Genomic DNA, 134728 nt, shown 5'->3' on the forward strand with positions numbered 1-134728 from the left:
GAGGGAAGGTCCTCTCCTGGATCAGTAACTGGTTAAAAGATAGGAAACAGAGTAGGAATAAATGGTCAGTGTTCAGAATAGAGAGAGGTAAATAGTGGTGTCCCCCACAGGTCTGTACAGGGACTAGTGCTGTTCAACATATTCATATATGATCTGGGAAAAGGGGTAAACAGATGAGGTGGCAAAATTTGCAAATGATACTAAAGTTCAAAGCATACTGCAAAGAGTTACAAAGGGATCTCACAAAACTAGATGACTGGGCAACAAAATGGCAGATGAAATACAATGTTGATAAATGCAAAGTAATACACATTGGAAAATATAATCCCAACTATACATATAAAATGATGGGGTCTAAATTAGCTGTTACCACTCAAGAAAGGGATCTTGGAGTCATTGTGGATAGTTCTCTGAAAACATCAACTCAATGTGCAGCAGCAGTCAAAAAAGCTAACAATGTTGGGAATCATTAGGAAAGGGATAGATAATAAGACAGAAAATATCATATTGCCTTTTTATAAATCCATGGTACGCCCACATCTTGAATACTGTGTGCAGATCTGGTCACCCCATCTCGAAAAAGATATATCAGAATTGGAAAAGGTACAGAAAAGGGCAACTAAAATGATTAAGGGTATGGAAAAGCTTCCATATGAAGAGAGATTAATTTAACTGGGACTTTTCAGTTTGGAAAAGAGATGACTAAGGGGGGATATGATAGAGGTCTATAAAATCATGACTGGTATGGAGAAAATAAATAAGGAAGTGTTATTTACTCCTCCTCATAACACACAAACTAGGGGGGTCACCAAATGAAATTAATAGTCAGCAAGTCTAAAAACAAGAAAAGGATGTATTTCTTCACACAAAACATAGTCAACCTGTGGAACTCCTTGCCAGAGGGTGTTGCGAAGGCCAAGACTATAACGGGGTGCAAAAAAAACTAGATAAGGTCATGGAGGATAGGTCCATCAATGGCTATTGGCCAGGATAGGCAGGGATTGCTGTTTGCCAGAGGCTGGGAATGGTCGACGGGATGGATCAATTGATGATTACCTCATCTGTTCATTCCCTGTGAAGCACCTGGCATTTGCCACTGTTGGAAGACAGGATACTGGCCTAAATGGCTATTGGTCTGATCCAGTATGGACATTCTTATGTTTTTATGTTTGCAGAACTGCCCCAAGTTGTAGCAGTTCATATTTAAGAGACTTAATCTTGAAACTATCTGTATGAAGCTGCCTCATTTAAGTTAATGTTTTTGTTATACAACAGTGTGAGTGCACGAGGTGTAGTTACAGTTATATTTGAATTTTTATTCTAAATACTCTGTTTTATCATGCTCATACTTCCCTGAAAAATTCCCCTTCCTGCCTGCAGTTCACAGCTGGGTCTCAGACAGGAAAGAAACTATCCTGGAAAGATTGAAAAAATTCATCTAGTCATTTTTAATTAATACAAAAGCTAAATAAATAAATAAATAAAAAACAATATCCCCACTTAAATTTTAAGAAACTTGTTTGCTCAAACTGACCTCCACAAACCAAGCTTTCTGGTTGATACTTTCTTTGGGTGTTTCCATGGCCCTAACAGTGTGATATCTGAGTTCTCATGAATGTTAAATTAATTAATCTTTACTATATCCCTGTAAGGTAAGGAAGTACTTGCTTTGCAGCTGTAAATGAGAAAAACAAGTCTAATTAAAATACTGATTCAGCAAAGCACTTTATGGCATGCTCTGTGACCTTTGTCAAATTGCATAATCAAGTACATAGCAGAACCAGGATCTGAACTCAGATCTCGAGGCCCAGCACAGTGCTTTAACCACAAGACCAAATCTCTACACTGATGACTAGGCTCATTCTTTTATCTGAAAAATAAATTAAAACTGGTGAAGCCAGAACAACAGCTTGTAAACTACGAACTAACACTTTATTGCTTTGCAACCAGCAAGGTGTTAAGCACAAGGCTAAGAGCTGTGAACTTTTTCTTTTTAAAAAGTTGATGTATGAACTTTTTTCCAGTGGGCAGAGATTTAAGGCAGTGCTGAAGGCTGTGGAAAATCCCATTCTTAATGATCTAACATTTAAACAGGAAGATTTCCCTTCCTGATTTTTGAGCATTTACTTTTGGGTCTTTAAAATGTTATGGGTTTTGTGCAATATAAAACTAGAAAATGTACCATGTGGCCAAAATAAAGGATACTGTGAGAATAACTCCCAAATTGCGACTCTTGAGCATTAATATACAAAGCATTACACCAGGAACAATCTCTCACATTTAATGATTAAAATTGTCAGGCAAAGTCCTCTGAGCCAATGCTATCTAATCAGTTAGGCCATTTTAGGACTAAGCTTAGGGTTAGCGATATAGCTGAAAGCTGAACAAAGTCCGTTCAGGAAAAATTATACATGCTGCTTGTCTATTTTCAAATGAGAGAGGTCACTCCTTTTTTATTTTACCCTCTGTACAATCGCCTTATCAAAACTGTTGGCCTGTCCCATTTCTTGCTTGTATAAAACCAACGGATGGCCGTGGATGAAAAGCTCTGTGTGTGTGTGTGTGTGATCATTATAATAATTGCTTGGTTTGTTTTTTCTCATAAATTATGACAGGTCCTAACTAATGTTTGAGACTATCTTTATCCCCCATCTTACAGATGGGAAAACAAGGCACAGAAATTAAGTGATTTTTCACAAGCTCAAGTAGTATAGTTCTAACAAGACACCAATTTTCTCCGCATTTACTTTTCTTTTTTTCCCCTTTCAGAAATAAAGAAAATAAATAGAAGCTTAAACAACTTTGGAATGAAAAAGGATGGAGGGCACAAACCTGCTTGTTTCCTAATCTTGCTTTTGCTTCCTCTTATCTTTGTCTTGCTTGGTCCACAGAATTATTCTTTCTAAACAAGAAGTAACTTTTGTTAGCTAGTGCTCCCTAGTCACATCTTTCAGAAAAGCTCAAGGTATTTTTACATCAGTCAGATTTATTGTTCAGTATTTCAATGTGCTGCTTCATGAGTCATGGAAGAGAAATATCAAATCAAACCAATTACAACAACAGCACTTCGGTTTCTCAAAAAAATGGATTAATGTTTACTAAGTGTTATGGCATCTGCTATAAGAAGAATTTGTTGAGTGAGCCGTTATGTAATGATCCTGTATTTGATTTCTCAATGTCTTTTCCCCATGTTACATATTCAAAACTTTCCAAATATTATCCCTCCCTTATTCTTTGCTTGCTAGTAAACTCTATACCACAGTGTATCTTAAAGGACCTTTTCCACCATTGTTGGAATAAATGTGAAGCACTTTCAGTGCAAAGTATTTTCTGAACAGATTGTAATTTTGATTTTTATAATGTACTCTTCATGTGCGATATCAAGCATGCGCAATTCAATTAAAGTTCACATCTTACAATAATCGTGTCTTCCTTTTAATCTCATTCGGACAATTCCCTGGAGTTTTGGCAAATCCATCTGCAATTTACAATAGTACAATACTGTACACCACTAATATAACAAAGCCTTTTACTCACCTTGAATTATTTCTCACACATAAGGAAATCCCTGTTTTACAGATGGGGAACCTGAGGCACAAATTGTGACTTATCCAAGTTTACCAAGAAGTAGGTGGCAAAGTAGGGATCAGATTTGCAGGATTTTAGTTTATAGGAATAGAATAGTGTCCCTTTAATAGTTAGTGATGCTTCCTCATATGGAATAGGAGCCATAATTTCACATAATGGAAGCTCATATGGAAAGATGCTCTTGCCTCTGCTTCCAGATCTCTTACCAATTTGAACATAGCTATATTCTTCATATTAACCATGATTATTTGGGACCCATTTGTGTAAAATGCACACGAACAAAAAGCCAGGTCTCCCACTGCCTACACGTGCACTTTAAACACAAGAGCATCTTTTCCCTTAGTAATACGCTTCAGCGGTTTGCACCTGGGACTGCATATGAGGCTGAGCACAAATACTTATTGCCCAGTACTAAGGAATTAACACAGCACACTTCAATTGTCATTAATAGTTTTCACTGCAACATCCATCCCGGTGTCTGCAGCTGCACACCCATTTCTGGGTCACCCTCTCATAAAGTGAATCCATCCAAGCTATAGGCAATTTGTACTATAGTGTGTGCCTTTACTGTGCTCTTTCTTCTGAGTGTGCTTCTAGAACTGCACCACCTTAAACAATACTTGGTATAAATCTATGCATGACTGGCAACAAACAATGACATGGCTGGCTTTGTCTGACCTACACTTCAAACTTGGTGATCCTTATCTAAATACAGTGGCATGAAGCAGGGTGAAACCATTCAAGCAGTTGCAAGACTGTCAGCTCCTCGGGGTGAAGAGCTTGTTTGTGTTCTGTGTTTGTATAGAGCCTAGCACAGTGAGCTCCTGGTCCATGGCTGGGGGTCCTAGATGCTATCCTAGTACAAATAATAAATAACCACTGGGCATTGCAAGTGTGGCTTTTAAAGTGAATGATGCACCTAAAGCCAACATATAGTGAAATCCTGTAGCAGAAAAGGCCTGTAGCAAGATTCCTGCCTCTCCAAAGTAATTGGTACCAAATACACTATGTGTGGCCGACAGCTAGGATGCATGGATTCTTAATTGCACAGCTTTCTTGGTCTCCGCATCCTGCTATATTTTGAATAAGGCACAAGAGCCTGACAAAGCTAATTTGCTAAAAATTATATAGGAGCCTTTATTACACGCACCCCAATTCTATCAGATGTTTCTTTCTTGGCCTGACTTTTTTGGGCAGCATTGCTCTGGTAAGGGACTGAGAACATAGTTCAAAAACCCTTATTAATCTCATTTATGTAGGTGATGATCCGAATGGAAATTTTAAATGTCCGTAATTCACTGCTGATCCTTTTGACAGAAACTGACAATAGCTTAAGAGTTAATCACCTACCTAGGACCTTGGTTAGAGTTTGGGGGACAGGTTTGGGGGACAGTGTTTCCACCCATGATTCTAATCTGATCCCTCTCCTAGCTCCCACTGCACTTTCCATTGGCTCTTCATTGGTGAATTGACAGCAAGAAGCAGGTGAGCCAATCCATGCATTATAAACATAGGGTCAGCCACTGAGAGCCAAGGGAAGAATTAAAACTGAATCCCTGCGTGACTCTTCTATCTCTGTCACATACTGCCACCCGATGGTCAATTTTCACATTAGCAGGGAACCACACAAGGAAGGGGCCAGCAGGTGAATCGCAGGGCAGCTGCCTGCTCTGCAGAACACAGGAACAGTGCAGATTAAAATCCCTCTCAGCCAAGCACCAGCTGCCTCGGCATCTGTCCCTTTGGGGAGGCAGCAAGACAGTTAAGCAAGGGCCGTGCCAAACAGAGGCAGTCAGTGGCTCTGACAACTTTTCAGGGACAGCAATGACTACTTAAGTGCATCACTTCAAAAATGCCACAGGCTCACAGAAGTCGTGTGTGTGAATACAACAAGGGGTCTGTCCTACCGCTGCAGCACAGGGATGAGGGCCACAACACAGGAATTAGTTCCGTAAAATGGAGCACACAAAGCGCTACCGTGCAGAGCAGCGACGTGTTTAACTGGTGCCAGGGTTGGACTGACAGGGCTGCTGGTTTTCAGGGTTTATTTTTTTTAGCAACTTGTGAGTTTTATGTAGATGGCCAAAAATCAGGGCTTTCTCTTTGTATAAACTGTAATGAGTAAGCTAGATTATATACATTGGAGTACATAGCACTGTAATGAGAAATCGCTACACTACTCCCTATTGCACTATAACATAGCACTCTTTCAAACAGCACTACATTAAAGCACACTAGGGAATCTCTAGTGCACACCAGCAGGGTTGACACAGACCAATTAACATGCCATATATTAGTGCACTTTAGACACTATGGACACTCCCTGTAGTCCACATTACTGCTGTGTGTAGACAAACCTTTAGCTACAAGTAATAATTTCTGGATTTTTTTAAATAAACGCTGATTTCATTTCTCCCCCCCACCCCTTAAATTGAGGGTGTTTTTTCACTTAAAGCCAGAACTCAGCAGCCCAATATACTGATAATGTAACCCCTATGGAACAGGCCCATAGAATGGAATTGGGAAGAAGTCAACAGGGTTCTACAGACCCTGTTAAAGTCTGTTGTGCATGTTCTCATTGCAGGGCACCACACAAAGCTAGGGTGGAGAGAAGAGCCTCTCCAGGTAATGGCAAGAGTGGATGATTTCTCAAAGCCACCTATGCACAGCCCGGGCTGTGAAAGAACGGTTACTTACCTCGTAACAGTTATTCTGTGAGATGTGTTGCCCATGTCCATTCAGAATTAGGTGTGTGTGCGCCACATGCACCAGTGCCAGAAATTTTTCTGCTAGTGATATCCATAGGCTCTAGCGCCCCCTGCAGCGGCACACATATGCACTCATATATAGGGCACTGCCAGCCCCCATCCCTCAGTTCCTTCTTGCTAGAATTCTGACAGAGGGTGGGTTGTGGAATGGACATGAGCAGCCCATCTCAAAGAGCAACAGTTACGAGGTAAGTAACCGTTCTTTCTTTCTTCGAGTACTTGCTCATTTCCATTTAGAATTAGGTGACGTACCAGCAGTGCCTCCAGAGGTGGGCAGGAGTTCATAGACGTGATGACTATAGCACCGCTCAGCCAAACCCAGCGTCATCACGCACCTGCTGTGTGATGGCATAGCGGGACTTAAAAGTATGTATCAAGGACCACAGAGCAACTCTACATATGTCCTGAATTGGTGCACATACCAGAAAGGCCGCCGAAGATGCCTGAGCTGTCATGGAATGAGCGGACAGGGAAGCCAGGGACATGACTGCAGCTTGCTGATAGCAGGTCCAAACATAGGCTGTAATCCAGGATGAGATCTGTTGGGGCGACACCAGACGTCCCTTCATCAGGTCAGCGATCACAACAAAGAGCTGCGTGAAGCAGCGGAAGGATCTGGTCCTGTGGATGTAGAAATCCAATGCTCTCCTCACATCAAGGGAGTGGAGACGCCTCTCCTCACTGGATTTGTGAGGCTTCGGATAGAACACTGGCAGGAATGTGTCCTGGTTAACATGGAAGTGGGAAATTACCTTCAGCAGAAAGGACGAAGCTCCACTTTGTCCTTGAAGAAAACTGTGTATGGTGGCTCTGAGCTCAGGGCTTTAACTCAGAGATCCTCTGTGCTGAGGTAATCACCACTAGGAATGCCACCTTGAAGGACAGATGCATGAGAGAGCAAGAAGCCAACGGCTCAAATGGTGGTGCTGTAAGTCTTGAGAGGACGAAGTTCAGATCCCACTGAGGACTGGGTCTCATAGCGGAGGAAAAGGTCTCTCCAGGACCTTGAGGAATCTGGATGCCATCCCATGGAAGAAAACCGACCTGCCTTGGATCAGAGGGTGAAAGGCTAAAATCGCCGCCAGGTGCACCTTAAAAGAGGAGAAGGCCCGGACTTCCTGTTTCAGATGAAGCAGATAGTCCAGGATCATCTGAATAGGGGATTTAGTCAGCAAGATGTTTTGAGTCATCGCCCAGCAGGTGAAGCGTTTCCATTTGACTAAAATAAGATGCCTTCATAGAAGGTTTCCCACTCTCCAACAGGATCCTCTGAATATGGGTTGAGCAGTGGCACTCGTCCCTGCTCAACCATGAAGCATCCACGCCATCAGGTGCAGAGTGGCTAGATCCAGGTGGAGCAGCCAGCCTCAGTCCTGAGAGAGAAGGTCCAGTCTCAAGAGGAGCGACCATGGCCGGGACATCAATGCTGTCTGGGCCATGCTGGGGCTATCAGGATGACCGGTGCTCTGTCCCTCTTGATCTTGGGGAGGGCTCTGTGTATGCGAGGTATCAGGGGAAAGACGTATAAGAGATACCTCGCCCACGACAGGAGAAAAGCATCCATCAGGGAGGCATCCTCTGAGACCAGTAGGGATCAGTATTGAGTGCACTTCTTGTTTTCCCTGGTAGCAAAGAGGTCCACTTGGGGAGTTTCCCAACTTTGGAAAATGTGGTCAGCTACATCCTGGTGGAGAGAACACTAATGGTGAGAGCAAAAGGACCTGCTTAGACAATCCGCTAGTGTGTTTTTCAACCCCGGTAGGTGAACTGCCTCCAGATGGATGTTGTGGCTTACGCAGAGCTCCCACAGACACAAGGTAGTGTGGGGCTCCCACAGTAAATCACAGGAATCTTCTGTGGTCCGAGAAGATTGCAATATGAAAACAGGCATCTTTCAAATTGAGAGTGGCATACCAGTCGCCCGAATCCAGAGAGGGAATGATAGCTGCCACATTGACCATATGGAATTTCAGCGTCTTGTCCTTAGGCTTCTTAGAGGGGCTTTTGCGGTGCTGGGGTTCCGGAGATTTGCCATGGGAGCTCACATGGTGCAGGGGGTTCGGGGAGTGCCAGAATTCTGAAGACCAATGCCGGCATTCTTCAGACTGGTACCGATGTTCTGGTGACCGGCGCCTGGCGTCAAGTGATTGAAGACTCAACCCCCCACCTACATCGATGTGGTAACGAGGAGCGGTGCTGGGACTCTGGCAACCGCTGCGAAACCGGCGTGGAAGGGGGTGGCTGTGGTGGAACCAGCACTGGCTTTCCCTTCGACTGGCTCCCAGCCTGGACATCTTTTCCTCGGTGCCCTGCTCTACCCTCCTGCAGTGTAGGCGGCACCGGCAAGGCCAACAGGTCCTTCATTGCCTGGAATGCCTCAGGTGTAGAAGTGACTAGTAAACAGCACAGGCCTCTGCCACTCCCCGGAGTTGGTGGTGGCACTGGAGTTGGGCTTGACGCCCTTGCGGGCAGAGGCGTTCTAGGGGCTGAGTCAGCTTTCCCCACAGTGCCCGAGCTCTTCCTAGCTGACTTTGGCTCTTTCTCAGCTTGCACCTTCCTTTTCTTCGGTGCTGATGATGTCGAGTGGGATGCTGGGAGAGCACCCCTGGTCAATGCTGCCATACTGAGTGCTGAATCCGATCGCGGCTCTGACGCTGATTCCATGAGAAGGACTAATGTCCTGGTCCTTCTTGGTTTGAAGGCGAAACCCTTTGCAGATCTGAATATTTCCCCCAGACAATTCAAACAGCTTTGGTGTGGGTTGCTCAACAGCATAGATTTCTTGCACGGAGCACAGGGTTTAAAACCCAGGGGCCCGGGCATGCTCTGACCCTGGGTAAACTAACTAACTTACTAACTACTAGATAAACTCTTAAACACCAAACTATATACACTAGATAATACAAACAACCTCTACGAATACTATAGCTTGCAGGAGCAAGAGTGTGTTCCAGCACCGTCACGGGAGGTAAGAAGGAACTGAAAGGCAGGGGGGCTGGCAGTGCCCTATATATGATCGCATACACATACTGCTGCAGGGGGCGCTAGAGCCGGCCCTACAGATACCAGTAGGGGAAAAATTTCCAGCCCCAGGGCATGCAGTGCGCACACACCCTAATTCTGAACGGACAGGAGCCAGCACTTGAAGAACTGTTTGACGTTTAGCTGCTGCCATCAAAGCTGAGCCACATCCCCATGCACCCCCAAAGAGTTACTGGCTTGTCGCGTGCTGCACTGAGCTGTCTTCACGCACTGGGGAGGGAGGAGACAGAGTGGCCTCTGGAGGGAGAAAGCTTAATGCCCAACCCTGCCAGCAGTAGCCATAAGCCCTCTCTCTTTTCACATTCCCCATAGGTATCAGTCTCATCATCCCAGGCTGTGGACAAACGATCTGAAACACTGTAGCCCTTTGCTCTCTGTTGCCAACAGCAGCATCCCTGCCCCTTGTGACTGTCCTAACTACCAAGTGCTCACTCTTCTGGAATATCTTGCCTCACATCTCAAGCCTAGATTTGCCTTTGCCAGGGTGCTACAGGGCAAGTCATCAGCCTGTTTTACCTCCCCTTCCTGGCTACTGCTGGCAATCCTCTCAGTCAGCAATCCCTACTCCGTGTCCATCTCAGCAGCACTCATTGGCCCCGTTGTAGCATCCTTAACCTGCACAAACACATCATCCGCAGATAAATCTTCCCTTCTGCATCAGCATCGCTCACATGCTGCCTGAACTGCATCTGTCCCCTTGTCTCTTTCTAGCCTTCTTCCTGTTGGGTATCTGCGGGGTCCACAAAATGGTGTGATACAGCAAACAGCCTGCCCCCAAGCCTCTAGCATAGCCCAGACTTTTTAAAAACATTGGTTGTTTCCCCTGTCACGACTGTTACATGCCCCACTCCACTATCATCTCTCATCCACCACCGAAAGATCAACTCCCACCTCTGATTGGCTTACAATACCAACTTCCATCACCCACTTCTTCAGTTTTCCAACAAGCATCTCTGTGGTTTTCTTTATGCTGCCCCTCTGGCTTGGAAGGAGCTCCCCATAAACTTCTGCAAAGCTACCTCATTGCCCTCCTTCAATATCCCCTTCCCCCCTTAAAATTGTCCATTGACAGGATGTATACAAAAAGCCACTGGAGTGTTGAGACCACTCAGTCGGTCATGCTGACCAAGACTGTCTCTTTGTTTCCATTTTCTCCCCCTTCTGTCTGTATCCATTTATTGTATCTTGTTTTATACTTGTATTTAAACTCATTGGGGCAGGGCCTGTCTTTTTGTTGTGTGTTCGTACAGCACCTGGCACAATGGGGGTCCTTGTCCCTGATGGGTTCCCAGGCTTTATGGTAATGCAAATAATAAATAATAATAATAATAACAACAGAACATCAATAGAAACCCCCCAGAGATATTAGCATGTGTGTCAAAAACAGGGAAAGGATAAGCATCCAGAAGAGCAAAGACATTTTAAAAAGACACAGGCTGAGATCCCTCATCCCTCTAGTCAACTAGAGACACTAAAAGCATTTCATAAAATGACTTTGAAAAAATCATGAACTATTAAGGAAGAGCATTTCCCCTCCAACTTATGCAGAAGAGGACAGGGTGGGAAGTCCAGATACATTTCTCTAGCACAGGCCAAGACACTGAATTTGCTTTCCCTGAGTATCTAGTGCACAGTGTATTAATTTTGCTGTGTTTATTCTGTTTACACAATTTCATAATTGCAAGTTTTCCCCTTGGAATAGCTGAACCAAAGAATTATGTTAATCAAAACAGTGAACAGAAAAGCACCCTGTGATTCATCTGTCTGATAATCACTCTGGAAATATGAGCAGTTTTGATTGACCGTTGAAGCTGTACTCACAGTGGAATAACTAATGTTCCTGGCAAACCAGTTTCAGCTCCTCAGTTAAATATCTCCAGCAACACATGGGGAAGTCAACACACAAACAGAAAACAAGGTCTAAATGAAGTAAATAAAAAGTTCACTGCACATAATTTGACCAATTCTGAGTCAGCGCACTTAGCAGCAAACATTTCTCTAGAAGTACAAGCATTCAAGTCCCACATTCATTCAGTTGCTAGCAGCACTGCCATCAGTGCTGCCTCCTCTTCAGGGAACGTAATGGCAGCATTGGCACTTTGGATTATATCTGGAGAACATAAATGCAGTGCCTCAACCCAGAGCAGAGAGCTGAAGACACTGGTAGATATGATTTGGCCCAGTTGGGTATATATCTGCCTAGCTAGTAAAATACTATTATGTAGCATCATTGCAAACTCAGCTGAAAGCAGTTGCATGCTGCTCCAGACCATTGGATGACTGGGATCTTTACGCTCACACTGAGAAGAAGCACCTCATCGCAGTATAGGTTTGTGAAAAAATTGGAAAGGCATGTACAGATTAGAATCTTGTCAACTTCTGACTGACAATTAACCCCTAAAAAAATCGCCAGACCTTAGTGCATTAAAGGAAACCCTTACCATCTCACAGGCACATGATTAATGAGCACAGTCCATGTCTGACAAAGCCTTTATAATTGCCTATGTTTTGTTGACACACCATTTGAATGTGACTGATGTGGGAGCAACGCCAATTTTAAAGCTTGAGGAATTCTTGCATCCGCTTAAGTGATTGATATGCTGTTACCAAAAATTAGGCCCCTACCAAAATCTGGAATGCCAGACAACGTCATTGTTCATGAGTAGCTGGGCAGAAGGGTTATGCAAGCACACTTAGTATCATCTGACCATTTCTTCCTGGAGAGAAGCACTGACAGTCAGCAGAAATTTGGCCCAATGCCCATCAGATTAACTAACCATCCCATTCTCCAGAAAGTAATAGGCCATTAAAATCCCAAGAAGGATATTTTCTTGTTGATTAAAATGTAGTAATGACCAAAGACGTGAACTTTTTCCCCTGCTGCCAGCACACCAAAACACTTGTCACCAGTTGTTAATTTTGTCAAGAAACCCAGTTCATTCAGCATGAAGTTAGTTGTGGGCTGAAAGACGCTGTTCACAGAAATCAAACCTACTCACTCATCACATTTCCCTTCTTTGATTTAGAAGGGGTTATGCTAGAGGAAATGTATAGGAGCACTTCCTCCGGCTGTGAGAGACTCGAGTTCAAACCCCTGTTCCCTGACTACAGAAAGTCCAACACTCCAAGAGAGGCGATTGAGAGAGGCCTACACTGGAACGCCCCAGAGCTCAGTGTTTGGGGAATTCACCTATGGGGGAGGGGAGGGGAAGACCTGGATCCACATTAGGCAGAGAGGAGATCTGAACCCAGGTCTCCCACATACTGAGTGAAGGCTCTAACCACTGGGGTAAAGATTAGATGTGGGGGCATTGGCACCCCTACTGGCTGTGTTTTGTGTGAGGCCCAATCTGGCAGGCGTGCTGAGCGCATGTACCAGATTGGGCCTCACAAGTGAGATAGGTGGGGGTGTACAAGGGAGTTAGGTGCTGAAATGCATTTAGGAAGTTGGCCCTAGGTGTCAGGACTTTAGGCACCTAGGGAATTTTAGGTACCTGTGTGGGGTGGTGGTAGCTGAGCAGGGATTTTGAGGATCAAAATTTTGGGTGTAGGCACCTAACATAGCAGTTTGAGCTCGAGCTACAAGGGGATTTAGACACCTGACAGGCTAGTCCAGGATATCAGAAAACGTAACCCATCCCTTTGTTTCCCTTCCAGACACTGATCCCCTCACACTCCAGCTGTCCTGCAGCCTGTACAGCTTCAGCCACCCCAGCGGCACACACTGAAAGAGCCTATGAAGCCGTGCCCTGCTGTAACTGTACTGCCACTGCAAACAGGGCCCCGCTTCTCAAAGGCTTTACTATTCCAAATACCCTTTCTGTCCTTATGGTCCTGCATTGCCATGGCTAGCTGCGCTTTAGCCACCGCAGTTTCCTGACAGTTTCTCTCTCCATGTTTTCCTGCAGAGGTATTTATGTCAAAGAAAATACCTCCTAGAGTTATTCCTGCCAGATGATGTCATTTCTTTCCTATAGGTGCCAGGCCTAAATTTTGCCTTTAGTGCTCCAGTGACCTTTGTCTGTAACACACATCACCATGCACTTCTACTGTTTCCCAGCAGAAGCATATTTGCTAGCTGTATCAGCTGCCCCCGTCATCAACTGTAATGAACTTTCTAGAAGTTAAAGATATACAACTGCTTCCTTTGTTGCTTTGTTCGGACTTCAGCTGGAGAACAGTTCTTCTTCCCCCTTTTTCCATTTTAAAGAGAAGTTTTATGTGCGATGATGAGCATTACTAAGCCCAGCTGCTGTTTTGTCTTCTCCCCTCCCCCCCACCACTGCGATTTCTGTTTTGAGAAAACCAAGGTACATTCCACTACTTCACCGAAGGGATTTGGCCAGCTCCCAAGTGCAGGGGAGAGGCAGCGGCTTCACTAATGAAGGAGAACAAAGTCCCAGTGCATCATCATACCTGAAAACATTGGTCTGCTTTTGCTGCAACACCAGGTCATAGAAATGACACCACAGACATGGACCAGGTCTGAGACCAGAGAAAGTAAATTGGATGGCAAAGTATATCAGCAATCTCACATAGGCCTTGGCACATGTGCAAATGGGCATAAAAGCCAAACAAGAGGTAGCCAATGCATTATTTTAGGTGTAGTATACACACCACATTAATAGGGACATGCATGGTGTTAATATTTATTATATATATGGAAATTATGTTACCTGAATGTATTATATTCTTCCCCGTATTCTGTTCACCTATCTCAGGCTTCCCACAACACTTTGCAAAGCTGAAGTCAACTGTGGCGTTAGAAAATAGGAAACTTGTCCAAGCAAAGATGCATGATACTTTGTACCAAGTACAGTTAGTGGCTCATCAACACTTGGAATGTAGTATTCCAAACAAGATAGGGGAAAGTAAGGGGAGCCCACTAGCTGAAATGCTAGTATCCAAAACAAAGATAAGAAAGTACAGAACAACAAGTTAAGGGACTGCTATACACTGCTGGGTTGGATTTTAGTGACATATAAAAAGTTTAATAACATTTACAATCATACGCTACAGTACTGCGAGCTGAAATGTCTCACTTTGAAGCACACCTCTTGTGTAAGGTGATCACATTGTGAGAATTTGCTTCCCCGAAGGAGAGGATGAATGTGTTCTTTTCATAGTGTACTGCTTTGTCTTTAGACAATCAGTAATTGAACTCAGCCAAAGTGAACGTAGTTAAGAATGAACTAGGAGTATAGTCAAACAATTAGCTAGACCTTTTGGTCAATCCCCAGGAGTTGCCAAAAGTGATCTGTTTACTCTTTATCTTTCTAACAATCTATGAAACATTCTCTTCAGACTGGTTTTCATGAGCTGCAGATTTGTATATAGAGACTCCCATTGTATGGTCCAACACAGGAAATTTTATTCAGCCACATGATGGTGATAGGGGAGCTATTGTTAAGTTTAAGGGAAAAAATCCATCTAGTCACTGATTAAGAAGCACAAAACAAAACAGTGAAAGACTGTCTACAGTCATAAGGCCATTTAATATGCTCCAGAAAACAACCTCATTGAAGCCCCATGTGGGTTCCATGCAGTTTGAGGGAGGGAAGAGGTATGTAGAGCAGATTCTCAGCCTTCTTTGTGGAGGGAAGGAGAGGACACATTTAACTCTGCTAGTGAGGGATGAAGTATGTTATGGCAGGTGACGTTGTTGCACATCATCTTCAGAGCTTCTTTTCTTAATGTAGGAGTAAGCTTGGAGTCTTGGGAAGACCTGCTGTGTATTGTTAAGTTTGGGTGATGCAAGGGTCTAGGCAGAGCTGCGTGGAGAGTTTACTTTCTGCTTTAGGCTTTGATTTATCAATTTTTGAGGCAGGGTTGCTCTTTGAGAACCAGGCGGTGGTGTTGGGTTGAGTTTCCTGGAAAAAGGGATTGACCTGGCTCCTGTTTGACCATCTCATTTCAGGACTGGTGTGTGTAAATAAAGCAAGCTATGCTTAAGAATGCACCCAGCCTCCACATCCTGATTCCTCCAGTGGAAGCCGACCTGCGAGGAACAGGATATCTGCCACTGTTTGACAGAGAGATGACACTGGTGTCAAAAAAAGGAGCAACCACACCTTCTCTGAATAATGCTTGCCAGGAGTGTGGAATGCTGACCTCAAGCTTTTCCCCAAAGAGAGCTAGCCCTACATTTTCCACTTTACAAAGGTTTGGTTTGGGCTTGCTGTGCTTTGCATGTCTCTGTGCTTTCCGGCTTCAGCTGGGCTCAGAAGCAGAAGTAACAAAATACCCTGAGACAATCTGTTCAGGGTTGGAGGGGTGGGGGAGAAACATGCAGGTGGGTGTCAGCAGAGGTCAGCCCTTCCTGGAAATCTCAGAAAGAAATCTTGATCACTGGCCAAATGCCTGGAATAAACCTCTAGATTTGTAGAGTTTAATCCTAACTAGTATTTCAAGCCTCTTGAGGCTCATTAGCTGCTGCCAGCAACTATCAAGATTGCCAAGTTAGGTGCCACAGTATAATTGTTACAAGTATGGGAAGGAAGAGGCAAGGGAAGTGGGGAAAATGACATCCTTGAATGAAGAATCTGACTCCTGCCAGAACCAGCCATGATTACGACATTTGCAAAGAAGGAGATGGAAATTGCTAATTAGATGTCTGGGACCACAAGCCCAATCTTTATTTAATAAGGGGACTCTGTAAAATTCAAAGGCAAAAGTCCAGCAAAGCATTGGTGTCATAGGTATCCCTTCCTGGCCATTTGCACAGCACAAGGTTCTGCAGGCTACAGTAAAGTTGTTGTGCTAAAGCTAAATTGAGGAATATTCCAAATCAAGAGAAAGAATTGCTTGTGAATGACCTGTTTGAGGCAACATGAAGTTTATACTTTCAGTGTGATTTTGAAAATCCCAGCCTACATCTTCAACAAAGGAACCATGAGTTATCCACGGCAAGTGTGCAAGTGTTACATCAGTGGTGAAAGACTGACCCTCCCACATCTCTCTCTTCTCTAGGATTTGGTCAGTATAATTTAGTGGGTACAAATTAGAGGCCTCATATGACTTTCTTCAAAAATGTTGAGAGTTGGGCTTTTTCCCCCATTGGCACCTGAGAATTATCTCACAGAAGAAAGGATGGGGTGAATGCCCAAGGAAGGTGCATGAATATAGAAAGAGCAAAACAGGGAATGCGTTGCTGATATTCCCCTCTCCACAGAGTTTTGAAGTCTTGGGAAAGCTGTTGCTATCAGCATTCAGGCAGCTCTTAGGTCATGTAAAGGCAGCACTCACACAAAAGCTTTGCGTAGTCCAAGGCAGAGATGACCTGCACCTGCCAATAGTGGGGGGGAGGGGAAGGCAGAATGAGGATAGGTGGCTTCAGCAGTGTTACTGATCATGCTCAGTCCATGTGAGCATGCTTAGTACAAGCCAAGCCTCAAATCTGGGGGAGGGGGCAGATAGTTTGTGACCCCACACGTCCCCCCCATGTGTTGCCTCTGGTCATAGTTAACAGGACATATGACAAGGTCATGTTTTTGCCTGGGTGATTAGCACCAGTGGGGACAGATGTTCTCTTGCTTAGGCTATTCTGGGAAAATTGAGGGAACTTTTCCCAACATTAACATAGGCTGAATGGAAGTACTTCATTTTAAAAAATCTGGACTTTTCCTTATAACAGAAAAAGGATCAGAAATGGTCGGGTTTCTCCCCAACATTTTGCTGTTCCCCTCCTTCCCCTTTCCAACCACCACCACTACTTTTTGAAACATAATTTAAAAGCAATGGTGTCATTTTACACACACACACACACACACACACACACACACACACACACACACACACACACACAATTCCTGATTTCATCTCCCAGCAGCTTGCTCCCTTCTGCTCACCATGACCCTCAACATATTCCACTGTCAAAGCAGATGAACTCCAACATAGAGCCATTAGAGTCCCCCAGCTCCAAATTCTCACTGCCATTTGCCTAAAACACACAGGACGGCTGCACAGAGCCAGTCCATGTATAATTATTTATAATAATTAATAATAATATATTGCATGTGGTATCCCTTTGGCCAATCCCATGAAGTTCAGAAAGCTGCAGCAATGGGAAGCAACTAGCAAGCCTGGGCAGTTCAACTTCTAAGTGAACTAAAGGGAGTCCCCAATCCAGCCAACTCAGAGCTCTGCCACTATTGGTAACAACAGTGATATCCATGTAGGACAGAGAGCAACACACTCGCTAGCCCTCCCATCCCCAGATTATCTGATCACAAGGAACCCTCAAAGGAAAGGCGTAGAGATGATTGACAGCTGGTACACCTCTGGGGGCTTCTTCCCACAACTTACAATGTTGCCCAAACTGGTACTGCTGCAATAGGCAAATGTGGAGACAAACCTTGAGTACACCTGTCATCGGTCATAGTTATCCTTCCACAAAGCGTCCTTCTCAGCAATGCTAACACTTGACAGTTTTTGGGGGACACAGCAGGTTGTAAACAAAGAAGTATGCCTTGAGCCCCCACTGAAATGAACTTAAGTAAAACAACCCTGAGATCCCATTAGCTTCTTTACTTATTGATATGTATCCACCGCCGCTCTATAGTATCTTTCAAAGAGCTTTTACAGGGTGAGGTGTAACTGAACATGATACATTGACCAGCACTTACATTTGCAATACTTTTAGTGTTCCTATTCCTTCAGCCTTGCCTTAAATGAAAAGGTAAACTAGCCCCCTTCCCTCCCCAAATTGTACCAGGTAGATCTTTTCATATAACTTTAAAATCTCTATTTCCCATTGACACAAGACTATAACCTGTAATAAGTCAAAGACTTTCTGATTCTGGTTCTAAAGAGCAGCTGGGAACATAAAAGTAGAGGTTAAATTAGATAGACTGGAGCCATTTAAATCCTTAAGGGACAGACTGTCAAAGCAAAACACAGGCAATTGTGTACATAAATTAGGAATGCAATACTTATATAAGTATTTCATGTGTATTTGGTCAAATTGAGTATATAACTAACTGCGCAAATACCTTCATCAAATTTGGCACTCAGACTTTAACCATATATTTGCAACTGTTATGTCCACTGTACTTTGCAAATCTGGTGCTAAACCTAAGTAGACAGAACTTTGTTTAGTCTTCCTGTTTAAAATCAATCGGAAAAAAGTAAAGGGGAATTTATTTTACATGCTTAAAATAAACATTCCTCATTTGCATAATTGTGCAACTTTACCCCTTCATCTGCTGTTTAGTGCAACTTTTAAATTAAGATGGGATAGTAAAAGGAATTTTTAAATAGTTTATTGTATGATGAAATGAAAAAATTCCCATTACTTCTCCTACGTATCATTAACCAAGCAAACATGTTTTGCGCACAGAAGCTGGAACTCCCCTGTTGGGTTGCAGTACAAACAGGTCACTGTCTGAAGTGCAATATTTAACCTGGAAAGAAAGGGCATCCTTTTGCTTAAAAAGAAAAGGATCAGTTCTAACAATCCCCAGCATATTCTTTACATATAGTCATAATGCTTCCTCTCCCACTCAAGAGGCTTGAAGTACCTTAAAAATACTAACTAGTTGAGCTCACTGCACAGCCGTAAAGTAAAAATTGTCCTTATTTTACAATGTAAGTGCCTAGGGATTAGGTCCTGCCAATCTTTTTGGTCCACGACATTGTGCGGATGTGGTACTGCTGCAACATCTTGCGGGGTGATTTCAACGCTGCGAGACTTGGTGAGACTTGGCTCTCTTGTGCCACCTGTGTGATAAGACAGCATACTCAAAAGCTGCAAATGGCTGCACAGCCATTAAGAGCTGCCCCACTGCAAGATTAGAGGTTGTCAAGCAAAACCTGCCTGAACATCTTGATCTCTGCGCTTAACAATTTCAGGGTAAGCAATGGCAGCGAGAACATGCTAAGAATTTGCCAGGTCTCTCATCTTTGCACTTACCGAGATTTATTTTTTTTAAAATGTACCTTTCCCTGCCTCAGTGGAGGATACCCCAGAGCTGTCTTATTTATTCCAGGGACCCAGTCCAAGAGCAGCCCAGGAACGGGAGGGCGTTAAGGCATCTTAAAGTCATTTCAGTCCCCACTCCACTGGGTTGTGTGTTCTGTGCCAGAGCTCTCAAAGACACAGCCCAGAATCTGATCTATCCGAATAGAAATCTAAGAAGGTGGCTGTCTGATTGTGGATTTAACCCCTCAGGATTTTTCTTATGCCAGTTAAATCTACAAATTCAGCTTGGTTAAATGGACTCAGCACTGAAAACCAATTGTTACAAGTTTTAGCCAAAGTTCAAATCACAAATGCAAAGCCTATTAAAGCCTCTTTACATTTTAACCCTGATACCATGGCTAAGCTTTCCCCATGTTTCTGCCAATCTGTGGTACAACACACATCGAAGAATTAGATAAACACATTTTAATAATCCAATCTTTCAAACAGTGACATTAGAGTTTCTAAAGTTTAGAAGTACAGCACATTAAACTCAGAACACGCGCAGTACTATAATTCTTAATCATTGATTGATTCTTTTAATCGTAAAATAGTAGTAGCTGTAGAAGTGAATTTACTACAGTTTTTATATCGCTGATATCTAGCAAATAAAATATAATACTACATAAAAATGGTTGTGCTTAGTACCGTATTTCCCCATGTATGACACAACTTTTTTTCGAAAAATTTGGGGTCTAAAAACTGGATGCATCTTATACATGGGGAAATACGGTATTTTGATTTATGATATTTATAGCCCTTTTGAAGTATATTTAATCCAAATCTGACCCACTATAGCAAATGAGTTTGACACCCCTGGATTAGGAAATCTTGGTTCTAACTCTCATAGCTCTGCATGTTAATTGTTAGACTATATTTTCTCTCCCCCCCGGGGCTGAAGAGATTCAGTTAATAGTCAATACACTGGTCTTTCACCTCTGGGGTCCTGGATTAAATCCTGCCTTTGTTCACAAATGAAGATGAGTATTCTAGTTTTTATGGATTTGTCAATATCATCTAACCATGGAGAGTCCCATACCAACCAAGGACCCTGATTCTACTCCTGTTTAATGTAATATGAGCTTTGCTACTGTATTCAAATGGGAGCAGAGTTGGGTAGCAGTGCTGTGGCCAGGATCACATGTGGGTAGCTCACCTGCCTACGTTACACCTGACTCTAGCCCATTTATTCCATCAAAATTGATACAGCAGCATCTGCAGGGAAAATCTGAAGCCACTTCACATAAGATTAAATAATAATAATCAATAATATAGGGGCTACTGCACTTGTATGGTTTATATTTAATTCAATAAACCACTCAATTTTTAGGTTATTTTACACTGCCTCTTTTATTTTCAATATGTCAATAGATTTTGCATCGACAGCACAGAACTGCAACATAAAAATTTTCATGGAGGACAGAGGGAGATTTTAATAGCCGTGTAGGAGACAGCTGGGACTTCTACAGTCTGAGAAAGTGTTGGAAACAGCTTGAGATAAGCACATTAGCTAGAAGTTTCTGCCAAAATCAGGCCAATTGTCATTAGAAAAACAACTTGCATCATAAGATAGCAATAGTTTCCACTGAGAAACCACACAAGCAAATAATGAGAGAAATATTGATTATAAAATAAAGGATTTCATTTGTCTCCAATGGCTTGTGATAGGGCATTCAGTGGGGCGGGCTCAGAGTTAGTACATAGAATTCTTTCCCAGATGTCTGGCTGGTGGGTCTCGCCCACATGCTCAAAGTCTAACAGATCACCATATTTGGGGTCAGAAAGGAATTTTTCCCCAGCTCAGATTGGCAGAGACCCTGGGGGGAGGGAATTAATTTTCCTCTGTAGCATGGGGCATAGATCACTTGCAGGTTTAAACTAGTGTAAATTGTTGGATTCTGTAACTTGAAGTCTTTAAACCATGTTTTGAGGACTTCAGTAACTCAGCTGGTGGTTAGGGGGTCTATTACAGGGTGTGGTTCTGAGGCCTGCAATGTGCAGGAGGTCAGACTAGATGATCATGCTGACCCCTTCTGACCTTAGGTTTATGAGGCTATTATTCATCTGCAGTTATAAATTCTGTATTTTCTCTTTTCAGAAGCTCTCTTATTTACGTTAAAAAAGGAGGTAGGAGGAAGATATTTTCAGTTTTGAGTTGTTTTCTTTGCTAAATGCGACAAACAACTTCGAGGCATCTCAAATTTTCATCTCACAGCAAATAATAGTAGTAGAATGTCCCAGGGGAAGTGCCACTCATTGTCATCAGATACCAGAGAGAGGAATAGGATACCAAATGCCTACATATATGTACATCACTCACCATTTTGGATTCTCGCAGTCTGGGCCATCTGCATGTTGCTGTGGCTCACATACTGTCATGGTGGCTATTGGTTAGACTTACAGAGAACAATGCACAATTTTCTCCAAACGCATTTTTATCCTTATATAAAGGTGATAGACATTGTGCATCCATCTTGGGATCTAAGAGCTTGATCCTGCACTGAGCTCCTGGGCAGGGTCATGGGATCCAAGTGTTGCTCCATGGGGACTCTACCTTCCATCCATTGGCATGGAGGTTGTTGCAGTACGAGGAGCTAAGCAGCAAGTTTTATTACGCGCTAGTGCTCTCAGGACACATCCACCTTCAGATCCACTAAGGGGCAGGGCTCAAGTCTAATAGTCTGTGAAACAGACACTTTTCAAAAACCCTGTTCAAGTCAACATATATCACTGTGCCATGTACAGGTCAGTTCCAATTAAGTGCACAAAGACTGGCCCCGAGTCAGCAAGGTACTTAAGCATGTGCCTACTCTGAGCACGCGAGGAGTCCCATGGACTTCAATGGGCTCCCTCACATGCTCAGAGGTAGGCATGTGCTCAAGTACCCGACTGAATCAGGGCGTATGCTGCTTGACATGTGGCATGCTAGGCAAATGTTTAAAATGGCGGAGTTAAGATGCGCTCAGCCGTGGGCAGGTAACCCACTGCTGAGTAGTCATGTCTCCATTTCACAGCTTGGGCTGCCTGGCTAGCTGCTAGAAGGATAGTCCCTGTTGTTATTGGCTATTTCTGAATCTGTCTATCGGAATTTTAAATAGCAAAGCCTCTTTTTCCAGATCCAATCTCCGTGGCTGGCTCTCCACAGCCTATCTTCATGCTATTGCACCAGTAACCATTTTGCAATCTGCAGGCCCTTCTCATTCTCCCCATAACCCACTAGTGAGCTCTTCTCATGGCTTCTTCCTCCACAGTTGGCCGAAGGGCTCCAAAGCTGACCCCTCTTGTTCCGCTTGGATGGAGTAAAATAGTGGAAGCATCAAGATAGAACTTCCCTAGTATGTGATTTCTCTGCATCTGTAGGTCAGCAGATAGCACAGAGGAAGGGAAATAGAATGTAGGGTAACTCTCTGCATTCCGGTGGCACTATCATATCTGAGCAGCCACCACATGCCTAGACATAAGCTGTGAACTTCTGTGGCTCAACTACCTTTAAGCACTCTTAACACTTTCCTGCATATAATCAGTTCCAGGACTGAGGCCTAATTCTCAGTGGTTCACTGCACTACACAGGCTCTCTCACAGGAAAAATTCCCAAGAGCCAGTCTGCATACAGTTAACTCTTAAGCGGAAAAAATGAGAGGAGAAGTCTAGGCAAGGCAATTAAAAAAAACCATGAGAAGAAATTTTTCCATATATTACAGGACTTAAATGGGTTGGACTCCTATATTATAAGTGATTCTTAAAAAGGGATTTCCTACCTCCTGCAAGTTCCCCATTTCAGTGGAAATAAAAAGAAGAATCATTCAAGCGGCACTCAGTGACCTTGCCTAACAGAAGCCAAGATGAAGAACCTGGCTGTAGTACTGGCTATAGCACTGATTGTAACTGACCTCCCTACACTGAATGGTGAGTAACTTTTCACATTAAAACTTCACTCTCATATAATTTACTTTTAAAAGGATGTAATTTTCACTGTGAACCTGTCAATAAGCCCTATGAGCTATGACTCTCCTTATGGGCTATTCCCACTCTTCAACAAACATCTGAAAGTTGATCTGTGCAGGCAGAGTCTCATACCCATGCACAGAACCAGAGAGTTCCACTTGCACCGAGCCCCATGGACTGAAATGGAGCTTTCCGTGATGTGGCATGGCCATAAGGCATATGCAGGACTGGAGCCTATACATCTATTCATTTTTACATTACATTGTGTTATAATGGAATATACATATTAGTAAATGTGAGTAGCTACACACACACACAGTACTCCCTGTTTTGCTTTTTTCCCTGGTAACATGCAAAATAAGACATCTTTGAAAATATTAATGCAATGATGCAAATGAGACAGAACATGCTGTATTTTTTAATTAACCAGTTTTAAATGTTAGTTATAATGAAACTATATTTTAATGTAAATTACATAAATTGGAAAAAGGCTTATGAGAAGTAAATTAATATTTCTCTCTCGTGCTTCTTATTGTAATTCATCCCCTTTTCATTCAACAACTGTAGCCAGGGAGAGGTTATTAGTTCATTTTGATTTACCAACACTGCCACACCATTTTTACCCTCTTGACTGGATAAAATGAGATTAAATGTGTTCCACACAGCCCTTTTAAAATTCCACAGTTCTATTTCTGATCAAATTTGTCTTTTAAAACCATTCTTTGCTAGTGACTTTGAATTAGAAACTTAATGAGAAAATTTATTAAGTAGATGCAGCAGTCTGGAAGACAACTGCCAACTGAAATCATTTACTGGTGAAACCGATGTCAAAGCTTTCAGTGTTAATATCTACTGCATTGCAGCCGGGTTTTTTGGTTGACGCATCACCACAGTAACTGTGGCCCTTGATGTTTGGTTTTCTTACCTGGAACTCTAAACAAAGAGTTAGGGCTTGATACTTGCTACTTTTGTAGCCAATTGGAGTTTTGCCATTGACTCCTATGTGAGCAGGATTGGACTTGTAATGATATTGGAGAAATTAACTAACTGGGTGATAAGCAGAGGTACCTGATTAGTCAAAGACAATGTCAAGGCATCAGTAATATTAACCCTGATTCGGCAAAAACTTACACCTGCCTATCTTTATGCACTGTGAGTAGTTCTACTGAAGTCAATGGCACTACTTACAATATGTTAAGTTAAGCATGTGCATATACCTTTGTGGGACTGGCACAGTGGATAATACTTACTTTTCCCCCCTTCTCTTTTATTGCAGTTATCTTTTACAGTCTTTAAGTCACTTTACTGGAATAATATTGTAAAAGGAATTATTATCATAAAATTATTTTATTATACTTTTTAAGGTGCCAATCACTTATTTATTTTGTACATAATGTTAGAACTAATGGACTGTATAAAACATTGGGTAAATTTTCAAAAGTGCCTATATTCAGAAGTGACTTAAGTACTTGAGAGGCAAATTCCCATTGACTTTCATCTCCTAATTGTCTACTTCATTAAAAATGGGCCTTAGCTTCTGAAATAAAAACCCTTATTACTGAAAATAAAATAAATATTTAAAGTATTATTACATAGAAGGTTATTACGTCTTGGTTAAACTTAACACAATTTAACTCAAACATGGAAAAGTCTATTATAGCAAAACCAATGATTTTTTATGTTTGAACAAAAAAGCAAACATTTTCATTATAAAAAGAATCCAACTCACTAGAACAGAAAGAAAAAGAGCCCATTTATTCTGAGGAGAGCAGGACAGTGGGTAAAATTTCAGGAGTCCCATTTTCCGAAGTGGCTGAGGTACTTAGAAGGCTAATTCCCAATTAAATAGGCCTGGTCTATATGTAAATTGTAGATCAACTACACTCCTGATCGCCATAGTTATGCGACCTAACCCCCGAAGTAGATGCAGCTAGAGCAATGGAAAAATGCTTCCATTGACCTATCTACTGTTGCTCACAGAGGTGGATTACCTACACTGACAGAAAACCCTTTCTATAGATGTAGGAAGCATCTACGCTACGGCGATATAGCAGCACAGTTGGAGCCTTTGGCTCCACATTTCAGTGTCTATCTCCCATTTTCATCTTCTTCAAAACAAGTTATTTACAAAGATATCTCACTTAGAATCATAGAATATTAGAGGTATAAGGGACCTCAGGAGGTCATCTAGTCCAACCCCCTGCTCAAAGCAGGACTAACCTCAGCTAAATCATCCCAGACAGGGATCCCAAACCGCATCTTAAAAACCTCTAAAGATGGAGATTCCACCACCTCCCTAGGTAACCCATTCCAGTGCTTTACCACCATCCTAGTGAAAAAAGACTTTTTCCTAATATTCAATGTAGACCCCCCACCACAGCAACTTGAGACCATTGCTCTTTGCTCTGTGATCTACTACCATTGAGAACAGACTAGCTCCATCCTCCCTGAAATCCCCTTTCAGGTAGTTAAAGGCTGCTATCAAATCTCCTCTCATTCTTCTCTTTTGCAGACTAAACAAACCCAGTTCCCTCAGCCTCTCCTCATAAGTCTTGTGCTTCAGCCCCCTAATCATTTTTGTTGCCCTCCGCTGGACTGTCTCCAAATTCTCCACGTCCTTTTTGTAGTGGGGGGCCCAAAACTGGACACAATGCTCCAAATGCAGCCTCACCAGTGCTGAATAGAGAGAAATAATCACTTCCCTCAATCTGCTGGCAATGCTCCTACTAATGCAGCCCAATATGCTATTAACCTTCTCGGCAACCAGGGCACATTGCTGACTCATATCCAGCTTCTTATCCACTATAACCCCCAGGTCCTTTTCTGCAGAACTGCTGCCTAGCCTGTCGGTCCCCAGTCTGTAGCTGTGCATGGGATTCTTCCATCCTAAGTGCAGGACTCTGCACTTGTCCTTCTTGAACCTCATCAGATTTCTTTTGGCCCAATCCTCCAATTTGTCTAGGTCCCTCTGTATCCTATCCCTACCTTCCAGGGTATCTACCACTCCCCCTAGCTTAGTGTCATCCGCAAACTTGCTGAGGGTGCAATCTACCCCATCCTACAGATCATTGATGAAGATGTTGAACAAAACCGGCCCCAGGACCAACCCCTGGGGGCACTCCCCTTGTACCGACTGCCAGTTAGGCATGGAACCATTGATCACTAACCATTGAGCCCGATGATGTAGCCAGCTCTCTATCCATTTTATAGTTCATTCATCCAACCCATACTTCTTTAATTTGCTGATAAGAATACTGTGGGAGACTGTATCAAAAGCTTTGCTAAAGTCAAGGTATATCATGTCCACTGCTTTCTGCACATCCACAGAGCCAGTCCCCTCTTCATAGAAGGCAATCAGGTTGGTCAGGCATGATTTGCCCTTGGTGAATCCATGTTGACTGTTCCCGATCAGCTTCTTATCTTCCAAGTGCCTTAAAATGGATTCTTTGAGGATCTGCTCCATGATTTTTCCAGGGATTGAGGTGAGGCTGACCGGTCTGTAGTTCCCTGGATCCTCTTTCTTCCCTTTCTTGAAGATGGGCACTATATTTGCCTTTTTCCAATCATCAGGGACCTCCACCAATTGCCACGCGCTTTCAAAGATAATAACTGGATTTACAGTACAGTGCAATATACAGGCATGAAGGAAACCTTCATTGCTTCTTTTACCTTGTAAGGTCTTTGTCCCCAGTCCCTGCTGGCAGACTCCTGTACCCACATGGAGTAACTCACAGGATCGGGGCAGCTGGTTCACATCAGAGCTGGTAACAGTTCTGATCCTGAAACTGATAGCACATGGGTCAGCTACTGTACCTGTTTGGAACCCCACTGATGTCAATGTAGCTCCATGAGACAGCAGTCAATCCGTACAGCCCTATAAATTTATTCTATGGCCATATTATATTTATTATTAATTATTTATATTGTGGTAGAGTCTAGAGGCCTGGGCACCAACGTGCTAGCCACTGTGCAAGCAGAAATAGATTATAAATTCTTCAGGGCAGGGACTAAGTTTAAGACTGTAGACAACAGATTAATACAAACCAACCTGGGGTGTAAGGAAATGATGAAATGATACTGTTGAGCATGATAAACGGTGTTCATAGAACATGAGTTGCCTAATCATTGGAAAGTGTTTTGTAAGTATCACAAAAGAAAAAAAAATTCAAAGGAGGGCAGCAGAATACCCTGACTTTCCATTCTACTTTCCCTCACACAGCTATGGCTCATAGTCGAGAAGACAGGGATGTAAATTCAACGATTATTTTCATTAGTGTTTATTCATTTTGATGAAGGGTTATTTCTTACGTACTCCATAGGGCTTAGAATGGGTTTGGGCCTTGGCTATTCTTGATTAACAGAGACAAATAAATCATTTTGTTTAACGTTTTCAATTGCAGGTCTACCTATGGAAAGCCTTCTACCGAACCATAGGTGCAGATGCCGCAAGCAAACCTCAGATGTCATCGGGATTGGGAAGATTAATTTTATTGAGGTGATTCCTCAGGGGATTCAGTGTAGAAGGAAGGAGATTATGTAAGTGAAAAGTCCAGAGACCAATGACCTTCAATTTCTGCAAATAGTTTTGTCATTCATTCACTGAGTAATTTGCATGATCAGGTTTCTATCCATGTCCTGCCTCAGCTCTTGAGATCCTGCCAGACTTCTTGCAGATAAACTGTAACAGATTCCACTGAATGAGAGACCTCCATGGAAGAAGGGGCAAGAATCCTAACAAGGATGCGAAGTGCCTCTATTCACTTTAATAGCGTGTTATCTCTGAAACCTGACTGGCCTAGTCTAAACTAAGCAAAGGTGCATTTTAAAATGTGTTAGGCCTTGTCTCTATGATATCTGCCATCTTGGTCAACATACCAGATACTGGGGACCTCTAGAGCTAAACACATGAGCTAGAATGCCAAATCTTGTAGCTAGGCGCTGTAACGAACTCATGCAGTCTGTGGCTTGGGCACATAAAAAGCATTGAACAGTGTGTTACATCTACAGACAGAAGTTGCACTGGTTTAACTAAAATAGTTTAAAGCCTGAGTTAGTTAAATTCAATGCAAGTCCCTGTATACATTTACAAGGCACACTTGTAATCAATTTTAAACTGGTTATACCAGTATGACTTATCTGTAAATTTTCGGAGGCAAGTTAAATTGACAAGAGCCATGTTTACATCAAGTTAACACAGTGTCCACAAAGGGGTTTATACCAGTTTTAAAATCACACCTTTAGTTCAACTGGCACAATGTGGGTCTGGTGCACCCTCAAAAGTTGCAGTTTCTGTGCTGCAGTAAGTGGAGCTGCTGTATGGTTCTGTCCTGGTGAACTGTGGGAGAACTTGTCTTTCCTTCTGGGCTCCCAGGGGTGGTTGTGGGAAGGCACTGAGGACTATCAGCACTCAAGTGGTTTAGCCTGTATCCTTGCTGCAAAGGGGGTGTGTTACTGGCCTGAAATTGCCAACTCCACACCCCAAGACCAACTCGCCCTTGATCACTGGAGAATAATCTTCTGGCTAAGTGACTTTCTGGAAGATTTCCCAAGGGTTGTTATTATGAGAAGCTAAAATGACCCCATTATGTTTCAGACTTACCTTGAAAAGTAAGAAGAGAGCCTGTGTGAATCCCAGTGCACCATGGATCCAGATATTGCTTCGTAAGCTGGCGCCGAGGTACTGTACATTTATTAGATAATCACCAGCTTTTAGTGGGCAGAGCATACTGTAAGGAAGATGCAAGAATACACAGCAAAATAGTTTTGTTTTTCTTTATCACCAGTTTAAACTGAAAATCAGCAAGTGGTCTACATAAGAGATAGTGAGGAGTCTAATTATACGGACGTTGTCTTTGCTGTCACTCATTTTCAGAAAAAAATCTAGTAATGTGTTACATTCTGCTGCTTCACATTCCATTTGCAATTTGAAGATATTCTTTCGTTCCCCTGCAGAGACCATCGCATAGAGCTGTTGTGCATCGTTAAAAAGCTGCTACATTCTATACTTGAGCGAGCTGTATTTCAGTGGGGGATTTACTGTTTGTAAAGCTCTTTTTGGGGGTGTGGGTTTTGATGAGAAATATCATTATGCACATTCAAGGTATCAATCAACAGAAAAGATTCATTTCAGAAAAGCTTTGAAATTATGGCGCAAGATGTTTCTTTCATTAACTTTTATGCATCAAAAACAATTGCCTTCATCAATTTAAATTTTTAGTTTAAGTTGTAATTTACATTTAAATTCCCCAGATCACAACTATTGTTCAAACATCACAAGCACCACAATGTTAGGAATGGAGTGTGAACATAGTTCAGACACATTTGTAATTTGCAGTTATTGACTCCTGGTTTGGATAATTTTAAGAAACTAAAAATATTTGCTACCTTATTTTTAAAAAAAACACTTTTTTTTTCTCTCTCTCAATACAGCACCAAAATCAATGCAGTGCAAGTCTTTAACTGATTTTTCCCAGCAAAGGCAAACAGAACTGAAGCAGTCTTACTAATGGACTGAAATACCTTCCTCGGAAAGCAACACTTCACTGACTTCCCAACTACTTTTACTTCTGTGTTATACTATTTTTTACTCTAATAAGCGTGTTTAAGGGCTGCAGTTTGAAAAACTATAGTTACTTGTAGTTGCCCTTATCAAAACATCAGGAGAAAGAGTATGGACTTGCACCTATTTTGACTTGGACAGTAAGAATGAAACCTGTCTTGCGAATGCCTAATATTTCTATTGAGACAAATACTGTGAAGAGCTTAGCTCCAAAAACGTCATGTGGAGAATTCAAGTGGAGTCTTTCTACTCCTGCCTAAATTAACTATGCAATAATTAATAAGTGTATTACTCTCCCCTAGGGAACCTCATCTTCCTCATCTGTCACTAAAATTGCATCATACCCGCTCCTGCTAGCTCTCACACTGCTACTCATCACCTCCTTTCAAGCTGTATATAACTTATAGCCCCTCAACCCTACCAGTGCTTCCAGTCATTTGTCAACATGTTGAACAACTGCCTCTGTGTCTTCTTCCACATGCCTTGAGGACCTGCTCCCTGATTTTCCCAGGGATTGAGGTGAGGCTGACGGGTCTGTAGTTCCCTGGATCCTCTTTCTTCCCTTTCTTGAAGATGGGCACTATATTTGCCTTTTTCCAATCATCAGGGACCTCCCCCAATTGCCACGGGCTTTCAGAGAGAATAGCCAATGGCTCTGAAATCACATCAGCCAACTCCCTCAGCACCCTCGGGTGCATTGCATCTGGCCCCATGGACTTGTGTCTGTCCAGTCTTTCTAAACAGTCCTGATCCTGTTCCTTCAGCACTGAAGGATGTTCACGTCCTCCCCATTCTGTGCCGCAGTAGTCTGGGAGCTGACCTTGTCTTTGAAGACAGAGTCAAAAACACATGAGTGTTAGTAAATTAGTGGTAGATTAGCATTTGCAGTATAAAGCCCATTTTTCAGACTACGTGATTTGACTGTGTAAAACATCTATGTGTAACAAACTCTTCCTCCATATCCCTCATTGATGCTTCTGGTCTTTTCTGGCTTCATATAGATTAGTTACCTAACTAATGGACGCAGCAGGGTAGAAGAGAGAAATCTAGGGGACACCGCCTCTGATTGATCTTTGATCCTTGTCTTTGGTCCAGGAACTTTAGTTTCACATGTGGGGTTAGTGAGAGGAAAGATTATTACTCTAGACCAAGGATTCTCCCACCTTTTAATTGTGTGGGTCACCTCATAAGAGAGTCCCTTATGGACAAATGGCCCCTCTCCCCCACACAAGTTGGGTCTGAGAATGCCATTTGGTGCCCAGCCAGGAGGACTCCATGAACCACAGCTATAAGGCTCTATTCTTAAGGAATAAGTGTATGGGTGAGTGCTACTCCCTACCTTGCTCATACATGCCAGACGGCACTGAGAGGCTTTATTAAAAGGTAACACTCTTCATGGAGTGACTCTCTGCTTTGCCCCATTGCAAGTTTGATCTCTCATTATTTGATCTCTGATTTACAGCAGGCTCCAGCCCAGATCAAGGCCCCATTGTGCTAAGTGTTGTACAGAACACTTAGTAAGTCCCTGTGCCTCAAAGAGTTTACAATCTAAATAAACAAGACTTGGGCACTGAGAGGGGAAGTCACACTGCAGGTCAGTGGCAGCAGCACAGAGAACAGAACCAGGTGTCCTATCCATGTTCTCTCTCCTGTGAATATTTATGTTCCACTCACTACCATGCTATCTGAGCCACCTATCTGGGTAAGCAGAAACCTATTTAGGACTCTGATCTGCATCAGCTGCATTTCAGCTCACAAAAGTCATTTGTGGCAGGACAGATTGCTATGCAATTACAGCTATGCTGTTACCAGACACAAAACTAGATTGGCTTCTCTTTTCCACAGTTGCCATTTCTGTTCTGGACTGCACTTTAATTGTACTGTACATTATGCAATAAAATCATTTATGCACTTGATGCTTTCAGATTTGAGAATTGTTTCTGCTAGAATTTGAAATGAAAACTTTGTGTTTCTTCAGCCATGCAGGTGAAGTTTCATTAGATAAAACTGTCTAAGGCAGCCATCTCATTCCAGTGCAATTATTATTACTCCATAAGATGTAGTTCTAAAGCTCCATATTTGATTAAAACAGCTGGGTACATGTTCCTGCAAAATTCACATTCATTCCCTCCTCCCATTCAGTGAGAGTTTGTATTAAATCCTTTATCCATTACCCTGCACAGCTGGATGCAGTAGATAAACCTAGTCCTACATTTTTTTCTGAGATCTAATCAAGTTGCTCTACATTTAATTAAGTCCTCTTTTCAAATGTTTTTTTCCATTCATAACTCAAAAGTGACCTGCCATGAAAACTTCAACATACGTTTTAAACACTCAGTCTTCACTGAGAACAACCATTAGGCTTCTATGTTAATTATTTCTCTTTCCTCCCCTTAAAAAGAGGGCCGCACTACAAGTCATTCTGTGGTTTTAAAGGAAATAGGTACAGAACTTGGACAAGATTTAAAAAAATTATTTTGGATACGTAACCCGAGACGTTTTCAAGAAGAGTTGAGCCCTCTGAAGAAAATCAGACCCTTTTACTATATCTCAAGTTGAGCACCTAAAATCAACAGTCACTTTTGAAAACCTTGACCCCTGCACTTACCCCTACTCCAACCTTTGGCTGTTCAAGCTGTTGTTCCTTGTAGCTGGTATCTTAGACATTCCACTTTTTGTTCTAGGTGGGCAGGAACTCTCACAATTTTCACCTTATAATTAATCCCTTCTGATGACTACTTTTTACAAAAGCTTGCCCAGGAAAGTATAATTAGGCAGGCCAAAAAAGAATTTGAAGAACAACTTTTAACAGCAAAAACATTTTTAAGTACATCAAAAGAAGGAAGGCAGCCAAACAATCAATGAGACCACTGGACAATCTAGGTGCTAAAGGAGCACTCAAAGAATACAAGGCCATCGTGGGGCAGCTAAATGAATTCTTTGCATCGGTCTTCACTGCAGAGGATGTGGGAAAAATTCCCACACCTGAATCATTCTTTTTAGGTGACAAATCTGAGGAACTGTCCCAGACTGAGCTGTCAATAGAGGAAGTGTTGGAACGGATTAATAAATTAAACAGTAATAAGTCACCAGGACAAAATGGTATTCACCCAAGAGTTATGAAGGAATTCAAATGTGAAATTGCAGAACTACTAACTGTGGTATGTAACCTATCACTTAAATCAGCTTCTGTACCAGATGACTAGAGGATAGCTATTGTGATGCCAATTTTTAATGAAGGCTCCAGAGGTGATCCTGGCAATTACAAGCTGGTAAGCCTAACTTCAGTACTAGGCCAATTGGTTGAAATTGTAGTAAGGAACAGAATTATCAGACACATAGACGAACACAATATGTTAGGGAAGAGTCAACACAGCTTTAGTAAAAGGAAATCATGCTTCACCAATGTATTAGAATTCTCCGATGGAGGTCAAAATGCATGTGGAGAAGGATGATCCAGTGGATATAGTGTACTTGGACTTTCAGAAAGCCTCTTGACAAGGACCCTCACCAAAGACTCTTAAGCAAACTAAGCAGTCATGGGATAAGAGGAAGGTCCTTTCATGAATCGGTAACTGGTTAAAAGACAGGAAACAAAGGGTAGGAATAAATGGCCAGTTTTCAGAATGGAGAGAGGTAAATAGTGGTGTCCCCCAGGGATCTGTACTGGAACCAGTACTGTTCAACGTATTCATAAATGATCTGGAAAAAGAGCTAAACAGCGAGGTGACAAAGTTTGCAGATGATAGAAAATTACTCAAGATTGCAGTCAGCTTTGAACTTAACTAAGTTACAAAGGGATCTCACTAAACTGGGAAACAAAATGGCAGATGAAATTCAATGTTAGTAAATGCAAGGTAATGCACATTGGAAAATATAATCCCAACTATCCATACAAAATGATGGGGTCTAAATTAACTATTACCATTGAAAGACCTTGGATTCATTATAGATAGTTCTCTGAAATATCTGCTCAATGTACAGCAGCAGTCAAAAGAGCTAACAGGATGTTAGGAAACATTAGGAAAGGGTTAAATAATAAGACAGTAATTATCATAATGTCACTGTATAAATCCATGGTACGCCCACACCTTAATATTGCATGCTGTTCTGGTCGCCTCATCTCAAAAAAGATGTATTAGAACAGGAAAAGGTACAGAGAAGGGCAACAAAACATGATCAAGAATATGGAAGAGCTTCTATATGAGAAAAGATTAAACAGACTGGGACTGTTCAGCTTGGAAAAGAGTTGGGGAGGGGGATGATAGAGGTCTATAGACTCATGAATGGTGTTGAGAAAATGAATAAGGAAGTGTTATTTACTCTTTCACACAGTGGTGGTGCTAGCCCATTGGGGGCCCTAAGCAGGAATATCCTCCATACTAAAACAGGCCAGTTCTTATGAAAATAACCATAATAAAATGTGGGGCCCCCTTGAGCTTGGGATCCTAAGCAAATGCTTAGTCTGCTTATTCCTAGCATTGGCTCTGCTTTCACGTAACATGAGAACCAGGAATCACCCAATGAAAATAGTAGGCAGCAGGTTTAAAACAAACATAAGAAAGTACTTCTTCACACAACACACTGTCAACCTGTGGAACTCATTGCCAGGGGATGCTGTGAAGTACATCTGGGTTCAAAACAGGATTAGATAAGATCCTGGAGGATAGGTCCATCAATGGCTATTAGCCAGGAGGATCCATGCTCTGGGTGTCCCCTAAACCTCTGACTGCCAGATGCTGAGACTGGACAATAGGAGATGGATCAACTGATAACTGCCCTGTTCTGTTCATTCCCTTTGAAGTATCTGGCATTGGCTTTTGTTGGCTGACAGAGGCCTGGGCTAGATGGACCATTGGTCTGACCCAGTAGGGCCATTCTTATGTAGAATTATCAGTGTCTCACCTGGCCCAAACTCCATGAGCCCACCTGGCTTCTAACTTAAGTCGGATAGATGGCGTCTTTACGAGTGAAGTGGGAGTGAAAGGAGGGGAGAAGAAAGGGACTCTGCCCTGCAGGTACCTCTGTGTGCGCTCATTGAGGAGGCTTGAGGAAGACGTGCCTCTGTGTGTTGGGTGGAGCGCCCACCACACACCTTCATTACCAGTCTCTCTCTATCATATATCCATTTATGGTGTCTGACTCTGACCTCCTGTGCTGAATTCCACCAACCAACTATGTGCTGCAGCGAGCATGACTTTCGCCCCATCCCAAGTATACCCGCCTCTAATTTCATAGACTTTGCCCTTATTCTAATAGTGGGGAACTAATTAAAAGGAGAGAGTGATCATTTTTCACCAAACCCTACGTCATCTTATCAGTCCAGGCTCCTCTAACTTGTGTCCTTCCATGCCACACTGTCTGTGGGCATTTGTAAACCCTATCGTACTCTGAAGCATCCTCATTGCTTTTCTCCGGCCCTTGCTGTGTTCGGCTCCCTACTGCACACACGCCCACTCAATCCCACAGGCAGGGCCAGGATCATTAGCGTGCCAGTTTCTCACAGCCTGCCTGCTTTAGACACAATGGCCCAGGTTCTGCGGTACAGACACTGGTTGCAAGCGCCACCGGCGCACAGCAGCCCTCACGCCGACATAGGAGGATCCTATGGCGGCACAACAGCTCCTAGGGTCACCCTTGCCCTCCTAGCAGCTGGTGCAGGGAGCGATCTCTTATGCGCATATCAACCCCTTGAGATTGTTGGAAGCTGGCACAAGTTATAACAGCCTTTAAATTGCTCTAGCTAGTGCAGAGGAGCATCTTGGATCAGGGGAGTACAACAAGGGGGAGGCTTAAGGTCACCTTTGCTCATCCTCTCCTTGCATGCTGGCTCCTCAGATGCAGCCAAGCACTTGAGCCAGCAAATTTACTGTGAAAAATAAACCAAATGCTGATAAGGCTTAGATGGAAAGTGGAAGCAGCTATAAAAATTATATGTAGCCCTCTAACATGTTGACTGGAGGGGTTTTTGCTTATTTGTGTGAACAGAGGAAAGAGAAGGTGTTGACACAGCAGATCTTGGTTCTGTGAAAAGTTCTCACTCACCTGTCAATTTAGTATTTTAAAGCACAACTCCAGAGAACTTAACAGGTGGCTCCTTCTGTCCTATGAGAGCCCAGGAGCCATATTATAGGTGACATTTCTACAGCTGCCCTGTAGAAAACTCAAAAAAAAAAAATTAAGTCCAAAGCCACATAGACACAAAGTCAGATTCTCTATCCAAAATGTAAGTAAAAAGCAGGAGCTAACACAGAGAGGGGAAGGGAAAGGGACTGGACATAGGAAAGAATAATAAGATTTTGTGGTGAAATGGAAAATCGGGATACACGTAAAGGTGTATGAAGTCATTATTGATTACAAATTGATTTGCCCGGTGTTCTCTGTTGGAGGTTACACCCTGTTCTTTATAATTCACAACTGATAGACACTTTCATTGCCTTTCACAAAGGATATATTTTAAAATAAACTGGGATTATGCTATGCAATGAACTGTGAACTCTTCCATCTTTAGCATCAAGCACACCAGCTGTCTCACATAACTTCCATAGTCAGTCTATTAACCTTGCTGCAGGCGCTCGCTGGAATTTCTTTAACAGTCAATAGCATCCTTTGCAGAGCTAGTGTCAGATTTAACCCTTAAGGATCAATCATTCCCTTCTCTCAGATATGCTGGTTATTTAACTTACTGAATGAAGCACCTGTCACCTGTCATCTGTGCCAGCAACTAAAGAGCAGTTTATAATTCAGGGACTAACCCTGTTCCCAAACGTGAGGCAAAAAGATGATACAAGGAAATTCAATTTATTTCTACCTTTACCAGTCGAAGTTTAATCTAGTTTTATATTCTCATTCTTCACACTGAGAATTTATGTGGCCCCTGGTATGTTGAAACAATTAATCCTCACAACATCCATCTGAGACAGGTACAGTAAGAATTATTTCCCCTTTTACAGCTGGGAGCCATTAACCTTCCCCAGAATTTTGCTTATTAGACTTATAACAAACTTGAGTTGTGCTCGAATTAAGATGTAACAGAAGATAAATGGGGCCAGAATTTCACCCATACCTACTGGGGTATTGTAGCATATGAAATGAAAAAGCTCATGTGCAAGAAAATTTGCTTTGTCTTTATCTAGAGTAACACTACACATTGGTATCCCAAGAATATAGAGGGATGGGAGCACTAGCTTGGGAACTACTAAAACTGCCTCCAGTGCTATCTGAGAAAGCACCCTTCACACTGCTGTTTCATCTGCTGGGCATCTGTCGTGGTTTAAAATTCCAAACTAGAGTAAGTGTGAGATTGAATGAGCCCCAAAAGGCCCCTCACATTTCAATCCTGCCGATAAACCATCGTGAGAAATGCAGGTCTGTTGAGAGAATTCTTTCGAGAACAAGTTAAATGTATAAGCTTTCTACAGGGCTTTTCTAAATCATATCAAAAAGTGTTAGATGGAGTTTCTTCAATAAGACTTTATCGAGACACATACAGGGGAAGAACGGAGAGAAATAGCTACAGATCAAATACCATCATGCCCATTGTGACCCGTACGTGCCCAGGGTAACCACAGACAGAAGGTTGGAGACAAATCCTCTCTCAGCAGATTAACTGCTGTTCTTAACAGACAGTTTGAAGTTTCCTCCCTCTTGTCCCAGACCACAATTGGCTGTTCACAGACAAACATTGGGGGAGTGGGATGGCTTCTTTAACAGGCAAATTGTCACTCCCAAAAGACAAACAATTAGAGACAATTTCTCCTTCAGCAGATAAACTGCTTTTCTGAACAGACAAGACGGGTATTTTCCACAATCCCCAAGCAAGACACTCATACCTGACTAAACACAGAAAACTGCTTAGAGTCTTGCATCTCCCCCTTCACAAATTTCCCTCTTGATTACAGGTAACACAGAAGATTTACTCTCTCTGGGACTGGATTATATCAACCTGGATACACATATTTACCATTTTTATCCAATAATATACCAACATTAATATATACTGGACAGATTCTCTCCCAACCATTGCTGTTGAGAGAAGCTGGACTTCCAGGACGACAGTTCCTGCTGCTGCTTTTTTATTACTTTGATTTAGATGAGTTTAAGTCTGGCAAGTTCTGCTTCAGCTGGCAGAAGTTCTGTTCACTTCCTGTGAGCTTCTTTGTCTCTTTCTTCAGCTCACTGGACTCTCTTTTCAGCTAGGTGCAGGCTTGCTTCTCTTGCATTAGAAGTTCTGCCATTCTTTGTTCATGTTCAAACGTCTGCTTGGTTTCCACTGCTTGCATCCTTACTGCTTCCATTGTGACTAACTTTAACCTTTAACATGCTCAGTATCAAATTTTAAATTTAGAATATTGTGTTGTTTGGATCCAAAACTCAAATGACCTGGTTCTATCGATCCTGCTATGACTATGCCAATGTCTCTGTGCCTAAGGTAGCCCCTTGAAAATGCCAAGGGCAGGGCAGGCTGCAAAAAGGAGAGCATATCCTCCCAAAACTGGTGACTAACACTGAAGTTAGCTTCACCAACCAGTCACAAAGAGTGATTCTGATTCCCCACACTGGTTATCAAGAAGCTAAAAACAAGAAGTTACACAGCCCCCTTTACTGCATTTCAGTCTCTGGATCCCAACCAGCAACTAGGTCCAGCAAAGAGATGTTATTTAAAACTCTATTCCCTTTACAAAAAGTTCTCCTGATCCCCAAAGGGTTCTCCTGATTGCCAGATCAATATTGATTTGGATCTTACCCAAAATACCACGGTGCCAGCCAACCCTTTAGTAATTAAAATTAAAGGTTTATTATAAAAGAAACAAAATGAGATGTTACATGGTCAAAGCGATCAGACACATACAAATTACTTCAAAGTCTATTTATATTAGATTCTTAACAGTAGTGGAGTTTTCAGGCTTGTACAGATCATCTGATATACATCCAGTACCTGGATGGGTCTCAGTCCTTTGTTTCACAGCTTTAGATGTAGAATAGTTGATCTAGAGGAAGGAAGCAGGCATGAAGATAAAATGGAGATGGTGAAGCTGTATTTTATAGTTTTGCCACGTGGCTTGTGCATCCTGTGTTTCAAACACAAGCTCCTAGCATATGGGCAGGGAAAAGCTTGTAGAATTCCTGTCCACAGGCATGTCCCTACATGTCCTGATGACTCATAGGTGTAGCACCTGGCTTCTCTCCACCTGGGGTCATTGTATAGCTGATTGCCCTTGATTGGCCCTCAGTCAGGCCAGGCAATGCTAATGCTTATCTGTTAGGGGTGTCACCCAGTAGCACAGCACAAGTTTATAAACAGAAATATCACACATTCATATTTTACACTACAAAGATGATACACACATATAGATGAGCTTCTCATATTCAGTAAATCATAACTTTTCCAATGATACTTTACATCACATTTTGCCAGATTTATTGTAATTTTGCAATATTGATATCAATAATATTGTGAATGGTCACCCCTAATCCAGACAGTGTCACACCCATATTCACTTCATCTAAAGGCCTGGGGCTCACTAGTTCTACAAACATGCTAGGTATCAGAAAAGCAACCTCCCCTAGAAAGTAGTGGGGCACCTGGACTCCTGAATCAGTTAGGTTAACATTTTCAAAAATGTCCAAGACCTATTTTTAGAAATGATTTAGAAAGCTTTCAGGTAAATCATGGATACATTTTCTTAATCACAATAGACTCAATCCTAGAAAATCATTATGGGCAAAGTTTCCACACATCACTTGTTACCAGAAGTCTCACTGAAAGTTGTCTTCCTCCTTCTCTTGCGACCTGGCTCAGAATCCGAAAGCTGACCCTCCTCAAAGAGGAGCATTGGGCTGGATTCTGCTTGTGGGAAACGCTTCATGCTTTGCACCTCTGAAGATGAAGGGAAGCTGGGGGCTCTTTTCCTTCACCCAGGTGTTCTGTTCTTTGTCAACCAGGGCCTTACTCTTCTCTTTCCATCCACTTCAGAGTACGATGGGAGGTAGGTAGGAAGAGGAGCAGGGACAGAGCCTCTGTGTTTTTTGTTGGGGCAACTAGAGGTGTTTGAACGTCTGGTGCAGCCGCACAGCCCACGGCAGCAAGCTTTCCAGCTCAGGTCCACAGACTTGGGTTAGCAGGGCTCACACTAGTGGTCTAAACATAGCAGTGTAGACGATGCTCTGAAGGGTCAGAGCCCAAGCTCCAGCGTGAGCCCCAATTTCAAAGCACACAGCTCTTTTTAGAGTGTTAGTGCGAGCCCTACACACCTGAGCCTGTCGACCTGGGATGGGAGGCTTGCCGCCAGCAGCTGCGTACACATACCCTGAGAAAGGCTTTTTCTTAGGTAGCCCCAGATCCTTCTCCTCCTCTTCGTCTGGAGGGAGGGAAATTTCAGACAGAGGCCGCCAGAGGAGAGGGAGCCCTTCTGGTTACCCCTTAACAAGCAGCTTTCTTGCCCTGAGAAAAAAAGTCCAGAAGGGAGCTTCCCAGAGACTCATGCTTTGTTGAAAGGGGCATTCTGGATGTGGGTCAGACATAGGCTGACCCCACCCTGCGGACCCCAGACTCCAACCCCGCAGGTTTAAAAAGGAGCTCTCGGCCGCTTGCTGCTCTGGGAGCCAGAGCTGGGCTCAAATGACGGGTAGGGAGTTGCCCTGAGCCAGTGATAGGCTGGGGGCAGGGATGAATGCTGTGGAAGAGAGGAAAGGGTAGGCCACGGGCCCCTTCCCAGGCTGCTCTTGCTTTGTAGCTCCCTGCCACAACAGTTGTGGGAGAGGAGCTGGGCAGCTCCTCCCTGGTCAATAGTGGTGGCTGTGACTAGGGCGCCAGCAGCTGAGAGGGAAGCTTCCCTGGCCCTGTGAAGTTGTCCTTCAACATACACTCTCCCTGCACAGGGTGGTGAGGTGTGTGAGAGGGAGGGAGCTGTTGTCTGCAGCAGGCCCAAGAGATTTTGCAGCTGAGCTGCAGCCAGTGCCTCCAGGGAGTTTCCTACTTTGGCGAGGGAGGCTGCAGGAAACCCTGCCCCTGTCTGAGCACTTGCAATGGGCCTGGGCAGGGCCCAAGCATCATTTTTTTGGGCCCAGTACAAACTTGTAACACAGGCCCCCTCTCACATACATACCCATGAGGGCTGAAGCCTGGGTGGGCTCCCCAAAGCCTCTGGGCCTTGGTAAAGTGTACCCTTCCCTCCCCCCATGTGGGGGCCCTGGGCCTGGGTCTCCACAGAACAGGCACAGATCTTCTTGCAGGCATTCAGTCAGTAGGGGGAGATGCAGGAGACAGTGTCTGGCTTTTGTTGTAGCTTCCTCTGCCATGCTGTACTCTGTGTGGGTGAATAGGGTGCACTGAAAGTCCCAATGACCATAGGAGACAGGGAATTTCTTCTGCCAACAGAGGCAGACCTTGGGAACCTGGAAACTTTAAGCCAATTGAAATTAGGGTTTTGTTTTTTTTTAAACTTCGCTCTGCAGCAAGAGGGGCTGGGCTGCTGGTCTTGCAGCAGATGAAAAAATTCACAGGTTTCTCAGTGGAGCCACTTCTCCACTGCCACTGACTGACAGGTCTGGTCTGCCTCCAAGGCTGCATGGAGCACAGCCCCAGTGTCACAGATCTGTGGCCCTCACTACGAATAATACCTTGGTTAACAAACTCCTTTAGAACAGAGGTCTGAACAGGAATCGCAGTTCCTGTCTCTTGACCAACTGGAACTCTCTCTCCCTTTGATTACAAGAATGAATCCACAAAGCTGACTGTGCAGCCCAGAAACCAAACCCCCCCATCCCCCCCAAAACACATCAGTATTTTTTAGTGTTTCATAAAGAGGGGAGCCATATTACTGAGGCCTATAATTACCCAGGCTTTTGCCAGGACATGCTGGTTTTTGTTTTACGTCCCCCTTCAAAAGGAACATTTCCCCCAGTCTCTGTGAGAAATAGGTTTTCACCAAAGCCTTGTCTAGTAGGGTTTCTGATTTATCTCCGCTGTTGACACCACATCAAAGTGGACGTTCTAAATAATCCTTTCTTGCTCCCCGTCCCTTAATGCCAGCAAAACTTTCCTTCCTTGAGGGGAGTGCAGAATTTTTTGCATTCAGCCCTGGAAAAATGCCAAAGGGGAATACCAGTCAGAACAACCTGACTGCTCTAAGGTCTGATACTGTACAAGCCATCCAGTTGAGAAAGAAATGCTTGCTATCCCAGGTTGTGAGATGTCAGACTTTTTCTTTTTATATATATTAAAAAAAAAAAAGTCACCATGTAAAGTTAAAGGTTACATTGACATTGGACTTTGAACAGTACAGTTGCTTTTCTGGTGCTCCTTAGTCACCACGTTAATAGCTGATCTATTGAACAGGTGGGATCTCTTGAGACAGTGACTGCGGGGTCAAAAATGAAGCAGGAAAGGCACAGCAGTCATTAGAATAAGGCATTTGTAAAAAGTCTGGTATCTTGTTCCAGGCCAAGACCAGGAAGTTAAAGCTCTGGATTGCGCTTCTGGCAGAGCAGGGAAGTGAATCAGGTCTCCAGGCTCCCTGTGACATCGGGGGCAAGTTACCCTGCACCTGTTTACCCGGTTGTTTAAACGGGGACAATACTGTCCTCCACAGCTTGCAAGTCTAAGTAGAAGGCACAGTCCACCTCCATGTGCATGTACCACAGTGGGGACCCTGATCTCAGTTTGGGCCTCGAGGCTCTGCTGGAAAACAAATAGTCAAAATGCGTGTGCTCGTGAGTATGACTGCTTCTAGAACCTGGAAACTTTCCCAAACACTGAACTTATAGCAGTGATCGTAAAAACCTTACCACTGCTTGCACAGGGCATCACTGTTGAGGACAATAAGCCACCCTCCCCTCCAGCAGTGAACGAGTGCTGCAGAACTGTTAACAAGAGACACTTGTGACTCCTAGCTTCAGATGTACACATGCTGGGCAGAAGCAGTGTACTGGATTGGTACTCTTCATGGGGGAAAGGGGAGAGACATGCTTAACCTTTTGGCATCAGGAAACAGGATTGCTTGACAGCAGGAAGATAAAATGAAGCCTTGTACTTGGTAGTGAGCAGTTGTGACCTAGCAAGTGTGGTAGCACTTTAAAAAATGGCACCTTTGCAGATCTGCTGCACGTGTGCATCACAGTAAAATCTGCTCGTGCCACTTTGGACCATTCATGTGCCTGTTAGGTTTAGTCATTTACCCTGTCAGCAGAGCAGAGCCAAACCAGCTAGAAAAGGACTGAGCCGGATGCTTATCCTCTTTGTGTTTCAATAGAAATATCTAATAAATCCCAATTCCAGGGCTAATCATTTACACCCCCAGATATTCAACAACTTGCAGAGAATTGTTAATGGTTAACCCTTATGCGTGCCAGAACTGGATTTGACATTCAGAGTCCAGAATTCCTCAGGTTAATTTTGTATTAAAGGCTGATTATTAAATGCTATACACTAGCATAATTACACCTCTTATCTTTAGTGAAGCTTAAGAGTCCTGATCCAAAACCCACTGAACTCAATGGAGAAATTCTCACTGACTTCAAAGGTTTTGGATCAGATTCAGTTATCTGACAGTCTCTTGTACCCACTCAGAGTATGAGCTGAAGAGCCATTTTAGTGTAAACACCAAGTTGTACAATTTGATGCAGAACAGACAGTAGCAATAGTAAGGGTCATATACGAACATCCGGTTCCTCGCCTTCCAACTACTTTTGTGGTAAGTACAATAGTGAAGAGAAGAAACAAAAACAGGACAGAAAATGCAGTTGCAAAACAGCCATTTATTGCCTACAGAGGGAAATAAAAGTACACAGGTGCAAAGAAACAAGCAGATATTTAGCCCTATACACATCATGTGTGATCGGTACCCAATCTCTGTCATGGGGGAAAAAAAGTAGTATTTTGTAATCTGACAATAAGAATTCAGGATTTTCAGCACCTCCCTTCTGAGCTGCCGTAAGACTAAAAAGGCAAGACTGCTTAGTACAGTTACTGTCTTCATTTTGTATTCTTTTTTTTTGTGTAAAAGTAAAACCTTCATCTCTTGAACACATGTTGTGCAGTATATAAATACCTCAGCTGAGCTGTGTAATTCACAGCTCTCATCTTGTTGACTGGTAAACTGTAATAAACAAAACAAAGCTGGTGATTTCTGTCTGACAGTCTCTCGATAAAAAGTAAAATTATGGATGACGTGGAATTCAGCGGACTGGTTCAGTGAAGTCAGTTGAAGCTACAACTGCATGGCACTTGGTTTCTTTTAAAGAAAAGCTTAATTATTTTGTGGGAAAAGTTGAATAAGCTTTTTTTGCTCAGGTCTAAACTCAAGACTGTTTTGCTTTGAACAGTTAGATGAAGGTATTTATAGACCCCCATATATAGTTTCAATGAGGTTTCTTAACTGTACATGAAACAGTGTTTTCAAAATTTAAAAGGTTAGAGGAGAGTATTTTTCTTATGCAAATGTAATTGGCAGGATTCACAGTAAAGCTAATCCCCCTCTGGATTCCCTCTTATTTAAAATATGATTAAGCAAGCAGGTTATAGTTGAGGCAAGAGGCCCATTTAACCTATGGCTCTGTGTATTATCAGAAGAGAGAAAAAAATAGAAATCCAGTGGTGCATTCAGAACCCAAGAACTTGCTGCATTAGGACAACTGTGCAGAATCTCAGAGGTGCATCCCCCTTAAATCTCCAGAAGCTGGTGTTTAAGAAACTTGCAGTTCAAGGCAGACTGTGAGCCTGACCTGATTCCCCTTGCTGTCAAGGCAAAACTCAACCGGAGCAGGATTGGCACCTAATTCAAGTTTCCTATGTGCACTAATGTAGCTGTTCAAATGCAGAGCTGAGTCAGAATCAGGAAAAGTTGGCTTAGGCCAGGTCTACACTTACCTGAGAATTCGGTGGCAGTTGACGAGAGTTACGCAAGCTATGCAGAGTAGCTTGCGTAACTCTCGTTGACTTCTTAACTTCTGTTGTGCGCGGCATCTTCACTGCACTGAACGGACGGGAAATGTGTTCCCGTCAATGCAGTGCTACGCCGCTGGAGGGGGTGGTTTTAGTGCATCGACTTCCTGATCAATTGAGCGAGTCTTTACTTGATCCAGAAAGATCGATCTGATGGCGGCGAACATAGCCTTAGTTAGAATTTTCATAAAATGGGAAATCTGCAATTTTAGCGGATTTGTACAGAAAAATTAGAGAGTGCAGTTTCCAGATTACCCAGACACACAGTCTCATGTACCTAGGAGCACTACATTGTCTAGTTAAAAAAAAAAAAAAAAAAAGAGCAAAACCTGAGCTCATATCACTGCTGATACAGTCAAAACTTATGAGTTTAGTGAATTTCAGACCAATTTTGCTAAGATGGTGCACACAACACTTTAATTGCTTGGAAAAACCACACTATGCAATAATTAAAAATTGAAAACAAAGCCAAAATAATATTAACAATGTCACTTGTAAAGAGAGCCACCATGATTCTTTGCTTTAAAACAAAGACAAATACAGAGAAAAATAAGAACTTGGTAAATGTCTAAGTCTTGGAAACAATTTAACAAAAGGATGAGACCAAGAAGTACCAGAATCACTTCACCTCTCACTACTAAAACAGTGTTTGCAAGCTAAACACACCGTACTATGCTGAAAAGAGTCATATCACTTGGCATGTTTTGCCATCAAAATTGTTCAAATACATTAAACTACGAACATATTTCCCCAACGTCACACTTATTTTAAAATCTACATCAAGAACAGCTGTTCCTGAAGTATTCTATCTTTCAGCCAAACCAGCCAAGTTTACTTTATATACCATGTTTTAAGATCAGCTAGAGTCAAATTATCTTACAATAAATTGTCTGAAATAAGAAAATTTTTAAGTTGTTAATCACTTTTCTAACTCCCATCAAAGACACCCCCCCCACACACACACACACCCTCCTCAACTTTATCATTTTTTCTCCCAGTGATTTGGAAAGTAAATAAAGTCTGATAACTATCAGTACAAAATGTCTTCACTACTACATAGGATACAGATGCACTAGCTCAGAGTTCAGCATTTTAATTTTTTCCCCAATCAGTTATAACAGTGCCTGGTGTACATATGTAAATCTCATTTTAAAGTGTTTATAAATTTATAAAAGTTATTTCTAGGCTGACACTTGGCATAAACATTCAATAAATGTTTTGGGGGTTTTTTCAAGTTGAAATGTATAAAACTTTTTACTGGAGTTTTTTCTGTATTCTTGCAAAAAATTTTATAGGTCTAACATAAAATGTCTCTTTCACATTATGAATTTAGCAGGCCCAGACTGTAACAGTGCACTTTCACTGTCGCCAGTGTTCAGTTAACTTAGTCACTTATTTATAATAATCCTTTTAATATCCCCTCTCAGGTACTAACAAATTAAATCCTCTGTTCAACATCTGTACAGCTTAAAGCTTCCCTATGTTGCTCTGCCCATGCATCTCAATGCTGTTCTGGACAGAGCACCTCCACAGGAAAGAGGAAGTAATCCAATTGTTCAACCACTGATATTTCAGACGGTCACTCCAGATGTTACATTTTCAGTGAGGATAGTAGATTTATAACATGGACAATTGCAGTGAAATCCTTCCCCTACTGAAGTCAGTGTCTAAATTCCCATTGACTTTAGTGGAGCCAGGATTTCCCCCTTGATGTCACTTCTCATAGCAGGCAATTCATTTTATGTATATTGTGAAAAAGCAAATCACATCTGAAATGATAACAGAGGTAGAAAGCTCGCTATTCCATTACCAATCCCTCAAACTATGCAGTTCCCCTCCATGTTTTTCTAAGGGACAGATTTTGGCTTAATGGCTTCTTACTACAAACTGATAAAATAGATCAAGCACTTGAATGACCACACAAGTTCCTAAGTGTCCAATCTGTCTATGTATATTTACACAGTATAGTCTATTGAGTCATCCACACAATTCTAGGTTAGTTTTCTATTGTATTAAAACTTCAGAGAATCAAATCACAGTGAGCACAAAAGCTCATAAGAGTAAGGCAATTTAAACTTTAACAGAAGCAGGACACATCACTTTCCTCACTTAGTCATGCCTAGACATCTCATAACAGTGAGACATACTCCATGTATGTATGTTTCAACCTGACATCTCCAAAGATAGAAGATAAAATGTCATTCCAGAATTTAATCCTTAAAATGTAACATTTCCTTGTTTTTATGAAGTTAGATCTTTGTAAGTAAAGAATATATACTTGGAAGTACAGGATAACAGACTAGATTAACCATGTAAATATGTACAGTACTCAGGCCATTTAAAAACATTTCTTATTTGAAGATGAATGATTACTACAACTTCCTTATTTAATTTATATGAATTCAAGTCTGTATCAAACTAATCCTTCGTGATATTTAAATAGCAGTCTAATCAATACTGTTTGATTATTAATATTTAAAACCTCTTCCACTCAAACCTTGTATGCCAAGTATCATGCCAAACCAGGTTTTGATGCTGAAACCCAAGATTAATCATAGAAATGTAGTCACTTCTATTGTTGGGTTTAAATTTCATCTTGATGCTAATAACTGCCCACACCTTCCTCCTCAAAGTTTAATAGATTACGGAAAGAGTATTAACAACACACTAATGATTTAGAAATCTTTAAACACATGTAAATGCCCAAAGTTACCCACAATGTTTTCCTCGTGTATTACATGGTTACCAAAACAGAGTAACCTTGAATGAAAACCAATTTTTATAGCTTGTCTACTCTATACTCCACACCTGTGATCCCCTCACCAAACTAGTCCCTGTGGAATCAAGTGATATGAGCCTTTAATAGCATCTTTTAATTTACTCCCTTGTGATCTAGGTCAAAGTCTTCAGAGATTGGTGCTGAAAGTTAAGCTGCTAAAATCATGCTCAGACACCAAAATATAACTGGCCTGGTTTTTCAGAAATTCTGAAGTAAATGGGAGCGGCAAGTGCTCAGCACCTTTGAAAAACAGGCCACTATTAATTCAGGTGTCTGGCCATGCCCATTGATAGGAGAGCATAACTCAAAAGCACTTCGGATGGGAGATTTTCCAGACGTTCTCAACATTGGCCTAACTCTGCCCCCATTGAAGTCAATTGTGAAACCTCAGGAGCAGAGTTAAGCCAGCCTTCGGTGGGTGCTTTCGAAGATTTTAAGGGACTGAACGTTTTGGCTACAAGTTTATAAACATAGGATAACAAGGAGTCGGAACTAACAAGAAAGAGGATTTTATATATTTTATATTTCTGCTGACTAGAAACAAGAGTGGCTTCAAAACACATAGTAAGCTTATTGGTAAAATGAAGTATTTTCTTGAATGCTAGAAACAGAAAGAAAAAGAAAAAAAGCTTTGAACAAGGCAAATGGGAAGAAAAGCTGGTCTCAGAACCCATTGTGCCATACCTGACTTCAACGTGTGGTACACAAAATGTTCACACTCCTTACATCAAAAAAATGAAACAAAAATATTCAGCTACATTGTACAAAATTTTTTTTTATATACACAAAACCTCATATCTAACAGTTTTACCATATCGAATTTTTAAAAGTTGCTGGTAGAATGGCGTTGGATTTTTTTTTCTCTGCTTCCTTTAGGCAGTGCTGTTGCTTAAAAGTTGACACCAGGCACATTATCTTTAAAACAAAACCAACTAAGCAAGGAGCAGCATGTGAATTTGAGCTTTTTTTCCAGTAACCAGTCCTGAGGATGCTGCAGCGTTCCCAATGTTTAAAGCTATGAGACAAGCATCAGTGATGAGAGAGAATAATATATGTATTTTGTTGTTCATTTATCTATTGTGAAGATTAGTGATATCACTTTCTCAGCTTCCTCTCCCCTGCCTGCTCCCCCCACCTTCTGAAAAAGAAACACACACACACACACACACCTTACAGGCATTGAGTTTTCAAAGTTTTCACAATCAGAAGAATCACAATGGCAGAAAAGCTGGACTTTGCGTGTGTAGGTTTCTACTTAAAGCCATGAGTTTCCATCCTAGACACATATGGTAGTTTATGCTGACTTCTGGATGATGTGCATGTATGAGTTTTTTATCTAACGGTGTCATTCATCTTGTCTTTTAGGTTCATTATTGACAGAGTTCCATATTTTCTGTATTTTAAAGAAAAACACTAAGAACAGCAGCATTTCTGATCACCTGAAATGGAAGCTCAATACAGATACTGCTCCTTCTGTAAAAAAGTTACAGAGGGAGAGTAGTGGGGATTGGGGATGGGGGAAAGGAGAGAACCATAATATGACATTTGGGTAAGTATGCCCCAGGTGTGTGGGCCAAGGAAAACAAACAATACCCATTTCAACAGAAAAGTTTTTGTGCAACATCTATTAAAAAGAATTTTTTTAAAAAATTACAGGATAATGGACGTTTTGAAGAATGCATTTTGAAGCAGAGAAAACCCAATTAAACACCTTTCTGCAACAGATTGCCTCAATTGATTATAAATCAGAAGAAAATAAAACTTAAGCTGTTTCCCCATTTTTTTTTAATTTTCCCCCAACACTACAAAAGATGGTGGTTTTTTTAAATTTATTTATAAACGGGCTCCTCTGCAGTTCATATACAATCATAGGTGAACTCTAAATTCCATTTTATACAAACATCTCAAAAATACTGGGAGTGAAGTATGGTAGGAAATATTGCTCACATTGCTAGTTAACATGCGTGTATGAAAGGAGGAATATGGTTTGTTAGTGCATATCTCCAGAGCAGAGAACCCATCCCTCCAAAACAAAAACAAAAACCAAAAGAGAGAGAGAATACAGTAGCTGATTACAAAAAGGTAATGTCCACAAAATTAAGTTTTTCATGCTATTCTACTTTCCAGTACTATATGCTAATTACTTTTTCAATTCATATGCATGGCTAGGCCTTGAACACTTGAGGTATATAAAAAAAAGATACCTGCACCTAGAAGAAAATCTATCTTTAAAAGAGGTGGTTGGTTTTTTGTTTTGATTGGTTATTTTTGTGCCGCACAAAGTATTTTATTTACATTAAATTTCACTCCACTACATTAAATTCCAATTTTATAGTAGATGACAGATGATGCCTCCATTTTTAGGCACTTTTGAAAGGGAGTTTGTGGTTTCACTGAACCAACTGTTGCATCCCATCCCACCCCCAAACAAATATAGGGAACGTTTTCTACTATGGCCTGATTTTCTATGAATAAAATGACAAAGGAAATGTATCATTAAAGAATAGTGGAACAGCCTAAAGTATTAGTTTGCAAGACAGAAGATTGCTCCTTAGTATTTAAAACTAATTTAACAATTTAAATTTGACCCTTTTTAAATATATGAATGAGACATAAATATAGGCTATTTATCTGTTTAAAAATTTCATTCACATAATGGAAAAAATTTTTTATTAAAAATATCACATTTTGAGACTAGAAACAGTAAAGTGCATGAAAAGTTTAAAATATAAATTCAAGAAAATCTTATAGCAGCAAAAAAGCAGAATAAAGAAAAACTTAAAAACACAGACACAACCTTTTCCTATTACTGTGCCATATATATAATTTTTTAAACATTAAGCAGCCAACCAATTTCTTTCAGAAAATTGCATTATGTTTTAACTGCCTCTTGAGGCACAATGTTTAGAATTGGCCACCTAGAGTGTAAGAAGAAAGATTTCCAACATAGCTAAAGAGTGTTAATAGTTGGGAATGAACCAGCAGCTTTTTAATTCAACCTTGATGAAACAGAAACAAAGTATTAAAAGCATACGATGGCTATTTGCCAAATAGGGTCAAGAAAAATAATCCAAGGAATGATTATGGCTACCACTATCTCCCCCACACAAAAAAGCCCCTAGGCAGCTTTTTAACATGTACTTGGGAGAAAGAAGTAAAATCATTTCCAGAGGTTTTTTTCTTGTACCCTTAGCTTAACCAGTTCCTCCAATCCAAAGTTTATTATTTTTTTAATCTAACAATAGAAGAGGAAACCTATATATTGAACTGCAACGTATTTGCTCTTCTAGAACTCACCAATAAGAAAACTTGCAGCGGATCTTTTTAAGTGCAATTTCTTAATTTTATATTTCTAAATTCTGTTCCCAACCTATGTTGCAAAACAATTTCCCATCATGGTTTGTCAAAGTAGGGAGATTTTTCTGTTAGACCTCTCAAAACAGGCCATTAGTTTGGATTCCTGAATTTCTTTAAAAAAAAAAAAAAGGAGCTCCAAGAAAATTACCACTATACTGTCTGCCAACCAAGAGTTCTATGGAGCATTAAATGCTCAGGTCCAAATTCTCTGATGGCATAATTCCACTGTAGTCAATGGAGTTGCACCAAAAGATAACTTAGCCCTTCAATATGTATATGCAATCATTTTTGGTTTTCCAGTATTAGATAGATGTGGGGGGAGAGCTATACTGTTAATAATTTACTGTTAAATATTAAGTGCTTTGCTAATGTGCAAAATTAATTTTGGATGCAGAACCCGGATCTCCACTTTGAATTCAGTAAAATGGTATTTCTAATTATTCTCCCTTAAAGCGGAAATTGTTTTACAATGTTGGATTTATCAGTTTATTTATGTTTTGTTTTTCTAAAAGGGGGGCTTATTGTGCTGTGATTTGGAAGAAAGCATTAATTTTAAATAGATTACTATGCAAGTTTTGAATCCGATTTATCCATTTTATAACTGCAGCTTCCTAATGAAACAATAAGATTACCAGTTTAAAAATTAAATTAAAATCCTGGAAAGGGAATAATACTTTGGTTCCAGCCCTAGTGCCAAATGGATATCAACATGCACCAAAATGTGCAAAATCTCATATTAAACACATAATGAAAGGAGCTTGAAGAAGCAGCTTAAGGTTGGCCATACTTCACTCCTACATACTTTGATTTACAACTGTACAGGTCCATAACAACAGGTCCCAGCCCTCAGAGGGGCAGGGCTCCACTACCTCCTGTTCGGTAAGTGTACACCGTTGACAAGAGGCAGGAGCGGAGGGTGAAGTTCGAGCTGTGTTAACAGTGAGAAGTGGTCTGAAGGGATGTGAGGGTGTGGACACCCGGTGATGTTGTTCTCAACCAGCCACTGAGGATCTAAAGGCCCTAGGACCCCAAGCACGTTCATATGAGTGTTGGAATAGAAAATGTAGTCAATCACACCCTAAAGGGAGAGAGAAACATTCTGTTAACATGAGGACAGGTCACAAGTTGTACTTTAACATTTTCCTAAGATTTATTTGGCCCACACTTGCTAACTCCTCTCCACCATTCATGAGAAGACAGGCAGAAATAAAGCCCCACATGAATATACAAGATACTCTGGGTTCTGTATACATAGGATGGATGGAGTTGAAGGTACATCTCTGGAATGTATCTCTAGGAAGAGGGCTTTGAACCATATTGTGAGTGCAAACAGGACACATAACAGAGGGGATACAGCATGTAGGTAGAGGGAGAAGGAAGTAAAGTGCAATGTCTGCTCCATAGTAGGATGGTGGAAGTTCTCATGAGATTTCATGCAATTGATGAATAATGGTAAAGCCCTCTCATACCTGTCATATGAAAGGGGCTATCTGACGTGGAAAATATAGTAGTAACAACCTCCTGGTCAGGCATTTCAAGAAAGTCAACCAGCAGATGGTTTTAAGTGCATACAGCAAAGTCTTGAACCTCATGCCCTCTCAATTGGTCACTAACTACAAGGAAATGCCAGACTGAGGGGCTATCATTGCTTAAATTCTGTTGCTGAATGTCTAAGACTAATTCAATAGTGCCAAACAGTGTTGCATGTGCATAAATAATTCACAGCAGATCAATGTTCATGTTAAATCTGTTATTTTACTTTTCACTCTTCAGAACATGTATAAAAGCTATTTGCTGAAGCAAACAAATACTGCACATAATGTCCTGATCCACAGCTGTGGCCAGGCTGCGCACAATGTAACTCTTTGTACGTCCCCAATCCGGTCCCTTAGTGTACAGTTAGAGCAACTTGAGACCTGTTCTAAATAGGCTGGTTTCCTACAGACCATGGGGCTCTAATGGCCACAACCCACACCAGCCCCTCTACATCAGAGGATCTCTCATGCTAGGCTGGGGCACAATGCAGTACTAATGCAGGGAGAAATCTGACTTTTCAAAACGAGAGCTGTCACAATCATTCAGTGATTTACACTAACATCTATTTATTATTATTTCCTGCAAAGTGAATTAAATGTATCTTTTCAAAACAGATCAGTGGGAACATCCATGTCACCGCTCTTTTCTACCTACCTCCGGAATAACAATTGCAAAACTAATCATCACCTCTCCAAATCCGTGGGAACGTTAATAGTGTATGAAGTACAGTTAATATCAATTAGTATCAATGTTCACACATAAATGTTGTAGTATATCACCAGGGTCTAAAAAAAGTTTTACAGTCCCACACTTGTGGGTTCCACTGCTGGAATGTTATTTTCCCCACCATCATCAGAGTGAATTCAACAGAAGAGAACTAACCATCCAAACTCTGTTTCACTGAATGAGCTTTAGCAATAATGTGGGGAATTTGATTACAGACAGCTCTTAGCAATAGCTAGTCTTATGGGTTCCAGGACTAGCTGTTTCAAGAAGCAGTCATTTAAGACGTCAAGAAACATTTTTTCTGCATCCCGTCCTGTAGTGACATGTACCCAGTCAACATGAGTATTCATTCATTATTATTAATTTTTTTTATATTTATAGCCTCTCTAATCTCCTTGAGCATTTCACAATCCTTATCACCATCCTGGTCCAGTGGTTGGTAGTATATTCCTACTGCTATATTCTTATTATTCAAGAATGGAATTACTATCTACAGAGATTCTATGGCACAGTTTGGTTCATTTAAGATTTTTATTTCATTTGACTCTATGCTTTCTTTCACATACAGTGCCATTCCCCTACCAGTACGACCTATTCTGTCCTTCCGATATATTTTGTACTGTGTCCCATTGATTATCCTCATTCCACCAAGTTTCTGTGATGCCTTTTATATCAATATCCTCATTTAATACGAGGCACTCAAGTTCACCCAGCTTAGTATTTAGACTTCTAGCATTTGTATGTAAGCACTTAAAAAATTTGTCACTTTTAGCTGTCTGCCATTATGTGATGTAATTGAATGGGACTCTTTCATGTAACTGTTTCTCATCAGATCCTACCCATATTTTATCCTCTTCCATCCTTTCCTCCTTACTTGGATATACAGAATCTCCATTAATAGATCCTCCCCTAAGGGATGTCTCTGATCTAACCACATGCTCCTCTACACCTTTCAGCTTTCCCCTAGACTTTAGTTTAAAAACTGCTCTACGACCTTTTAAATTTTACGTGCCAGCAATCTGGTTCCATTTTAGTTTCAGTGGAACCCATCCTTCCTGTATAGGCCTCCCCCTTTCCCAAAAGGTTCCCCAATTCCTAATAAATCTAAACCACTATTCCTTATACCATTGTCTCATCCATGCACTGAGATCCTGCAGTTCTGCCTGTCTAACTGGCCCTGTGCATGGAACTGGAAGCATTTCAGAGAATGCTACCATGGAAATCCTGGACTTCCATCTCTTACCTATCAGCCTAAATTTGGACTCCAGAAGCTCTCCCTTACTGTTGCCTATGTCATTGATACTGATATGTACCATGACCTCCGGCTCCTCCCCAGCACTACACAAGTCTGTCTAGATGTCTCAAAAGATCTGCAGCCTTCGCACCCAGCAGGCAAGTCACCAGGTGGTTCTCCTGGTCATCACAAAGCCAGCTATCTATTACCTGTCTTTTTCCCAACAACTGGAGTTCCCTCTCTGAAGAGATATCCTCAGTGTGAAAGGATACCATTACATCATCTGGAAGGAGGGTCCCAACTATGGGAATGTTTCCCTCCACTTCAGTTTGATGTTCTCCTTCTTGGAGACTTTCATCCTCCTCAACAGTACAGAGGCTGTCATACCGAGGGTGGGACAGTTCTACTGTGTCCTGGAAAGTCTCACCTATGTACCTCTCTGTCTCCCTTAGCTCCTCCAGTTCAGCCACCGTGGTCTCCAAAGCCCCTATGTGGTCTCTGTGGGCCAGGAGCTCCTTGCACCAAATGCACACGTATGCCATCAGCCCATAGGGCAGGTAATCATAGACTAGATAGCCGCCACTCAGTTGCTGGACTTCTGCCTGATTCTCTTTTTACTCCTGCAGCTCTTTCTTTTATTGTTTTTTATCAGGGGGAGAGGGTAGAGGATTAATAGTTTTTAGTTTATAGAATGTTAATGAAGTGTATCTACTCCCCTCTGCCCCCACTCTCCCACTACCTCTCTGAACTCCCTCACAAAATTCCAGTTAGCTGCCGCTGGTCGCTAGCTTGTTCAATTTTTTATTTTAATGTGAATTACCAGTCAATGAATGTATTTTACATTTAATTTTCTTAAAAAAAATATTAGCTGTGCATAATTTTAGTATTTAAATGGTTCCTAACTGGATGCCAACGGACAAATTTCTCCTTTTGTCGCTGCTACTGTTTGGCTGGAAACAGTTTTCTGAAGGCTGCATTAACAGGTCAGCAGCACACTTGTCTACATTTTGATGGCTGTAACTTTTCAAAGTTATTGATAAGATTTAGTAATTTATTTGGATTTTTTTTTTTTTTTTTTTTAACATGGAGTTTAGAATTTCCAGAACATTGCAAAATGGAGCAAATTCTGACTAGACATCCTAAAGAACAGTTTTTACCTGTTCCTGACAAGGTAGTTTTTTGGGAGAAGGCTTTTGCCATTTATAGTTTAGACACTGTCACACCATCAGCTAATACAACCGCCTTAACCCCTGCGGCTAGGGCGGGAAAGTATTCCATCTTCCTCATCACAAAGACACTGACTATAACTTAAAGAAGCTCCAAGTCTTAGATGCCAACTGTGCATGTTCAGAAGCAATTTTTTCAATCCTCTAGACTAGACATTTATTCTTCTCTCCATCCTTATTGTACTTATTATCCCATAATATTGTACAGATTATCCCATGTCTGCCTACTAAAAGGCTCCGACACCTTCCTGTGAAGCATCTGGTGCTGGCCACTCTCACAGACAGGGTAGTGGACTAACTGGACATTGGGTCTGACCCAGCATGGTAAGTTTCAGTCCAAGAGAAATGGAATTCAGTAGATCACCCCTTACTTTGAAATCAAAGGTGTAATTGGTGTAAGGCATCAAGTTGTTTTCATAGGCGCTCTTGAGCTGGAAGCCATGCGTGATTCTTCCTTCAGAAGCCCCATTTTTTCCATTGCCACTGAAGTTCATGAGACACTCATTGTAACGCAACTCTTTGAAGTCCTTATGGTTGTCAGCTACTATACCATTGCTTAAGTACTCCACAACACCTGTTCACAAAACGAAGATGCAATTAGGGGTTTTAATTAATTATTGAAATATAACATGCATAGTATTTAAATACCTTAGGTTAATAAAAACCACACTGGAAGATCATGGTCTCAAAATAAGTATATATAAATCAGCCAGTTTTGGGGGTTTTTTTAGTCTCCTTTGGTGGGGTCTGACTTTCTGAGTGCATCTATATAACGAAGGAGTTCACTCAACACCTCCTTTGAGAGTAAAAGCATTACAAAACCCTGAGCACATAAGAATACTAACAGGACTGTGGCAGCCAGCACTAAGAGTAAGTTTTTTTGTGTACTCTATTACAGGGTTAAATATAAAAAATACTACAGCATATTCATCTCATTTCTCTGCCCTCATCTTCTTATTTTGTCAGCTTATCACTCAGAGTGAAATAAACCACGAATTCTAAATTCCTGACTATCACACTCCTCAAGCCCGTACTCCAAAACAGACATACCATACTTCAGATATGTAATAATTATGATTACTATATCAAGCTTGAATTTAAATATATCAACCCTAGATCCTTTTATGCTTTTAAAAAAAATTATACTCAGTATTTATCAAATCTTGCATAGGATCGATAATTAAAGTGCTAAAAAACAATGAAAGGTCTTTGTTATCTACTCAAATAAAGGAGTTATATTAATTTGTTTTGGAATTTTAAATCACAAATAGATTTTATGATGAAAGCTTTCAACAACAATAATAATGGACATATAGGCATAAAATACAACTGTTGGGTGGAAAGTGGACTCAAAAATTCTAATAAAAATCAAAGTAAAAAAAGACAATAGTTAAAGTGATGAACCATTTCTAAATACCTGAATCGGGCAGTGAGTTAAGATCTGCACACAGCACCAGAGGGATAGAATTAGGATCTGCTGTTGGACTGCCAGGCCTGATAGAGGCTTTCTCAAGGATATTTTTCAGTTCTGAGACAAACATCATAGTCTGAATGAGTTTCACATCTGAGTATTCAGGGTCCCAATGCATGTGAGCATTTGCCACAATAAGAAGCTGTTTGTCCACAGCATGAAGCGGTTTCATACCTGAATTAAAATAATTTTTATTAAGAAGTCAATTAGGTGAATGTATTTAATTTCCTCTAGTTACAGATAATGCAAAATTACTGCCACTATTGTATCAGCTAGAAATTTAGATAAATTGGAAGGAAATATGCCTACTTTCACTTCTTGAAAAAAGGTAAGTCTAACAAATTAAATAAAGCTCTGTCCCACAGTAATAATATCTTTTGTTTAACTTTAGCGTCATTTGGTTACAGGTCTCATAATACAAATTTTTGAATATATAAGGCAAAAGGTGACTGGAAAGACTATCATCAGTCTAATCTGAGACAATTAGGGGATGTCTACACTGACGGCGGCACTGTTGGCGCTGACGGATTGATTCTGCAGGATCGATTGAGTGGCACTGGAGACCTGCTTAATCGATCTGGAAGGCAATGGCATTAATCCACCCCCTGCAAAAAGGGTAATGCTGCGTCGACAGGAGGGCATTTTCTGTCAGTGCAGCGTAGTGGGGACACCACGCTACCTAGAAGTTAGGAAGTCACTGGGAGATACGCAAGTTACGTAAAGTAGCTTGCGTATCTCCTGTCGACTGCCGCCGAATTTTGCCGGCACCGCAGACCAAGCTTTAGAACAACTATTTCTAAGGGTACTAAAAAAAGGATATTAAATTAAGTGTCAATTATAATTCATGCTATGTCCTCCAAACACTGGTACAATTATGTAAATTACTCACAACAGCAGATAAAAGCTCAAACAGCAGCAGTGACAAAATTACTTACCCATTTAGCTGTGCAATAAGCATGGCTGTGTTGTACACCACCGCTTCTGTGAGAGCGCAGACTGTCTTTGGAATACACTGCTTGGGAAATTATGCACCCTGAGCAACTCACCCCCTACTGCTAATATTATAGACCTCCCACCCTAACAGGATACTTTTTCAGGGTAGCAGTAGGTCTAACAGTTTATCAGTCCCAACTACTAGAAGGGAACGAGCTGAATTTTGGGTTCTATTAATAGAATAAAACTCAAGCAGAGAAAGCCACCTAAATTTCAGATTATTCCTCACTATTCATTGTTTAAAAATAGGAATGGAGAATATTTTTAGACTGTTTCTTACCTACTTGTATAGCAATTTGTTTGGTCATGCAGTAAGAGCTCTATTGCTGAAACAATACAGCTAGGGCTTTTACTACCCTAAAAACAGAGACTGCAGACTAGATAGGAGATGAAGTTACAGAAAAAGACTCTTCCTGTATTGAATTAAGAGACTGCCTACTAAATTTCAGAGCTATCTAAAATAGGCCACAAAATTGGAAGGTGAGAAAAGAGTCATGTGATTTTTGAATACTATTTGTGAACTATCACTAATTAATCATCCTTTATTAAAAAACTGTTTGATAACTAGTTAGGAACATCAGCATGGCCAGAGAGATTCTGTGAAGGACTAAGTGAAGAGGGAAGAGAGACATCAGGATGAAAAGTTGAACAGCACTAACAACTATTGGTAGAGGGGTCTGTACTCCTGCCTAAGGAAAAGACATAATTCAACAAGTAAAATCAAAGTAGGCAAGAATGAGAGTCTTGAGAGGAGAATACCAAATGGCTGACGCTCCCGTTAAAACTTCTTGATGCGAACCAGTAAAAATGTATTTTTAAAAACAATTTGTGTCATAGCTAATTTCAGAGTGACCAAGAAATTTCCTGTTTCATAAGAGCTTTCATCAAAGTTGCCTATTGACCAGTGCTCCACTGCAAATGTTTGGCTCGGTGTCTTATATGCAGTAATGTCCTACACAGCTGGACTACAGATGAACACACACATCAAAACAAATACTGCCTGTCATCAATACCTAGGATAGCAGTATGATTATACTGACCTGCTCCAAATAATTCTTTGTGAACCTCTAACACCACAGCAACTCCAATGTTGTCCTTTGTCATCACTCTGTTTAACATAGCTTCTGAACCTTCAGAGTTAGCCATTGCCACCTGGTTAAACTCCACTGTGTGCTTCTGCACCAATGTAAATCTGAGTAAAGACAAAACACAACAAATATGTACAACATTATCCGTAAGTAGACACTTGCATGCAAAACATTTTTAAAGTTTACCATAAGCATCCAATGTATTATTCTCTGTGTAGTTCCCTGAGGCCCCAAATGAGACCAGGGGCCTGTGGTCTCTCACTCACACTCAGATGCTATTTAAAAGGTTGTTCCCTTATCCCAAAAGCATACAATCTAAAAAACACTGGGGAAAAATGAAGGATGGGTGTGGTAAAATATATGCAATTTATTTTCAGAGGGTTTTTTTGGTTTAAATTATAGCTAGGAAAGTTGGTTACATCTAGGGTCAGACAGAGCCATCATAAATTATCTGATTTCTTATAGGTGTCATGAAAGAGATGAGCACTGAGGTTTAAGCTTAGTGTCTCTATGCATCCATCCTTCACAGACAACCCTTATTCAAAGCTACATGAACCATTCCAAACACGGAAAATTTCAACCCCAAAAGGCAAACTTTTTTTTTTTTTTTTAAAAGGTATGAACCAGAGTTAGAATGGAGGCATCACATAATCTTAATTCAGCAGGTTATAACCACCAGCCCACTATAAATCAGAGAGAATAAAGTCTCATTGATGCAAGATGTGCAAAATCTTATGAATCATTTGCAAAAGAAGGAAAAGTATTGTGTACAGCGCTTTCCCCACCTGACCTACAGTTTCTGATATTTTCAGCACAATACTATAGCTCTCTTCACAAAACACAGATTACAAAAGCATACCCACTTTATATATAGTCAGAATACAGAATATGCCTGCAACAAACCTCTACATCTAAAACTAAACAAAGACTGAGATTATATAGATTTTAGGAATTTAGTATCAGTGCAGTGAAGCTGTTCTATCAATTCTGTTCAATACCTTTCTTGGACGAGAATATTTTGTGTATAACCTGCAAAGTGAATGGAAAGGTACCATTGTGAGTACACTACTAACAGAAGCACAACCCCTTTGAAAATGAAAGGAAAGTATGTCACATTGACTTTAATTTTTAGATTTACAACATACTATTTGGTTGTGACCCATTGCAGCAAACAGACAGTTGCATTACTTTTTTCAGACCTAAGGAAAAATGTTTCAAGTGCTGCTGTTTGATTCCTTACATATATATATATAAAAAAAAGGTATCTATGAAGCTGCCCCTTACTTTTCAGTTTTGAAGAATATTGCACAACCGTCCACATGCTTTCTCTCCTGCTCAGACATGATTTTGGCACGTGACTTTGGAGAAAAAAATCCATCATATCCACGCTCTTTTAATGCTGGCAGAAAGAGGGTGAAGTATTGCTCTGTTTCCACTTCCTGGAATTGAACACAGTTAACATTACAATGAAGAAAATCAGTGACAGGTTAATAAAAATAAGTAAATGCTCCCACCACTATATATATATATATATATATATATATATATATATATATATATATATATATATATATATATATAATGTGTGTGTGTGTATACACAAACTAATACAAGCATCTGTTGCCAAAACCACAGATTTCTGTTTCTTACACAGAACACTATCACGTTTTAGACTAGTTGTCTGATGTATGATAAACAGATTAGGATTTCTGGCAATCAAAATTAAAAGGAGGTTTCAAGAAGGAAAAGTGACAAGAATATTTTGAGACATTGTACTGAACATCGACAGGAAACCACACCAGTTAGCTTTGACATCTAAAAGTGGATAATCTCTTAGGTTAAAATTTCTTATTTAATGATTGGCAGATATGCAGCAGTCATTAGTGTTTGGCTTGGCAAGCTCTCTTTTACCAAAGGGTTCTCCCCATTCTAGAACAACGTATTTCCTTGAAGACCAAACAAACATCACTGCCACTCAGCTTGTGTCAGCTTTTTAATTCAACCAAGCTATTCTCTTCTTCATGTGTGGTTTTTATTTTTATAATACACCAGAACTTATTTAAAAACAAAAACTAGATCTTTCAAGATAGCACCACTTAACTGTACTGAACACTTCGGATAAACTCCTTCCAACATGATGGCACATACGTTGCTAAGTCAGCAAATCATGGCTTAACTTTAAGCGTGTGTGTGTGCGCGCGCACGCGCTTCAAGTTAAGCATATACACAAGTACTATGCTGGATAGGAGTCACAGCAGAGGACTGGAAGAGATGACTTTTTGGGTTAAAACACAATTTCTTTCTTTTCTCAGTGAAGCCTGTTGATGTCTAGTAACCCAAGAAGTAAAATATTTAGGATGTTTATAGATAATAAGTAGAAGTTCCAATGCAAGTTATATATTAGTTTAGCTAGTTTTGCCTCTTGTGTTTTCTATTGTTTTAAAATTACAACAACAAAGTAACAAGAATCTTTGGACACATTCTGTAATGGATACTTTGAGGTTCACCAATAAGAAACAGTTAAGATAATATGCTTTAAATAGAATATTGGTCCAAAAGGTATTCTTCTGTTTTCAGATGAAAGCCAAAAAAGTGTAGTTTTGTTAATGTTACCTGAAGACTAATGATATCTGCATCACAGTTCACGATTTCTTCCATGATTCCCTTTTTTCTATACTCCCAATTTAATGCCCAGGACGGGCAGTAGCCATATAACTGCCGGGTGGCATATTTATCACATAACACATTGTAACACATAACTGTGAATGAAGCTAGGAGGAAACATAAGAGGGGATTATTGATGAACATAGATAAAACATAATATTTTTTCTTAAGATACTTATTACTGTATGTACATCTCCTATAGTGGAGAGTAAGTAAACATCTCAATAAGGGCACTGCGATTTTTCCCCAAGAGTTTCATTAACTGGGGTCATAAAAATCCTGTGAGCTAACAATTGGACTAACAAGGCTAAATTCTGGGGGGAAAAAAACACCTAGCTTGCATGTGCACAATATGCCTTTGTTTGTGCAAATGGTAATTGTTTGCAGAGTTCTCAGTTGCTTCGCCTACATTTGCACTATTAACCACATTGGGCAAACTGAAGCCTGGGAACAACAATCGTTAAAATAAAATACACTGACATAAATGGAAGTTGCAAGTTCAACTGATACGTCAATTAGATCCTGATTTTACAGGTTTTAACAAGGAGTATAGCAGACATGATGGCTAATTGAGCCAAGAACTATCCATTGCTTTAGCTGCCTTGAAATACAAACTTACAGAACCTATATAATTAAACAGAATGATGATACAACAAATTGTTGGAGGATGGGCTACTTCTTTAACATTTTGCTGGTTTTCCATGTTACTCAATAAAAAGATATTAAAACTGCCTAAAACAGTACTTCTCTGAATCATATTGGTATGCTGCTATGATAACAACAACCATGGTCATAAAATACCGAGATAAACATTCCTATTTCTAATAGATCACGAGAGAATTAACTTTTCCTCTTTTTCCTGTGATGAAAGTGCATGGAGACCAAAGAAAAAGCTGGAGTGAAGTCAGGAGGTAAAGACCTAAAAAGTAAAGTTTGGCAATTAGATAACACCTAATGCTGATGTTCTTAAAAAAGTAGAAAAAAATATCATTAGAGTGTCACACTTCCTCCCAGCTTATCCAACCTGAATCATAGACTCATGGACTCTAAGGTCAGAAGGGACCAATTTGATCATCTAGTCTGACCTCCTGAACAATGCAGGCCACAAAACCTCACCCACCCAATCCTAATAAACCTCTAACCTATGACTGAGTTTTTAAACCATGATTTGAGGACTTTAATAAAAGAATTTAAGATACAGAGAATCCACCAGCAAGTGAGCCGTGACCCATGCTACAGGGGAAGGTGAAAACCCCCCAGGGTGTTTGCCAATCTGCCCTGGAGGAAAATTCCTTCCTGACCCCAAATATGACTATCAGTTAAACCCTGAGTATGTGGGCAAGACTCACCAGCCAGACACCCAAGAAAGAATTCTCTCTAATAACTCAGAACCCGTCCCAACACAGGCCATTGGCATATCTACCACCAGTAGTCAACTGACTGATTTCTGACAAAGTAGGTTGTCCCATCATACCATCCCCTCCATAAGTTTATCAAGCTGAATTTTGAAGCCACCTAGGTTTTTTGCCCCCACCACTCCACTTGGAAGGCTATTCCAGAACTTCACTCCTCTTGAAATTAGACACAAGTTTCTACCCATCAGTCTAAACTTCCTAATGACCAGTTTATATCCATTAGTTCTTGTGTCCACATTGGCAGTGAACTTAAATAATTCCTCTCCCTCCCTGGTATTTATCCCTCTGATGTATTTATAGAGAGCAATCATATCTCCTCTCAACCTTCTTTTGGTTAGGCTAAATAAGCCAAGTCCATTCCAAGAGAACAGTCCTCTGTCCATGAATGTCTCCCAGTGACCAGACATCCCAAAGCCCTCTCTATAGCATCACTGCCTGAGCCATCTGTTGATCATCAGAATCTTGTAACGCCTTTGCTGTCCTCCTGTAGGGACAGGCAGAATCCCACTGAAGATCACCTGAGCCTCCATTTCCTTAAGAGAGTCTTCCCTAGCCTGGCATAGTCTCCTTTCATATGTTCCAGTGAGAATCTAGTTATATCATTTGTACCCACATGAAGGACAATCAGTGGATTCTTTCCTGCTCTGGTTAAGATCCTTTTCAGCCTCAGGTCCACATCCTGTATCTTAGCACAGGGCAGACAGCACACCCTTATGTTCTCTAGATCAGCTCTGGTTACAGGCCTGTCTGTTCTTCTCAGGAGGGAGTCCCCAATCACGTAGACCTGCCTTTTCCTGGTAACGGTGCGATTCTCCAGCCCATCCCCTGTTCTTTCTGGCTGCAAATCATCTCGTCTACTATTCTCTTTGCAATCCTCTGCAACCGTTCCTGTATCCTCCAGGGGTTCTTATCTGGTGATATCTCCATTGGCTCATCCACTCTTTGTATAGGACAAGCTGCTCTTCTCCTCTTCCTTGCCCTCCCACCTTCAGTAACCACCTGCTGTGCCCCTTCTTCATCTTCCAACTCCGCAAACCTGTTTCTGAGCTCTGTTTCTCCTTCACTAGCCTGTCTTTTCCTCTGCCGAGTTCTCACAGTTACATACTTCCACTGGCCACTTTCCTTGCCCAGCATTCTCCCCTCAGAGTTAGTTGGTCCTGCTTCCATCTGCAGGTCTGGGTTTTTCCCTTCAGCCTCCTCATGCCTTTGCTCTATCATCTGCTCAAACTCCCTTCTAAACTCAACCAGAGTTTCCACCTGCAACTCCAACCCTCGAATCTTCTCTTCCATTAGCTCTCTGAGGCGGCACTTCATAGAAACAAAGCTCTTTTGAGGTACCCCCTCCAGGATCATGTACATCCCACAGCTTCCACATCCTGTCAACTTCATTGCCTCTTCCACTGCTTGAGTGACTACCACTATTGTTTATGTATCTGTCATAGCCTTTCCCCCTACTTCCTGTCAGTGAGACACAAAAACAAAAACAAAAAAAAACCACCCACCAAAACACCACCCAACAAGCACCCCAACAGTAACAGAACACCACACACTCCGTCCCCAAACTCCAGTTTTCAGCTCTGTTGGCTGGCTCCTGTGCCACTGCAGCCGTAGCACTGCCTGATTGAGTGGCTGCCTTTATAGGCCCCCTAATTAGGGAAGCCCCACCCCCTAATTAGGGTCAGCTGATCTCAGTACACCACCTAGTACCAGCTCCTGCAAAATGAAGGGAAAAAAAAACAACAAAACAAAACAAAACCAAAGACACAACTCCACAGAACTCACCCACTGCCCCTAAGGCCCACTCAAACTCCCCTGTTTTCAGCTCTGTTTGCTGGTTCCTGTGCAAGTCAGAATGTTTCATCTTAGCATTTACACTCATTAAAAGTAGTCCAAAAACAACTTCTCACTACTAGGCAATAAGAAGAGTCTCTTCTGGAGAAAGGGGTGGTCAGATTTGCAAGGGAAAAGCATCTCAATTTGTAGATGTGAGATTATACCAACTTCTGATTACTTTGTCCACAGACCTCCGGGAAGCCAACATTTCAAGCCTCAAAAAATAACTAGATGATTCTTCTCAAACCATTTTCATTGGTTAAATTTGTCTCAAATTTAACAAAAGATGATTTTTTTCCTCATGAAAGCAGACAAAGCATTAAAAGCATACATTAAAACAAAACAGACAAGGAAAAGTAAATTAAAGCTAAAAAGTCTGTTCTGAAGAAGCATTTTCTTATGCTTAATAATTTAATGTATGAGTATGTTCTGCAATCTGAATGAGGAACTCAAGACTTCAGTGGCAAATTTATGAAAATTTCATAAGACAACAGGAATGAACAAAATCAACATCCAAAAGTGGCTCCATTTGCTACTTTAAGGAGGCAGGAGATTAGTTTAAAAAAAAAAAAAACTAAACAAAACAAAGGTTAAACAGAGTGGAAAGTTGATGTAGGCAAGATGATGGAAGAGAGGAAGGTGATCAGGAACAGTCAATATAGATTAATCAAGAGTAAGTCATGCCTGACCAACCTAATAGCCTTCTATGAAGAGGTGACTGGCTCTGTAGATGTGAGGAAAGTGGTGGACGTGATATACCTTGACTTTAGCAAAGCTTTTCATACAGTCTCCAAAATATTCTTATCAGCAAGTTAAAGTACTGTGGGTTGGATGAATGGACTATAAAATGGATAGAGAGCTGGCTAGATCATCAGGCTCCATGTCTAGCTGGCAGCCAGTCACAAACTGAGTGCCTCCAGGGGTTGGTCCTGGGGCCGGTTTTGTTCAACATCTTCATTAATGATCTGGACGATGGGATAGATTGCACTCTCGACAAGTTTGCAGATGACACTAAGCTAGGGGGAGTGGTAGATACCTTGGAAGGTAGAGATAGGATACAGAGTGACCTAGACAAATTGGAGGATTGGGCCATCTGATGAGGTTCAACAAAGACAAGTGCAGAGTCCTGCACTTAGGACGGAAGAATCCCCTGCACAGCTACAGACTGGGGACCAACAGGCTAGGCAGCAGTTCTGCAGAAAAGGACGTGGGGGTTATAGTGGCTAAAAAGCTGGATATGAGTCAGCAGTGTGCCCTGATTGCCAAGAAGGCTAATAGTATATTGGGCTGCATTAGTAGGAGCACTGCCAGCAGATCGAGGGAAATGATTATTCCCCTCTATTCGGCATTGGTGAGGCCGCATTTGGAGTATTGTGTCCAGTTTTGGGCCCCCCACAAAAAGGATGTGGAGAAGTTGGAGAGAGTCCAGCGGAGGGCAACAAAAATGATTAGGGGGCTGAAGCACAAGACTTATGAGAAGAGATTGAGGGAACTAGGCTTGTTTAGTCTGCAAAAGGGAAGAATGAGGGGGGATTTGATAGCAGCCTTTAACTACCTGAAAGGGGATTTCAGGGAGGATGGAGCTAGGCTGTTCTCAATAGTAGTAGATGACAGAGCAAGGAGCAATGGGCTCAAGTTGCAGTAGGGGAGGTCTAGATCGGATATTAGAAAAAAGTTTTTCACTAGGAGGGTGGTGAAGCACTGGAATGGGTTACCTAGGAAGGTGGTGGAATCTCCATCTTTAGAGGTTTTTAAGCTGCAGCTTGACAAAGCCCTGGCTGGGATGATTTAGCTGAGGTTAGTCCTGCTTTGAGCAGGGGGTTGGACTAGATGACCTCCTGAGGTCCCTTCCAACTCTAATATTCTCTGATTCTAGCAGAAGGCTAAATAAATATAGCAGAAATGCCATGAATAACCTTTTGGGAGAAAATACTGACAATGTTCTATCCATATTACGGAGAGTTACAATTATAAACCTCTTATTAATAAAAGAAACCTTAATTATTAGCTATACTAATGGCATTTTTGCATACTGTGCATTTGAAACCACATCATTTTCTGAAGACCCTATACGTGTTATCACTAAAGTAATGGCATTTTGGTTTGAATAGAAAAAAATATTCTTGTTCTAAAACAAGCAGTTTTATTAACCACTAAAGAATCCTATCAGTTTTCTTACTGCGCTGGACACCTAAACAGCCCTCTGACCATGATGTGGCTTCTATTTAGATCACAGAATTTGGACTGCTGCCACTCACAAACAGCACTAAGACAGAAATGTGTGTGTTGGGGGGGAAGAGTAGACGCAGCAATCAGTTATTTAACAGGGTTAATAAGCACAATACAAAAAGCTAAAATCATCTGTGTTGCTGGTTTTTATAAGAGCATTTTACCACGAGTTTACTGCATTTTTGTCATGATGGTCTGTTACTGGCAATTTTTAAATCAAGATAGGATTTTGTTTTGGTTTTTTTTCCCCTTTATAGAGAGATGCTCTAGTTCAGCAAGAATTTATGACCTGTGTTATCCAGAGGTCAGACTAGATTATTACAATAGTCCCTGCTAGCTTTGGAATCTATGGATCTATTCAATTTACTTTCCTAAACCCTGCTCTCTCTGGGTCTTGCAGGGCTTTTTCACCCGGTACTAGCTCACATACGACTTGCTCTGCCACAGGAGTGCTGGCTAAGGATTCCTACATTATGATCATAAGCAGAAGAAAGAACACAGCTTGATTTTTCATATTAATTGGGGTATTTGGAGACCTGGCTGATACTGGATGTCACCTGTTGACCTGCAGTCTGTACAAATTTGGCATGTAAGTTAAAGACATATGAAACTTGGATAGGGTGTAGCTTTTGGGCTGGGAAAAAAAAAATCTAAAAAACATTCCCTGTGACTACAATCAAAATAAAACTTTTTAGCACGGCATTGAAAGAGATTCTGGAAAAAGTGCCAGTTCATGGGACTTTAAAAAATAAAAAAAGTTCTTACACAGCTGTGACAGCATCCTATTTGTCCAACACTAATTTCATCTGTTGTAGTAAGACGACATTTTTAAACACTTTTGCTCTGTTTGTATGCTCACGGGTTCCTTCAGAAGGCCATAGTAAGGAGGGGAAGAGAAAAGAAAGATGAATTTGTACGGGGCCAAGGAAAGCTGTTAGATTTTTTTTTTAAAAACATTTCTTAAAGTGGATTTTTGCAGTTCTGTATAAGCAGCAGCAGAGGGCACCAAACTAACTTCAATACCAGACATTCTAGTACTTCTCTTATTACAGCTGAAGAACCTGGGGGAGCAGAAAGAATGAAAGAAAAACAAAATAGATTTAGGGGCTTCAGGAACTGCATTAGTAGCAGTCTAGAGGTGTTGCTTATGGTATTTGTGTGCAGTTATTTTATGATTGTCACTATTCCTGTGAAATGGCCACAAAAGTTTCCTTGGTTTAAATCAAACTGAACTGGGTATCAGGCAGTCACTAGCTGATACACCTAACACTCTAACATTGAGATGATAACTGCTTTTGCACCAAGTCAAAGGCACAGGTAAGGCTGTGGTGTTTTTCTGAAGCGATTTCACAAAACAACAAGAGGGGCAGTTGTGAGCACATGAACTGCTATTTTTTTTAAACTTACATTCTCTGTATGATTTAGAGATTATTGCTAAATGATTGCAACAATCTAAATAGATCTTTGCCACAGAATAAATTGTAGAAAGTTAAAAAAATGCTATTATTTTCAGACTGACCCATATTTTAAAGACATAAGACTTAACTGAAAGGATTAATCATAAATACAAACACGAAGTGATTTTTTTTAAAATGTCAGCCAAGCATTGACAGAGAGGAGGGAGAAAGGCCACAAAATTACCTGAGGGCAGAATTTGGTCTTGTTCTTTTAAAGTAATCCACGGCCTTGGAGGCAGCTGCTCTGGATGAACTGAAATTACAAGAGAGAGGGATACTAATTTAATTTTGCCTTTATAAATACCAATGGAAGTCACTATCTTAACTTACAATCAAACTGATGGTTGGGCAGCCTTGCTCCATACTGTGCTATACAAATCCAGATAGGAGGCCCCAGTCGCATGAAATTCCAAAGCCTACTGGTTTAGGCTCAAGGTAAGAAAGAGTGGTTTGAAACATTATATAAAGGCCTAAAAATTGTAAGTGCAATAATTTATAAAGTAGTAAATTCAGCAATTCCATAGCTTCTCTGTGGTTTTCAGCACCTCGGAATCCTCTGTTGCTCTTAATATATCATAAGGCAGTCACTGAAAACTTTTGCACCACTGCAAAGTTGCCACTTGACCAAATTTTCTCATCTGGTCCCTCTCCCTGGGACCTTGTTTACATCACAGTCAGTTTGCATATACTGCGTGGGTGGCAATAAAACTACAAAGGATTTTGTCCATAAAAAAGCTTTTTTTTAAAAATGGTGTTGAGGAAATTGCGTGTAGTAATTTTACAACACATAGCAGTCAAGTCCAGGTGTGATGGATTGACTTCTCTTATTCAATTTGCATATGAACTGTAGTTTTTAACAAACTGCACTAAAGAAAAGTCATAGAAAGTCCTTAATGTTTAAAGAATGTTCTACCAAAAATACCCCATAAATCTTACTAAGGTTTCTATTTAATGCTTTTTGTAGACAGGACTACAAAGTAAATCTCTCAAATACATCAAATATTTTAAAAAACAAAACAAAAACAAAAAAACCAAACAAAAACACCCTACAGCCAACCTCAATTTCAGTTTGTGTCCAAACATTTGGAGGAGAGGGAAGGGGGAAAATAGGACGCAAACTAAAATATTCAGCAGTGAATTAGGGTGGCTAAATTATAAACCCTTAAGGACATGATTTAAAACAGATGTGCGAGATCCTTAATCACAGTGCATCCGACAAAGTGGGTCCGACGAACTTCATGCATCCGACAAAGTGGGTTTCTGCCCACGAAAGCTTATGCCCAAATACATTTATTAGTCTTTATGGGGCCACAGAATTCTCACTGTTTTAATCACAGTGGTATTTCTGGATTGAAGTTTATGAACAGTTGGAATCATGCTGCTTGCAATCTGGATTTAACACAAGTGAAAAGTACCAAAATTGGAGCACGGGAAACTAAAGCCCTCTGTTTACTAATAAGGTATAAAGCAAGGACAGTGACTGTGCAAGTCTCTCCCATGTCATTGAGCCAATGTACCTCAACCTCTCTGAATGAAAGGATAGTTTTGTTCCTTGTCAAATTAATCCTTGGCCCCACTGAGACTGCCAACGATGCCAATTTTTATTGATTTAGGAGACACTGATGCTCACCAACAACTTCTCGTTGGTGTGCTGGCCCCCTCAGAAAGAGCTTTAGGAAAGCCAAAACCTATTGTCACTACTGATCAGTTTGTGGGATTCAAACCAGTGATCTAGAGTGAAAGCACCATACTTCATATACTAAACCTGAGCTATTCAGTTACCTAGGAAGCTAGCTTTCTTCATAGAATCGTAGAAGATTAGGGTTGGAATGGACCTCAGGAGATCATCTAGTCCAACCCCCTGCTCAAAGCAGGACCAACTCCAACTAAATCATCCCAGCCAGGGCTCTGTCAAGCCACACCTTAAAAATTTCTAAGGATGGAAATTCCACCTCCAATGCTTCACCACCCTCCTAGTGAAAAAGCGTTTCCTAATATCCAACCTAGACCTCCCCCCCTGCAACTTGAGCCCATTGCTCCTTGTTCTGTCATCTACTACCATTGAGAACAGCCTAGTTCCATCTTCTCTGGAATCCCCTTTCAGGTAGTTAAAGGCTGCTATCAAATCCCCCCTCATTCTTCTCTTTTGCAGACTAAACAAGCCTAGTTCCCTCAGCCTCTCCTCATAAGTCTTGTGCTCCAGCCCCCTAATCATTTTTGTTGCCCTCCGCTGGATTCTCGCCCATTTGTCCACTTCCTTTTTGTAGTGGGGGGCCCAAAACTGGACACAATACTCCAAATATGGCCTCACTAGTGCCAAATAGAGGGGAATAATCACTTCCCTCGATCTGCTGTCAATGCTCTTACTAATGCAGCCCAATATGCCGTTAGCTTTCATGCTCTACCACAAGTCATATCTGTTACAATACTACTACATCCATTTTGTTATTTTAGTGGTGGGGAGTCCCTGGACTTGATAATAACATAAAACCAGTTAGAAGTAATTCAGAAACTCAGATTCTCAATTTAATTCTATCAAATATAAGTGGAAGTGTTTGGAAGTTAGTTATGCATATTAAACTAAACCTTTGGCTTAGTTACCTGCTAGATTGTCAAGCATATAGTTCAGTAGCTTTCGTGTTCCATCTGGGTCCTGGTACAGGCTAAGAATATCCTGTGATAAAGGATTGCCTGAAAGAGAGTCAGAAAAAAAAATGCAATAATTAGCTACCTGAATCAAACCTTACACTGCAACTGGACTTTCCAGAAAGGGAATAGCTTCCCCGCACCCCAAGAGGGGACAGACAAAACAATCCACTAGGTATTTTCATTTCCAATTTCCGATAATTCCAGAATATCGTAACGATAGATGATATAGAAATAGCTAACATACTTTCCCCTGTTCATTTCAACTGAGCAGTAACTTAAATGGTTTAGTTTTTACTTCAGCCTTGCCAAAAACCATTCACTTTTATATTTGGAAATTATGCACTTAAGTGTTGCATTAAAATATTGTTTTCTGACTTTTAAGTAGTGGGGGAAGGACAAAATGGGCAGCTCCTGAGGGTACAGATAAGTTTCTGGTAGCAAAATGTGCAGTGCCACTCTGACATGTACACTCTGAAACTGCACCATTAAACACGTGCACAGGTGGGTGGGCACTGCTTCGGGGCAAGTTTTAAGTCTTGCTGAGGCAAATGCTTGATACCGTCCTCAAGCTGTCCCAGGCTGCATGTATTTCTTGTTACAAGGCCCAAAAGCTTGGAAAATCTGAACTGAATGTAAGAGCCAGCAATTACACTTTTCAACAGTTCCTAGGTAGGATAGGAGGGACAGCCTCACAAGGGGTGCTCTTGGGAGGAGATGCAGGCTCAAGGATTTTGAAACTTTGTACAGAGCATGTACAGTGTGTAGTTTAACAGTTATAGCAAACAAAGTCAAAACTGACTTTTTCCTCAAACCCAAGAATGCTCTTTTACCCAGTGCAGAGTATTTTACTTGCAGAGTTTCAACCTTCAAAATTCAGTCTTTAGCTACTGTCCTATAGGAGACTATTCATCCTTACTTATCTCAAATATGGCTGACCGCATTTTGCTTAAATTTTCCAAATTAGTAATCTTTGGACAGAGAGCATATTTTAAAACAAAAAGTATTTAAAAAAACAGAATCCCCCCCCTCCCCATTATGAATAGAGTTACTGGAAATCTGCAGGACATTTTGCCAAATTCTGAAAGATTTAAGATTGCCCCCTCCCCCCAAAAATGCAAGTCCTCTCAAAATACAAACACTAGTGTAATAAATACTCTTTTTGAGTGAAGTATATACAGTTTTTACTTAAAATTAGTCAGCCAGATTCTACTCTTAAACCCCCCCCCCACAAAACTCCACTGCCCTGAAATCTCATCTTATTCTCTCTTTCTAAAGGCATTCATAATCCCTCTAGAGTTTTTCTTTGCATGTTGAAGGCCAAGCTTTTTTTTTTTTTTTTTTTTTTTTAAACTTTGTTCTTGTCCAGATCTGAAGTGTCTTCATTTTATGTAGCCTCAAAAAAAAAAAAATGCAACAAAAATGGAACAAATGCATCAGAAGCAGCCATGCAAGCCACAAATTTAGACTATGGCTTGCTTAGGAAGGGAGTCTTAAAATACCAGGGATAGCTACAGAGCCCAAAAATATCAGCCCAGAGAATTATTAGAAGTGCACTTACCTTTCAAACCTAAGGTTTGTAGCTGGAAGAGCCGTCCAAGTTCATAAGGCAAAACCCGTAACAGATTGTTATTTAAAAGCAATTCCCTGCAATAGGTGAACAAGTAGTTTATTAGCATCATTTTAGAATGTCATTGTATCACTGTATGCTGTGATCCTCTTAAAGGATGCCTACTTTGGTTTGAAAATATTTTATATAAAAAAAATTAGTCTTTTACATATCTAACTTCAAAGATAAAGAACTACATACATCAAGAAATACATCAAGAGAGAAAGCAGACAACATGCATACACAAGGTCTCAAATTTAGGAAACATTAATTTTTGTACTGACCTCTGAAGGTCACTTGAACGGGATAAGGAAAAAATTCTTTTTAAAATTGAGTAAGCATTTTACTTGGAAGGAAAGAGGTACTATCTGGTGGGCTCAATGGCTAGTTGAAAGGTTTTTTTTATTTGCCGGCTGGCTGAAAGCCAGCATTGAATATTTGTAGCAATGGACAATCAGAAGGGCCTTAGCTCAAGGCAATTGCCTACATAAAATATTAGCCAGCCATATGAGGATATTTTTAAAAACCCAATAAAATCATCAGGGACCTGGAGGCATAATGCTAAAGAGGGTCCCTTAAAAGTAAAATTAATTTGCCTTTCAGGCCTATATTAATGAAAGTCTATTAATGGGTCTACTTATGGGTATAAACTGTTCAGGAAGGACAGGCAGGGGCGAAAGGGTGGAAGAGTTGCACTGTATGTAAGAGAATACTATGACTGCTCTGAGCTCCAGTATGAAACTGGAGATAAGCCAGTCAACAGTCCCTGGGTTAAGCTTAGAAGCAAGAACAATAAGGGTGATATCGTGGTGGGTGTCTGTTACAGACCATCAGACTAGGAGGACAAGGTAGATGAGGCTTTCTTGACCCAACGAGGGAAAGTTCCTGTTCCTGTTCACAGGACCTGGTTCTCATGGGGGACTTCAATCACCCTGACATCTGCTGGAAGAGCAATATAGCAGAGCACAGACAATCCAGGAAGTTTTTGGAGAGTGTTGCGGACAACTTCCTGGTGCAAGTGCTGGAGCAACGAACTAGGGGCCGTGCTCCTCTTGACCTGCTGCTCACAAACAGGGAAAATTTGGTAGGGGAAGTAGAAGTGGGTGGCAACCTAGGCAGCAGTGACCATGAGATAGTAGAGTTCAGAATCCTGACAAAAAGGAAGAAAGGATACGGACCATGGACTTCAGAAAAGCAGACTGACTCCCTCGGGGAGCTGATGGGCAGGATCCCCCAAGAGGCTAATATGAGGGGAAAAGGAATCCAAGAGAGCTGGCTGTATTTTAAAGAAACCTTATTGAGGGTGCACGAACAAACCATCCTGATGTGCAGAAATAATAGCAAATATGGTAGACGCCCAGCTTGGCTTAACAAAGAAGTCTTTGGTGAGCTTAAACACAAAAAAGGAGCTTACAAGAAGTGGAAGCTTGGTCAGATGAATAGGGAGGATTATAAAAATACTGCTCGAACATGCAGGAATGAAATCAGGAAGGCCAAAGTGCAACTGGAGTTGCAGCTAGCAAGGGACATGAGAGGGAACACAACGGGTTTCTACAGGTATGTTACCAACAAGGGGAAGATTAGGGAAAGTGTGGGCCCCTTACAGAATGAGGGAGGCAACCTAGTGACAGAGGATGTGGAGAAAGCCGAGGTACTCAATGCCTTTTTTGCCTCTGTCTTCACAGACAAGGTCAGCTCCCAGACTACTGCACTGGGTGGCACAGAATGGGGAGGAAGTGAACATCCCTCAGTGCTGAAGGAACAGGTTCAGGACTATTTACACAAATCCATGGAGCCCGATGCAATGCATTCGAGGGTGCTGAGGGAGTTGGCTGATGAGATTTCAGAGCCATTGGCTATTATCTCTGAAAGCTCATGGCAACTGGGGGAGGTCCCTGATGATTGGAAAAAGGCAAATATAGTGCCCATCTGCAAGAAAGGGAAGAAAGAGGATCCAGGGAACTACAGACCGGTCAGCCTCACCTCAATCCCTGGGAAAATCATGGAGCAAGTCCTCAAGGAACCCATTTAAGGCACTTGGAAAAGAGGAAGATGATCAGGAACAGTCAACATGGATTCACCAAGGGCAAGTCATCCCTGACGAACCGGATTGCCTTCTATGAAGAGGTGACTGGCTCTGTGGATGTGCGGAAAGCAGTGGATGTGATATACCTTGACTTTAGCAAACCTTTTGATACAGTCTCCCACAGTATTCTTATCAGCAAGTTAAGGTAGTATGGGTTGGATGAATGGACTATAAAATAGATAGAAAGCTGGCTAGATCATCGGGCTCAACGAGTAGTGATCAATGGCTCCATGTCTAGCTGGCAGCTGGTAACAAGTGGAGTGCGCCAGGGGTCAGTTGTGGGGCCGGTTTTGTTCAACATCTTCATTAATGATCTGGAGGATGGGAAAGAATGCCCCCTCAGCAAGTTTGCAGATGACACTAAGCTAGAGAGAGTGGTAGATACCCTGGAAGGTAGGGATAGGATACAGAGTGACCTAGACAAATTGGAGGATTGGGCCATCTGATGAGGTTCAACAAAGACAAGTGCAGAGTCCAGCACTTAGGACGGAAGAATCCCCTGCACAGCTACAGACTGGGGACCAACGGGGTAGGCAGCAGTTCTGCAGAAAAGGATCTTGGGGTTACAGTGGATAAGAAGCTGGATATGAATCAGCAGTGTGCCCTGATTGCCAAGAAGGCTGACAGCATATTGGGCTGCATTAATAGGAGCATTGCCAGCAGATCGAGGGAAGTGATTATTCCCCTCTATTTGGCATTGGTGAGGCCGCATTTGGAATAGTATGTCCAGTTTCGGGCCCCCCATTACAAAAAGGATGTGGACAAGTTGGAGAGTTCAGCAGAGGGCAACAAAGATGATTAGGGGGCCGGAGCACAAGACTTATGAGGAGAGACTGAAGGAAACTAGGCTTGTTTAGTCTGCAAAAAAGAAGAGTGAGGGGGGATTTGCTAGCAGCCTTTAACTACCTGAAAGGGGGTTCCAGGGAGGATGGAGCTAGGCTGTTCTCAATGGTAGTAGATGACAGAACAAGGAGCAATGGGCTCAAGTTGCAGTAGGGGAGGTCGAGGTTGGATATTAGGAAAAAGCTTTTCACTAGGAGAGTGGTGAAGCACTGGAATGGGTTACCTAGGGAGGTGGTGCAATCTCCATCTTTAGAGGTTTTTAAGCTGTGGCTTGACAAAGCCCTAGCTGGGATGATTTAGCTGAGGTTAGTCCTGCTTTGAGCAGGGGGTTGGACTAGATGACCTCCTGAGGTCCCTTCCAACTCTAATATTCTACGATTCTAATTTTTCAGAAAAAAATCTATTCAGAAAATTCAAGGACAGAAAGTTTATGTTCAACTTGTTTCCATATCCATAATTGACAGACTCATGGGAAGTTAACTAGGGTAACGTGTCTCACCTGAGAGATACCATGTTTCCTAGTTCTGCTGGTAAACTTCTGAGTTTGTTGGATGATAGATCCAGGTAAACCAGATTATGGAGCTTGGCAATATCAGGTGGAATGCGAGCAAGATTATTGTCATTGAGGTGAAGAGCAGTCAAGTGAGTCAGTGACCAAAGTGACGTACTTAAGCACCGCACTCTACCTAAAAGAGAAAACGTAAAGAACTAGGTCTTCAAAAAGCTTTTTATTCTCAAGTCAAGACAATAGGCAAAAGTCACAGGGAATGGAAGGGTACACTTTAAAGGTGCTGCATGGGGGAAAAAAATCACATGTGGCAATCCCACCCCTGGGAATGGAATTTTGATTTCTAACCCTAAATAAGTGCTGAAATATAACGTAGAAGGAAGAACTGAACTCAGTAGAATGTATCTGTAACGCTTCTTCACTAACACACTTTAAATGACAATCCTACACTAGTTTTGAGTAGTATGGAGAAATGGAAAGAAAGGTAGATTAATTTGGTAAGAAAAAAATTAAGACACAAACCTGCTGTTTGCAAGTTAGTTTTTAACTAACTCTATTCAAACTCAAAACTTGACAGTTTTAAGACTAAACTGGAAATTCTCTTGAATGATCTTAGAAATCAGGTGTTTTTCTTTACTTTCTTCCTCCCCCTTCTCTGAAACACAGCTCTTAATTGCAAGGTTCATTTTTATAAGAGAAGAGTTCAAATCAGTGTATACATCAGCGCTGTATTTCTAAACAGCAATTTAGCCAAGACAAGATTTGAAGAAACTCACCCGAGATTTCTAATTCTGCCCATTGAGACTTCTTCCCATTGGCTACCTCCTCTGCTGACATGATGGTATAAATTCTGCGAGGATCTGGAGGATCATATTTTTCCTTTGGCATCCCTGTTAGTCTGAAAGATTGCCATGATTATTACAGTACATAGCTGAAACAACGTATTTTCATTTTAAAACCTAGCCATCTGACAGATTGCACTCCATGGCCTTGCTTCTAAAAATGTGTGCGCTTCAATGGTATTTCTCACAGTGCATAAACAAAGTTAAACATGTGTTTATGTTTTTGCAGACTCAGAGCCAATGTTGGAAAGGGAGTCTCTTCCATGACAGTTTGGTTTCTAAAGTCGGAATAATTGCATTATTTTATACTGATTCTGGAATACTCTTGAAATTCTGCTAGTTGATATCCATCTCACTACCCCAGATTTACTAAACCCATACCACTGCATTGCTATTGGACGAATCAGCATGAAGGGGCCGAGACAACTACTCTCTCCTACAGAAAACAAGAATACAAACAAGGAAAAGCCTTCAAATTAATGGATATAATTCACAGCAATGTAATTTCCAAGTATAGCAGTCCTTTGTTTATGCTTAAGATTCAGAATTCTTTGTAATTTGGATCTGTGTAGGTGTATTAACCAATATCCTGGGACCAACACAGCTACAAGAGTGCATACAAAATAAAACTTTGTTATTTTAAATGTAAAGGCCTGAGTTATCAAAGCTTTCCTCTGAGCATCAGTCTCACTTATTATATAGAAAACAAACCTTTTTCTGATAAACTCACAGTAAAATTCCATTTCTAGTGAATTTGAATGAAGGTTCCAAATTTCTTCAAGATACACAGCAGTATGCAAACTGCAGTGTTAATTACAGTGAACTTCCACTTACAGGTGAGGTTATATTGCAATAAAAGGGCTATACTGTTAAGAAGATACTGTATTCATACTGCTCATCTGCAGCAATTTCATTCATCCACGAACTGAACAGACTAAGCAAGGACACAGCATTTGTCGTGAGTAAATCAGATCCTGGTTTCAGAGTCTGAATATTAGGATTTTGCTAATGACTGCAATTCCAGGTGACAGATTTCACTGACATACTGCTAAAGTCTCCAAAGCCACTCATGTAATATCCCCAGCTCCAATAAAGAGATTCCTCCAAGCCCTTCTGGGAGTCCAAAGAGACGCTCTTTTTCCCCCCAAAGTATTTACATGATTCCCTGCTTTCAGACATGCATCATGATAACCTACATTACAGTGGGTCTGGGTGACACACCACTCAAGCAACGAGAGAGATTCAACAAAGTAACGAGGCACTATCAGCACAAGGGTCCAAGTCCTGTGTATGTGGAGTACTCACAGACTCTCCCAGCCTAGGGATGCAAGACCCACATTCTAATCCAAGCAATAGCACCAACCCCAATATTATTCTGATTAAGATTAAATACCTACACACACACCATGCAATGTAATGGTTAATATCCAGTAATTCAAGATCAAGGCCCCACTATGTTAGACTCTGCACATGCACACAGTAAGACAATCCATAATACCTGGAAAAGCTGCAGCTTAGTTCTGTAGTGAGTAACATTGTAATGGGTTAACATTATTTGAAGTTGATCCCTTAATAGGAAATGAGACTTTATAACCTGGAAATATTTTATTTTGATTTATGCACATCTCTGCAGATTATAGGGGGCAACAGAATGTCCGTTGAGTAGTGCAAGTCAGCGGAGATGCCAATAAGTGATGAAGAATTTAGGTCAGAGGGGCACTAGTTGGATCCCTTATCTGTTCTTTTTCAGACATTTTAACAGGATTTTGTTAAGTGCAGACTTTCCATAAAGAAAGCATAGTATTGTTCTGGGGTATTTACTAAAAAATTAAGTGTTTCTGTGGAGCCCAAAGATTGGCCAATCTAAATCAACATAGAGTCAATCCATTCTGGTTCCAAATGGATATTAAGTATCCCATGTCACTTCCTGTAAAAACTGGGTGGTCCTGCTGTTTGTCCAAAACTTCCCCAATACCTTCCTCTAATCACTCTGGCTAGTAAGCTTCTACTCTTCACTCCATAAGCATTGCATTTTGCTGCTTCACTGCCAGGGTCCAGCAGTTCTTAGATTTAAAACTTAGCATACTACACTTAAAACGGAATACTCAGTGCATCATATTCATAATTTAAATCAATGTAGCTGTAACACTGGTTTTGAGTCTAATGCTGTACATGAAATCAACCCGTGTCCAACTTGATAGTGGCCTGTGTGCCAATTTGAGAACTGCTAATGTACTCTAAGACACCTGTTCCTGGAGATATTTATCCAAAGTCTGTTAGGGTTTGGCTGTGTAAAGCAGGTAGTTGTATATTGTGGTTCTCAGCAAGAATTCTGAACAAATATAAATGGTAACTACAGTAGCTGGAGCTCAATGCTCAATGATATGGACTATGTTCAACAGGTCTTTTCCAGCCCTAATTTCTACAACAGCATTAGATTCATGCAATTTAAGTTTATATTAAGTTTCTGTATATAAAGAGAGACATACATTTGGGGAAAAAAGGTTGACAATACCTTCCTGTTCCTTCTCAAAACATATTTTTCAGTTAAGAACAGAAAACATAGTTCAAAATTATTTAGGTTTTAGCTTTTGTTGTTTCATCAGAAGTCAAGCTGCGAGCCATCTGTCATGGAACATTAAGGTCAAATGTCAATCTTTTTCTTAAAGTCATCTCAATTGGAAAAATTTCATAGAAGCAAGTTTTCATTTTATAACAATTATTCAGAATTTTTGCTGCAAACCAGAATATACAATTACCTGCTTCCACACAGCCAAACACTAGGAGCTTTGCTCCCCCAACCTAACAGACATTGGATAAAGGTCCCGAGGCACAGATGTCCTTTCTACTGAAGGTTTAATTAGAGACAAGTTCCTCCTTGGAAATTTCAACTCAGCTTCTCATCCACTTGAAGTAGAACCATCTACTTTACCATTACCTTAATCGCTACAGTAATGGATTCTATGTATGGACTACTACATTTTCATGAAAGTTGTGAGCTCTGTTAATTTACCAGCAAGCTATGAAAGCAAACAAAAATAACAGGAACTTAATGTATTTTCTTCTGTCTTTCCTAAAATTCAGCACCATTAAAAGCCAAAATGTATTAAATTAAATGGGATCCCATCACATCAAGCAGTAAAGTATTTTAACATTGGCTTATAAATTGTACCCAGTCCAGAGCACACAACTTAGAACTCTGCATGTTTACAGATCAACAACAGGAACTGAGTCAGAATCTGCTGGATTGATATATTGCCTTCCCCTTCAATGTTACTCACTGTAGATACACAGAAATTAAGAGATTCTGAAATCTACTTGAACTGAATTTGAGGCATTTTAGTAATAATGGCAGGTAGGCAGACACTACTATAAAACTGATGGACCCTCCCCTCCCATTTTAGATTTTCTTCTTTCTAAATAGAGATAGCCAGAAAAAGTTCAGTTAGTTTCTCACCTTGTCACATGTATTACAATGAATATACACACACGCTATGTTCAAAATTATCCCTTATGAAATCCTTCCTCGGTCAGAACTACAAGGTCTTTGCCAGGCCTCATTAACATTAATACACTATTCAGGAGCAACAGAAGCCTGGTCCAGAAAATAAGGAAGATTCACTCCTTATGAACAAGGCAGACTCCCCTCAGTGACCAAGATATCCATATCCAGACGTTTCTTAGCAGAAGAGGTTTCATCGAACATCCTCAGGTCTATAGCCTGAAGGCTTTATTCTGCTGCACAGTCTATTCAGGACAACCTCAGAATTGAGCCACTACTGCTCTGGATTGAAAGGAGTCAGCAGAGGTGGATTAGGCACCTGACAAGGGTGCCCCCGGTAAGCTTCCTTTGGAACTCTACTGGGGACGTCCTACTGGAAGGAGGCCCCGAGGCTGACCCAGGATGCACTGGAGGGATTACAGCTCCCGGCTGGTCTGGGAACCACCCAGGAGGAGCTGGAACCTGTTGCGGAAAAAAGGGAGGTCTAGTTCTCTCTACTCTCCATGCTGCCACCATAACCCACCAGCATAAAGGAAAAGAAGAATGCGACAATGATGACTTTTTCTATTCAGTGAATCAGATCCTGAAATGCAAGTCATCAGACTTGTTCACTTTCTACAAAGATCTTAAACTATCATCCACACTACTCAAAAGTAGCATTAGAGGGTCAAACACCAGCATAACTCCTGAAATTATGAATGCTTAAAATGAAACCTACAATTAAACATATTCTTTGATTTCTGCATTTGATTTTGATTATAGCAGCCTGTTGTTCAAAGTAGACAGATGACATAAATTGACCACCTGCTACAAAGATCACCTATGCACCCACCTCCTAAAAGTTCAAAAGTGGCTTTTAGGTAAGAGCATTTTCTAGTACCTCTTTCCTGTATTACCTGTTTGTTTTCATTGCCCATTTGTATTTAACCACAACAAAAATAACCCATACATTTCCAAGGTTTTCCTGGGAAAACTGCAAATTAGCAAAACAGTCACATTACAGTAAAAAGATGACATAAAAAACTTGTTTGAGAATGAAGTTAGCACAATATTTAAGACCATATTCCACATATTGAAAACTCTGTTTGTATTAATACAGAAAATAGTCAAATGCACAGAAAGACTATTTAACCTCTGAAGATTTCTTTTTAACAAGAAGCCTATGAGTTCCATAGGAGCAAAAATCTTTCTGTCCATAGAACCATATGGATATGCTTGCTTATTAAGAGAGGCACAAAGAAGTCAGACAGTTCTTCAGGGTCATCTAAAGACAGATTGTAAGAAACATACTGCAACTGAAATCAACATAATAGAGTAAACCATGCTCAGCCCAGAATCCCCACACATAGCTGCAATTATTCTCAAGCAGTTCTTGCTCAGGCATATACAAAAGCTAATCCAGCAATACTCTTTTGGCTAGAAATGTTGCAATTAGTGCATCTGCGTCCTGCCTTTCAGTACTCCCTCTTGAGGTGAAACTGCATCTGATGGATTTGCTGTAACATGAGGCCATCAACTACCACCTAAAGCAAAAAGGAAGAGTTAGAAGATGAAGTTTAAACTGAAGATGTGGAAAACAGCCTGTCAAGCAAGGAAGTGTCGAGCCATTATTACCCTATTGGTGGATTTGAATCTGCAAAGGTTTAATTTAGGGAATGTAAATAGCCTGAGACACTCAGAAACACAGACTTTCAGAAAGCCAACCAAAAAAGGGAACGCTCTTCTATTTTCCAGATAAGTGTGTTGGTGCGGATAATAAGGGATATTCAGGATAAATTTGGCAGCAGTGCTATAAACGCACTGAAATCCTGCCAGGGAGCAATTAGAGGCAGTCATACAGATCATATCAGTTTATTCCATGCAAGAGATAAAATAGTCTGGGTTACAAACCACAGTCTACCTTCTTGAGGAAAACATTTCCTGTGTTTCCAGAAGAAGCCATGAATGTCTTCACACTATTTTAAGAAGAAGTGCCATTGGCTATAATCACTCTGCATGGCACCAGCAACACCTTAGCTGGAGTACTGTCTCCAATTCTAGTTGGCACTCTTTAGCAGCAACAATATTAATAAAAGGTTTAGAAAACCTGCCCTATGAGGAGAGGTTTAAAAAACTGGGCAAAGTTTAGTCATGAGAAAAGAAGATTGGGAGGAAGAGAGGGAAGAAGAAAGACTTGATAACAGTCTGTCAATATGTTACAGGCTGTTATAAAGAGAATGGGTTCAATTGTTCTCCACGTCCATTCAAGATAGGACAAGCAGTAATGGGCTTAATCTGCAGCAAGGGAGATTTAAGTTAGATATTAGGAAAACTTTCTAACTCTAATGGTAGTTAAACTCTGGAACAGGCTTCCAAGGGGAGGCTGTGGAATCCCCAACACTGGAGTTTTCTGAAGAACCAGTTGGACAAACACCTGTCAAGGATGGTCTAGGTTTACTGATCTTGCCTCAGTGCAGGGGGTTGGACTTGATGACCTCTCAAGTTCCCTTCCAGCCCTGCATTCCTATGATAATTGTTTTAAGTTGCCACTGTGGAGTTAACCCACAACCCCAAATTCTCCTGAGTCACTGTTTCAAATTTATTTGTGATGATGGGACTAAAAGTATATCTTAAACTATCAACATTTTTTAAAAATTAGATGTCTTTATAAGAACATCTTAAAAGCATCCCTCACCAGCTAGGAAAAAGATAAATTTACCAATTTGTGTTTGGGGAAGGGGGGAAGAGAGAATAGTCACTGTGCTTCTGCCCAAAGTTATTATTTACTGTTGAATTTCTGCTGCAGTAGCATTTAAAGACCAGCTAGGTCAAGGTCCCACTGTGCTATGCACTGTACAAACACAAGTGATGGTCCCTTCCCCCAAAGTGCTTACAACAAGCTCATAAAAACCCATTTTATTGAGTCATTATGGCATATATTGTTCAGTAGTTCTTTCATGCCTGAACAGAGGCTAGCACACACAAACACATTTTATCTTTTTTAATGAGGAGGGAAGCAGAGAAACAGGAAGTTATGTAGGGCTGAAATGAGACGTAAAAGTTATTCATAAACATGTTGGCACAATTCAAAACCTCTTTCTAGGCCTCAAGCACATTGGCATTTTCTTGATTTTTCAAAGCCTTGGTAAAAAACCCTGCAAGTGCTTTTTGAAAGCTCTCCAGCAGATAGCCTGAATTATTTCTCCTGCTCCTCCCCCCCAAAAAATGTATCATTGTGGGCCAGGAACTGCATGCAACTCCAGGAGGTAGAGTTTACAACTCCTTCAGGAACATATTTGGTTGGGGGTGATTGGAGACGTTTACTACTTGGAAGATTCGCCTTAGAGAGGTACCACCTCCTGGGGATGCTTGCAGATCCTGGTTCAAATTGGGTCTTCCATAGACCAACAAAGTGGCTTTTGGCATAAAAATGCTGACTTTAAACTGACTCAGGCCTTCTTTCTGATAAAGCAAATGGACAGGACCTCCTGTCTCAAGGGGACTCCCCATTCCAACCTATGTGGAAGGGCTGCATAGATTTTGGCCTACTAGGGCCCCATAAGACTGATGGGTGACCTCTGGTAAGCTTTCAGAATGCATTTAGGAATTTTTATCATTTTTATAGTCCTTTTGGCCTTAACAATAAAGATGCTTGCTTAGAAACTTGTGTAGTAACTTGTACGTGATGGCATACCCTGTTCATAGCCCTGGATAGAAAGCAACCCACAGCCACACTGGCCTTTAAGCAGACTGGTTTGCTAGGGATATCAGAGTGTAACGCAGGGATCGGTGCAACCTTAAAGTCCCTGGTCAGAAGGGAATGGGACAAGGGTCCCTACCCAGAGACCGGGAACACCTAGAGTGGATCAAAAAGGAGGCAATATAGGTGCCGTTACCTGGAAACGGACACTCATCACATGCAAGCTAATGAATTTCACATATTTGTATCAGTCCATTAGTATATTGAACTTTTTCAAGAGCAGGAAGTTCTTGCTTGTTTGGCTATTGGTATTACTGTAATGTCTAGAGGCTCTGAAAAGCGTACAATCTAAATAGACGAGATAGTTTCTCCTTTCTCCCTCCCTGTGGCTGTCACCCTGCTTTACATATAGGGAGCTGAGGCACAGTGAGATTAAGTACCTCACCCAAGGTCACCAGTCCGTGGCCAGGAGCTGAACTCAATTCTCTCAAGACCCAATCCAGTGCTGTAATCACCTTCCCTCTTACTGCAGCAACATTGCATTGACTCTCTCCCACCACCACCAAAGAAACAAAACCCACAAAACTAATTTTACCACTTTGTCTATCACAGGAACATCTAATTAATATTGTAGCCCAATTCTATTTTTAATTCTGGTTCATGGACCAGAGTATAAACACGGGACAACAAACTATCATCAATCCACCTCCACAACAGATCTTCCATGGGCATAAATGGAAGTTGCAGGCAAAAATCAAGGGTAGGGGATGATCTTTATGTAGCAGCTAAGCTTTTGACTTCTACTAATGTCTGCATTTAGTTTCACTCTTTGTCCACTCTCCTACTTTCCTACCTGCAGAGAACTCTGAGTTTCAGGGAGTAAAGAGACCCCCTCCTGCTGTGCTTCTTTTCCTAATGCTTTCTTGCTTTATTCAGTGGTCCAAAAAAAGAAGTGAAGGGCTCTGCTGGATACCTTGCCTAGATTCCCTGTGTCTCCTGGTCCCTCCCTGTGCTTGATAGCAGGACCATCATGCTAGCAGGAGACAGGATATACCACAAATCATCCCCCCAAATAGCAGATTATATGTGCTGTCATGCACAAACTGAGAAGTGAGGGCTTTTGCTAACATTTCAGTTGCAAGCAACTCCTAAGATTATTGTAATAGGAGGTGTAAAGTTGAGACACAATTTTTCAAGTTGATGATATCACTTTAAAACGGTCTGTACTGAAATCCCTGAAGAGTGGCTTGACAATGCTTTTCTTTCCTTCAGTTGCTGCACAACTTGCATACATGACAGCATTTGTAGTTTAGCCAAGAAGATCTCTGATTATGCAATAGCCAACTCCAGAAATTGATACTGGGACCTCCTGAGCTAAAACCATGAATATCTAAAGCCTTAGCTAAAGAGCCAGGCTCTGAAGCAGACAGCTGCAACAGACCCATATCTTCTGTGGTCTAAGAGCAGAAGAGCAAAAGTAATGCACAATGACCATTGTGTTACAACTGCACCCTAGCAGGACAATGGGGAAAATGCAAGATGAAAACAAAACAGTGAAACACTCCAGTATTTTAATGGCACGGTTATTAATTAAAATATATTCCAAGAATATATGGGGAATGCTTTTTTCCCCACAGCTGAACTTTTTTCACTGCAGGTGATCACAGCACTGAAGTAATTAGCTATATATTTGGACATTTATTTTCATAGCATGACTTATACTTGTGCCATCTCATTAATTAGCCAAACATTTTAAGACTTAAGCAAAAAACCAGCCACAATCCCCGTCCCTCTCCCTCCCCACCAGCCACAGTAAATATAATTTTGCTTTTATTTATTACAGAGTAGCTGATCCATAATAAACAGTGAAACTGAAAGCTACTAATTTTGGTCCATTATCTGAAGTCCATATCTGCTTCAAAGACTGGTAGGATAGCTCTGGTGAGACGTAGGATTTTTCTTCTAAATGCAAGCTTAACATACTTATACTCTAAAACAGTGTTTAAAGCCCTTTTTGCCTTTTTTTTGGGGGGGGGCGGGGAGCGGGGGCGGGGCGGAACAGGAAGGGAAATGGGACAATACAGTAAAAAGAAAAAAATAACCTATTTAAATGGAAGCCTATATTGGCTTGTGGGAGGCCAGATAAACCCATATTACTTAAATGATACTTTTTTGTCTAGCACCAGATCTTTCATGAGGCCACTTTGTAACTAACCTTCTGAGCAGCTAATTCTTAATCTGTACCTGGTCCTCTATACTTCCATACTCCATGTGTATCACTATCACAGTGTAAGAGAATCAACAAGTTAACATCATGTTTGGCTAGCAAGTGAAAATAACTGATTTGTAGGATGTACTTTTGGGAACTTGAAATTCAACAACATGGAAAGAGCTAACTAGTTAAGTGGCAATTTAATTTTTTTTTTCCCCACATTTAATTGACAGCTGAACATATATTTTAAATTTACTAGTAAAAAAACCAAAAATAGGCAAGTCTATTCTGCAAGTTTCTTTCTTTGCGGGGAAAACGGGATTATCTATTTAAACAAAACAACACAAAACAAAACCTATCTGCAGCAACAGAATAAATTATCAGTAGCAAGGGCAGGGTGCCTGCACTAAGGCTACACAGCTAGTTGTCGATGCAAACAAAAACACAGCAAATAAGTCAGGAAGAGGGCACGTGTCCCTTCCAATTTCAGTGTATGAAATGGCCAAAAGAATCATTTTATCATGGAAAAATTAGAACAAAATTTCATACTGAAAAAAGTCTCTCTCATTTCTAAACATAAATACAACAAAATAAGGGCTCTAACCAGTTCAAATCAGAAGGACAAGATTCACAGATGTTGGCTATATCGGAGTACAAGTGCCAGTCAGTCACAGTAGAGTTGCATTACTGGCACACAGGACAGACTAACCCTTGCCCTTTTGTTTCTCCTACTGCTGAAATGAAAGGCAATATATATAAATACACATTATTAGCAGCACTAAGACAGGAGCAGGGGAAAGATTGTGTACATTTAAAGAACTTCTAAATATATTCTCGCTGAAGTAACATCCACCCAGACTTATGAAGAGACAATCTTTATATATAGAAGCAGATCAGATATTTTTGCAGTAGTGTTTGATGACTGCAAGTGTAAATGCTTGTTTCTGTCTTCATTTCTGCCATGGCAAAACTGCCTACTAAATTAAGCAAGCAAGCCAAAACACAGATAAATGAAGTCCCAGAATCTTGAAGTACCCTCAGATGTATGTAGTTGACAAACCAAACAGCAGGGTGCAGTACTGCTAGCATATGGCTCGATATGATATTCCTGTGTCCTGATCTTACTGGGATGCATTGACATTCTTCAGACGTTCTAAAGATATTAAAATTCCCTTTGTGAAAGTTGTTAGCATGGATGCCAGAAATTCAAGATTCAGAATTACTACTGTATACCTCTTTGGGAGCCTCTAAAATGAGAAATGCTTCAATCTCTCTCAACTTCTTCACAAAGTTAGAATAAATATAACGGAAATAACTATTCTTGTTCAAATGGTTTTTCTATGGATTTTATTCACACAAAATGCAAATGCTACAGTATGCATTGCTGTTTCTCTGGTTTTCTTAAAATGGATGCTAGATAAAGAACATGCAGGGACATCTTTTTGCTCTGCTGCATCCAAATTCTGTCATCACTAGAACCTGAGAGAGTTTTTTTCCTCTTCTGTTCCTCCAAGAGTAACTTCAGCAATTCCCCTAGCTCAGGGGTAGTCAACAGGTGGATTGCAGGCCAAATCCGAACCGCCAGATGCTTTTGAATGGACCCTGAAATCTTTTTATTTATTTATCATCATCATCATCAGTTTGGGGTTTTTTCCCCTCTCGAGTCTGGACCTTGACCAAGAAATTTGGATGTTGACAAAAAATAATTGATTATCCCTGTCCTATCAGTTGTTCACATTGCAAAAATAAATAAATAAATAAATAAATAAATAGGCACATTGTAGTTTTGTCAACAATGGAAGTACCGCATCCTGTCTGGCCTCATCTTCACTTATTTTTTTATTCTAGTAATTCTGTTAATATTAGATTGTTAATTAAAATAATAAAGGAAATGCATATTCTTTGCAGTTTTTGCTAAGAGCAGGAAATGCTTACTTCTTTTCGGTAGCCTGTTACTGCTATTACGCAATATTTAAATTTTTAGACACCTCTATAAATTAAATCACAATGCAAGTACAAATACCAAAAAGACTGCTTATCACACCTTAACTCAAATAGATATGCACCAGCTAACAGGACAAGAATAAAATCATTAATAGTATGCTTCACATGATTTTAGCAGAGATCAGTTCTAAATGAATATTCATCTCCCAAGAACAGCAACTGAATTTAAACGCTAAGTCTGATGCCATGGATCTAGCAGCAAATTTCAGGGTCCTTGGATGCATCTGCAACAAAGCCTTATGTGAAGAAAGCCTGGTTAGTTTTTCTTTATACTATCTATCTATTGTCCCATTCTCATAGAATACTACCCAGAGATATTCTGACCCTGCGGAATATAACGATAGGTCTAAATTACCTCCCTTTCTCTAGCAGGAAGAAACCATTAAACAGAGAGGTCCAATCATAAGTTAAACATTAAAGAGAACCTCAGAAGTGTAGTCCATTAAAGGATACTTATTTCTATCTCCTTTCAAGTCTACATAGAGCAACGTCACCTAAACCCCTATTTTGCTCTTTTGAAGTGGTACTCAAGTTGTATAGAAGCATATGTAGAGCTGTAGCTATACCGTATTACCTTGCAACCCTCCTGTGACTTAAAGTAGAGGTTTATCTACCATTTTAGAAGTAATTGAAATACCTGAATATAGTCTGAGTTAACGCACAGCTAGAATACTGTCAATAAATATGAAACATTCTATTTTAAAAAGCTTCTTAGAAATTTTCTGGATTTATCCACAGTGATAGGACAAGCTGCCATCTATAATTTCTTAAAGAAACAGATGGCTTATTGATCATGACAGAGTTCAGAGCAGCCCCACATTTTAGGGAAGACCTCAGGTTGTGCAAAAATGGGTTGATATGTTCATGATACAGAAGGAAAAAAAACCCACATGTAACGTTTACCCTGATGTACAATTAATTTATAGAATGTCTGGTAGTGAACAATGTAATTAAGGTTACAGTAAGGCAATTTTAAAAAAAAATTTCAGAGCAAAGTCAATTTACCCACTTTCAAGTTACACAAGAGTGAGGAAAAAAAAAAAAAAAAAAACTTTATATGGTAAAAAAAACAAAACAAAAAACATTAAGACAGCTTTGCTCATGAATAACTCAAGTGCTCAAATTTCTAAACCTGAAACTTTCCAAGTATGAGCCTCAATTCTGCATACAACCAGCAGAAACTTCTGCTAACATCCCGCACTATGCTATTATCTACATGACTAAGATAATATCTATACAGAAAAGTCTTTCAACATAGAAACGGTTTAAGTAGTTGAAAACTGTGTACAAATGCTTAAGAAACAGTTTCTGCAGCTCTTGTAAACTGTACGCGTAAGGCCTACTCTGGCAGAACTTGCACAATGACTGCAGTATAGCTTAAGGTCACAGCCAGCTCTTGATGCAATCTCTAGCTACCCCTCACCCCCTTAAAAGACAAACAAATCAAAACAGAAAAACTAATAGTAACAGGTTCTCAGTGCTAAAGGAGAGTGGTAAGATGCTCCATTACCTGGGACCTGTGGGTGGCCCTGCTTACCCTCAGCAACAAAGGCAGCAGTCCCTAGCACTAGTGTATGAACAAAACACTTAGTCTGCAAAAAAGGAATGACAGAAGGTGGGGAAGGAGGCCAAGAGGTGTGACGACTGCAAAAGCCCTTCCATGGGGAAACAGCTCAGGAAACAAATGTAGTCTAGTCATAAGAGAAGAGATGCTTTTATCTTCCCCCAACTCCTTTTAGAAATAGCTGCCCTGCCAGAGAATGGTCTGTAAAACCTGTCTTGTAGCTGACAAGGCAAAACACAACCAATGGAGGTCTCCATGTTTGGAGTCTCCTCCACTGCTGGGTCTGGATCTGCCTGAAGAGCCATGAACAAGCTAAAGATCTACTGTAATAATCAAAGGACCTTCCTGAACGGAAGAATGTTAAATTACCTATATTTTACACATAAGACAGGAAGTTAGAGAGTTCAGGTCAGCTTCTCACAGTTACTTTAACATGCTGCACATATGTAGTAAATGTAATACGTTTGTTATCCTTTCTAGTGGACAATATAGAAAAGTCAGACGTTTCTCTTATATGCATCTACTATTTAACAAAGATCTGCACAAATCTTCAGGATGTTGACACCACACTATGAACTGCACTACAACCACCTAGGAGTACGTCATGTACTCTTAGAGGTAGACTGTCCCTGTTTCTTTTTAAATACCTTAAGTATTTAAAGTACCTTAGCATTTCTCCTTACATGTATACAGTAAAATAGCATACACACCATGACAGAGATCTTGACCTTTCTTCCAATTGTTAAGCATTTAACATAACCTTGGTTTCTTGGACCTTTTCCCCCCCTTTTCTTGTGTGTATTTTTACATAAAAAGAAGCCGTATCATAGTAGTCTAACTTCTTGGCCACCACATCTTCATCACAAAATGAAATGAGAATGTTAATCTCTTTCTTGTGGTCTGCGGTAACACCATATTCTCTTCAGCACAGAACTCAAACAACCGTTTCTCCTATTTTAAGAAGCTCCTAAATATTTAAACAGTTTTACATACAGTGTGATATTTTCATAAACTGTATTCCCTATCAATGTCTCTCTTACTCCCATGATCATCTATAGTATTCGGGATTTTACCATTCAGTAACCAGAAGACTAGATATACTAACCACAGACCAATATTAAAGGTGTTTTCTTGGAGGAGAAAGGAACAGGAGAGGAAACGAGAAGAAATACCCAGGTAAGAAATCCTCCCTATTGCTCAGAAAGGGGAATGAATTCTTACCAAAGGGCTGTCACAGGTGTTCCATGTTTTGCAACAGCATCCAACTCAGAAGTGTCTGATAAACTTGAAACCCAACCTGCAATCCCTCTCCTCGACAGAAAGCAGATCCACCATTCTATGTTCTCCTACTTCCACCTCAGAGTCTTCTAGCTGCTGTGAGGCGAGGGTCTCTGCCACTATAACCTTCCCTCAGACTCCATTTTTGGTTCTTCTCCAGTGAATAGTTCCAGGTCATGTCTACCACTGCTCAATTTTCTGAAATTAACAGAAGAGTGAAACTGACCCAATACTCACCACCTCCACCGCTGCCCACTAGGCTGTGAATAAAAGCAGTAAAATCTGACAAAAAACTCTAGTCAGTTTTCACTCTGCTGCAGCTTAGCAAAGCTATATGCAGTAGCAGAGAGACACTGGAACTAGCTGTCCGCAGATATGGGAAAGCAGCACCTCCTCATATTAAGAGCTGCTCATGTTTGGAAGATTTTGCACCACCTACCATGATGGTTGTTTTCCAGCTGTACACGAGATGCATCTAGCCCACAAATTCCACATCACTCCCCCAAAGAGAATAGGAGAGAATTTCCTATCAAACTCATCTCACTCTGACCAACATTAACTTCACGTAAATTTAGATGAGATCTTCCCCTGGAAGATTCTGGGATTTAGAATCTCCTAGATTTAGGAAGAAATTTAGTGTTACTATACTTTTCTCTGGGAAGTGCTTCCAGATGACAATTTACTGTCTTCAGAAGAAAAGTTTCACTCTCCTCATACATATCCCCATGGAAATCCAGCTGGGAAAACATTAAGACACTACCTCCAAGAACCCACTACAACTCCAACCTGCCCAAAAGTCTGTTCTTCTTTAACTCAAGTTAAGGCCTTTGCTTTCAACAACTAGTCAACGGAACTGTGATGACGTGAGGAATTTTGGTAATATTTTTATTATTCCTATGCATGCCACAGTTTTCCTCTGTGCTTTGCATTGCTATCTATTGACATAAAGAGAAGGAGACAGGAGATGGATGTGTCACATAACTCCCTAGGGTGATATGAACAGGTTGTTCAGGACTGGCTAGAGCCAGTCCATATCAATGAAGGAGCCAGAAAGACAATGGGAACCTACTGTTCAGGTCATTTACAACTAGTAACCAACAGCCAAGAGGAAGGAGACTTTCCCCATCTCTCTTCAGGAAAGAGTTCTGTGGCACTTTCAGGAAAGCAGATCAAAGGCCTCAAGCTGGAGAACAAGGAGAGTGGTGTCAGATGTCTGTATTAAGAGCTGGTCTTTGGAGACATTCAGAGTTCTCACCTGGGACTAAAAGACAGAGACAGAGGGAAACCGAACCAAAAATGGACTCTACAGCAACTTGCCTCAGTAGAGCCCAGTCTGAACTCTGTCTTCACCGCTGTTTCTCTATGCTAACCTAAGGACTTCCTGATGCTGTGCTCCAGTTGAGTAATAAATCCTCTGGGTTTTAAAAGACTGCTTGATGTCCCTGCAAATACTTGCTAAGATTCACTGACCCCTGAAACAGGCAAAAAGCCTCTGAACAGAGGTCTATCTCGGTTGGAACTCGTTCACAGTATGCAACAGGAGTGCAAGAGCCCAGAGGCTCAGTCCTCGAGGCACCGAGGCCACATGACCAACCCTTAAGGCAGAGTGGGGCTTCTTAGGTACTGTTTAAAAGCTGGGGTGTAGCAGAGATCCTGTAGATCTGTGACAAGAATTAACATACCTCAGGCAGGATCTATAGTGGCAAAGGAAAACCAATGAGCAGGCTGCTGAGCGGTGATTCGCCCCCATGGAGAAAGGGGAGAACATCAGTCACAGAGGTTTGGATCTCTCCCCCAAATCCTTCCTCTGAGAAGCACAAGTAGGACTAGATCTGTGCTCCTATAGAGCTCAGCCTCCAGAACTCCCTCTAGAGTGAACAGGGAAAGAAAGAATGGAAGCAGTGAAAAGAGAAAGAAAATAGCACTTGAATTTAAGATGATGCTCTGTCCTCTCCATGCTCCAGAGGAGGTGGAGTGCCCCAGGTGTAAGGAAGCTCAGGCTCACCTCATCAAGTGGGGGTCACTAGGAGAAGATCCACCTGCAGGACAGAAAGCCTGTGCCATCAAGATGTAGCTTTCCCACCTCCTAAGGTAAAGACAAGAACACCCAATGACCAGCAGTGAACACGTATATACAGGAGTTGTGTCCTCAACACTCTTGTTTCCTGTCTCCATCTGCTGGAAGGGAAGTATAAACTCAATGAAGGGCAGGCGTGTCTCACTCACACTCACACTCACACTCACACTCACACTCACGATAACTTCAAGAGTCTTTAAAAAAAAATCCATCAGGCCAATATACAGTCACTGTTACCATAACGGCTAACAAAGAAACACACAGGAAAAAGGTAGATGACAGAAAGTCTCCCCACCAATCACCTCTGTGTAAAGTTAAATCCAGAATTTTCAAGAGGTCGTGTGTTCACCTGTTCAAGGTGACTATCATGAACTTCTTTGGTCAGTACTGGTGTGGAAAGGACAAGTTAGTTTTCAATAGAAACAACAATAAAATGTCCCGTGGGGATCCTCAACCCGCCCCCTTACTCTAGGGATGTTTTTCTTGACATATGGTGCAAACTTAAGTGTAGTGAAATTCTATCACCAAAAAATCATGAAACACAAGGGTATCTGGGAATCTGCAGCTGACAGTAATTTTTATGGTGGTGGAATTCCAGAGGGCTTCATGTTATCACTCCAACAAAGCTTACAAAAATATGCTGTAGAAACAAACTCTGAAGAAAAGTTTCAAAAACTCAAGAGGATCTATTCTCTTAGCTTCCAGGCCAACTGGCAATTACATTTAGTGGAAATGCATAATTTTTCCACTGCATCATACCATGTTTTTTCTCTGCCATTAAAGGAACGGCAATAATGATCAATTCTTTTGTAAACCAGCCCTGGTACCACTCTAATAGCCAGCTTGTTTTTTATTTCTCCCCTTCTCTTTTCGTTTCCTCACCACTTCCTCCAATTAGCATTTTTACAAGAAAGATCAAACTGTTTACTGCATGGAAATACCAGATACCATTGGAAATATTTATGTTTTTCAGTTTTTAAACTTAGTTTCACTAAGACCTTACATGCAGATTTTTTAATTTATTTATTAATTAAGTAAAGCAGAAGTGAGTGTCTTCCATCATCCTGATAGTCTGCATTACCTCTCATTTAAGACAGATCAATGAGTTTGCCATGTTATTTTCTTCCATGGAGACAATATCTACAACGAAGAATGTAGTACATGCAAGTTTTTTTTCTTACTTGAAAATTAGAAAGTCAGCTCCTAGAAGGTTATAAATATACAGAGAGGTATACATCTTCTCAAATGCGACATTCTAATTTCATCATCTAAATGCATAGAAAGAGCCTGAACATTTGTGATTTCTTGAGCAGGAAGAAATGGCGTTCCACCAGTCAGACTGAAAATAAATCAACCCCATGAGGAAGAGCCAGTGTAAGTAAGACTCCTGTTTACATAAAGATTCAAAAGATTGGATTCCCTAATGAAGAACTAGTTTGGAAGCCCTATCCCTCCCAAGAAGAGGGCTTTACTAGTGGCCTTCTGATGAGATATAACAAGGACATCGGAGAGGCCTAGAACAGTTAGACCTGCAGTCATAAAGCACCTACAGAAAGAAGTCAGCCGCAACTGAGGCGCAGCTAAAGTAATCATGTGACCGGTGGCAACCACCACTTGGAAAAACTATTATCTTGGGCCATGAGGGTGGAGTAAGAGTGGCAGGCCATAGTTCTATTGTGAGACAGCACAAGGAAGTGAAGTCATGGTTCCAAATTGACAATGGCAATACCTGAATAGAAAACTTCCCCCTTTGGGAAGATCCTGAATGAACTTAGAAGGAAGCCCTGTTTCCAAGTAAACCACACACCTGCAGTAGAGGGAAGTCTTCTACTGACAGACCTGCCACTATATCAGAGATCATTAGGTTATTCTAACCTAAAAAGAGGAAGTCACTGATCAAGTTGTTCTAAGTGACTGTCTTACCATATTTGATGAGGCCCCCAAGGGGCTGAGTCCTCAGCAGTTAAAACAGAAATCCATATTTTTATAGTCCCGAGCAAGAATTTTTCAGAATAATTCACACACCATGATGGCAATTCCAAAAAGCTTTTCCTATACCTTACAGAAAGAGAGAAATGTTTAAAGTCCATCTTATGATCAAGTCTAATAATCAGTGACATTTCATCCCCCAAAGAAAATCCGCACTTGGAAGAAAGGGGAGAAAAGAGATTATTCCCAGGCTGCATTGCTATCTTTACTCTGTTGTATAGTGCCAAGACTAACAAAACAAGTAAAGCACTGCAGCTCACACTCATTCTACTATAAAAAGATAATGGCCAGCTTCTTCTCTGTCTCAATCTGTTCTTTGCAGCAATTATCAACAAGTGGAATGAAGCCACCAGAAAACTTATTTCACACAGCTTAAAAGTTCCAAAGCTTGCCCAAAGAGATCCAGCTATGGGTAAATAAATCTAGACTAGTCAAAGTTTGATATTAAAATCAATTGTTAAAATTGTTTTGCAATCATTGGCACAATAAACCAACCTTTTTTTTTGTTAGACAAAGTGACATTACAGAACAGTCTTAACAGGTCACTACTCCACAGCAAAGTATAAACCACCCAGTGTTTGCAGGGAGTGGATGGGTGGAAAGAGGAGGTGGAAGAGGAGAAATAGAACAGTGTTACAAGTCATGAGTCCCTTCAAAGGGCTATGTTTGAAAGGAGGAAATTTTTATGGAAGTCAACAATGCTCACCTGGTCTAGCTTGAAATCTTAATTTATAACCAGAAAGTTGACTACATAAGACAAGCTGAGTTGCATGCACCCATCATTGTGTATCTGTATTAACACAATACTATACTCTATAAAACACCAGGTTTCCAAACATTTTTAATTCTCTTTTCACAAAACTGATTTGACAGTTATCAGAATGCATTCTTATAGTCCTAACTGACAACATGACACTGAGAAAACTGAAATCCTTTACTGCCTTGGTATAATGTAACAGACAATCTTTGCAAAAAGGGGGAAGCATGAGTCTAAAAAAAGCTCAGTTGCATTTTTCAAAATCCCATTTATAACATCATCATAAGCTCCCATTAAAATTAAACCATGACAGTCAGAAGGCAACTCACGTCAAGAGAGCACAACAGTGCCATTCCAATAAATACAACATCAGAAGCTACGGTGTAACTTTAACAGGTGTTCTGATCTCCAAATCAAATACAGCACCAGGCTAATGCCAGTAACACTACACTTAGCTTAACAGAACTAAATAGATAAACAAACATAAGTAAACCTTGAAATATACAGCAGCTGGAAAACAGCATAAGCAGAAACCTATTTCTATATTTTTTGTCAAACTTAGGCAATGTCTACACTAGAGACTTTACAGCAGCACAGCTGTACCACTGCAGCAGCATTGCTGTAAGATCTCCTATGTAGCTGCTCTATGCCAACGGCCTAATTAAACCATCCCAAACGAGTGACAGTAGCTAGGTCAGCAGGAGAGCATCTGCCACTGACATAGTTCTCTCCACATGGTGCTTCTGTTGGTAAAACAGGTCGGTCAGGAGTGTTTTTTCACACCCCTGACCGACAAAAGTTTTACTGACAAAAGTGCTAGTGTACACACAGCCTAAGTTTGGTTTAATAGACTGCCTCCTCAAATTGTCATTTGGAATACTTTGTTTTTAAAAAATATGTTTAACTTACCAATCAGAAGATATATTTAGCTTGTTAGTCCTTTAATGGGTCAATTTTCTTTTTTTATTTTATGTTGTGATGCACTGGATGTTAGTTAATTTAAATAGTTTACTTCATGTCTTCATTTTGAAAAGCTTCATTGTACATTTTTTGTATGTTAGGTATGGCCCACGGTTATTTGCGGCAGATGTAAAGTTACATAAACCACCAACCACTGAGAGCTGTGGCACTGACTCAAAGTTATTTCTACTGGGATAATGCTCCGAGGAGGCAATCAGGTCCCCATTGTGCTAGATGCTGCATAAACACATATAAAGAATTTGTCCCATAGAACTTGTAATCCAAAACCCCAATCTTGCAATGCATCACAAACATCTCGGCATGCACAAACACGGGAATCGACGCACTGTGGGATCAGAGCCTAAAACAGCAAACAATATACAAAGGGTGCAGGAGAGGGATAAAAGTCAATGTAAACTTTAGGTGTGTTTACAAAACAAAAATCCAAAATGACCAAATTTTGTTTTCTAACTAGATAAACAATGCTGGTAAACTACACCCAACTACTCCTCAGCCTAGCCATAATTAGTTGGTTTATAACTTATACGTGTCATGGAAAAAAGTGGATCTCAATATGTGAAAGAGTGCAGTTCCATTTTTAAAACTACAAAGGACTCAACTTGACAGTGAGTATGAATTACTTCCCTGACTATCCCAAGCAGAGAAATCTGTACACTGACTTATTCACTGCACAATGCTAAAAATACAATCAGCTGCTCTTAATCCAGAACACATATATGGAACAATATGTGTTAGAATACAGATATTTAGGCCTGCCTGTAAAGGCCTATCATTGTTTAAATATATTCTTATCACTTAGCTAGTTATAGAGATATAGAAACAAGGAATAAAAATCACAGGCTGCCTGTCTACAAGCCTTCTCTCACTGTGACAGTCTGAGGTCTTGTACTTTAGCTAAGTAAAAACAAGCAGCAGAGGCAGCCCTAGACTGGGAAGCGTAAGGTCACAACCACACATTCCAAACAAATTACATTAAAATAAGACAATATCAGGCTGTTAAGAAGGTGATCCAGCCTAACACCTCCAGATAAAGGAAAGATCCTAGAATTTAAAAAAAAAAAAAACAACAAACTTTGTTTGATAACATTCTATCTGGTTTTTAAACACTTGTCAACAGTTATAGAATCTATACTTTGTATTGTTTGATCATTTATGGTACCATTATTTCTGATAATTTCTGTCTGATTTTTTTATTGTTTCTATCTGTCACAAAACTAATTGTAATCAGTTAAGGTGGTGGGGTATGACTGGTTAGAGAATTGTATTACAATATGTTTGGATTGGTTAAAGAATTATCTTGTAATATTTTTAAGAAAATGATTGGTTAAAATACACTATAAAAACTAAGGTCAAACAGGAAGTAAGATGGGAAGAAGGAAAATTAGTGGTGTGAAGAATTGGGATTCTTGCTTGATTACCCCAATAAACCCACAGTATTGACTTCTCCTTCTGTCAGCACACCAAAAACTGAGGCAGGGGGGGGGCTAACACTATGGATTAATTGGGTGGCCACAATACCGTCTCCAAGTTCCTACACACATCTGTAAAGACTGTATAGCCTAGCAGATAAGTGCTTTGGTATATGAAGCCTTCTGGTAGTCTAAGACATTTCAGGGAGGTCTTTGTACTCTAGTTCCCTTATTCCAGCAACAGCTGTTAAATACTCAATGGTATACTGAAGAGATGCACTTCTCTCTGCAACTGAAAGTTGATCATTTTATCTGACAATCCTAGCTTCTTCTGACTTTTCCACTCAAGAGCCAGGCAGACAGAATGAGAAGGAAGGAGGGTCAAAATATAGGCATGTAACTTTGTCCAGACATATAGTGAATCGTAAGGGCAGGGCCTGGTCACTTTGGAGAAAATATGTAAACCAAGTGCCAAATCCACAGATGCAGTAAGTCAGCACAGCTCCATTGAAGTCAGCTGACAATCTGAACCCAGGTCTTCCTGGCACTTCTGACTGTATTCTGGAACATGAGAAGTTGTCTCGCTCCCTTTTCCCTTTGCCTTCCTTAAAACTCTCCAAAACAAAAAGGGATTACAGGAAAGGCGTTCACAAGTGGAAATTTCTGTTGGGTGGAGAATTCATCCTGTGCTAGCTCTCCCATTTCCAGGGCAGGTTACAAAAATCACACATACATTAGGGCAAATACAAATGAAGACCAAGATTTAGGCATATGAAATAACTAGGCAACAATTATTCCACAATCTTCTTTAATGCTCACACCTCCAGATGCATTTCCCCCCCTGCCCACCCAATTTGCCCGTTTATCAGAGGAGCACTTTGCTTTTCATGTCTCTTGTCAGCTAACATATCACAATTGTAACTTGCAAATTTACTGTCTGTTCTCAGAAGGATGTGAGAGTTTTGATAAGTCTCTTTTAGTTGTGTAAGAAGAGACTGCACTCAGTGCACACGGACAAGGAATCAACTAGAAAAAGTGAAAAAGCCTTTCTCGAAGACTCTAGGAACAGCTGGACTTTCAGAGTGCTGGCCACAGTTCTCATCTCCAGTTCTCCTGAGGAACTCCCCAGTGAAGACTGGGGGCATTTCACATTCTCATGTGAAGGTTTCAGTCCCACTCCAACTCAAAGACACAAAGCTGAAGGAGTTGGAAGGGCAAAGGATCTTCCCCAAGCTTGGAGTCCCCCACCATAGGAGGAGGACTTAAAAGGCTAGATAATTAATTAATTTGAAGACACCACCTGAGATAAACCACTTACTAATTTTTTAGGTGGGGATGGTGCTGTATTTAGTTATCTAATAAGATAAATAGACTGGTATGACACAGAGGCCCCTTGGCAAAGGGTGCCCTGTTCTTTGCAAACAACTCTTATCTCAGACCTGACAAACTCACTACACCAAACACATGACTTGCAATGTAGTCATCCATAAAGGGTAATAGATAAGGTCTCTACAGAAAGCTCATAAATTATCAAGACTCAATCACTCTGAGATGTCTGGACAGGTAATATTTAAGGAATAATGTAGCTATATTGAAAGTATGCTTCATGGACTTGGAGTAAAAGTTAGTCATTCGGGGATATGCTTGATGATGGCCTGCCTGTTCAAGCAGGAAGAAGTCACTTCCTGGCTAGCTAGTGATGTAATGCAAGGCTCAATTGTCTAACCTTGCTCCGTTCCAAGACTGTCAATGGAAAGCCATGAGACACAACAGCAAACAATTGAAACCACTTGGAGGGTTTAAAAAGAAAAAAAAAAAAAAAGACATGACAGACAGGGGATCAGCCTGCCTATGAATCAAGACAAAAGACTATTTCAGTATAACACAGGGTAGGTAGAGGCACTCTGCATCCATTCACTGAGGAAACATCTTGTGGAGCAGGGGTGTTTTCATGTTCGCTTGGGTTCTGATTCCTGAAAAGCCAGCCACCTACACAACATACTGAACTATGGGGAGAAACCTACTTTATTAGACAGGAACGGTAACTCTGAATAAGTGCAGACCTTAGCTCACTTTTTATGATTTTGTTTTGTATGGTAATTATGTTTATCACTCTCTCATTTCTAGCTGATTCTCTATTCCGTCTTAAATAAATCTTTTGTTTCATTACAAATGCTGTGTGTTACACGGGAGCAGTGATCTAAGGTAAAATTAGTAAAGTGTGGTACACTTTGGGGGCAGAAGATCTTAGTAGCCAGTGTCAGGGGCTAGACATCACAAGGGAATGCTTCAAGGGATCACAAGGACTGGGGTGCTTCTGTTGTTAACCTTCAAGATGAAGGCAGGGCTGGCATAGCCCACTCAAGAGTTCTCCTATGGGCTAACAGGCTGGTGGTGTTAGGAGACAAAAACCCAACCATCACCAGCAATGCTCCTGTCAGTAGAGGCAGGGGGTAGATAACAAGGTGACTCTCAGTCCTGAGAACCATCCCAGCTGGGTCAGACCAAGCTGATACATTCAGTGGATAAAATATCTAGTCTACCAGGGAAAAGCAGCCTATTTGTCTCAATATGTCCTTCCATCAAAGGATATTGCATTTCCTTCTGGGCTCTGGATTCTGAACACTGGAATAAAGCTGTCGTCAACCCGAATGAAAGCTGGAGAAGCTGCAGGGTTTTTCAGCATGGTTGCATAAAGAACATAAAATCCCACTACCAAGGCATACGAAGTGCTTCCAAAGATTTTCTTCCCATTTAGTCTAATAGATCATTTCACCTACAATATGAAAAGCAAGAAATAAGAACAAAAGCTGCCCAAGAAAGATTAAGTCTCTAAAAGAGTGTTTTCACACAGAGATTTTTGTTGGACTTGAGGCAGAAAGTGAAATTAGTCTGTGATAAGAAAAGAAATTACACTGACTAGAAGGCACGAAAATGCTTTGCTTTTGTTGGTTGCCATCTTCCTCATACACAGAGGGAGACACTACACCCTGGTTGATCTGCAGTCACTTCACAAAAAGAGTTCCATTTAAATGGTCATGTTTAATAAGAGAAAACTTAGCTCGTCTGCCCTTCCCAAACACCCCCATATTCAGAGTGGGTGCGTGCAGTTTACAAATCTTTAGAACATATGAACGGCCATATTGGGTCAGACCACTGGTCCATCTAGCCCAGTAACCTGTCTTCCAACAGTGGCCAATGCCAGGTTCTTCAGAGGGAATGAACAAAACAGGTAATCATCAAGTGATCCATTCTGTTGCCCATTTACAGCTTCTGGCAAACAGCAATCCCTGCCCATCTGGCTAATAGCCACTGATGGACCAATCCTCCATGAACATATCTAGTTCTTTTTTGAACCCTGTTTGAAGGAGAAAAGTTAAACACGATAGAATCAGGATGTGTACACATACTCCTGTAAGTTTTACATTAAGGTATCTTTACTTAGAAATAATCTTTTCCTAACTGGCTTATGTACCTGTGAAATTGACTAAACTAAACGAAACACATTAGACAGACCATAAACCTGAAAATTTCAGAAAGAAAAAACAGACCAGCTCACTCTACACTCCTTCCAGGTTTCCTAGCTCCCTTTCCCCTGATAAAAATTCTCTCTCTTGGAAAAAAAAAATAGCAGAGCTAAGACTAAAGCAGCAGTAGGCAGGAGAGACAAAGAAAAGAACAGGAAAGGCTGAACCTTTTTGGTTTCACATCTGCCCAAACACCCCTTCTTATCATCATCAACAGGGTAGCAAACAAAACTCTCGATTATTTTCTTAAAGTTTTTTTTTGTTATTTTAGTCGATTTTTAAAAGATTCAAGTTGACAGCATCCATTTAAATGCTGTGTACACTCCCACTCCACCATTACAGTTCTCTGACTTTATATTGCTTATTTCTAAGGGTACAAGATAGCAGACTTAAGTTTTCAGGCCTTCATTATTGCAACAATAGCAATAGAAGGCACAAATCCATTTTCCTCCTTTGGCAGGTCTCCTTAAAAGTGATGCCCTCCCCCCACCCAGCAGCACAAATACTGCAAAATCACCACACAATTCTCCAATGTACATAGTTTAGTCAACTCAACCAATGAAACTTGTTGCCTCTGAAGATCATTTAAAAATACTGTGCCTTGATTTTCATTTTAAAAAGTAAGAACTATCCACTCCCTTTCATGACCTTCCAATAATATTTGTGGAAAGATTGATGGTCTTGTGGTTAGTGCAAAAGACTGGCAATGAGGAGGTGTGGTTTTTTTATTCATATCTCTGTCACAGGTTTTCTGTGTGACCCTGAATATTAGAAAGATAAGGTGGGTGAGATATCTTTTGTTGGTCCCATGAAAGATATTACTTCACCCACCACGTGTCTCTAATATCCTGGGACCAACACAGCTACAACTACACTGAATGTGACCTTGAATACGTCGTTTATGGCTAAGACTGTGGCATAAGTATGTTGTGGAGAATATCTCTGCTGGGGGAAGCATGGCTGCTGTACAGTTCTCAGCTCCTTTGTAGAGTGCTCCCTGACTGCAAAGACTCCCGTTATTCACAACCCATGTACGGGTGAGGAAGGGGGCATATGTTTCTCCTTTGTGCATTCCTACACAGCAGTAAACAATACTTGCTTCAGTTTCCTCATCTGTAAAATGGTGATAATCACCAGGGTGGTATGAAAGATTAATGCATTAATGTTTGTAAGTCACTTTGGAGAGTCTCACAAGAAAGATGACCAGACTGATGCTCCTGTATACAAGCTAGAAACTATTTTAAGGATCAATACTTGTAGGGGTCCAGAAAGAATATTCTCATTCTTAAAACACTACTCAAGTCCATGTACACCATTATTACCATATCACCACGCTCCTTAACCCATGCTTTCCATTGGAGATACTGGCACTGGCCATTGTTGTAGGCAGAACAGCAAACAAGATGGGACTGGCTGTGTAATATAGTCGTTCCATGACCCTACTTACTTTAAGTGAAGCCAGATATAGAATCTCTGTAGTGATGGTGTTCTCCACTTAGCTCCACTCTGCCAGTTTTAACTATCAGTGTCGTAAACATGCCCAATCTTGCTTTAGACTGTGCCAACATTCAGGGCACTATGCAACAGCTCTACTTTTCTCTCTTTACGTAAATACAGTAGCTATACCAATTGCCCTGTCCTGATTTTTTGGGGGAAGAAAGAGGAGAAGGGGCAAGGGAAAAGAGGGATTCAGAAATGAAAGTATATACAGTTCCCAGGTTTGTCCCTTCATGTCTCCTCCTTCCTGATTTTCTGTCTCTTCATTAATCAATTGGCATGACACTGCATAATTTACCAATGGTCTAAATTAAGCCATTTGGGCACATAACACCAACCAACCAAACCAACCAACCAAACCCACAGACGAAATATACATATAGTTGGTCTGAGCCTAATTTAAACAGCTGCACCACACTCCCTTTCTTAATTCCATAAGGGATCCAAAGACTATGTCCCATAGAGTTTTCACAGCCACGTTCTGCCATTTAAGCAAACATTAAGTTAAATATAAACTGATATATTAAAATTTTAAAAAGCTTTACAATTCAAAATGACTGACAAATTGGAGAACTGGTCTGAATTCAAGATGAAATTCAATGAAGACCAGTGCAAAGTACTTCACATAAGAAGGAAAAATCAAATGCACAACTACAAAATGGGGAATAACTGTCTAGGTGGTAATACTGCTGAAAAGGATCTGGGGGGTTACAGTGGATAACAAATTGAATATGAAACAACAATGTGCAGCAGCTGCAAAAAAAGCTAATATGATTCTGGGGTGTATTAACAGGAGTGTTGTATGTAAGACATAGGCGGTAACTGCCCTGTTTGACACTGGTAAGGCTCCAGCTGGAGTACTGTGTCCAATTCTGAGCACCAAAATTTAGGAAAGATGTGGACAAATTGGAAGAGTCCAGAGGACAGTTACAAAAAATGAGAAAAGTTTAAAAAAATCTGACATATGAGAAAAGGTTAAAAAAAACTGGGCACCTTTAGTCTTGAGAAAAGATGATGGAGGGAGAGTAGGAAAGTAGAAGGGGGGTGTAAGTTGACACCTGATAAGTCTTCCAATATGTTAAGAGATGTTATAAAGAGGACAGTGATCAATTGTTCTCCACATCCACTGAAGGTAGGACAAGTAATGGGCTTAATCTGCACCAAGGGAGATTTAGGATATGTATTAGGAAAAGTTTCCTAACAGTGCTTCCAAGGGAGGCTGTGGAGTCCCCATAATTGGAAGCTTTTAAAAACAAGTTGGACAAACACCTGTCAGGGATGGTCTAGGTTTACCTGGTCCCGCCACAACACAGGGGGCTGGACTTGATGACTTCTTGAGGTCCCTTCCAGTCCTACATTTCTATGCTTCTATAATTACTTCACAACGATAGTATTCCATTAATCACTTACATTAGGAATGCCAAAGTAAAAGATGAACTCACCTTATCTATGTCCCTTGTGAACATGCACCAAATGCAACTGTTAGTTACATTATTTGATTGCACAGCACCTAACGCAAAAGGGCCGATACTCAAGTACCAAGATATTACTGTAATGCAATGCAGGTGATACATGTGTAGTATCTTTATTTTTGTTTACTTACAGTATTTTCATTCACTAGTTCAGTGTCTCTGCTTGCAAGTTTATGAATTCTTTCTTTTTTGAGTTTTGATGGGCAATACTATTCGTATTTTAATGGCAACCTTTGGAACTCAACAGGGAAACACTTTCTGGTAGTTTTTTAATCCTGTTACTTTCCTTTGATCCTCTTTGTGTGGATATATGGGAGTGGTCTACAGAAGCTATCGTTCTTCCTGTCAGGGTTTCAAAAAGGGTGGATTGATTTAAATCAAGGTAATTTAAATTGATTTAAATCATGATTTAAATCATCAAGAGAAAATCATTGATTTAAATCAAGTTTCCCACTGATGCTTCTTCACATATTTCTTAAACAATGGTGCAACTCTGATCACTAAAACATGTTAATTTACAACTCAATAGAGCATTTTACAACATCTCGGAAGGTATACTTTGTTTAATTTTTTAGATAACTTAATTTTTATTAATTTAGGAAATCATAATACTCACTACCTGTGTCAAGCTGCAGATGCAGCAACAGTACATTAGGAATGATAAGAGCTAAATCACACACACGCAAACACAATAGCACTTATATTTTATTAAACTAAATCTTAAATGTTACATAAATGTTCACATTTCCAATTGCAGCAGTCTCCTGAGTTGCTGGCCGACAGCTGTCGTTAAACTTTTTTTTTTTTAATTTTAATATTTTATTAATTCTAACAGACAAGTCATCACAACACTACATGTACGCTGTCCTTAAAACTTCTACAACTAGCTCTCATCTTTCCCACTCCCACTGTCATTTTTATTCACAGACTAAAACGGAAATGTGAGTTTTTCTGCTTTTTCAGCTCCCAATTGATTTCTTAGCTTTGAGTGAATAATACCAAACGATGAAAATATTCTCTCTATACCTGCAGAGGAAGCTACTGCTGTGAAAAGTTGGCTTAGCAACTGAAAGAACTATATTTCAGGGTGCCTGGCTAATGATTCCACCAATTCAGGGGACTGACTTTGTTCAAAGTATCATCAGTAAACATGTACTTTTTAAGTGGTTCCACTCCAGTCCTGAAAGTTACAATGACTAGCATAACTGAGGAGTGATTTTGAGATGCCCATGCCATGGCAGCATCATCTTCTTCAGAAGTTAGGCTTTATATCTGGGGTCGAGAATGTTCACAAGAAAATGAGGTGGAGTTAGTGCTTTATCCATTCGCTTCTTTATTGCCTGCAGTTTAACTTTCTGGTGAGGCATTTCTTTCTTCAATGTACCTTGAAGTGCCTTCCAAAGTTAGACAGCATCAGCAATGCAGCAACAATTTCTCTGAAGTTTTTTTTAAGGCTATGGATATAGGCTTCAGTATACTGAGCATATCCTCTACATTCCTCTTTAATCCAATGTTGGAAGTATCTCATCCAAAGTTTCTATCTATTTTATCATGGTTTTCTTTAAAGTTTTATGAGAATAGGCCAGTTCTTAATAAATTGTTCAAAACAATCAACCACAGAATTCCATCGAACATCTTGAGGAAGAATGAGTTTGGATCCTCCTGCTCTCTTCAGTGAAGCTGACCAAAATGATTGTTACAGAAGTATTTTGCAACTTCAGCAACATTTTCTTTTATTCCTGGAGAAGATGTACTTAAGTGTTTGACTAAAAGATGCATTAAACGGGCACTGCAGCCATATGTTATTAAGGAGCACCCTTCCGTTTCTTCTTCTCAGTATCTTCTCATCTTTGCCACGTTTGCAGTACTGTCTGTGACAAAACTGCACACGTGACAGTTAAATTTTTGTTCACAATTTATTACAGCTTTCATTGCCACTTCTTTTAAATATTCTGTTGTATGTGCATTTCTCGATGTATCTATTGTTTCTGAAAGATATGCAACCCCATCTTCTGTTGTCACACAGGCACATATTACTGGATCATTTTGTACATTGCTCCACCCGTTAAGACTTAAACTGGCAAATTTCCCTCAGTATTTCTTGCACACTGTTCAAGTTCCTTGTCACACACTGTATCTAGCAACCTTCCATCAATGTCTGCTCTACCAGGTGGAGTGTACCCTGGTTGTAAGGACTCAACCATGTCAATGAAGTGTTTACTGTTAACAATGTGAAAAGGAGAATTTGTGGCACAGATGAAAAGTTTGCTCGGTTCATTTATGGTGTCTTGTGGTATCACAGAATCATAGATTAGAGTTGGAAGGGACCTCAGGAGGTCAACTAGTCCAATCCTCTGATCAAAGCAGGACTAACCTCAGGTAAATTATCCAAGCCAGGGCTTTGTCAAGCCGCAGCTTAAAAACCTCTAAAGATGGAGATTCCACCACCTTCCTAGGTAACCCATTCCAGTGCTTCACCAACCTCCTAGTGAAAAACTTTTTCCTAATATCCAACCTAGACCTCCTCCACTGCAACTTGAGACCATTGCTCCTTGTTCTGTCATCTACTACCACTGAGAACAGCCTAGCTCCATCCTCCCTGGAATCCCCTTTCAGGTAGTTAAAGGCTGCTATCAAATCCCCCCTCATTCTTCTCTTTTGCAGACTAAACAAGCCTAGTTTCCCTCAGCCTCCCTCATAAGTCTTGTGCTCCAGCTTCCTAATAATTTTTGTTGCCCTCTGCTGGACTCTCTCCAACTTGTCCACACCCTTTTTGTAGTGGGGGGCCCAAAACTGGACACAATACTCCAAATGCGGCCTCACCAATGCCAAATAGAGGGGAATAATCAGTTCCCTCGATCTGCTGGCAATGCTCCTGCTAACGCAGCCCAATATGCTATTAGCCTTCTTGGCAACCAGGGCACACTGCTGACTCATATCCAGCTTCTTTTCCACTGTAACCTCCAGGTCCTTTTCTGCAGTATTTGCTGATCCTTACTACAAAACCATCCATAGTGGTGGTTTTACTGGATGATTGAAATCTTTTGCTTGCTACTGATATTTTGTTGTCTGAAATACGTTTAGTTGCAGCACTGCTGCTAAAAGTACAAACGGATGACTCTGAAGTTGTTGCAGATAGACCGTCACAGTCAAAGTCTCTTATGCTTAAATGGAATCCTGAAACAAAATTCAAAAATGATTTTGAATAGTCGTTTGTCTCACTCTATTATTCAGTTAATCATTTACATTTTTTTTCAGCAAGGATGCAGATCCGATTCCAAATTACCAAAAAAGCTAAGACTGACTGCACTTAGGGTGTACTTAATTTTGGAGTAAGCCCTACACAACTCACTGGCACTCGTTTTTTGAGAAAACAAGTATAGAATGGGGTTCCCTTGGAAAAGCTGCGTTATGCTTAAGTAAAATAGGAAATAGATTTATGGCATCACCATTATGGTCTGTGGCTATCATATTCCAAATCATATTCCAATCATATTCCAAATATTCCATATCATATTCCATATTCCAAATATTCCAAATCATATTCCAATCATATTCCATTTTTTTCTAGCAACATCCAGCATAGCAAACAGCTTGGAAATGTACTTGTTAAATCACACTTATACTAAAAGGCATAGAGAGGCTTGAAGAATGATGCATTGCAAAGTGAATTTAAGTTATTAACCAGTTGATCCACTTTGTTCTGCAGATATATCCAGATCTTCATCCACATCATTTTCTTCCAATAAGCAGTTTTCATTATGATGTTTCATTCTTGCAACTAGGCCCTGCATCTCCTTTTTGCACTGCTTACACTTGACACGTTTTTCTTTTTTACCCAGGGAAGGAATTTCTTCAAAATATTCCCAGATAGGGTCTCTCTTATGGCCAGAAGCCATGACAGGTTTTCTGTGGCAAAAGTGTGAGGAATATAGGAAGCTGTGTGTGTACTGAATAATGTCTTCCTTTTCTTTCCAGTCCACTACACTGTTCCTTTCTACTCTGCCTCGTCCTTTGTGTGTGTCTGTCTTTAAGAGAGTGTCTTAACTAACTCCTCTGCCTTGCTTGGCTCAGCTCCAACACCACATAGGCACAGAACAACAATCCTATCCAACCCTTGTCTTTCTTTGCACATGTGACTTTAGTCTGCTGAGAAACTGAAACAGAAACTGGAAGCCCAGAACTTTCAAGAAGCAAGAGCTGGTAGTTAGACTGGACAGACTAGAGCCATTAATTCATTTTTAAGAGACTGTAAGTGTAGGTTTAGCATATTTGTGATGAAATTTAATTGTAATTGTTATTTTTTAAATGAGAGAGATTTAGTATTTTATTGATGATTTTTTTTAATGAAAAAAATCTGATTTTTTAAATTTTTTTAAAAAGTCATTGATTTTTATCAACCCTGATTTAAATGTTATTGAAAAGGGGATATTTTTCTCCTTGTGTATACCTCTTGTTCTTCAGGCTCTAATTCAGCCTGTTACCCTTACTGCCATGAGGAAGATTATTAATAAAGATTCATTGCCTTTTCTTTTGGACATCTCCTCTTATAGGAATAAAATTTTCTAATCCAATCTCCATGCCCTCCTTTCACCTTCTTCCGTTTTTTAGAAGAACATGGGGAAGACCTCCATTTATTTATAAGTACTCTCACAGTTTAAATCTTAAAGAGATGCTGTTTTCCGTGACCCCATTTTCTTAGAACAGTATTTCCCCAAAAGTTTGAAAGCCCCAACCCCTCAAACCCTTTTAGGAAGAATGAAACCAATCAGCATGTGTTGTTAAAGCCCCACTCACCTTCCTGCACCACCAAGAGGTGGGCAGGCCTAACATTTTTTTAGATGCCCTCTAAGGCAGCATTTCTCCACTCAGGCCAAACTGGATGAAGTGGATCCTTTGTGTCTTAAGCCCTTTGAGATTCCTTGCAGGGCATTTTCTGGGGATGCCAGGGTTTCTTTAGCTACCTTTTGTGGTGTTTTGAGGGAGAACCTACTGGCAGGTTACATGAACTCTAGATGATTAACCCGTTAGGGCAGATCTAAGGCATCCTGAGGCTTAAAAGAAATTCCTCAGGAGAGGGCTGCATAATCCTGACATTCTCCAAAGGAAAGTGGAGTAATGACTATTGTGATGAATGAGACTCCTAAGAGGTGGTGTCCCACTGCTATCTGGGAGGAAGAGTAGGGGGAAGCCCACCATTTGGCCAGAAAGTTAGTCAAATGAGTGACTGTGGCAGTCAGTGCTTAGTTTGACTGGGACACTGAAAGCCTCAATTACACCCTCTTTGGCTTGAACTGTCTTAGAATTCTGGTACTTGAAAATGTTTAAATCAGAGCAATTGCCATTCTCTTTGGTGCTTTTTCCACTCATTGGGTGGTTACTCTGGGAAGAATGATGATCCTGTGTTATTCCGAAGGCAATCCTGTGCCCACATGAGGCTTTCTCTTGGTTGCAAAAGCAGCAAAGATCCCTTTCAGTGCAATTTGGCAGAGCAGAGGAATAGGACAGGCATTTTTCACCCCAGTGTCTTTACTGAGGGGTCCACCATTTTTAAGTCTACCTGCCCCCTTAGGGAAGCTGAAGCATCACCTCAACGAAAAAAACCACCACCCCACAATCAGAATTTGAAGCCAAATTAATCAGATATAGCTCAGAACTGGACTGTAGGCAAAGAAGAAACATTTTAAAGGGAGAAGAGGAGGTTTCCCTGTCCTAACGGAAGGTCTGCTACCACCTTCGCTGGTCCATCTGACTTTTCATTGGAAGGAAATCTGCCTTTTCCTAGTGTTAATAAATCTCCGTCTCCAAAGCTACTAGGGTGACTTTGTTAGAATTGATTAGACCATTGTTAGAATCTGTGGAACAACCTAATTAAAAAATATGTAAGACACCAAACCAAAACACTTAGGATATATTGATGGAAGAGCATTGTGCAGCTGGTCCATCAATGAAGACTAAGTGAAGTCAACAGTTTAGATTACATCATCGTCTATTAACTAACTTCTCTCACTTCAAGACAGCCAAGTAAATAACACTTTCTTAAGCTCAACTCTAAAAAAATGTTTATTAGGTACAGTGCTTCATTACAAAAATTCTACATGGCTGCTGTGGTATTGGGACCGGGTTAAGTTTATGACTGTTTCAGTACAAATGGCTTGTTTGGGAGTGCAATCTTAACATTACATTTTTTATTTAAAAACACACTACAATATAAAGGTATAAAGGTATTTAATAGCAGAGATTTACCTGCAACCTAGATTTCATTAAGGTAAAGTTTTATATACGGGATAGATAGCTTGATCAGTAAACATCTACATGATGCAACGACTAGCTCCTTCATGAACTCCCTTAGGGTAGAGAGAAGGAAAATAAAGGAAGGCCCTCCTTGACTATGATTTACCAAAGGGGTAGATGCCTATGGAATGCCACAGCAACTGGCCTTCTTGAAAACCCAGAATAAAAAGACCACTCTTTGTTTTACTGCTCCAATGACAAACTCCAATTAGATGCTGCTTCTCATTATTGTTGCAATCTGGTGTCTAAGGTGACAAATTTGGATGAATGAGCAGTTCTTAGATTTGCCTTCAGTTTACACAGAATTCTTTGGAATGAAGGAAGACCTGAAAACCAAATGAATTGCCCTCAAGTAAAGCAAATGGATGTTAGGCAGGCAGCACCTCACTCTGGCAGACCGGCTGGTCTAGTCTGAGTAACAGACAGATGAGTGGGAATCCACAGTGCATATCAGATCTGCAGAAACAGAAATGTAAATATATATCTTTGTGTTTGCTCCTGTTATCTTTGACATAGCCATAATCTGTTAAACTGAAAAGCAGGGTACAAAGGCACTTGAAGTATTGTCATATGCAATTATCTAAGGAGTCACAGACTTTTAAGAGGTAAAAAAAGCAGATGAGTAAGAATTCATGTTCCCATAGTAATAAATCCACTAGCAAACCTGGACTAGATCCAACAGGACTGTGTACACACACACACAATGCTTTCTACAGCACCTTCCTTCCTTCCCCCTCCCCCGCAAACTGCTGAATTTTATTGATATGATTGCCTCTCCAGTGTTTTCCGAAACAGGCTGTGTGAAATAAATCCACAAGCTTTTTTTGTTTTTAAAAGCCTATTCAAACAAGTTTATGAAAGTTTACACAATCTAAGAATCCTGTATTTAAAAACATATGATTAAAATAAAAAATAATGGCCAACAAACTCAAGTCATCTAAGTAGTATAGTTTTCTGTTCAAAGAAATCTAAGTTTATGTTGGTATAATTTAAAGTTTCACTACCAGTATTCCTAGCCATCATGAAGAAATACTTCAATAATGTAAATTGTTCTGTATTTTCACATGCAATAAAAGCAGATAAAAATATACCCTTGGAGTCAAATAAGCACTTCCATTTTCAAAGCACCTCTTCCATGGTCTATGAAAGGGCATATGCAAGCTCACTTGGGCATTATATGAAAATTCAGGAGCATCATCCAGAAAATGGCTCTTTCCATATAAAAAATTAGTAAACATGTGGCATGGGAAGATTTCAGACATATGATGACCAATGCAAGTCAGAAATGGTCAGTTTTTTGTTCACACTTTAAAACTTAGTATTTCACTTGTTCCCTAGGCTACAACTAGAGGCCAATATGTTTTATGACACATGAGATTGTGTATCTGCAATTCAGCAAAAGCAATCAGAAAAATAAATCTTGCCAGAGAGTTATCTTCATAAGAGCTCTGACAGTTCAAACAAAATCCATCCACAGATGGGATGTCAAGGTGCCTACACTCTAAGAGAAACAAACAAAACTAAGCCAAAAAAGAAAGGAAAGTTTAAGGCTGCAAAGTCAAGTACTCAAGTTAAGAAATACCAGAAGCAAGATTGCCCATGCAATTTTAATTCTGTCCCCTCATGCATATGCATTATGACAGTCCAGTTACATGCACACATAGTACTCCCCCTAACCTTGTCAGACCCCTGCCTCATTTTAGTGCTTGTCAAGAATGCCAGACTGACAACTCCAAAGTTGCCAATTGTGGTGGACTCCCATCTACCAAGAACAGAACTGAACCCAAACATGAAAATTTAGAATGATTACTAACCAAAGATGGATTTGTGAAGGTGACATAGCTGACACGGCCAATCAGTATTTTAGTTGCCCTGCATAGGATGGATCTACAATGCTGCAATGTGTATTTTCATTCAGCCCACACTAAATATCGGTATGTAAATAAATGTAGAAAGAGACCTAGGAAAAGATCATACAACTATGCAACTTCTAAGATTAAAATAGCAAAGGGTTACGCACGTACAGGTAACATCACTTAAAACTAATAGATTAAGAATATTCGAAGGACTTTTTCCTTTTAAAACACACTAAAACACACCCCTGAATAGAGCAATCAGTGATTCTTGTACTCTCCTTAGACAGGTCAATCTTCCTGATGAGGGTCTGTTATGGAGTAAAACAAATTACTAACTTCACGGTGCAAATGAAACATTTCCTCCAATGTTTCTCTTTCAGTTTATGACAAAAGACTCCAACTCCAGCATAGTTCCTGGTACTGCTCAGAGAAAACTCTGCTTTATTTTTTAAAAACAGGTATGTGAATTTAATTTGTAATGTTAAAGTTACTACAGTACTGTGTTAGGCAAAATTAAGCACGTTAATTATCTTTCTAAAGATTATGCTAGAAAAATTAACAGTTAATGAAAAACTATATAAAATATAATGGAAATAAAAACACTTCAAATACGCAAAATAAGCAACTGTTTATAACACCATCCACTTCAGCTGTTAGCACACAACAAAATTGTGCAAGCCTAAAATTACCAAATTTCCATTTACAGTGGAAGGGATTGAGAATGTAAACTACAAACTAATTTACCATTTCCTTCAAGTAAATGAAGTAAAATTTTCATCTACACTAAAACTCAAGAGGGTTCAAACAAGCCTTAAAGCTTCACACTCCCACAACTGCATCAAGCTATGCCATCACAAAACATACCCGTCTAACAACTACAGATTAAAATTTACATTCATATCTTACCATGTTAGAGCCTCAGTCCTCAAGGACAGAGAGAGTGTAAACATAGCTGAAGATTCTCAAGATACCTATTAACTATTCACACTGTCCTTCAGAGCTTCATATTATATTCTGCAAAACTAAACTAAAAAGGAAATGTTTCTGATAGTTGAAAAACAAAAAGAAAACTGCAGAAATTGAAAAGTAACTATATTTGGGCTCCCCAAACATAGTAGATTAATCAAAAAGGACCATTACAATCCTCATCTACTATTAGTTGTGAAGAGGACAAATTATCCCTGTGAAACAGGGTTACAAACTACACTAGATAGGCATTAGTCTGTACAGCTTTGCAAAACTGCCTTGAACAGCCATACAAAATGTCATTATTACTGTCTTCAATCATGAAAGATACCAGGCAAATGGACCTTATGCCTGAGCTGCTGTGAATAAGTTTTGTTACGATGAATCAGACTCAACATGAAAGTCCAGGTCATGCATATGGTGGAGACATCTAGTCATCTCTGTGAGAGCAGTGAATGGCAGTAAGTCATAGAAGTATCCATTGTTGATATTTATCTGGATCAGTTCTACCAAAAACACAGAAGTAAATAAATTTCTGCTCCACTAAACAAAAAAGATTTAAAGGCAACCATCCACAGTATCAGGGTTCATAGTGAGTTGTTTGCACTAAGTCATTATTAAATCAAATGTCTGAAGCATAATATGCCATGCAAGTGGGAAATGCTAAGCAGAGGAAGTCAGACCAAGTTGTTGCACTTGTTTTCACCACAAAGTAGGCCACAAAAATAAGTGAACCCTCATGTTTCAGCATTTAAATTACCCTTTGTAAAGTATAACCGTCATAAGCATTTATAAATGTAAAATAATTATATCAAGACAGACTTTGGTTGAATTTTATAAGACTCACATTTACTGTGGACTTAAGAATTTCACTGTCAATTCATATTTTAAGGGAGAGAAAGGAAAAGTGAAATCCATTGTCATAGTAGTGTCTGTGTGGCCATATTTCATGTTCACTGAGACAGTGTCAGTTTCCTGACCCTCCAAATTATACACTAATTTAAAAAAACAAACAAATACAAAAACCCTCATTTCTGTCACTAGTAACAACTTCATTATTAAAAACAGTAAAACAGATTTACTTTTTGCCACTGAAGCCGGCTGTTTTTGCATTTATTTCTCTAAAGTGGTGGTGAGGGATGAAATTAGACTGTTCGCTATCACTTTTATTTAGGCCTTGTCTACACAGGCAAGTTTTCAGTTATACAGATATAACTCCCCCTGTGTAGATACACTTGTTCTGATAAAAGAGTAGCTTTTTTCATTTAAGCTTTATGGCGCTTGAGAACAGGTTTAGGCTAAACCAAAAAATTTAGGGTTGTCAAACGATTAAAAAAAAATAATCACAATTAATCACGAGATTTAAAAATTAGTTGCAATAAATCAGTGTTTCTCAACCTTTTAAATAGCAAGTACCCCCTAACTTCTGAAAATTTTAATAAGTACCCCAACACTCAATTTTCCACTCTGAGAAATACAATCTTTTTCCCCTTTACCACTGGACAACTGAATAGGAGCAAAGGTCAACACCAGCCAATCACTATGGCCTAATGGCAGGGTCATGTGGTGTTCTCCTCACACAGGCGGGAATTCGTGAGGTATGAGCAGGCACTAGCTGCCCACCAGAGTGGATAGCAGCGCTCCCCATAGCCATCCCTAAGGGGATGCGGGCCTGGGGCAAATCACACTGTGTGGGCCCCTCTTAAGAGCTTGGGGCTGTCATAGTTGTCAATTTCACTGCTCAGCTAGAGCAGTGAAACTAACAAATAAGCCTGTGGGTAAAGCCCAGCTCCAGGACCAGGAAGCCACTGGGCTCTCCACCTGGCTTTCTGGGCACCGAGCTCTGAGCCGGGGAGGGGAGCGGCCACCTGGGCAAGTTGTAGGTGGCTGCCACACGGCTGCCAGCCCAGGAGGTGGGCGACTGCCACCTGCTCCGAGCTGGGGCAGAGGAGGCTTCCGCTCAGATTGGGACCCAGGGATGTCCCAGTAGGCAGCTGCTGCCCATCTTCAAGCCAGGACGCGGGAAGCTGTCTCTCAGCTCAGAGTAGGGGGATGGGTGACAGCCACCCAGCTGCAAGCCCAGCTCATAGGGCAGGGCGCAGGAGGCTGCCGCCGGGCTCCCACCTGGGAGCTGGGACTGGGAGGGGGACAGGTGGCTGCCACCCAGCTTCCTGAAAAACCAGCAGCTGCCGCCCGGTATCCCAGGATGGGGTCAGTTGTCGTCTATCTCTGAGCTAGGAGCTGGGACCAGGCAGGAAGCCGGCAGCTGGGACCGGGCGGGAAGCCGGTAGCTGCCGCCCGTCTTCCCCAGGAGTTGGCAGCTGCTGGCTGCCACCTGTCTCCATTCACTGGGGTTTCTGCTGCGTACCCTGCCTGTGTCTCACATACCCCCAGGGGTACACATACCACAGGTTGAGAACTATGCAATGAATCTCAGTTTTAATCGTACTGCTAAATAATAATAGAAATGCCAGTTTAAATTCAGCATGGAAACACATCTTCTAGAATGGTGGCCAAAGCATGGAGGAGGGGAATACGAATGTTTAGCATATCTGGCACATAAAGCCCTTGCAACGCCAGCTACAACAGTGTCATGTGAATGCCTGTTCTTGCTTTCAGGTGACTTTGTAAATAAGAAATGGGCAGCATTATCTCCCGTAAATGTAAATAAACATGTTTGTCTTAGTGATTGGCTGAACAAGAAGTAGGACTGAGTGGACTTATAGGCGCTAAAATTTTACATTGTTTTGTTTTGAGTGCAGTTGCCTAAAAAAAATTCTACATTTATAAGTTGCACTTTCACAATAAAGAGATTGCTCTACAGTACTTGTATTGAGGTGAACTGAAAAATACTATTTTTGTTTATTTTTTAAAGTGCAAATATTTGTAATAAAAATAATATAAAGTAAGCACTGCACACTTTGTAATTGAAAACAATATATTTGAAAATGTAGAAAAAATCCAAAAATATTTATATGTATAAATTGGTATTCTATTATTGTTTAACAGTGCGATTAAAACTGTGATTAATCACAACTATTTCTTAAATCTAGTTAATTTGTTTTGCGTCAATTACTTGCATTAACTGTGATTAATTGAAAATCCTAAAAAAATGCAATATTATACAGAAATAAGAGTGTCCGTACAGGGCAGGGGTATTACCGAATTTTTTTTTGCATGTAGACAAGGCCTTAGTCAGTTTAACTTTCAAGTTCTCACGCACAAGAACACTATTTGGAACGATAGCACCATGCCGGTCAACTCAAATTTTTAAAAACATTGTGATAGTAGATAAATGTTACTTGCCTGAGAATATTTTAAGATAAACTATAACTAAAAGGTTAGATAAAAATTGGCTCATTTGTTTTAGTTTCTTTATGTTTTGTATTGTTAGTTCTTTCTATTCCCGTGGGCCTTATAACCAGCTATGTGGAAAATGGGGTTATAAAACACAAAAATTGTCAGAGGAATTCAGAAGCAGTGTAGAACATAAGCTATTTTTAACTTAAAAAGCCCCTAAAGTTCTCTCTCTCCTCACAGAAGACTTCAGTGAATTAAAAAGTTGTGAAAATATTTCCATTCATATTAGTTTACAAAATCTAAATGTTGAGTCTCAAGTCTAGTTGACAGTGTTCCTTTAGCCATTTAAAGGAGGCGCTAATTCTTTCTAAGGGGCTGTTCTATATGGGAGATTCCACCTCTCTAATATGAAAGATGTCTGGGACCTGTAAAGCCATTCATGTTAACTAGCAAAAGCCTCTTCCTGCTAATATTTATGCACATGATTAACTTCATGCAGACTTCAATGGGAGTGTTCACACATGCTAAATTAAGCACGTGCTTAATGTTTACAGGATCAAGACTGAAGTACATACACCACTATGTTACAGGAAAAAATTTCTTGAACACAGCTATACGTATTCTGTCTCTCCTAACTGCTGAAGCAATACCTCTTATCTAGGCCCTCTATCAAACATCTTCACTACTGCAGTCTCTTCTTCTGTATTCTAGAGCCTAGGCCCTAGACTACTGCAAATTTGTTAGTCTTAAGTCAAATCAAAGCTCTGCTGTCAAAAATCTTTATACCTCATCACTTCAATCATATCATACCCCCATTTGCCGGTCCACTAGATTCCTCTCTCTCTACAGCATAAAATATGTACTCCTTACCCCAACCTTAAGGGCCATTCATAATTTAACGCAGCCCTACTTACCAGAGCCCCTATTTTACAGCACCAGTTCTGCCAGTCTTTACTATATTAGTTAATTTCTCCCACAAAGACCTATGCAGTTCCTTCCACAACACTTCCAGGCCTGGCACAAATTCCCCCTACAAATTTGAAAAGTGGCTACTTAGCCTTCGTCAAATCTCCCCTTAAGCCTCAATTCTAGCCATGATGTCTGCAGAGAAACTCTACAGGCTGATGACAGGCTAGGCAACTGGCATTTGGAGCACAGCTAATCTAAGTGAAAACATACCTCCACTGTTACCTTGTCCTCCCACCTGTTTGTCTCATCTACCATCTTGAGTTATTATTGCCTCAATGGTAAACTCTTTGGGGAAAGACCTGTGTTTTTCCTACATATTTCTACAGTGTCTAACCTCTAACTATTACTGTAACACAAATACACAATTCAAAAAGGAGATTTTAAAAATTTTCTACACTAAGGAACTAAGAAAATCCCTTTACTGATTATGATGAAGATCACTACGAGGTTAAGTATCACAAAACAAGCCTGAAGATAAAGTAAGCGTAAGAAGTCTCACTGGCAATAGCTGTACGGATTACAACTGGTGGTCTCAGCTTACTAAAAAAAAACCATTATATTTCTGATTGGCCGGAGCCATGGGACAGAGAGCCTCCAACTAAGTTTTCAGCATGAAGACCTGGGGTTAAATGACAACCTTTACAGCCCTGGGGCTTGATCCCGAAAGTTCCTCAGCACCACGCCGGAGTCAGGACACTCGTCCCCAGTGGGAACTGGGAGAGCTCAGCGGCTTTCAGACCCAAGCCTTGGCCGCGGTTGTGCCACACACAGACGTCCCGACTGCCCACCAAACACGAGCGAGCGCTGACGGCTCGCCGCAGCCGGCTCTCCCCGCTCAACACCCGCACCAAGGCGGCGCGCTGGAGGCGCGGCAGAGGGGAACCCGACAAAGCAAACACCCAGCGCCTTCCCGGGCCCGACCTCTGGGCTGGGGCCACGTGTTACCACAGGCGCAGCCTGCCTGGGGGCAGCCCGCTGGGCCCCAGCAGCCGCGGGCTGGGTGAGACCACAGGCTGGGGACGGGTGTGGGCAGCGGCGCGAAGCAAGGCCGGAGCGGCAGCGGCGGGGCCTGGCTCAGCCCGTCGCGCGCACACACGCGCCAAAAGCCGCGCTGCCCCGCCCCCGGGAGACCCTCATTAACACCGGCGGCGGCGGCGGCCCCCTCCCTCGGGGCAGGTTCGGCCTCGCGCGGCCGCCAGGCTGGGGCCTCGCAGGGCGGAGAGTGCGGCCGCAGCGCGCCCCGAGGGCCGGCCTGCCCGCCCGCCCGCCCGGCTAGGCCGCGCTCCCTGCCCGCCCCCCTGTCGGACACACGGCCCCCCCGGCCGGCCCCTCACCCGGCCTCGCCGACCCCCGCCCCGTCCCCGCTCACCTGCATCCAGCGCGCCGGTCGGGCGGGGGTGGGCGGCGGGCGCGGCGCGGAGGGCAGCAAATACATGCAGGCAGCGGCCCGCGGGGCCGGGGCCTAGGCGGGGCGGGAGCTGGAGCTCGGGGGCTTGGTTCGCGGGGCGGGCGGGGGGCCGCAGGCGCCTGCTGCCGGATAAATATTGGGATTATTCCGGGAGGAGGCGAGCGGCGGGGCGGGGCGCGGGGCCTTGTCTCCGCCTCCTCCCCCGGGCCGGGCTGGCCCCGTCCCCGTCCCCGTCCCCCGCCCACTTCGCTCTGCACAGCCCGGCTGGCGGCGGGGCCGGTGGTTCGCGCTGCACAGCCCGGAGCAGGTTGGGCCAGGCCTGCGGAGAGGGAGGGATGGATGTGTGTGTGTGTGAGTGTGAGAGAGAGAGTGTGAGTGAGTGAGTGAGTGTGTGTGTGTGTGTTGGAAAGAGGGGGTGTCACACCGTGTGCGTGTGTGTGTGCTGGGAGGAACGAGGATGTCACAGCGCGTGCGTGTGTTCTGGGGAGAGAGGGGGTGTCACGCTGTGTGTGTGTGTGTGTGTGTGTGTGTGTGTGTTCTGGGGGGAGAGGGGGTGTCACGCTGTGTGTGTGCGCTGGGGGAGAGGGGGTGTCACATCGTGTGCAGGTGTGCACACAGGCTGTTGGGGGTGAGGGAGCCAGGACTCTTGGGTTCTATTCCTGTCCCTCCCACAGACTCTGTCTTTCACTGGGAGCAGTGCATCCTTGCTCTTGCAGCTGGTGTCGTCAGTTACCTCCTTGCAAAGCCCTTACTGGGAAAAACAAAACGCACTTGGCAGCATTTTACATTCAGCTTACATCAGTGACAATGGCAACACAGGGCATATAGCTGTGGTGAATCAGGCCTTAAGTGACAGCAACCTTAAGCAAGTGATTTACTGCTCTGTGCCTCCATTTTTTCATCTGTAAAATGGGGATAATGAGAGACATTGGGGACTTGAAATTTTGTCAATTACATATTTATTTTATAAAGCAATGTCAGAAACTGCACCTGCCCTGGAGCTGCTGGGTCAGCTGTAGCCTTTACAATCATATTTTCCTTTTTTTTTTCCAAGTGCTTTTTTCTCCCCTGACACTATATGAAAGGCCTGCACAAACAACTATAATAGTACAGGCAAAAGCATGAAACAGGGAAGTATCGTCCAAATGTGCAAACTCGACAGAAACAAAGGAAAATCTGTATCCTTCATAATGACCGTAGGTGGGTTTTGTAATTAGAGCAGGTCAGACATTTCAGACAGAAGTGTGATATTTAAATTCACTGTGCCCATTTAATACCTGTAAAGCACTTTGAATAATTACAGTCTATAAAAGTATAAGAGCTATTGTTATGAAGAAGATTTAATGTGAGTTATTGATAGGGGAAATGACTGAGATGGTGAGGAGAGTGTGGTTCACCCCTCCCCCCCTCAGTTGCCGTATATACAGTGCATTGTTATAATGGGACCAAGAAAAAACCAAATAATGAATGTTATAAGAACACAACTTTGATGTTCTTCACCCCCCTTGATCAGACAGTTCACAAGTCTGTTGACCTTCAAAGCACATCTGTTTTTTCAGGCTTTTGACCTGAGGAGGGCAAAAGGCATCTGGGCCTGGGTGTAAGAGACACCATTTTTAATCCTGCACTTTTGGAAAAAAAAAATCTATACACACAAGACCGATTTGTTTAGTTGGAACATGGCCAACCTGTTCTTCATGTGTTCTTCACGTTTCCAAGTTTCCGAAAACTGGTGAAGTGGAGACAGCAACACAGAAATGGCAGGGAAAAGTGTGTTGCAGAAGAGCAACTGGGGAATGGAGATGAGGGAGATTTAAAGGGAAATGGGGGAGGAAGGTAGGGTGTTGAAAGACAATGAGGGGGCAGAAGTGTTGGCAGAGAGCTGTGGTGTACAGAATTATTAGCTCACTGAGATTATTTAGATTTATTGGGGTCTGACAAGATTGAATGAATAGACAAAGAGCAGATAGGTGTATAAGGGAATGGAGACGACAGTTTTGAGGGGGAATAGAAGGAGACAAACCACTTTATTTAAAGAATACTAACTGGAGTGCATTTCTGTGTATGCTGGATAACACCTTTCCCTCCCCAATATGCATCTTTGAATGCTTTTGAACCCTCATGTACTTTCCTTGCTGGCTTCACTGGCAGGGATTCATTTAATATGCACAATTGTAATTTTTCTCTATTTTTAAAAAAACTCCAAAAGTTCTATTAAGTATACTGTGCTCAAATCTGCAGATCCAAGTATTCATGTGCTAATTTGGAAGTGTGAATATGCTAAGAAAACAGAGACTGCAAAAATCATGAGATTACATCAAAATTTTAAAAGTACTAAATTGTATTAACTGGTATGGGAAAACTACAAATCCTAGGGATATAAAGTATTCTGAAAAGAATGTTCTACAAACCTATATTACAGAAATTTTCAAACAAATTGCTTATTCAAAGCAATCATTGGGGTAATAATTTGAGTATGTCAAAATAAGGTTTGCCATGGAGCATTCAGTGCATACTTAGCTATGTAGTCACTAGCATAGTTTTGCTATTATAGGTGGGATGCAAAGGAGTATTATAAGTTAATGTAGCCCAACACTTTCTATTACAAACAGCTGAAAACAGGGAATAAAGCTATGCCAAACTAACTGTTCAAGTTGAAATTTTCCATGCTTGATCTCTCCCTTAAGTTGATTTTTTTGGTAAAAATCTGAGCCAAAACAGTTCAGTCTCTTCCCAGACTGCGGTTAGTGAAAATATATAATTTTGATTATATTAAAATTGTTTCTAGCCATTTGTTTTTGAACAATTCTAGCACCGCAAGAATTTGGAGCAGGAGGATAGTCTTGGGGTAAGATAGATGGCATTTGCTGTCTCCAGGAGCAGCTATGCAGATTTGGCAGCGTTAAAGTCCTTCTAAAAAAAAATTATTTGCTCAGTAGAATTTATTTTATCCTTGTTCTTCAGCTGTCTGAATGTTCCAATTGCACTGAGCATAGTCCACAATCCAAACTGAGCTTCCTCATCAAAGTACCCTTTAGCCTCAGGGAAGTGTGCAGCGCTAGAAGCCAGGAGGCCATGTGCTCTAATCTCTTTTCTTTCACTGACTTGTATTAATAATTCCGTACACTTATCAGCCCTTATTACAGACCAAGGCCTCATGACTATCTCATAAGGTAGAGGGAAATGAAATTTAACTCACTTTTTAAAGAAAAGATAACTGAGAATCAGAATTCAGAGCAGTTGCACATCAGGCAGAGCTGATGTCTCCAAGAGATCCCAAGTCTTGTATAAGGCAGTTTGCAGTCTTATTTGCTTAGCCACACTGCCTCTTAGAATAAATGTGGCAAAACTATGTTCTTGGCTATGCTGTGTGCAAGAAGAGGTTACTCCTGCATATCTACCTTCCACAAAGCTGTTTGACACACATAGATGAACAAGCATGTAAATTAGCAAATGAGCCACTAGCAAATACTCCCCTCCCAGAGCCAGGAATAGAATCTAGGATTCCTGATTGCCAGCATTCCATTGTGGTCTGGAAAATAGTCACGTAAGCCCAGATCCAAAGGTATGTAGGTTCCCAACTTCCATTGAAGTTAATGGAAGTTAAGAGCCTAAATATCTTTGAGAATCTGGATTGTAACCCCCTCATACAATGTGGTCATGTTCCCTTCTAGTGACAGGTCCACAGAAGTTAGGATTACTACTGTTACTACCAGTTACTCCTTTAGCTCAAGCAGTGGAGGTCTGTATTACAAAGATGGATTTCAGGGTCAAATCCAGTTGACACCCCATGCAAGGGGGATATTGCAGTTTGTGCATGCTGGAATTTTTGTTTTTTCTGTTCTATTTTTAAAATATCACCGCTACCACACTGGAAATTCTATTTTAAAAAACTATTAAAAGAATTAAGATTGCAAAATTCAGTACTATAAAGATAAAAAATGCCAGCATTAACATTACCATTGCAATCTAAATTTCACTCTCTTGGGTATGCCTTACAGTCTTTCTTTATTACATAACATATGTTTGTAATTTAAATTAAAATAGATATTAAAAAAAATTCATATTTTTAGGTCCAATATCTCAGGACCTTCCAAGGCTAGAAACAAATTGTTGTATCCTATCTGAAAGCTGGGAATCACACTGTTTCTAACCCTTTCAATATGCATGTCATTACACCATGCACCAATCACTAGTCCAGAACTGTGGCAATAAAAAATTAAAATCAGTGATAATAGCTGTCAGCAAGAGATGAGAAGACACCATTAATTTACCTTCATAGTCTTGCTGCTTACATGAGAACCTGTGAGACCTTACTCTAATCCTGCAATATATAGCACATGCATGGACATCTGCACCGGCTTGGAGCCCTTGTCCTCAACAGGAATCCATTCAAGTGCAGCCTGCCTGTTCTATCAATTGCACGGTTAAATTCCTAAAATGAGGAACTCAGTGGTAAACACTCCCAGCATCACTTGAAATAAATCCGGGTGCAGCTGCCACAACATTCTTCCACCCAACCCCTAAGGAGGGCAAAATTGGGATTAATAACTTGCTCTCATAAGCAGGGTGGACCCAAAAGTAAAACTGGTTAATAAAGAAGGACCAGAGCCATTGGAAGGATGCCTATAATAGATGTAAACGCTGGGGGAGGGATTGTCTTTATATTCTGTATAGTGTATATTTATACAGTGCCTAGCACAATGGGGTCCAGGTCTATGACTGCGGCTCCTAGGCACTATGGTAATAAATATAATAAATAATATCACACTAATAGAAACCCCTCACATATATTAGTATTTGTGACAAGAACATGACAAGTATCCAAGAAGATCAAAGACACTGCAAAAAGACAGATGGGAACCCTTATCTTCAGAATCACCTAGAGCCAGTGTTTAAAAAAAATAGTCTGAAAAATCCATAGCTATTGAGGACGATTATTTCCCCTCCATCCTGTGCAGAAGTGGGGTGGGAAATCAGAGCGTTTTTAATAGAAGGCTACAGATAACTGACAGACCAGGTAACCCTCCATTTCAGAAATAGAAACCAGAATCACCAGCAGAGTATTCTCAATTCAGAGAATAGTCTGCACCCCACTTTCTCGTAATGAACCCTCAAGATAGTAGTAACATCCGCCAGCCAAAAGCAGATGAAGGTGGAATGTTTATAGCCCACCTTATCAAAAACAATGGATTTAGCAATAGACTATGACCCTCCTGAAGGCATAACTCAAGAGGACAGTCAAGCACCTGAATGAAGTGATACAGTGGGTTCTTAAATCTTTCAATGATTCATTTCTAGACATCACTGACTTTCTGACAGATATGCTTGAAATGGAATGAGACTCACTTGAGCCAGGAGACACCAGGAATGGGCTGAAAGGAATATTTGTTTGCTTAAATTGGTTACACCAATATAGTCTTTAGTTTTAAAGAGAAAAAAATAGCATTAGCAAAAACTGTCTTAAAATTGGGGGTATTGATATATAATAGATTGTACAACTGAAGTACTGAGAGCTTCTAAATGAGGAGATGGAAGTTTAGTCATCTTTTAGGATTAGGGTCTTGGAGTCTGACTAGATGAAAGATACCAGCTGGAGGCAATCCAGTTCCAGACTCATCAGCTGAGGGAGTTTGCATTTAAACTCAGCTGAAGTTTGAAGCAGTGAGGTTGTATTTGAGGATTACTGCTTTGAGTTAATGGAACATAAGCATGGCCATACTGGGTGAGACCAATGGTCCATCTAGCCCAGTTTCCTGTCTTGTGACAATAGCCAATACCAGATGTTTCAGAGGGAATAAATAGAACAGGGTAATTATCAAGTGATCTATCCCCTGTTGTACAGTCCCAGCTTCTGGTAATCAGAGATTTAGGTACACCCAGATAGCATGTGTCCCTGACCATCTTAGCTAATAATCATTGCTGGATCTATCCTCCATTAATTTACCTAATTGTTTTTTGAACTGAGTGATACTTTTGGCTTTCACAGCATCCCTTGGCAATGAGTTCCACAGGTTGACTGTGCATTATGTGAAGACATACTTCCTTATGTTTATTTTGAACCTGCTATCTATTAATTTCATTGGGTGACCTTGGTTCTTGTGTTATGTAAAGGGGTAAATAACATGTCTCTATTCATTTTCTCCACACAATTCATGGTTTTATAGACCTCTGTCATAGTCCCCCTTAGTCATCTCTTTTCTAAGATGAACAATCCCAGTCTTTTTAATATCTCCTCTAGGGATGTAAAAGCCTAACCGTTTAAACGGTAATTAGCTGTTTAAACGTTTTACGTGATTACATGATTACATTTAAACTGGGGGGGAGCCGGTGGGCTTCCCCCAGCCAGAGCAGCTGGGCAGCTCTGGCTAGTGGGAGGCGCGAAGCCTGGGGGGGATAGCCACAGCTGGGCTCAGCTCTGGCTCATGGGAAGGTGTGGAGCCCAGCGCAGTTCCCCCCGCAAGTGCAGAGAGGGGGTAGCCACAGCTGGGCTCGTCTCAGCTCCCCCCAAAGTGAGAACTGCCCAGCTACGGCTCTGCAGTGGAGGAGCTCTGGCTTGGCAGTGAGGAGCAGAGCCCAGCACAGCCCCCACCCCACGTTTAACCCTTTAAACGTTCTATTTTTAGAACCTTTAAACAGATTTTTTTTAACGGATTTTTATATCCCTAATCTCGTATGGAAACTGTTGCATATTCCTAATAATTTTTGTTGCCCTTCTCCATACTTTTTTCAATCCTAAAGTATCTTTTTTTGAGATGGGGCTGCCAGAACTGCATGCAGTATTCAAGGTCTGGGCATGCCATTGATTGCTTTAATGGCATTATGATGTTTTCTGTCTTATTATTTATCCCTTTCTAATGGTTCCTAACATTAGAACATTAACATTCCTAGCTTTTAGACTGCTGCTGCACTTTGAGCAGATGTTTTCAGAGACCTATCCACAATGACTTCAAGATCTCTTTATTGAGTGGTAACAGCTAATTTAGACCCCATCAATTTGTATGTATAGTTGGGATTATGTTTTTCAGTTCGAGCACTACTTTGGATTTAACAACATTGAATTTCATCTGCCATTTCGCTGCCCCATCACCCAATTTTGTGAGATCCTTTGTAATTCTTTATAGTTAGCTTTGGACTTTACTATCGTGAATAATTTTGTATTGTCTGCAATCTTGTCCCCTCACTGTCTACACCTTTTCCAGATAATTTATGAATATGTTGAACAAAACTGGTTCCACTACAGATCCTTGGGGGATACTGCTATTTTCCTCTCTCCATTGTGAAAACTGACCATTTATTTCTATACTTTGTTTCTTGTCTTTTAACCAGTTACTGATCCATGAGAGGACCTTCCCTCTTATCCTATGACTACTTACTTTGCTTAAGAGCCACTGGTGAGGGCCCTTGTCAAAGACTTTCTGAAAGTCTAATTACACTGGACTTTTGGAAAGGATATAAAGTACAGAAGCTGGATGTTTAGCCAGAGAGAAGATCTGTTGGGCCTGGGTAGAAAGGTTACTGCTGGGAAGACCTGCATACATGAAAGAATCTGCACGGTATGCCACAGAAGACTTTTTATTTTTTCTCTCTTTTCCCAAAAACAGTGTAAAGGTTTTGTTGTTGTTTGTTCGTTTGGTTTTGTGCAGTGAGAGCTATTTTCACCAAGCTGGGTTCCCATCCTGCAAAGCTGCTCTGTGCACATGGACTTCCTGCTTAGTGGAGCCCCATTGAGATCACAAAGGCCTGCCCATATGGTTCCAGCATGGGGATTAGCTTCCTGGAGTACAAAAATTCTAGGACTTAAACCTGCAAACACTTAAGCACATATATAACTTTGCTTACGCAATTAATCCTATTAAATTAAGTGTTTACAGGATCAGATCCCTGGGTACGAGAGACTGAAGTGTTAGTTATCTAAAGATGTTACAGCTATGGGAGAGCTGACGAGTGGTAGGACCTCTAAGTTTCTGGTGGGGAAAAACAAAACCTCACTCTTTTTATTGCCAAGATAGCCTTTCAAATGTAAAAAGATATGCTGGAGTTTTTCCTTTAAAATAAAAACAGCACAAGTTATAAATTATTATTTTGAGGGGTGAGAGAAAGAATCAGAGCCTTTGCCACTGTGGCTTTTGCCTCCACTAGCACCACCATCATAGTTGCTAGACACTAAGAACTCCTACACTGCGTTCTTCTTACTTAGAGCCAGCATCAACAGCAGCTCAACTGGGGGATGGTCACGGAACAGCAAAATCTTCATTCCATACTCATCATTGCTGAGCTATCTCCTTCAGCAATCCCTCCAGTAGTAGTAACACAGAGAGACATTGACAGTAGCCCTTACTTCCTGAAGCACTGTATTTCTCTGTATTGCTTCATGGGGAGATGAAATCCCTTTGTGGCTGAGGGATTGGGGAAAGGAAGAATTACTTCAATCAATACTCCTGGGTGTTGAATGCTCCATGGAAACATACTCCCCTTGTGGTGACCAGAAGTGTACGGATGCGAAGCTACAGACTATGAACAGCTAAAACTGAAGGCTTATGTGGTTGCACAGGTGTAACTAAAGGTATACTTTGACCTGCAGATCTTTAATTACTGGTTCTGCTGTGTGACAATGAAAGAACCTATTTTGGCTTTCAGAGGATAGCTAGTCTGCAGGGCTAGCAGTGACTTATCTTTTTATTTATAAACTGAGCAAATTTGCTATGGGAATTAGTGAGACACAATAAATATAAAACTTCACTTTACAGAGTCATTTTTCAGAGCAGAGATGCTTTTTAAGATTGCTGGACAATATGAATAGGAACGTTACAAACTGCTGTGTTCAGGGTCCAACCTTGTTGGGGACGCTGATTGATGTTTCATGGCCATGTTAAATGAAAGAAAACTGGAGAGGGAATGATTGCATCTTCATTTACATCAGTAGCAGCACATGAAGAAGTGTTGTGATCATTGTTTGGGTAGTCGCCCATATCCTAAAGAATATTTGGGTATTTAGACTCCTAACTTTTTATTGAAGCCTTTCTCATCTTAGTCCCATTTCTCTTCTGGTCTCTTCCTATTTCCACTTTCCTACTTTCATTATTTGTTCTGAGTGTTCAAGTGGATTCTGCCTTTATCTTAACTTTTGAATTGTGCTTTGTTTGCACAGCATTAATTGGAGGTTAGGGTCATAGCTCCATTTCCAAAATGTTCTGTAGAAGTGAGCTCCCTTTGGTAGCAAGCAATTCCTAGAATGCAGCTATCAGCATTTTAAAAAGTGCCAACTCTACCATACTGCTTTGTACCTATCCCATCCTAAGCACAGAGAGCAGATGGTTTGCTGAGACTAAGGCTGCTGAAATTAAAGCTTTAGTTAAATAGACACTCATTAGTTGTAGCATATCCACGCCCTTTTGCTATGTCGCTCCTAAGTAGCTGTTGTTGTTCTGGAGAGTATGGACAGTTCGCCATAGGGAAAGCGTTCCCAGGGAAAACGTTACTTGTGAGCAATGGTTACTCTTACAAAGTGTTGCTGCAAACAAGCATCTGTATAGAGCATGTGAAAATTCTCTTTGTAGTGAAGCAATGTGGCCTCCCTCTGACCCAATGGTCAGAGGTAAACCAACCTTGCCCCTCCCACCGGAAGTGGGTGCGTGGGACAGAAAGTATAAAAGACAGAGCCTTCTCCAAGCAGCTCATAGTAGGGCTTGAGACAGCAAGGGAGATGAATGTATCTGACTTGCTCCAGGCTGCTAGCACCTTTGCTGACAGGCTATACCCAGTCCACTGAGGCAGCTGTGCCTGCAGGGGAATTGGGATCACTGAGGACCTGCTGTTGCAGTTGCATCCAGAGGCACCCTGCCTACTGAGGAGTCTATGCCAGCTGGGGAACTGCTGGCCACATACTGCAGAGACACTAAAGACACCCCATGGACTTAGCTACACACCAGGGAAGGGGTAGGAAGTAGCCCAGAGGTGTCTGATCACCATTTGACTGTGTTGGGGCCTGTGCCAACTATTATGGGGGGACTCCCTGCTGACCCAGTGGTGAAGCACTCCCCCACTGTTAAGGCCCTGGGCTGGGATGTGATGGAGTTGGGCAGCCCTGTGTCTTCTTCGCCCTGATCCTGCACCTGTGCCTTAGGCTACAGAGGTTCCCAAACACCATCTCCTCCCTGGGTGCAATAGGGTGTTGGCCTGCTGCACCCTGCCCGAGGGCCCGGGTGCAACAGAGAGTGGGCCTACTCTGTCCCATTGGGAGGCCAAGAGCAATTAATGGTTTATTGGCTAATTCCCCCTGCCAATAGACAGTGACTGAGTGAGGTGGGGTGGCCTTCTTCTGACCTGAAGGACGAGGAGGAGGAATGACTGGCACCCCTCTACACTCTTATTCAACAGTCATTGTATAGTTTGAGGTGCCTCCTGCCCTGCCACCCATCCCCCACTCTGAGCAGAGAGACAGCTTCCTGCATCCTGGCTTGAAGATGGGCAGCAGCTGCCTGCAGCCTGCCCACATCCCCGGGTCCCAATCCGTGCGGAAGCCTCCTCCGCCCCAGCTCGGAGCAGGTGGCAGTTGCCCACCTCCCGGGCTGGCAGCCATGTGGCAGCCACTTGCAACTTGCCCAGGTGGCCGCTCCCCTCCCCGGTTCAAAGCCCGGTGCCCAGAAAGCCAGGTGGAGAGCCCAGCGGCTTCCCAGTCCTAGAGCTGGGCTTTACCAGCAGGCTTATTTGTCAATTTCACTGCTCAATTGACAACTATGACAGCCCCAAGCTCTTAAGAGGGGCCCACATAGTATGATTTGCCCCAGGCCCGCACACCCCCCCCCCTCCCCAGAGATGGCCATGGGGAGTGCTGCTATCCACTCTGGTGGGCCGCTACTGCCTGCTCAAACCTCAAGTTCCTGCCTGTGTGAGGAGAACACCACCTGACCCCTTCCCATCATGCCATAGTGATTGGCTGGTGTTGACTTTTGCTCCTATATGGTGGAAGGGGAGGAGGAAGGAGGGAAGAAACAGCAGGGGGTTTTGTGATCTGCCACAGACACACAGCATTGCAGAACTCAGAACTCTACTGCTTTATGAGAAATACAGTCGTCCAGTGGTAAAGAGGAAAAAGATTGTATTTCTCAGAGTGGAAAATTGAGTGTTGGGTATTTATTAAAATTTTCAGAAGTTAGGGGGTACTTGCTACTTAAAAGGTTGAGAAACACTGACTTACATAATTATAAAAACTCTTATGCTAGTAAAAATTACCTAAAATGTCAGCTGTATCTTTTCATAAGCCACTGCAAGAATTGATGGAGTTTAATCCTCAGTACAATGTTTTGGGGATGTGTGTGTTGGAAGGGGAGGGGAAAGGTTGCATTCTAAACAGAACTTGATTTGTGAGGAGGCTTTCTTAAGACCCTGGTTCCACATCTGCTTAACTTTACTACTGTAATACCATTCAAATCAATGGGACACAAGTTGTCCACAGGCTCAGGGCGTAGATTTTGTGGGTAAAACACAGGACTGTGATTCAGATGCTGATTTCCATACTAAGCTCTGCCACAGGCTGAGGGGCCTTGGGCAAGTCACATGTAGCCAGCTTTCTGTGGTGTTCACTAATTTTGTACACCTTTGTTTCTGGGTGCCCAATTTGAGACACTTAGGGCCTAACTTTTAGAAGTACAGTGCACTCATAACTCCTAGCTGACATCAGTGGGACCCTTGACACCTCTGAAAAGTCAGGCACAAGGTATCTCAAGTTGGTTACCTCAGAACTGAAGAACACACAAATTGTGAACACATCCTGAAAGTTTTAGCCTTGGTTGTTCTTCCCCTGACCCAGTAGCCACATTTTACATATGGGGATAATTGTGTGAGGCTTAATTGTAGTTTGTAATGTTCTTTGAGTCCTTGGAGTTTTTCAGACTGTGTCCAAATATGAAAATGTGTGTGTGACAAATATTCAAATTGAGGGACAAACAGTTGTTAGTGCCAGAAAGATAAAATACTGGGTGATTCCTTCCTGTGCTATTGATAACCTTTTCTGCAACCTCAGTTTCAGGATTCTTTCTTTTCAATAATTGGTGTTGAACTTGCATGACTCTCAAAATAAGGTACAGATGAGTTATGGAGTGATTATACTATTTAAGTGCAAAGACTTGTTGAAACTTTTAAAATGTGAATGAATGTAATCCTTCTCAACAACTGACATCACACAGAAAAAAGTGAATGTTTCAAAAAAATTCCACATTGTATGGAAAAGCAAATAACAACTTTTGTAAGACTCAAAAATAACTTGTTCTTCATGTATTGCAACAACCTTAACAGTAAAGAATGAAAGCAAACATTTAAAAAAAATATTTTTGTCAGTTTAACACAATGCATAAACATCCCCCATAAATGTTTAACTCATTTTAAAAAACAGGAATGGATGTTCCTATCAGTTGTTTTTATTTATTTAAAAGGAGCTATATACAACTGTAATTTCTTTCTTAAAACATCAGTATATAAGTCAGATTTGGATATTTAATCAGAGATATGCAACAAATTCTACAGAAACCCAAATAAACACAAAACTGATAGAAAATGAAGAGAGGTTTTTTTTGGGTTTTTTAAATCTTTTTGCTACCCCAGAGGACAGCCAACATTATTGTACTTGGTTGAGCAGCTAGCTGTGTTCCTGGGAAGTATAGACTACTGATCTTTACCTCAATACCGGGGAAATCATTAGAGACAGTTATACATGCTGAGATGAGTAAAGCATAAGAGGAAAAACCAGAAAAGTACTTATAAGAGTAAGTCACACAGCTAACTTTTTAGAATTATTTGGAAGTACCATGATTTATACTTATTTTTATACATTCAAAAAACTTTTGAAGAAGCTACTCAGAAATGTTGATAACCAGAGTGTGAGTGTAAGATCTGAACTGGAGTAAGAACTACAGTCAATCAAAGAATTGGAAGAAATGTTATGGAAATAGAATCTTTCTATTTTTATCAAAAGTTTGAAAAATTCAACCAGATCTAATAAAATCTGATGATTTAAGGGGATCGGGAAGGAGGGGATGCAGTACATATATACATAGCTGATTCTCAGTATTGAAAGAATAATGGGATATCTCAGTACTAGATGTTGTATAATATATTTATACTGCTCAAGTCCATCCAACATGCTGTTGCTAAAATTACCTTCCTTACTTGTTGCTCTAATTGTATCACTCACCATCTGATTATTTAAATCTGTCTTGATAGTAAATTCCTCATAGTGTTTAAATAAGAAACACTTATGCACATAAATATCAATTGATCACGTATCTTATTTATACAGACAACTCCGGAAGGATCCTCTGGGAAACAGTGGGATGTTAGCAAGTTACGGCTTGAAGACTTCCATTAGATAGCCCGTCGCACAGCATGGGGGACCTTAATTACAAAAACAAATTGTGGGTTTAATCTTTATCTAAAAAACCCTCTTAGGTGACAAAAAGATTCCTAAATTATAATCAGTGAGGTTCTTCCTGTAGTGACATCACAATGTTAGTGTTTATCTTTTCCTTGTGTCTTTCTATTAGACAGTTTTTGTGGCACCCATCACATAATATTAAGCATTTATGTCTTGTCTTGTTGTGGTTTATTTGCTTTGCATATGTTTTTAATAGAACATCTCCACGAGTTTAAATTGTTTTAACAAAGAGATTCTCTGTGATAACATGGGATCCTACATTTTTCTTTCCCGAACTTCAATATCGAACATGCTGCATTTACACACAAAAAGAGGTCTTTCTAATTGCTGGCACTGTGAACTCATGATGGGATCTAAAAAAACATGCTTGCAAAGTAAAGAACCCAGCCTTATAATTTGTAATAAGTTTTGCAGGCCAAAATATACCATTAATGACACCTGTTCAGTCCCGCTTCCTTTAATGACTGGAACCCAGTAAACCATTCTATTGATGCACAAGAAAAAACAGAAATCAACTCAGTCTCTTTTATCTGTTTTGGCCTACAGAACAAAGGAGCAAAAAAGCAATAACTATTGAGGCCCTGTTTCTGCAAACAAGAGTAACTTTAAATAGGGCAGTAGTCATTGAAGGATCTTTATCACTAAAGTCAGCAACTATGAGTGAATGCACACAAGTATCAGTGAGTAGGATGAAACCACTTTTACTAGTTATTTTTCAAGGCAGATATGTACTTTCAGGTGAGGAATTGTTGATAGTTTAATAGACTAAGTTATTTTAATTTAAAGAAAATATCCTCTCTCAAAAATAAATAGAAATGAACCCAACTTCATTTCAAGCTTCCTCATCTATTTTTGTCTCATCTCTCACTTTGCATCCAGTCATCTATTTGTGACCTAACAGTGGGGAGGAGCTCCATGAAGGGCTCATAGTTGAAGACCAAGGTAAATAGTATGCCATAATATATGTAAAAAACAATAATACAAATCACAGCAAAAATAAGGATAGATAAAAAATATTCCCCAAGAAATTATTGAATGTTTAAGGCCAGGGATTCTGGTTCACATACTCCAAAAAGTGCTGGGTTGCACAATATAAATCCCACTGGAAAGTATGAGAGCTATTATTTTATGTTACGAGTGATGAAAGATATTCACTCATCTGTCTCCATTAGTATAACACAATTCCCTTTAAAAGTGCAAATGGAGACC

The 134728-nt window shown here is 41.0% G+C and overlaps 3 protein-coding genes across 4 annotated transcripts in view; 2 read left to right on the forward strand and 1 right to left on the reverse strand.

Annotated features, from left to right (window-relative positions):
• LOC137159184 (permeability factor 2-like) overlaps nucleotides 1-3394 on the forward strand; it is an 8101-nt gene extending 4707 nt beyond the window's left edge. The window contains exon 4 of the mRNA XM_067557379.1: nucleotides 2770-3394. Within this exon, the coding sequence (XP_067413480.1) occupies nucleotides 2770-2788 (19 nt within the window). The 3' untranslated portion in view covers nucleotides 2789-3394. The remainder of the gene's footprint in view (nucleotides 1-2769) is intronic.
• A 19799-nt stretch (nucleotides 3395-23193) lies between these two features.
• On the forward strand, nucleotides 23194-31640 carry LOC137159185 (permeability factor 2-like). The gene is made up of 4 exons (XM_067557380.1): nucleotides 23194-23262; nucleotides 27702-27837; nucleotides 28895-28978; nucleotides 29731-31640. The coding sequence occupies exons 1-4, from the start codon at nucleotides 23199-23201 to the stop codon at nucleotides 29762-29764; spliced, it is 318 nt and encodes a 105-aa protein (XP_067413481.1). The 5' UTR covers nucleotides 23194-23198; the 3' UTR covers nucleotides 29765-31640.
• Nucleotides 31641-43598: 11958 nt separating this feature from the next.
• Nucleotides 43599-120185, reverse strand: CNOT6L (CCR4-NOT transcription complex subunit 6 like). Of its 2 annotated transcripts, none has more exons than XM_067557072.1 (12): nucleotides 120049-120185; nucleotides 77281-77402; nucleotides 76496-76678; nucleotides 73020-73105; nucleotides 71414-71503; nucleotides 68997-69065; nucleotides 61828-61985; nucleotides 60499-60653; nucleotides 59167-59318; nucleotides 57080-57307; nucleotides 56034-56236; nucleotides 43599-52018 (listed from the first exon to the last, which is right to left on the reverse strand). In XM_067557072.1, the coding sequence occupies exons 2-12, from the start codon at nucleotides 77301-77303 to the stop codon at nucleotides 51806-51808; spliced, it is 1560 nt and encodes a 519-aa protein (XP_067413173.1). In that variant the 5' UTR covers nucleotides 77304-77402; nucleotides 120049-120185; the 3' UTR covers nucleotides 43599-51805. The 2 variants fall into 2 exon arrangements, with proteins under 2 accessions (XP_067413173.1, XP_067413172.1); XM_067557071.1 differs by having other exon boundaries at nucleotides 76496-76682; nucleotides 120049-120179.
• Between the last annotated feature and the right edge of the window lie 14543 nt (nucleotides 120186-134728).

The sequence above is a fragment of the Emydura macquarii genome, unplaced genomic scaffold, assembly GCF_026122565.2.
Source record: "Emydura macquarii macquarii isolate MOO-44397 ecotype Brisbane River unplaced genomic scaffold, CSIRO-AGI_Emac_v2 contig_1790, whole genome shotgun sequence".
In the NCBI taxonomy this organism is placed as follows: Eukaryota; Metazoa; Chordata; order Testudines; family Chelidae; genus Emydura; species Emydura macquarii.

Excerpts from the sequence above, each read along its gene's own strand:
- CNOT6L (XM_067557071.1), bottom strand. The coding sequence starts at position 77,392 with ATGCCAAAGGAAAAATATGATCCTCCAGATCCTCGCAGAATTTATACC. Across the intron at positions 71,504-73,019 it reads ACAAACCTTAGGTTTGAAAG|GCAATCCTTTATCACAGGAT; the intron begins GTAAGTGCACTT and ends ACTCTCTTTCAG. Across the intron at positions 60,654-61,827 it reads CAGATATCATTAGTCTTCAG|GAAGTGGAAACAGAGCAATA; the intron begins GTAACATTAACA and ends GTTCAATTCCAG.
- LOC137159185 (XM_067557380.1), top strand. The coding sequence starts at position 23,199 with ATGAAGAACCTGGCTGTAGTACTGGCTATAGCACTGATTGTAACTGAC. Across the intron at positions 27,838-28,894 it reads TGTAGAAGGAAGGAGATTAT|ACTTACCTTGAAAAGTAAGA; the intron begins GTAAGTGAAAAG and ends ATTATGTTTCAG. Across the intron at positions 28,979-29,730 it reads CTTCGTAAGCTGGCGCCGAG|CACCAAAATCAATGCAGTGC; the intron begins GTACTGTACATT and ends CTCTCAATACAG.